Genomic DNA, 144,179 nt, shown 5'->3' with positions numbered 1-144,179 from the left:
GTTTGTGCATACTTCATAATGGGCTTCCCAGGTGGCATTAGTGGTAAAGAACTCTCCTGCCAATGAAGGAGATGCAGGAGACACGGGTTTGATCCCTGCACGGAGAAGATCCCCTGGAGAAGGGCATGGCAACCCACTCCAGTATTCTTGCCTGGAGAATCCCATGGACAGAGGAGCCTGGTGGGCTACAGTCCATGCGGTCGCAAAGAGTCAGACACACTGAAGTGACTTACTTCATAATAAAAAGCACGTATACTTCATCATAAAAAGTAAGCAGGATCTGGGGCATGAATTTTGTTCATCACCCTTCTTGGTCGAAGACTTCAGTCTTGGCTCAGCTCTGACATTAAATACATTTGGACGCACATTATTCTGACATCCTTATCTAGACAGAGAACAGGGCCAGGCCATCAAACATTTTCCCGTCACATGTACTGAGCCTGTTCCTGACAAAGTGCAGCAACTTCAGCAGCTAGGTCTACCGCAGGTTAAGTGCTGCCTCTTGGCCCCACGAATCGATATCAAACTGTTCTAAGTGTTGCCTGTTTGCCCAGGCCCACCTCCCACCCCCCACAACTCTATCCCTTCCCTCTACTCCACCATCAATTGGGGTCCTTTGTGTACTTTTTTCTAAGTGTCAAACTACCTGGACACCTGGTTTATAAATGTAATGAGTGCACTTTCACATGTGGTTTATTGGAATATGTGTCCCCAGGGCTCTTTCATTAATAACACTAGAACAAGTCAGCTTCTGTACTATTTACAATAGCCAAGACATGGAAGCAACCTAAATGTCCATCAGCAGAGGCATGGATAAAGAAGAAGTGGTACATATATACAATGGAATATTACTCAGCCATAAAAAGAACAAAATAATGCCATTTGCAGCAACATAGATGGACCTGCTGCTGCTGCTGCTGCTAAGTCACTTCAGTCGTGTCCAACTCTTCGCGACCCCGTGGTCTGCAGCCTACCAGGCTCCTCCGTCCATGGGATTTTCCAGGCAAGAGTACTGGAGTGGGGTGCCATTGCCTTCTCTATAGATGGACCTAGAGATTATCAAACTAAGTGAAGTAAGCCAGACAAAGACAAATATCATATGATATCACTTCTATGTGGAATCTTAAAAAATGATACAAATGAATTTATTTGCAAAACAGAAATAGACTCACAGATCTCAAAATCAAACTTATGGTTACCAAAGGCAAAACATGGGGGGAAGTGACAAATCAGGAGATTAGGATTAACATAAACATGCTACTATATATAAAGTAGAAAACTTATAATAAGGACCTACTGTATAGCAGAGGGAACTCGACTCAATATTCTATGTGCAAAAAGAATCTGAAAAAGAATATATATATTATATATATAATCAGATATTTATATAACTGATTCACTTTGCTGTACACCTGAAACTATCCCAACACTGTACTTCAACTATACTCCAACAAAAATTTTTGAAAAATATAAAGACATCTCTGACATGAAAAAAAAGGGTGTCTGTCTCATTTTATTTTTGCCCTCTCTCACCTCAGTTTCTTCCTTTTTTCAACATTAGCAACTAAAAAGGGGATGTTTAAATTCCATCACCCCAACAAATCATTCCCAAATGACTGCAAGAACATATTTTTATTTTCATTTCAAGTCTTGACCAAGTTTACCAAAAAGAACCGGAAGTAATAATCAAATGAAAATCCTAATGGTTTGAAATAAAACATGACACCATTATCACTAGAAGAGTTCTCTCTAGCAGGATTCTTTTACATGGAAGCAAATAAAGGTGAGAAGGAAAGACATGCGTGTGTAAAAATGTTAACAGAAGCAAACAAAACACGAGAATTTTGCAAGTCTCAGCCCATGAGCAAAAGGAAGGACGGGGCTGAGTCAGCAGAGTGATTGGGAAATGTGTGATTGTGGAGACAACCGCTTTGCCTAAATAGTAACAGAACAATATTAAAATTTGGTGTTTCCCCCTTGGTCTACATGTGGTCTAATGGCTCTCACATCTGCTCTCCTAAACCTGAGTGGTGCTCTGGAGAACGTTAGCTGTTGAGAAATCATTCTTTCCTGAGGGAACTTTAGAAGAAGAAACAATGAGATTGAAATTCATGAAGAATCTTGCCTGTGGCCAAGGTGTCAAAAATTGCCTGCAGTGTTCCAGAATCCTTTATGTGAAATTGGCATGGGTTAAGACTCCTCGGCTGTTGATTATTTCTGAGAAAGATAAGTTCCCTTAAGTCTAATTAAATCTGGGGGCCAAGGGGACATTTTGCGAACTTAACAGTCTGAGAGTTTCCAAAGCTTCAGAGTTCTGTTACATGGTATAGACTGTTCCTCTTTAAAGAAGAGAGCATGGGCTTGGGGAACCAAGGAATCTCCGTGTGTATTAGATGAAGTAAACCAGACTAAAATAAGGGTGGAGAAGTTGAGAGTATCCTTAAAGCTAAGCCAGTGACTCTGGCTGCCAATCAAAATCCATTTCTACCACACAACAGCCTGCACACAGACGTGTATAGTGGCTTTGCTCATAAGTGCCAAAATGTGAAAGCAACCAAGATGTCCCCCAGGTGGTGAATGGATAAACAAACTGTGGTACATCCATACAATGAAAAGTCATTCAGCCACAAAGTAAAATGAACTATGAAGTCATGATAAGACATGGAGAAACTTTAAACACATGTTACTAAGTGAGAGAAGCCAATTCAGAAGGCACGTATTATATGTATGCTTAGTTGCTCAGTCGTGTCCGACTCTTTGCGACCTCATAGACTGTAGCCTGCCAGGTTCCTCTGCCCATGGGATTCTCCAGGCATGGACACTGAGTGCATTGGCATTTCCTTCTCCAGTGGATCTTCCTGACCCAGGAATCGAACCAGGGTCTCCTGCGCTGGCAGGCAGATTCTTTACCATCTGAGCCACCAGGGAAGTGATACATTGTATGGCTCCCACTAGATGACATTCCAGAAAAAACAAAACTGTGGAGAGTAAAAAGATCAGTGGTTATGCAAGACATGGGGAAAAGGGATGAATAGGATGAATAGGAGAAGCAGAGAGGATTTTTAGGGCAATGTAAGTAGTCTGTGTAATAAGACAGTGGCGAATACATGTCACTGCTGCTGCTGCTGCTAAGTCGCTTCAGTCGTGTCCAACTCTGTGCGACCCCACAGACGGCAGCCCACCAGGCTTCCCCGTCCCTGGGATTCTCCAGGCAAGAACACTGGAGTGGGTTGCCATTTCCTTTTCCAATGAATGAAAGTGAAAACTGAAAGTGAAGTCGCTCAGTCGTGTCCGACTCTTCGCAACCCCGTGGACTGCAGCCTACCAGGCTCCTCCGTCCATGGGATTTTCCAGGCAAGAGTACTGGAGTGGCTCCATTTGTTAAAACCATAGAATGTATAACACAAAGAGTCAGTCCTAATCAAACTACTGAGTTCAGTTAATAATAATGTATTGAATTTTCCCCATCAATTGTAACAAATATGCCAAGCTAATGCAAGATGTTGCTAATAGGCGAAATTGTAGCAGGGGGTGGGGGCGGTGTTTGAGGGGGTGTGTGGGACCCTCTGTACTCATTTTTGGTAAACCTAAAACTGCTGTAAGAATACTCTCTATTTAAAAAAACATTTCTAGGTGTTTCCCTATATATAATGCTCTCTTAGATGTTGTTAAAGATCTTTCTTTATCTCAAAGAACACATAGTAAGCTTGAGGCAGAGTGGCCCATTCAGGGCCTTGGAAAGGTGTTCTCAGGCAGGAAAAAGGTGGAACCTATTTTAGTATCAGCTCTAGTTTCCTCACTGAAGAGGTGTATGGCCTTGAGTGGTCTGGTACAGGCCAATCTTGCCCAAATATTTCTCAATTTCTCACATATAAAATGTAGGTTTAGGGCTTCCCTGGTGGCTCAAAGGTAGAGAATCTGCCTGCCAGCACAGGAGACACAGGCTCAATCCCTGATCCGGACAGACCTCACATGCTGTGGAGCAACTAAGCCCATGTACCACAGCTATTGCTCTAGAGCCCAGGAGCCTCACCTACTGAAGCCCTCGAGCCCTGGAGCCTGTGTTCCACAAGAAAAGCCAGCGCAGTGAAGAAGCCCACACACAGCAACTAGAGAGTAGCCCCCCTCACCACTAGAGGGAAGCCCGTGCAGCAACGAAGACCCAGCCCAGCCAAAAATAAATAAAATTATTTCTAAAAAGATAAATCCCAATTGGTCATGATGTATTTGCCTTTAAAAAGTGTAGATTTTTTAAAAGTAAGGCTTTCTCTGGTGGTCCAGTGGTTAAGACTCCAGCCCTCTACTGCCAGGGGGCGTGGGTTCAATCCCTGGTTAGGGAACTAAGATCCCACCTGCTGCAAGGCACAGCCAAAAATAAATAAAATAAAACAACTACTGAGCCCGAGCTCTGAAGCCTCTGTTCCACACAAGAGAGGCCACTGGAATGAGAAGCCCATGTACTGCCACTAGAGAAAAGCCACGTGCAGCAGCGAAGACCCAGGGCAACCAAAAATAAATAAAAAATAAATTAACTTTAAAAACAATGCAATGCAATGGCCTAGGGAGATTTTTCTCTGCAAGAACAGAACGTACTGAATCCTGCTAACAAATGAGAGCAATCCCAGAGAGAAACAGATGAATATCTCAGAAGGTTCACAGTCACAGTGATAGCCCAGCAAGACGGCACTGAATGAGAGTCTGTCCTGTCTTTTTTAAGAACAGGAGTGTTTTCTGAGTGCCTCTCAGCCCTGATTTCCTGCTGATCCAGCGGCTCCAGCCCTAGAGCAAAGAGGAAACAGTGATGAGATGACCAAGTTTCCTGTGTTCTAGTGGCGAGACATGTGTCCTTTGTGGAGACATCATTTCCCTCTTATTTACTGGCTTTCACTCACCCAGTTTGGCCCCCTGCAGGCTGTGTAAGACTTGAAATTGCAGCCCTTACACATTCAAGTCCAGATTATCCTTCTTAAAGGGAATCAGCCATTGTTGAAATCCCCAGATAATCCCCCAACCTCATTTGTGCTGTTTTTTTTTTTTTTTAATACTGCTTTCCCAGAAAGCCCAAGCTCTAAATGGAAAGAACAAGCAAAGAAGGGTTGATGGCTTTGAATGTCAAGTCTAACCCAAGAATCCAACCAAACACGGCACCAGGGCCCCAAGGAGCTTCCAACTCTCAAGCCCATTCCTCTCAGAAAGTCCAGGACCTGCGCTTACAGCCTCAGAAGAAGCAAGGAGGCCACTTCTAGGCTGGAGGAAGCAGGTGCAGAGCAGCCCATTGCCATCAGCCCAGGTCGGAGAACAGGCTGGCTGCCTCTGAGACTGGGATCTTAAACTCTGATTTGGCTCTAAAAACCTCCAGTGGGCAAAACCAGGAACTAACTAACAAGAAAGAGCCAGAGTGGTTTCCAGAGCAATTGTGCCCAAGGGTCCTTAACACTAAGTAGACAGCCTGGGGACCTTGGTCCCATGATGGTCCACGGCCACCCTCTCCCCAGGATGCCATCTTTACCTGGTCGCCAAGGTAAAGCCAGAGGTACCTCACCACTGACTCAATATAGCCTTCCGTGGGAGAGTTACCTGCCTTGTGCTTCTCCTGACTCTCCTCTAGAGGTGCTATGATGAATGAAAGTTGCTCAGTCGTGTCTGACTCTTTGTGACCCCATGGACTATACAGTCCATGGAATTCTCCAGGCAAGAATACTCAAGTGGGTTGCCATTCCCTTCTCCAAGGGATCTTCCCAACCCAGGAACTGAACCCAGGTCCCCTGCATTGCAGGCGGATTCTTTACCAGCTGGGCCACAAGGGAAGCCAAGAATACTCGAGTGGGTAGCCTATCCCTTCTCCAGTGGAACTTCCTCACCCAGGAATCAAACTGGGGTCTCCTGCACTACAGGCAGATTCTTTACCAACTGAGCTATCAGGGAAGCCCATAAACCAGAATACTGGAGTGGGTTCAGTTCAGTTCGGTTGCTCAGTCATGTCTGACTCTTTGCGACCCCATGAATCGCAGCACACCACGCCTCCCTGTCCATCACCAACTCCCGGAGCTCACTCAAACTCACGTCCATCGAGTCAGTGATGCCATCCAGCCATCTCATCCTCTGTCATCCCCTTCTCCTCCTGCCCCCAATCCCTCCCAGCATCAGAGTCTTTTCCAATGAGTCAACTCTTCGCATGAGGTGGCCAAAGGACTGGAGTTTCAGCTTTAGAATCATTCCTTCCAAAGAAATCCCAGGGCTGATCTCCTTCAGAATGGACTGGTTGGATCTCCTTGCAGTCCAAGGGACTCTCAAGAGTCTTCTCCAACACCACAGTTCAAAAGCATCAATTCTTCGGTGCTCAGCCTTCTTCACAGTCCAACTCTCACATCCATACATGACCACAGGAAAAACCATAGCCTTGACTAGACGAACCTTTGTTGGCAAAGTAATGTCTCTGCTTTTGAATATGCTATCTAGGTTGGTCATAACTTTCCTTCCAAGGAGTAAGCGTCTTTTAATTTCATGGCTGCAGTCACCCTCTGCAGTGATTTTGGAGTCCAAAAAAAAATAAAGTCTGACACTGTTTCCACTGTTTCCCCATCTGTTTCCCATGAAGTGATGGGACCGGATGCCATGATCTTCGTTTTCTGAATGTTGAGCTTTAAGCCAACTTTTTCACTCTCCACTTTCACTTTCATCAAGAGGCTTTTGAGTTCCTCTTCACTTTCTGCCATAAGGGTGGTGTCATCTGCATATCTGAGGTTATTGATATTTCTCCTGGCAATCTTGATTCCAGCTCGTGTTTCTTCCAGTCCAGTATTTCTCATGATGTACTCTGCATAGAAGTTAAATAAACAGGGTGTCAATATACAGCCTTGACAAACTCCTTTTCCTATTTGGAACCAGTCTGTTGTTCCATGTCCAGTTCTAACTGTTGCTTCCTGACCTGCATACAGATTTCTCAAGAGGCAGATCAGGTGTTCTGGTATTCCCATCTCTTTCAGAATTTTCCACAGTTTATTGTGATGCACACAGTCAAAGGCTTTGACATAGTCAATAAAGCAGAAATAGATGTTTTTCTGGAACTCTCTTGCTTTTTCCATGATCCAGCAGATGTTGGCAATTTGATCTCTGGTTCCTCTGCCTTTTCTAAAACCAGCTTGAACATCAGGAAGTTCACGGTTCACATATTGCTGAAGCCTGGCTTGGAGAATTTTGAGCATTACTTTACTAGCGTGTGAGATGAGTGCAATTGTGCGGTAGTTTGAGCATTCTTTGGCATTGCCTTTCTTTGGGATTGGAATGAAAACTGACCTTTTCCAGTCCTGTGGCCACTGCTGAGTTTTCCAAATGTGCTGGCATATTGAGTGCACACTTTCACAGCATCATCTTTCAGGATGTGGAATAGCTCAACTGGAATTCCATCACCTCCACTAGCTTTGTTTGTAGTGATGCTTTCTAAGGCCCACTTGACTTCACATTCCAGGATGTCTGGCTCTAGGTCAGTGATCACACCATCGTGATTATCTGGGTCGTGAAGATCTTTTTTGTACAGTTCTTCTGTGTATTCTTGCCATCTCTTCTTAATATCTTCTGCTTCTGTTAGGTCCATACCATTTCTGTCCTTTATCGAGCTCATCTTTGCATGAAATGTTCCTTTGGTATCTCTGATTTTCTTGAAGAGATCCTTAGTCTTTCCCATTTTGTTGTCTTCCTCTATTTCTTTGCATTGATCGCTGAAGAAGGCTTTCTTATCTCTTCTTGCTATTCTTTGGAACTCTGCACTCAGATGTTTATATCTTTCCTTTTCTCCTTTGCTTTTCGCTTCTCTTCTTTTCACACCGGCCACAAAACAAAGACACCACGCTCGCAGGATGGATAAAAGGAGGGTATGAGAGACTAGGGGACTGTGAGGAGCAGGAGAGGCAGGACAGTTGGGGAAATGAAGATGGAGTCTAGATTGGCAAAGAGTTGCAGACATGTCAGGATGCAAAACCCACCTCCCTTCCCTCTCCCCCTTATTTTCTGGATCTTTGAAACTTATATTTTGCTCTAGCCCTGCCCCCCTCTTCAAACCTCCCCTCCACTGAGTCTTCTTCACCGTCACCTGACTCTGGCAACCTCTCTCTCCCCCAAGCTTGTTGCACAATTTCAGTCTGAACTGCCAGCCAAGTGCTTGATGACATGCCTCTGGTCTCAAGTGTATGAACCTGGTCCCTCTTCTAGCAAGAGGTCTCAGCTGTTGAGGACAAGATTATGCTTGAAATGTCTCTTGCAGCTAAGACCTAGTACAGCAGTTAAGACCTTCAGCACAATGCATGTGTTGACTCTTTAATTGCACTTCCTCCCCCCAGGCATTGGCGGAAGAACACTCGAGAGCTCCCCCTACAGGACCAACTGCAGGTTCAGGGGCCTCATAGATGAAGGCACTAGATGGGGCCTGCCAGCCCAACCACGGAAGGTGATTGAAGTTGGTATTTCATCCAGAAATCAATGACTGTTTTTCAAACACACACACACTCGATTAATAAAACACAGAGTCATTTCAAGGCACTGATGGCCTCTTATTAACTTCTTGTCATAGGGTGTTTTTAGGTAGATATTAGAAGTTTGGGTCCAAGACATTTTTTCACCTTAGAAAAAGAATTTCTACATCATATTAGAAGGGGTTGGAATGCCTGACCCACACACCGAAGCAGGCAACATGCTGCTCACCGGAGCACAGGGCCTTGAGTTCCTGTTGATGACCTCAACCTGCTGCAGAGTTAGTGCCTCTGAGTAAATATTTTTTTGGAACCTGCCAAAGATGCCCTTCTGTCTGCACAAAAGCTCAAAGCCCAGGTCAAAGTTTAAATACTACTGATGCAATTGTCACCCTTGACCTCTGCAGTCAGACCCAACCTAGAAGTGTGATTGGAGCAGTTCTACTTCAATCAACAAGGTCTAGTTGCAGCCCTTCCCCCTCCCCAGGGCAGGTTATTCAGAGTCTCATCCTTGAATGGCCAGGAGGAAGAGACAGCAACACTTCATCGTATTTCCCAGCAGTAATGGAGACAGCAGAGTTCCTCCCGCTCCTTGACCTAATGCACTACCTTTATTTTCACAAACTGGTGTGATAGCCATACCAAATAGAGCAGCGGTCCCCAAGCTTTCAGGCAGCAGGGATTGGTTTCATGGCTGACAATTTTTGACGGACCAGGGGTGTGGAGGGAGCAGTTTGGGGATGACTCAAGGACATCACATTTATTGTGCACTTTATTTCTAATATTATAATAACATCAGCTTTACCTCAGCTCCACCTCTGATTATCAGGCATTAGAGCCCAGAGGTTGGGGACCCCTGGACACAGTGAATTTCACTGAAATAAACAGACATCACTTGAATGTTATGATTATTACTTCCATTTCATTTCTACATGCTTTATAATCCAAGAGGCAACTGCCAAGTTAACTAACAGACAAGTTAACTTGCCAAGTTAACTTGCCAAGTTAACTAACCCTAATTCTGACATGGCTCTCAAATTTTATGATATCAACCTTTGCATTTGGGCAAAAATGCAATGAGTCTTCGATTGAGATATGAGATAATGATTCCTATCCCAAAAGCTGGGACCTAGAAACAAGCAGCCAGAGGCTTGCAACTTTCTGTATAGGGTGTACACAATAAACCAAGCCAAAGTTTAAATTACTTAAACAACTCAGTTCTCTGTGGTGACTTAAATGGGAAGGAAATTCAAAAGAGAGGGGATATGTGTATACAAATCACTGATTTCAATTTGCTGTACAGTAGACACTAACATCGGAGAAGGCAATGGCACCCCACTCCTGTACTCTTGCCTGGAAAATCCCATGGACGGAGGAGCCTGGTAGGCTGCAGTCCATGGGGTCGCTGAGGGTCAGACACCACTGAGCGACTTCATTTTCACTTTCCACTTTCATGCATTGGAGAAGGAAATGGCAACCCATTCCAGTGTTCTTGCCTGGAGAATCCTAGGGACAGAGGAGCCTGGTGGGCTGCCGTCTATGGGGTCACACAGAGTCGGACACGACTGAAGTGACTTAGCAGCAGCAGCAGCAGCAGACACTAACATAAAACTATAAAGCAATTATATTCCAATAAAAATTAAAAATAAATAAATAGCTTTAAAAAGTCAAGGAGGGCCAGCCAACCCCCCTCCCTCCTCCCACCTCTACTGACTAGACCAGTGTTTATGAACTGCCTGTGTGCTCAGTCACTCAGTTGTGTCCAACTCCTTGCTATGCCATGAAGGCAGCCCTTCCAGCTCCTCTGTCCATGGGAGTTCCCAGGCAAGAATGCTGGAGTGGGTTTCCATTTGCTCCTCCAGGAGATCTTCCTGACCCAGGAATTGAACCCGTGTCTCCTGCATTGGTAAGTGGATTCTTTACCACTGAGCCACCTGGGAAGCCCATTTATGAATTACTATGTGTCCAATCACCCTGCCGTGCTTCTTATTCATTATTGCGTTCAATCTTCCCCAACAGGTAGAGGATGCTATTCTTACCCCTGTTTAGTCAAGTACATTAAACCTCATGGGTTGTGTATGAAAACCCAGGTAAAGCACCTAGGATGCAGGAAAGTCAAACTCAAACCAACACTTTCTGACTCCAAAGTGCATGCATTTTCTACTGTACTACGTTGCCTGTCAAATAAAATAGTATTTCTTTGCCGAGCAGCTCTCACAGCAAGGGTGGACATGGACAGATTTGGAGATGGCCTCAGTATAATAAAGTGGGGAGATGCTTGGACAGCTTCTTAAAAATGGTGGCATCAAAAATTCAAACTGCCTCCTTCACACACAAGCCCCAGCTGAGGTTTTTAATCAATATGCCCTCAACTAGCCCTGCTAACAGAGATTCCAAAAACCATATATGAGCGACTTCCCTGGTGGTCCAGTGGTTAAGAATCCACCTTCCAATGCAGGGGACACGGGTTCAATCCCTGGTCAGGGAACTAAGATCCCACATGTCATGGAGCAACTAAGCCCGAGTACTGCAACTACTGAGCCCAGGCACCACCACTGGAGAGTCTGTGAGTCACAACAAAAGATCCCATGTGCCACAGCTAAGACCTGATGCAGCCAAATAAGTAAATAAATAACCAAACATGAGCAAACTCCAGGAGACAGTGAAGGACAGGGAAGCCTGGCATGCTGCAGTCCATGGGGTTGCCAAGGTTGGACACACTTAGCAACTGAACAACAACAACCAAATATGAGCAGACATGTCCCAGTTATTCATATTTGTGACCTTCTTTAAAAAATGGACCCTGAGTCACCAATTTGGGGTTCTAAGTGTGAGTATCATTTCAATAGCCCTTGAGGTCTCTAGATGGAGACCAAGTCTGAGGACCCAGAGGATGGACATGGTGCAAGATGGGGCAGCTTACCTGCTTCAGGAGCTGTCTTGAACCCCCCAGCACACTCAAGGATGGAGATAAGAGACTGTGAATGCTGTGAGCTGACTGCCACTGTGCTGCTAGGAACATGGCTCTGTCCAAATCAGTCAGCAATAGCCCTTGTCTTCATGATGACTGTGGAGCAGGTCTCAGAACTAAGCAGTGGGGAGAAGGCCAAGTGGGGTTAAACATGACTCAAATAAAGCTATGGATAAATTGATTTTGTCTTTTATGTGAACATTTGTCCCAACTGAAGAATTACAGTGTTGGCATGAATATGCATTAAAAGAATAGAAGCTGAGTGTGTTCCAAGAGAGTTGTATTGACTCTACAGGCAGCTAATGACATGGTTTACTTCTCAAGAAGAATCAGCACTCATTTTCAGAGTGACCTTGTAGTTTAAACTCTTGAAGTGGAGAATACAATGAACAAGCTCTTCCACTGAATTCATAAGTAACAAACACCCAGCAGTCCTGAGCCAATTTCTGGGTTTTTCAATAGGCAACTCTTCACCTGTTGAAATCTGGGTTGATCATTGTTCATGTATCAGCCCTCCTAAGCTACTAATATCTGTAAATAGTTCTTCCTTTACAGGTTAAAGACATTGATTCAATAACAACCACTTGACATAGATCATCTACTTAGCTGCTCTCAAAACAGGACTTTGACACAGAGGTCAGGAGGTTGTAATTTGCCTCATAGACACCTGGCCAAATGGATTTGTTCCTGAGCAAGACTGAGGGGCTCTAAAGACAGCCATATACCTGGCCACTACCAGCCTAGCCCTTTTAATGTGTCTGGCCAGCCCTGAAGCTCTGATTACTTGAACCCATGGGGATTTATATTGTCTTCATAGGTGTCCACAGAGCCCAAGAATTCTATGACTCAAATTTGTAATCACTGACTCAGAAATGTGAATCTTATTAAAAAGAAAATGAAGATCCAGAGGTAAGATAAGTAACTTGGTAAGTAGCTTCATGAGTAACAAGGTAAGTAAGTAACTTGGCCAAGGTGACCTAGCTACGAGGTGGCAGAGCTGTTAAAGAAACCAGACTCTGGACTCCACTGCCCAACCTCACTCCTGAATGTGTGTTGCATCTAAAACAATGGTTTTCAGACTTTCTAACATAGGAAATGGCAACCCACTCCAGTGTTCTTGCCTAGAGAATCCCAGGGACCGGGGAGCCTGGTGGGCTGCCGTCTATGGGGTCACACAGTCGGAAATGACTGAAGTGACTTAGCAGCAGCACCAGCAGCAGCATATTAGAATCCCCTGGAAGCCTTGTTAAAGTGCAGACTGTGGGGCCCCACTTCCAGAGTTTCAGATTCCACATTTCCAGAGTGGGACTCTAGAATTTACACTTCTTAGTAAGTTCCTGGGGAATGCTGATACTGTTCACGCGGAGCCAACACTTGAAGAACCACTGTTCTGGGAGGTACGATAAGGAAGGAGAAATTGCTCCTTGGATCCAAAGATAAATGCAATAGATTTATCCCCAATTTCAGAATAAAGCAGTTTGTTCCAGTTTCTAAATCTGTTCTGGGCTAAGTAATTTAGATGGAATTGTCATCTAGAAGGCACATTTTGGAGGCAATGAAATGTCAGAGGAAAAGTCTTCCACCCCTCCTGCTGAACCACAGTTAAGGAGTTTTGAAACTGAGTCTGAAATCAATGAATGAAGAAACCAAACCTCAAACAAATGCAGAATACAGATTGAGGCACAAAGAAGATTAACCAGGGTGAAGATAGCAGGTGAGCAGCAGGTGAGTGAGCAGGAAAACAAAGGTACTGGTCGAGGGCTGAAATGAGGACCTTTGGCGCTCACGCTCGGTGTGGCTCTGTCTGGCATGTGCAGTCAAAAACATAGAACAATGTTGACCCAGCCACTGTGGAAAACAGTATGGAGGTTTCTCAAAAAATTGAAAAAAGAACTAGCATTCAGTTCAGTTCAGTCACTCAGTCATGTCCGACTCTTTGCTACCCCATGAACCACAGCACGCCAGGCCTCCCTGTCCATCACCAACTTCTGCAATTACACTCCTGGGTACTTATCAAAAAAATAACACTCAAAATGATACATGCTCTCCAATGTTCACAGCAGCATTGTTTACAGTTGCAAAGATATGGGAGCAATCTAAGCATCCATCAACAGATGAACAGATAAAGAAGATGTGATACACATATACAATAGAGTACCACTCAGCCTTAGAAAAGAATGACATTTTACTGTCTGTAGTAACATGGATGGACTTGGAGGATATTATGCTAAGTGAGACAGACAGAGTCAGACAGAGAAAGACAATTACTGTATGATATCACGTTCCATGGTGGCTCAGATGGTAAAGCATCTGCCTGCAATGTGGGAGACCCAGGTTCAATCCCTAGGTTGGGAAGATCCCCTGAAGAAAGAAATGGCAACCCACTCCAATACTCTTGCCTGGAAAATTCCATGGACAGAGGAGCCTGGTGGGCTACACAGTCCAAGGGGTTGCAAAGAGGTCGGACACAACTGAATGACTTCACTTTCTTTTCTTTCTTTCTATCACTTATATTTGGATTCAAAAAACACAACAAACTAGAGGATATAACAAAAAAAAGAAGCAGACTCACAGATGTAGAGAACAGATTAGTGATTACCAGTGGGGAGAGGGAAGGAGGAGGGGCAATACAGGGGAATGGGGTTAAGAGGTACAAACTCTCAGGTATAAAATAAGCTATAAGGATATATTACTGGAGAAGGAAATAGCAACCCACTCCAGTATTCTTGCCTGGAGAATCCCAGGGACGGGGGAGCCTGTTGGGTGCTGTCTATGGGGTCGCACAGAGTTGGACACGACTGAAGCGACTTAGCAGCAGCAGCCTTTAAGAGAAGAAGGCAATGGCACCCCACTCCAGTACTCTTGCCTGGAAAATCCCATGGACGGAGGAGCCTGGTAGGGTGCAGTCCATGGGGTCGCTAAGAGTCGGACACAACTGAGCGACTTCACTTTCACTTTTCTCTTTCATGCATTGGAGAGGGAAATGGCAACCCACTCCAGTGCTCTTGCCTGGAGAATCCCGGGGATGGGGTAGCCTGGTGGGCTTCCGTCTGTGGGCTTCCGGCTATGGGATTGCGCAGAGTCGGACATGACTGAAGTGACTTAGCAGCAGCAGCCTTTAAGAGTTGTGAACCACTATACTATATACCTGTAACTTATATAATATTGTAAAGCAAGTATATTTCAATACAAACACTTTTTAAAATGAGAACATAGGAAAATGGCAGATTGTTGATCTGCCATCAGAATAAATGCCAATAGTTGGATGTGGAGGGCAATGCAAGTGTTTGTTCATTGAGAGAGTAAGCAAAACCTAGCTGCAACTGGAGGTGACTCTTCTTTCATTTATTAAATTATTTGGTCAGCATTTTGGGGGTGTTTACTGTGTGCCAGGCCCTGCACTAACTAGAAACTAGGACCCAAAATATCAGAAGGTGTTGCCTCTGTTCTCAAGGCATGAACACTCGAGGAAAAAGAAACTGTGAGTACACACAGCTCTGATGAACAGCATAAATGTTTAAGGGATGTATGCTATAGGCTCAGTTGCTTCAAGTAGTGTTGGACTCTTTGTGATCCCATGGACTATAGTCAGCCAGGCGCCTCTATCCATGCGGATTCTCCACGCAAGAATACTGGAGTGGGTTGCCATGCCCTCCTCCAGGGGATCGTCCCAACCCAGGGATAGAACCCATGTCTCTTATGTTTCCTGCATTGGCAGGTGGGTTCTTGACCACTAGCGCCACCTGCGAAGCCCTTAAGGGATGTAGTAACTTCTGCCTAGGAAAAACCTAGGTTTCAGGCTTCCCTTGGTCTTATCATTGACTAAATGTTACTTTACCCCAGGGTTCTGTCTTTACACTTCTTACTGCTAATGTCTATTGGTGACTTCCAAATGCTGGATCAATCCCATAGGCTCATGACCCTGAATCTCCATCTCCAGCATGATTTCTCCCAAGCTCCATCTCCCGGGCTATCATTTCCAACTGTTATCTGAGCTTGGGTGCCTGGATATCAACCCTTCATGTCCAAAGCTAGGTTCACTTTCTCTCACATTTCTAGTTGTATAAGCCAATGATTTTATCATCTAAACAGCCTTCCAAGCTATAATACTCAAGTGGAGCTTGGTTCTTCCCTTTCACTCATTTTCTGCTCCTGAAGTCACCAGGACCTCTTATTTCTACCTCCACCATTGTGTCTCAAGGCTTCACAGGTGGCACAGTGGTAAAGAATCAGTCTGACAAGCAGGAGACAGGGGTTAGATCTGTGGGTCAGGAAGATGTCCTGGAGAAGGAAATGGCAACCCACTTCTGGAAAATTCCATGGACAGAGGAGCCAGGCAGGCTACAGTCCATGGGGTCGCAAAGAGGAGGATATGACTGAGCGCATGCGCAAACACACACACACACACACACACACACACACACACACACACACACACACTGCGCCTCACCTGGACTTTTCTCTCTGTTATCATTGCCTTCATCATCACTTCTCTGGGTTTCTTAAACCACCTCCTCTCTGAAATCTCAGCCTCAAGTCTCACCTCTCCCTAGGGGGTTGCCTTTCAAACGCTAGAAGCCTCTGGGCAGCTCTGTCTGCTCCTTTGGGCAGGCAACAGGATAAGGAAGGGGTGAGGACCCAGGGGCAGCATGTCACAGGATCTGTCCAAGGTCCAGCTAGTGCTGGAGGACCATCACAGTCAATGGAGTCAATGGAATAGAACCAAATCTTGGCCATTCCTGAATGTCAGGCAAAGGACATTCGACTTTACTTAGCTGACCAAGGGGAGTGAGAGCAAGCTTTTGAAGAGAGATGTGATGTAATCAGAGGTATGCATTAAGAAGATTAACTTGGCAGTAGCTTATAGAAAAGATTACATGGAAAATAGATTAGCAGGAAGGAGACCAATTAGACATACTTAGAGAAGGCTATGTGATTAGCAATGAAGGTTGAAATTCAGTTGGCAGCTGTGGAAACAGAAAGTGAGAAGTGGAGGAAATATTTTGGACACAGAAGTGCTGTTACTTTTAAATTTTGGTGCCAAAGAGGGGAAGAATTCAAATGTAACTCCAGAGGTTTAATCCTGACCAACAGAGAGCATAGTAATGTCACTTGGAGAAAGAGTGATGGGGGCAGGAGGAAGGTGGGAGGCAATGGGGATTGTAAAGTTCACATTTAGACATGTTGTTGGAGACATGATTGGAATACTCAGATAGACGAGCAATTAGGGGACCAATGAGTCAGGCCAGAAAGAACCAAGTTGGATGTTCCTACAAAGAGGTGATAGAGCAGCTGTGGAGTAAAGGATCAAGATAGACACAGCTGATAGGGTACCTCTGGGTTTTGTGAAGACAAGAACCCTTGCAGTAAAAGGCGATCTTGGAAGAGGGAAGTGGCAGGGAAACTAGACTGTCATCACCGCCATGCATGATGAGAAGGGAGAAGTGAGTACCCTTTAGTGGTGGTGGGAATGGAAGGATGGGAGGGAGGTATCACCTAGGCTGACATGAGTTAGTTTTCAGGCACAAAGGAAGGAAAGAGGTGGGGAGAATGGGTGAAATACAATGAAGAGTAGGTCATGGATGATTTTAAAAGAAGAGATCTCAAGATCAAGGTCAAAGTGGGAACATCAGTCTAGAAAGGGGAAAACTAGGAGGGTAATTTAAAACAAAAAAATAATGAGCTGTCTTCTGAATGGGGGAATGGAAGCAGAAGGGTCACAGAATAGTTCACAAAAGAAGCGAAGGTTGAGTGTTTAACCCAAATCTAAGAATATATAGGAAGGGCAACAAGGAATCAATGAGGCATGGGTATGGGTATAAGAATAAGCAGGCTGAAATGAGGGTTACACAAGAATTAAATGAATTTTTTGAGGGCATGATCAAGGTAATTCTGTTACTTTTCCGTAAGCAAGCTTAGCACATTGCCATCTTCCTCCAGTCAGATGGTGGGGGGATACCTGGATGGGGAAATGGCAGAAGATTGAGGATAAGAGGCATATAGGGTGCCTGGTGAGAGAAACTGAAGTCTGACTGTGGGACACAGGCAGGCAAATCCCTCATAGGAGTAGTGAGGACTCTAGGGTTTCTTGGTCAGATGGGGAAGTTGGTACCATGAAAGAAAGCTCAAAAGAAATGCAGTGTTGGGGAGAAACCAGATTTCAGTTACAATGAAGAGGTAGACAGAGCAATGGGGACACCAGCTAAGGAAACAGGGCAGTATGGGCACAGGAGGACCGAAGTCTTCCAGAATTCAGTGGAAGGAATGGGCAGGGGAGTGATGCAAGTGGCAGTGAGAACAAGTGAACAGAAAAGCTGAAAAGGGAGAGGAGAGGGAGTCTGCGCTCACGGGGACAGAGAAGAGCAAGCTGGTTTATAGGTTAACCGCCCCCCCCCCCCCATTTTTTTTCCCACAGCAGGTCTCAAGGTCATGTCAACTGGACAAATCAATCATACTTTTGCATTTTTAAGTGATGGTGTAGATCGACCTAAGAATCCCTGCACTGTTACATTCTCTTGGTCCAATGGTCCAGAATGTTCTCCTCTAGGACACTAAGAACCTTGTGTTTTGTGGGTTTTTTTTTTTTTTGCCACACCCCCTGCTGCATGCAGGATCTTAGTTCCTGGACCAGAGATTGAACCCGTGCCCCCCTGCAGTGGAAGGGTGGAGTCTTAACCACTGGATCTCCAAGGAAGTCTAAGGACCATGTTTTGGGAAAGCATGGTTGTTTTGGGGACATTAAACTTGCCTGGTCTCCCTGGCCTCTGCCTTTAAGTATTCAGATGACTGCCCTTTCCATAAATGAGAACTTCAGCTTACTTGGCTGTTGTTCTGATTCACTGCCTTCTGTCTTTCTGTTAGAGAGCCCCTCTTTCCTCTGCTTGGGTCTAAATAGTGGAGAATCATCTACCACTCTGCTCTTAACAACCTGTCTCTCTGGCCTCCATCTGCTCAGCACTATCTGTTGCATCCACTCCTTCCTTCAAAACCAGTGAAACCACACCAGCCCACCTACAGGTATTGACCTTGTAAGAGGGGCTTTTGCTGAGATCAGGGAGTGTCTCCTGATGGAGCCCAGCTGGCCTTTCCCTAGGGGCCATTTGCTGGGTGAATTTGCAAAATCACATGGGCTGATCAACGTTCAAAGTCAACTGTGCAGTCTCAGAACCACTGTTTCATCTGAAATCTCAGAGATGGACTCTCACAACCAAGCTCACAAATACTGAAGTATCAGTAAGAATTCGATGTAGTGACATCCCGTGAGAAACAGCGCCACACAGGCCAGAACGACAGATAATTTCTCTACATTTCAGGGAATTCTTTACGACACCGTTTCCTAATCCAGGGGAAATCCTGTTCATAAAACTATAAATCTTCAGTCCAACAACCAACATCCAATTTCCTCTTTATTTCCTTCCACTGCTAACCAATCTTAAGGATAACTCCCATTTTCTTACTTTACATATGCTAGTAGATTCCATTAGAGTACAGCCATGCCATGCTGGCCTCGGGTCCATCCTATCTCTTTCCCCAGATTTTTAATCTCATTGTTCATAAAATTAAATATAGAGGATTACAAAGGAAATCAATGACATTAAAATAACACTTTAAAATATTTTTTAAATTGTGATATATATGTATCGTTATTAACTACAAAATCTAGCACTGGATCTAATAACTACCGTAACTTCAAAGTAGTGATGAGCATCAGTCAGTTCCGTCACTCAGTCGTGTCTGACTCTTTGCGACCCCATGAACTGCAGCACACCAGGCCTCCCTGTCCATCACCATCTCCCGGAGTTTACTCAAACTCATGTCCATTGAGTTGGCAATGCCATCCAACCATCTCATCCTCTGTCGTCCCCTTCTCCTCCCGCCTTCAATCTTTCCCAGCATCAGGGTCTTTTCAAATGAGTCAGTTCTTCGCATCAGGTGGCCAAAGTATTGGAGTTTCAGCTGTAACGTCAGTCCTTCCAATGAATATTCAGGACTGATTTCTTTTAGGATGGACTGGTTGGATCTCCTTGCAGTCCAAGGGACTCTCAAGAGTCTTCTCCAACACCACAGTTCAAAAGCATCAGTTCTTCAGCACTCAGCTTTCTTTACGGCCCAACTCTCACAACCATACATGACTACTGGAAAAACCACAGCCTTGACTAGACGGACCTTTGTTGGCAAAGTAATGAGAATAAAGACTATTTTAAAATATATCCACCAACTAGATGATTATGAAAATATCTGTGGTTTCTATTTGTGGCAAATTCACAGATACTGCTAATAACTATTTTGGTTTGTTGTCTACATTTATAAGGCTTCCCTGGTGGCTCAGATGGTTAAGAATCCGCCTGCAATGTAAGAAACCTGGGTTCAATCCCTGGGTTGGGAAGATCCCCTGGAGAAGGAAATGGCAACCCACTCCAGTATTCTTGCCTGGAGAATCCCATGGACAGAGTAGGCTGGTGGTCTACAGTCCATAGGGTCCCAAAGAGTTGGACACGATTGAAGTGACATTGCACGCACACATCACAAGTTTTCTGAATTTTACCCACAGACACTAACAGTTTGCAGGCCCCAGGTTAAGAATCTCTATTAAGATGACTTGGAATGGCTCTGCTATTTTCCATTACAGGCTGATTTTATAATGCATTTCTCATATCACAAGTTCTGAGTCTTTCAGGTGATTCATTTCAGTCTAATATATACTACCCACAGTTCTCAGATATGTTCTCCATCTGTTTAAGAACATTGCTTTTTACATGTAAAAAGTACAAGATCATCATCAAAAACTGGAAACTGAAGTATCCAATAAGTGCTGAGTGGACAAACACAATGGTATATCCATTCAAATGACTATTACTTATAAATTAACAGGAAAATTAATGAAACACGCAACAACATGGGTGAATATCTAAAGAATTTTATTAATAGAAATAAGCCAGAATCAAAAGGCTACATACTGTATGATCCCATTAATATGGCTGCCTTATGGGCAATGAAAAAAAGGAAAGACAAAGGAAAAGACTTTTTCTGTGTTTATTCAGAAATTTCCAGAGGAAAGAGAGTAGACAAGACAGAAGCATTCCAAGCACAAGAAAAGTGTACTCTGCCCTGAAGTAAGGAAATTTTCTAGGCTTTCCCCTTGGCTGGATGAAACAGTCTCAAAAAAGTTAGTCAAGTCCCTTTGTTCTAATTCTTTGTTTATTCAGCAACCATCTGACTATTAATTAAATTGGTATTATGGTTTTAAAATGAGTCTTTTATGATTTTCTTACCATTAACAAAATCCTCAGGGTTTAGTCACCTCAAGGGGAGCTGACAAAATTGAATTCTTTAGCCTGCAGCGATCCAGGGCCTCATGTCATTCCCTTCCAGCTCCCTTCCCCTGTGAGACCCAGTCCAAATACCTGGCCAACCAACTCTCTAGCTAATCAGCTTACTCACAAGAATATTAGTGGGCATTTCAGGTCAACAGATCTCTGAAATGCAGTTGCCAGACACCCTCAGAAAACAAATGAAGAAAGAATTTGTGATTTTTAAAAAATTAATAAATAAGCTTGTCCATTAGAAGGGAGAGCGTAGAAGAATCGTCAACAGAGAGCAGTCCTGAGTTGTTCATTAACTATCACATATGTCTGTAGTAAAAGGAGGAATAGGGTCATCAAACTGGTCTTTTCTACCTCAACTAAACATCTAGGTGAAGAGCTGACTCATTGGAAAAGGCCCGATGCTGGGAAAGTTGGGGGCAAGAGGAGAAGGAAGCAACAGAAGACGAGATGGTTGGATGGCATCACTGACTCAATGGACATGAGTTTGAGCAAACTCCAGGAGATAGGGAAGGACAGGGAAGCTGGGTATGCTGCAGTCCATGGGGTCGCGAAGGGTCGGACATGATTTAGTGAGTGAACAACAAACATCTAGGCATCAGCCCCATGCTCAGAATGGGGCTGAAGAAAAACAGTACATGGCTAAGACAAGACATACATTTATGGTGGAAATGTTTCACTAATGCGCCTTTGTTTTCTGGCACTGGCTCCTATGGCTGCTAATATTCCCTCTAGAAAGCACGGTTGCTACAGCAACCACTTAGGACTCCAGGAACATGGTGACCCTTGACCTTAATTCTTCTCTCCTGTTGGACCCCATGTAACCATCTTTCTAAAAGAGCTTTCACAAACTCAAATAAACACGGAAAGGCAGGCCCTCTTATCTTTGGGAGTTTGTGTTTATCCTTATAACCCTCTTTCATCACAAATTGCCTCTTAGGCAAGAAACACTGGAGTTCTCTTTTATTTGGCATTGCCATTTGCTCTGTACAAATTCGAGCAAGAATGCACTTCCACTCGCTTCATTTCCTCCTTCCCACTTGGCCTTGCTCTTCTCTCACCAAAAACGCTGTTAGCATCTTCTCCTGGGACTCTCTTTCTTTTAATTCACATTATTTACATTTGCTCTTTAGGTCTCTGCCAGAATTTCCCCCTCTTTTTATGTTAAAAATCATCTCCATCTCTGCAAGTTTATGGGTGATTCCACAATCAGATTCAAGATGCTCCCTGTGGTTTCAGTTTCCCTCTACCTCCTCGTGTTGTTCAAACTCAAAACTTACTAATGATTTCCAGGCCAGTGGTGGTTTAGAAGGCAAGCAAGCCGAAGCAGCCAAGAGCATGAGACTTGGAGGGTGTGCTGCCACAACAAATGATGGAATCAATTAGCAGGTGATGAACTAACACGAGGAGATAGATCAGACATGAACATAGGTTCCCATATTTAGGTTACAGTTCATAAATGGTAACCACAGCAAGATATTGCCTCATACCTGACAGAATGGCTATCATAAAGAAGATGTGGGTGCATGCTCAGTCATTCAGTGATGTTTGACTCTTTGAGACCCCGTGGACTGTAGCCTGTCAGGCGCTTCTGTCCATGGAATTTTTAGGTGAGAATACTGGAGTGTGTTGTCATTTCCTTCTCCAGGGGATCTTCCCAGGGATCAAACCCATGTCTCCTGCGTCTCTTGCATTGGCAGGTGGATTCTTTACCACTGGGCCACCCGAGAAGGGCCATAAGGAAGACAGGAGATAATTAGTGCTGGCCAGGATGTAAAGAAAAGGAAAGCACCATGATTCAGTACCATAATTCAAAAGCACACTTTGTGTGCTGCTGATGGAATGTAAATTGGTACAGCAACTATTGAAAACAGTATGGAGGTTCCTCAAAAAATTAAAAATAGAACTGGCATAAAATCCAGCAACCTCACTTCTCAGAATATATCCAAAGGACATGAAAAAAGGATCTTGAAGAGATATGTATACTCCCATGTTCATTGCAGCATTATTCACAACAGCCAAGATATGGAAACAACTCAATATCTGCCTGTGAATGGATGGATAAATAAGGTGTGGTATGTATACATACAATAAAATATAATCCAGCCATGAGAAAGAAGGGAAAATGTCATTTATAACAACATGGATAAACCTTGCAGGCATTATGTTAAGGAAGATAAGCCAGACAGAGAAAGACAAACGCTGTATGATCTCACCCATGTGTAGAGTATAAAAAAGTTGAACTCAGAAACAGAGAGTAGAAAAGTGGTTGCCAGGAGCTGGAGGGGTGGAAGAAATAGAAAGGGTTTGGTTAAAGGGTACAAGCTTCCAGTCATAAGATAAATAAAAGTCTGAAGACCTAATGTAAAACATGGTGACTGAAGTTTATAATGAGCTTCCCAGGTGGCACTAGCGGTAAAGAATCTGCCCACCAATTCAAGAGATGCAGCGGACCTGGGTGCGATCCCTGGGCTGGGAAGATCCCCTGGAGTAGGAAATGGCAAAGTGCTCCAGTATTCTTGCCTGGAAAATTCCATAGACAGAGGAGCCTGGCTGGCTACAGTCCATGGGGTCACAAAGTCAGAAGACTGAGTACTGAGTACACAGGGCCAAGTTGGTAACATTGTATTATATAATTAAAATTTGCTAAGAGAGTAGAACATACATGCTCTCACTAAAAAGAAAAAAAACATAAATACATGAGGAGATGGATGTTCATTAATTAGATGGTGGGAATCCTTTCACAATGTATACATATACTAAACCACCACAATATGCATGTTAAATGTCTTACAACTTCATTTGTCCATTACACCTCAATAAAGGTAAAAACCAAATAAGATTCATAAATGACAAAAGCACAGATGATGGATGACACATGGTGATTTTAGACCATTGTGACCAAGCAGTCAAATGGGTAGTGTTAGGATGGGGAGATGTGGTCAGAGCTGCTACAGTTAAGGACGCACTCAGGAGGCATCATTCACAGTAGTTGTTGTGGAAGTCGTATCCGAATCTGCGACCCCATGGACTGCAGCACACCAGGCTTCCTTGTCCCTCAGTATTTCCTGGAGTTTGCTCAAACTCATGTCCATTGAGTCAGTGATGCCATCCAACCATCTCATCCTCTGTTACCCACTTCTCCTCCTGCCTTCAATCTTTCCCAGCATCAGGGTCTTTTCCAATGAGTTGGCTCTTCGCATCAGGTGTCCAAAGTATTGGAGCTTCAGCTTCAGCTTCAGCCCTTCAATGAATATTCAGAGTTGGTTTTCTATAGGGTTGACTGGTTTGATCTCCTTGCAGTCCAAGGGACTCTCAGGAGTCTTCTTCAGTACCATAACTCAAAAGCAGCAATTCTTTGGTGCTCAGCCTTCTTTATGGTCCAACTCTCACATCCATACATGACTAACTGGAAAAACCACAGGTCTGACCAAAAGAAGGTTACAGTCTCAAAGTCCTGCACAGTGTCCTGATTCCAGCTGAAGCATGTATCCAGTTCTGAGGGCCCCATTTGAAAAGAAGCCCTGGCCACCAATTGGAATGTATCAGACGAGGAAGTTCTGGGTGGTGAGGATTCTGGGAAGTATGTCTGTGAAGGAATTGTTCAGAGAAGTGGGACTATTTGGCAAATTGAAAACAAGCTGTCACTCGGCTCTCAAGTGGCTGTTAGAAGACCAGCAGTTTCAAACTCAAATTTTCAAGAGGCCAGGCGGGAAACATCGATGAGAGAAACAGAACATGCGTAAGGAGAGAAAAATGCTCAAGCATGAGAGTGCCACTAGAGATGTTACCTAGGCTTGGGGTGGAAGGAGAGGCCTGGGCATTGCAGAATGAGAGCCAGGTGATTATCATCACATGTGCAAACAGGCCTAATGCTCCATTCTTTTCTGATATCCCAAGAGAAGCCAGAAATCCACATTTTTAGGCAATGTCTCAATTTTAACAACTGTTTCAAAATTTTTTAAAGACACATTCTTCAGGCCAAACATAACGTGTCATTGGGCTGGAGGCAGCCCAGGGTTGCCAGTTCACAATGTCTAGGTTTTAACTTAGACATTTCTAGGAGATATTTCTAGGCTTTAACAGAAGCAGCACTGAGATGCATTGAAGGAAGATTGACTTGCAATATGAGAGCGTATTCAAATGTTTAAGATCCATAGTCAAAAAACAGACTCCCCATCCAAGTTATGAGCACTGAGAAATAGTCCAGAGAATATTAGGTGACAATATATGAAAGATATGAGAAAGGATTTTCTCCTTAGCAGAGATGTTGAACTCTTTTTGTAAACCATAACTATACATTGTAACAGAATGAGGCTAACAGTTTACTAGGAGCTTTTGTATTATCTCATGTAAAAAGTTACTAGAATAGTTCTTTGAAGTAGAACAGTGGGTATTTCAGGGAATTCCTTGGCTTCCCAGTGGTTAGGGCTTAGCACTTTCACTGCCAAGACCTGGGTTCAGTCCCTGGTCAGGGAACTAAGATTCCACAAGCTGTGAGAAGCGGCCAAAAAAAAGTAGGTATTTCTGTTTTACAAATGTGTAAGCTTAGTATCTGAGATATTAAATAATTCAAAGAAGGTAATCCTGGGAACTGGACTGAGATTTAGGACTCAGGTCATCGAACTTCAAATTCAACCCTCTTTCCTTTGCTACTTCAGAGTCAGAGTCTAAGCCTGTGAGATTCCATTTCTAGCTATGCTCTACTGGATTTGCTTGTTGGTGCTTTCCTGAGGTCAACCAACTCCCCTGCACATGTCCATAGTCCTGGAATGCCTTCCTGTCCCTTCTACCACTTTCTAAAAAGCTCTTCATGATCTTTTGTGTAGTTTCTTCCAAGCTGTCAACTAGGGGAATGCTCCCCAGCTCTCAAGCTTGAAACTGAGCTAGCCCTTGACATGTGGTTGTCCAAAATTGTTGTCGATCTTCTCTGCATCTTCTCCATATATGTCTCTATCAGGACAAAACCTGTCTTAATCCATGAACAAAGCCACGTCCATATAGGTGCACACACATGCACACAAGAGCCGGTACTTGATCACTGAGTCATCAAGTGAAAATAAATGCTGGACTCGGAAGTTGGTCAAGAGAAAGAGAATCTGTTGTCAACGATGGCTTCTAGCTCTCACAGTCATTTCTATTGCCATCCAGAAATTTTGAATCTGACAAAAGTCAGCTTGGGAAACTTGTTTCTGCACATACAGTGCAGGAGAAAAAAATCTCTGCCTCTCTGTATTTTAGACTCATGGACGACAGTTTTAAATGTGTCATTATTCCTTGGGTCGAGAATCTTTTCTCAAAAGAATACAAAAATTGTGGAGAAATTGCTGACTAAGCCAAACTTCCAAATGACTTTCAGTTTGGCTGAAACGTGGGGTTTTAAAATGTAAGCGCTGCCAAAGGTCTTTTCCTTGTTGACTCATAGACATAGCTCAAGTGTAATGATGTTTTCTGGTGCACTGTATTTAAGTCTGTGCAGCCAAAGGTCACTGGGCTTCCCAGGTGGCTCAGTGGTAAAGAATCCACCTGCCAAAGCAGGAGGTACAGGTTCGATCCCTAGGTGGGGAAGATCCCCTGGAGGAGGAAATGGCAACCTACTCCAGTATTCTTGCCTGGAAAATTCCATGGACAGAGGAGGCTGGTGGGCTACAGTCCATGGGGTCACAAGGAGTCAGACACAACTGAGCACAGCCAAATGTCATTCCATGTGAAATAAATCACAACTTGCATCGATCATTTAAAATAAATGATAAAATGTGCAGAAAGTGGAAAAACATGCATAGAAATGTTATGGGAGAAAAAAACATTCCAAGAATGTTACTGCATCCAGCCGAGCACAGAGAAGAGTATTTTTGTTTTGTTTTGGTGGTTTTGTTTTGGTGATTTAGCTGGTCAGATGACCTGCTAAGAATATGTCCATAAAGGCTTTTTTTTTTAAAAAGGAATATTTCATAGACCTAATGTTCTGATGCTCTAATCTCTCTAGGCAAGGTTCATATTTGTGTGGGTTACTTATTCTCCCTTTGTTGACTAAGTCAATAATCAGAATCAGCAGGTTTGGAGTCCGGTTGGCAGGGATCAGCAGCTTGGCTGGGGTGAAGTGAGTATAAAAGCCTGGAGCTGGGGGCAGTCTGCTCAGGGACCCAGCAGTTCTTGGCAGGATGGCTTCCTTCCGTCTGTTCCTCCTTTGTCTTGCTGGACTGGTGTTTGTGTCTGAGGCTGGCTCTGTGGTGAGTGTCTGACTCTCTGATGTTCTTTCATCTGTCTCCTATGGATGAAGTACAAAGTCACTTCTTCCTGCTTTGCCAACCCACTTTTGTTACTGGGGCCAGGGCAGCCGGCATCTATTTTTAAATGTCATTGATCCAAACTTCAAAAAGAATGAAGTTCTGCAGAGCTTACTAAACTGGGGCTCGGATCCTGGGTGCCCTCCTCTATGACTTTGCAGTGGTGCCTCAGTTCCCTCAGATGAATGGTAGAAATAAAGATCCGATATTCTGGAAGCTGTGACTACTGAATTTTCAGAAGCTTGACCTTTGATAAAGCTGATTTCCCTTTAGCTAATCAAAAAGTATGCACCGATTAATTCTTCAAAGGCTTGGTACACAACCTTTTAGTCCAATATCTAATTCTTAAATCCCCTAGGACAGTGGACCCCAACCTTTTTGGCACCAGGAACCGGTTTCATGGAAGACAATTTTTCCACAGACTGGAAGGTGGGGGTTGGGGGATGTTTTAAGAGAATTATATTTATCGTGCAGTTTACTTCTATCATTATGACATCAGCTCCACCTCAGATCATCAGGCATTGGATCCCAGAAGTTGGGGATGCTTGGCTTAGAAGAATAAAACTGAAAAGGATCATGAAATCATCTGACTTTATTTTCCAGCAACTAGCAAGAAGGATGGAGAAGGCAATGGCACCCCACTCCAGTACTCTTGCCTGGAAAATCCCATAGACAGAGGAGCCTGGTAGGCTCCAGTCCGTGGGGTCGCTAAGAGTCAGGCATGACTGAGCGACTTCACTTTCACTTTCATGCATTGGAGAAGGAAATGGCAACCCACTCCAGTGTTCTTGCCTGGAGAATCCCAGGGACAGAGGAGCCTAGTGGGCTGCCGTCTCTGGGGTCGCACAGAGTCAGACATGACTGAAGCGACTTAGCAGCAGCAGCAGCAGCAAGAAGGAACTGCTACAGCAACAGCTGAGTAAAATGTTCTCAGGAAAAGCTATCTGGTCCTGCACTATACTTAGTCACTCAGTTGTGTCCGACTCTTTGGGACCCCATGGACCATAGCCCACCAGACTCTTCTGTCCATGGGATTCTCCTGGCAAGAATATCGGAGTGGGTTGCCATGCCCTCCTCCAGGGGATCTTCCCAACTCAGGGACTGAACCCAGGTCTCCTGTGCTGCAGGTGGCTTCTTTACCAGTTGAGCTACCAGGGAAGCTCCTATTTGGTCCTGTAGCATATTATATCTTTGCAGTAACTCCACTCAGATGAGGAGGCTTAACAAAGCCACTCTTTTCAGAGGGACCATTATCTCCCTTCAAGTTCATAATACACAACCCCAGTAGAGCACAGCATGTCCGGAGACAGAAACTATTCTTTCTTTGGAGACAACTGTGTCTGTGTTACACTGAGTAAGGGAAGTTCATTAACCGTCAACCCATCTGTCGCTGAAAATGGGATTCTCACGTCCTTGCTGCCTTGTTCCTGCTCTCATACCACAAAGGACGCAGCTGTGGCTCTGACCAACTTGATTGACTTGTCAACTGTCTTCTCTCCACCCAGGGTGCTGGTGAACCCAAGTGTCCTCTGATGGTGAAGGTCCTGGATGCCGTCCGGGGCAGTCCTGCTGCGAACGTGGGTGTGAAGGTGTTTAAGAAGGCTGCTGACGAGACCTGGGAGCCATTTGCCTCGGGGTGAGCTGCCTGGGGCTCCCAGACGTGGGGCTTGGTTATATCTTTCCGTTCCCCCATCACTCGTTGGTATGCCTTCACATAACCACTCAAGCTGAGAGTCCTTGTCTTGCGATGTTAGCAAACATGAAGAATTGTGTTAATATATTAATGGAAGGAAAGGAATTGAGGAACAGCATGGACTAGGCAGATGGCCGTAGTTTATCTGGATCACACTGTTACCTAAAGGAGGACCCCGTCTAGGGCCCGAGAGTGGGCTCTTGTCTAATCCTTGGAAATGAATTGTCAGAGGAGACACATGTGCTGACAAAGCAAAAGACTTTATTGGGAAGGGACACCCGAGTGGAGAGCAGCAGGGGGAGAGAGCCCAGGAGGACCGCTCTGCCTCCTAGCTCACAGTCTCAGGATTTACGGAGGTGGGCTTGGCTTTCTCGGTTGTCTCTGGCCAGTCATTTCACTTGTGCCCATATTTGGTCTGACTCAGGGTCCCAGCTGGTGTCAAGCACACCTCTCAGCCAAGATGGATTCAAGCCCAAGGGTTTCTGGGAGGTTGGCAGGACACATGGTCTGGCATCTCCTCCCTCCTTTTGACCCCTCCTGAATTCTCCTGGTTAGTTTTTGGCAGCAACTCCAGGTTACTTATCAGGACCTCCTATTGTGAGATGGCTCAGGCAAAAAGTTATCATTGTGCCCTGGCCAATGCAGGTGGGTTCAGCCAAAGTGTCCCTCATAACATCATTCACTAAGGGAACCAGCAAGTAGATTGAAAATCTGGGCAGAGGGAACGAGGGCCCTGAGAAGGATGCCCTCTTGCCTGGCCCAGCTGGGAGTGACCAGGACCATGAACAGCTTCCCATGCCCCCACTCCAGTTCACCACCTTCTGAAGTCACAAACCACTCAAAAAGGGTGATGAAAACTGTGAATTCCATGCCAAGAAAATGCACATATACACGCCTACAAAAATGTGTATTAAATTTCAGGAGCTCTAGGTTCCTAGATGCCTTCACATATCACTCAAGCTGACAGTCCTTGATTTGTGCTATTAGGAAAGATGTAGAATTTATGTTAATATATTAATGAAAGAAAAGGAATTGAGGGATAGCACGGACTAGGCAGCTGTCCATAGTTTATCTGGATCATCCCGAGTCCAGGGCTGTTGTCCAGCAAAGCCTAGTGGAGCCTAGTGGAGGCTGGGATTGTCAAGCTCCGTAAGAAAGGACACAGAAGAGAAAGATACATGACATCAAGCACAGACCCAGACCACCCTTGCATTCCCCCCGACCAGGAGCTCAAATGATTTCTCCCCTTCACTGGCTGCTTTAGAACTTTGATAGAGTTTCTCCACCTCTGCTAGTAACTGTTTCAAAGAAAATACACACTAGTAAATCTAAACCAACTAACTAAAAGAATAAACAATTAAGAAACCCTCAGTACCAAGCAACACTGCTAAGTGTTTATGTCTCCCAGCAAGAGAGTGTCTGTGGGTTCTAATTGAATCCCAAGAATCACACAATGACGCTTCATCCATCATTGCCTGCTAAGTCACTTCAGTCATGTCTGACTCTTCATGACCCTGTGGACCATCACCCACCAGGCTTCTCAGTCCATGGGATTCTCCAGGCAAGAATACTGGAGTGGGTTGCCATGCCCTCCTCCAGGGGATCTTCCCAACCCAGGGATCAAACCCTTGTCTCTTATGTCTTCTGTATTGGCAGGCTGATCCTTTTCCACCAACTAACTAAAAGAATGAACAACCAAGAAATTCTCAGTACCAAGCAATACTTCTAAGTGTTTATGTTTCCCAGGAAGAGATTTTCTGTGGGTTTTAGTTGAACCCTAAGAATCACATGATGACTCTTCATCCATCACTGGAAAGACCATTTCCTTTGGTGTGGTTTCAACTGAGTTTCTATTTGTTAATTCATTTATGTTTCTATAAAATGCCAAGCAGACCATGGAAAGTAGTTAAGAGAATATTTTAAGCATGAGATAAAATGGATTCCATAAGCATTCAGATGTTTGTGGGAATTTTTTTTTTCTGATGACAAAAAACGGAAAAATCAATGTTTTCTTCCTAGCAAAGAAGAAAGGTGGGAGAGTAATGAACAGAGCCATTCTGTTTTAGTCTGTCCTAGTTTTTGCTGTCTAATTGAGAATGATTTCTAACACCAGCCATCAAGCAGGTTGTCATTTTAGTTGCTAAGTCAGGTCTGACTCTTTGCCACCCCCTGGACTGTGTAGCCCACCAGGCTCTTCTGTCCATGGGACTTCCGAGGCAAGAATACTGGAGTGAGTATTTTCTTCTCCAGGGGATCTTTCCAACCCAGGGGTAGAACCCATGCCTCCTGCATTGGCAGGTGGATTCTTCACCACTGAGCCATCAGGGAAGCCTATCAAGTGAGTACTTACATGGAAATAGAAGTTGCTTAGTTTAAAAAGAAAAATGAATTGCCTAGTATTTGTTGATGGCACAGAGCTGCCAAGGAGCTTAACTATATAAACAATGGAAAGTCAGACACAGGTTTCTCCTTGCACTCTGGGGTCCCCACTGTGTGTACAGATGATACCACCTCCGGAAGACACTCTCACCACAGGCGAGAGGAGCGAGGCCCTGGGGTCCAAGGAACCACAGTCAGAGCAGCTCGCGGCCACTTCCAGGGTAGTTACGAGACTTCACCCAGACACCAACGGTTAGCTGCTAAGTCTCTTTTGAAGTGAAACCTCATAAGAGAAAAAAAATCAACAATGAACTTTTGGAAACATTCCTGACAAGTATTCTGTTAGTTAATTTTAGACAGTCACTAGAATTTTCCCTATCCTGACCTAATTGAGGGGAAAAAAAAAATATATATATATATATATATATACACACACACATATATCTTCACATGGGTTGGTAAGATCCCCCGGAGAAGGGAATGCTTACCTTCTGCAGTATTCTTGGGCTTCCCTGGTGGCTCAGATGGTCAAGAATTTGCCTGCAATGCAGGAGACTCAGGATCAATCCCTGGGTCAGGAAGATCCCCTGGAGAAGGGAATGATTACACACTCCAGTATTCTGGCCTAGAGAATTCCATGAACAGAGGAGCCTAGTGGGCTACAATTCATGGGGTCACAAAGACTCAGACACGACTAAGTGACTAACACACACTCCCATACACAAACTGTATATGGGAATGTGTGTGCATGTTTGTGTTTGTGTGTCTGTGTGTGGTGTCACCTTGCCATGGCATTTATTCCCTCAATGCCTAACTTAACCTGGGCTTTTGCACCTTTTAGGAAAACCGGTGAATCTGGAGAGCTCCATGGGCTCACCACGGAGGACAAATTTGTAGAGGGACTATACAAAGTGGAATTAGACACCAAATCCTACTGGAAGTCACTTGGCATTTCCCCGTTCCATGAATTTGCAGAGGTGAGTATAAGGATGCCAGCATTGTTTTTTATTTTTTGTCTGTTTGTTTGCAATCCCAGGAAATGTGCTGCTTGCACTTTGCACACCACAGAAAAGTCAGAAAGAAAATGTCAGACTAGTACAGCGGCTTTCCCATTTCTCCAGAAATCCACAAAACTCTGAAAAGCAAACTTTTTCTCTGACGATAATTCATTCAGTAACAGGACCTGAACTTATGAGATGCTCCTGAGAGATTTCATTCCTTCCCCTGAATGTGATTATTTGTCTGCTGAAAAAATACTAGTAGATTGGATTATTAGGCAATGCTCCGGACCCCAACTTAGGGTGTTCCACAACAAAAATTAGATGCATCATTTTACTTCTCTAAAATCTGACCACTTTTTCATTCTAGAACTCATCTGGCTTCCAGAGGTTTGGATAATTGAATTCGGACAGTACATACAGAAACAGTAAATTCAAAATAATAATAGCCACACAACAGATGAAACTTATCAAGCATAGACTACTCCCATTTTCTATATTTAACCTATTTGATCTTTGTAAACAATGCCTTGCAGTCATTCCTATTATTATCCCCATTTTACAGGTGAAGAAAGTGAGGCACAGGGAAGTTAAGTAACTTGTCAAGGTCATGGGGACAGTAACAGAAGAAACAGTAGTATTTGCCACCAGGGCCAAGGCTGGGTTTAGCCTCAGGTGTGCTTCAGCTTTCTTCCTGTGAGAAGAGCTAATAATAATAATAAAGACACAATTGTAACCTCTGGTTCACACTCTGTTCCTCTGCTGATGAGGCAGTGGGAACCTCAAAGTTATCCCTATGTCTTCCTTGTCTGTAATTCCTCAAGTCATGTAAAACAGATGGCTGCCATGGAAATAGAATCCAGACATGCTGGTCAGAGTTAAAGATCAACTAATTGCATCAAAAATAGCTCAGCATGAAAGGGAACAATTCTCTCTGGCTTAGTCATGGATGAGACTTTTCATTGACATAAAACGTTTCTTTTAGTAGACAGCGTTGCCAGGGAAACCTTAGGCCTGTTTGATTTCTGGGGCCCACGGGTCACCGAGGGAGCCCTATCTACCCAGACACATGTCTCTGGCTACTTCTCAGCCAGGCAACAAGATGCGGAGCTCCTGTCTTGGGTGGTTTCAGGCTTTAGATGTTGCCCAGCACAAGACTTTTGCCCCTGGAGTCTTAGGCCCCACCCTGGAGCACTAGACCAACCCCCTGTAATCCTTATGCCCCCTGGTCTCAGCCTGATAAGACCATCTGAGAAGACACAGCGCTGTCCTGCCCATGATCTGCTATTCCTGCCCATCAGATGTTAGCTTCCTAGCCTGCTCTTCAGTCTTTCAAACAAACATTTGAAAAATTAAAACCTGCTATTGCTGAGAAGGCTGCTAGAAGCTAGAGATTCAGAAGTGAAAACACATCCCTGCCCTTGGGATGGAGTGACTGATGTAAGACATTGCAGGCAGGACCATGAGCCCAACTTGGAGCCTGAATGGATAACGGGGAAGGAGAGAGAGTGTGAGGAGTCATACCTAAGTCCCAGTACCTCACTTGGGTGACTGGTGGGTACATGGTGGGTTCAACTATAAGTTCCTTTTCTGTCAGCTTCTTCTGAGGACCTTCCAAAACACTGCCATCCTTCAGCACTAGTCACCTCTGCCTTGGCCGATGACCCAGGTGGCCATATTAGACTTAACAAGACAAGAAATTTCCTTTGGAACTATTAGTCCTCTCGACCTCACGGATTTCTGAATGCAGATCATGCCATTTACAAGTTTTAGGAAGAATCAAATGAGTCTGGAGGCCAATGTCATTACAAGAGATCAGAAATTCTCCTAACCTGCTTCCAGAAACTTGGCATTTAAGGAATGCCCTTTCTCCTGCAGAGAGATTCTTTGTTTGGTTTCAGACTTTAAACTTTCTATTTTGTATTGGGGTACAGCCAATTAACAATGTCGTGATAGTTTCAGGTAACAGCGAACGGACTCAGCCACACATACACACGTATCCACTCTCCCCCAGCCCCTTTCCCACCAAGGCTGGCACATGACATTGAATAGAGTTCCATGTGCTACACAGTGGGTCCTTGTTGGTTACCCATTTTCACTAGTGTGTACATGACCTTCCCAAACTCCCTATCCCTCCCCCCAAGTTTTCTAATTATGTGGGTCTGTTTTGTACCTTAGTTCATTTGTATCATTTCTTTTTAGATTCCACATTTAAGGGATGTCATACTATATTTCTCCTTTTGCAGAGAGACTCTTAAGTGATTCTCACCTCCTCCTGCTCTGATCATATTTTTGTTTTCAGTACAGTTTAATTGGATCTTTTTTTCTCCCATCCCCAAGTCATCAAGGTTTCCTTTGTCCATATTTAAAATAAAAGGTGCTTATATAGGGTGTTGGAGAAGGCAATGGCACCCCACTCCAGTACTCTTGTCTGGAAAATCCCATGGATGGAGGAGCCTGCTTGGCTGCAGTCCATGGGTTCGCTAAGAGTTGGACACGACTGAGCAACTTCACTTTCACTTTTCACTTTCATGCATTGGAGAAGGAAATGGCAACCCACTCCAGTGTTCTTGCCTGGAGAATCCCAGGGACGGGGGAGCCTGGTGGGCTGCCGTCTATGGGGTCGCACAGAGTCGGACACGACTGAAGCGACTTAGCAGCAGCAGCAGCATATAGGGTGTATTCAAAGTTCAATCCAGGACCTCTGTATAAAATAAGTAAAACTAAATATCTGCTTGCTGCCCTCCATCTCCCTTCTGAACCAAGTTATCTCAACTTGCCTCACTCTGGGTACCTAGACTATCCCAGCACTTGGAGTCTCAGCTCTATGAAATTTGCCTGAAGTATATAACTAATGGGAACCATGCTCTCATAGACCATTTGCCCAGTTCCAAAGCTTAAAAGAGCCCCAACATTTGTGCACTGCAGAATTCCAACATGATCTTCCATACTCTGCTTGCACTGTAAATAGAAGCCTCCGATGCTTTGACTCCATATTTCATTGCATGTTATATACACAAAATACACTTATTCTTCTGCATGTTAGGAGATGCAAAGGAATAGTAGGGGAAAAAAATGTCTCGGGTTTGGAGACAAGTGGCTTAACATCTAGCCTGGCTCTGTCACTTCATGAACGTGGGCCAAACACCCTAACTCGGAGGTCTGGTTCACTCATCTGTGAAATGGGAAGAATGCTACCTTCCGGCTTCAAAATTCTAGGGTCTCTAAGTCTGCGGTGAGCTTGCAACCATCATTCTTAAGCTTTTGGGTCACTAATGGCAGTTTCTACATTCTCTCTTCCTTTTTCCAAAACCAAGAACATGAGACACAAGCAATAAGGAGTTCTGTGATTTCTCTCGGTCAGGTTAGAGCCACCTTGATTATCAGTGTGAATTTGCCCCCCCAAAGAGAGATCTAAGTATATGGGTGGGGGTGGGGAGTGAAGAATCTTATTGAAAGGGCTGTGCAAGGTTCCGACAGCTTAGTTGGCCAGTATATTTGGAATTTTGCCTTTTGCACCCACTGTTTCAGAAAACAAGAAAATAAAAATAATTTCTTTGGCCTGGACTTCCCGCAGTCTCTGAATGATTCATGGTTGGGGGCTCTGCTGGAAATCGATCCTGTCTGTGTTCCCTGCAGGTGGTGTTCACAGCCAATGACTCTGGCCTCCGCCACTACACCATTGCCGCCCTGCTCAGCCCCTACTCCTACTCTACCACCGCCCTGGTCAGCAGTCCCAAGGAGTGAGGGCGCCTGCCTCGGCGGACTTGAAGGATGAGGGACAGGATTTTGTGTAACCGAGAGTATTCCATTTTTATTAAAGCAGTGTTTTCACTTTATAAGCTATGTTAGAAAATAGGCAGAAACAATAAAACATGCCTATTAAAGCACTTCCCATTTCATTTGTCCTTGCTTTTTTTGATTCCCTTGTCATCCTCTCAAAAAAAAAAAAAAAAAGGAATCTAAATTTGACAGAAATGCAAAGAACTAAAAGAAACATCTCTAGAGGCACTCTGGGGAACTCCAAATTTCCATTGTTTTCCAAGCTAAGCACATATTCGTTCTGGTCAGCGGCTATTAAAAACACACATTCTGAAAATGAGAAAGCTATCTTTGCCTCTCCCCTTCGGTGAATAGCAAAAGGCAAATCCTAAAGTCCTCTTCTTTATTCTGTGCATTTCTTTTAAGTGCTTTACTGATTTCAAGAGTAGCCCAGCTCCACTGGGACAGACTAAGAGTGACTCGAGCCCTGTAATCCGACTCAGACTAGGAGATGTAATCAGTGGACCCTCGCACCCCTAATTCACCTGCTGTTGCTGCTAAGTCACTTCAGTCGTGTCCGACTCTGTGTGACCCCATAGACGGCAGCCCACCAGGCTCCCCCGTCCCTGGGATTCTCCAGGCAAGAACACTGGAGTGGGTTGCCATTTCCTTCTCCAATGCAGGAAAGTGAAAAGTGAAAGTGAAGTCGTTCAGTCGTGTCCGACTCTTAGCAACCCCATGGACTGCAGCCTACCAGGCTCCTCCATCCATGGGATTTTCCAGGCAAGAGTACTGGAGTGGGATGCCACTGCTAATTCACCTAGACTAACCCAAACTTTAGGTACTGAGAGACTGCTGTATGCCAAGCATTACTTTAGATGCTGTGAACCTAAGGATAGATAGAGTGCCTGCAAATGAAGAGCTCACAGCCTTTTAAGAAGATAACTGTGTCATCACGATTTGACAAGGGCTATGGTATGGTCCAAGGAAGGCTTCCCTGATGGCTCAGTGGTAAAGAATCCACCTGCCAGTGCAGCAGACGTGTGTTCAATCCCTGAGTCAGAAAGATTCCCATGGAGAAGGAAATGGCAGCCCACTCCAGTATTCTTGCCTGGAGAATCCCATGGACAGAGGAGTTTGGCAGGCTATAGTCCACAGCGTCGCGAAGAGTTGGACACAACTGAAGCAACTTAGCACACATGCAGGATGATAACAAGATTCAACAAATGGAGAGAAGACAGAACATACAATACTCTCACTAAGAAAGTATTAGATCCTACAGAAGGACTTTATGCATTGGCCGCGTGACTTGGGGGAGTCTAAGAAAGTAGAACTTCACTCTAGATTGGATGTCATCAGGAAGTGGGGGCAATTCTATGACGGTCTCTGTTTATCTGTAGGGCAGACAGACCAGTGCAGACACAAAGCTGTACTTGGAAAAGCAGACATAGTTACTCCTTTTAGTGAGAAGGGAGGTTTGAGATCTTGTGAGTTCCACAGTGATATTTCTTTCTGGCTTTATCATGGTCTTAGACCGACACTGTCTAATGTTCTGTGAGACTGTCACACCCAACAGAGCAACAATGGCCCCAACCAGCTTGTAATAACCTTGAGGCCAGTTCCCAGAGGTCAGGAGCTGCCTCCCCACCCTCTTCCTCAAAGTCTATAGAGCTGCTGATCCACAAAATATCAGCAAATAGCTGATAGCTTTGTTGTGAAAGGGGGAGAGAATTAGAGAAATCCATGAAGTCTTGGTGCTAGTGGTAAAGAACCCACCTACCAATGCAGAAGACCTAAGAAATGCGGGTTTGATCCCTGGGATGGGAAGATCCCCTGGAGGAGAGCATGGCAACCCACTCTAGTTTCTTGCCTGGAGAATCCCCTGGATAGAGGAGCCTGGTGGGCTACAGTCAATGAGGTTGTAAAGAGTTGGACACGACTGAAGTGACTGAGCATGCGTGCACACATGAAAACTTAGGCATCAGTGCTGGCCAGTGGCTTGAATGGACCAGCCAGTAAGTGAGCTTGGAAATACGGGCAAAGGCCGGATTTGTAGTCAGCAATGGTGAGCTCAATTTTAGTCACACCGAGCTTGAAGTGATCAAGCCAGTTTTCAATCTCACACCTTGGAAATCAGCAGTGGGTATACACCTACAGCCAGAAAACAAAACTAATATTAAAATACCTCCCAAAACATTTGGATAGCACCTGCTGAACAAGGAAATTTAGGATACTTATGCTTTATAATCTGCATTTTGTTCATAAAGGTGACCCTTCTAAGAACTTTTATTTCTCGCCCAAACCCTCAGTATTATAACCATTCCTTTCTTTTACGTCTTGGTTCACAGAACACCCCACCCCCCTTAACCCCATGACTCCTACTTCCTGCCTTTCAAAATGGAAATGAGCTCAGAATCAATTCCATTTTCCTCACGCTCCGTTCTCTGTGGGTTAGAACTGCCCCAGTTAATTTAAAGCCGAGGCAGATGGCAATTCATCTCTGGCAATCAAGGCAAACGCTGGGGTCTGTTCCGGAACCACTGTCGTCAGCAGAGAGAGCGGGGTTACATGTAGCTGCTTAAATAAGCCCTGAGATGCGGAGCTGCTTTGGGGGCTCGGCAGTCACCCACTTTCTGCTGCTGCCACTAATGTCGCTCCTGGGGAGGCTGAAGGTTGGGAGACTGGGTCTAAGGCGGGAATGCAGTGGTGGGCTTGGGAGAGGGCACTGGACTCTTGTGTAAGTCCTGGCAGCTGCCCAGATGAAGACGTGCTCTGAGCTGAAAGCACACGACTCAACTGCCTTCCTCAGGAAAGTATATTTGGAGAATACACGGGAGTGTATTTCCAAGCACACGGAAGACAGTTCCTAATACATAGTCAGGGCTCGATAATTATTTGCTGAAGGAATGAACAGAAAGTTGGCTCCAGGTAGGCAAATAGTTCTCTTCTGAGCCTTTACAAGTCCCTTGGGTTTTACCAGGGCATGTTCCCCTCTCACACAGACATGTGAGAAACAGCGCCATGAAACGGACCGGTTTGTTGGGAAACACTAAAAGGCTATCAGCTCCTGGGAGTAATCTCAAATATTCAGAGCCAAGTTCCGCATCCTTGGATTGACTTCAAGAACGTAAGTCACTGAAAACGTCTACTGTAAAATCAGTTGATTTAAAATGTCCCATTGGGTGCCTGGCTACCTCAGTCAATAGAGCATGAGACTCTTAAAATGTTCCACTGCCTAGGCCCAGGACCAAAAGAAAAAGGACCTTCATTCAAAACTACAACTAACGCCCACTGGGTGGGTTTTGCTTCATTGTCTTAAAAGGCAGAGACCCTCTGCCATTCCTGGTCTCCCCATAGAGAAGCAGGATGGGATGGGGGGCCTGCCTGGGGCACTGCAGAGGGTCTGAGCCCTGCAAGGAAGATGGGGCTTTGCCAGAGGCAAGACCCTGTTTGTCTGGGCATCCTCTGTGTGGAGGCAAATACCCAGCAAATTTTGCAAATGCTCTATAATGAATTTGTTGTTGTTCAGTCGCTCTGTCATGTCTGACTCTGAGATCCCATGGACTGCAGCATGCCAGGCTTCCTTGTCCTTCACCGTTTCCTGGAGTTTGCTCAAACTTATGTCCATTGAGTCGATGATGCCATCCAACCATCTCATCCTGTCATCCCCTTCTCCTCCTGTCTTCAATCTTTCCCAGCAACAGGGTCTTTTCCAATAAGTAGGCCCTTCCCATCAAGTGGCCAAAGTATTGGAGCTTCAGCTTCAACATTAAGTCCTGCCAACGAATATTCAGGGTTGATTTCCTTTGACTGGTTTGATCTCCTTGCAGTTCAAGGGACTCTCAAGAGTCTTCTCCAGCACCACGGTTTGAAAGCATCAATTCAATTCTATAACAAACATTACAGCTCTATCGCCAGCATCCATTCCATCCATCTCTTTTCCACTGAGTAACAATGAAAACGCTCTTAGCTCCCAGAGGAGGGGAATGGAAGCTTCTCTAAGTCAACCAGTGAAATCTCACCATCTTTGCCCTGGTGTTTAGCTTAGGGGCACTTGAGGTCTAAAACGGCCCCATCAGAAGGAAACTCAGGGCCTCTCTTTCCTGATGAGATCAAACAGGATGTTTCCTGGAAGAACACAGCTCTGGGAGGTACTGGCAACCATCTTATGATCACGAAGTGAGCAATCCTCAGGACAGAGCCAGTTCCAAAAGGTGGCAAGTCAGTCTTGATGACAAGGCAGAGCAGCTGAAGCACTGAATATTTCTCAAATTTTCAGTGGCATTAACCAATAATATCCTTATTTTTCAAGAGCATTTGATTCAGTTTCTGTAAATCAATTTTATTCAAAAACATGACTTTTTAAAATGTTTTATGCTTTTAAAAAAGTTTTTAAGGTAATTTAGAACAGCTTTCAGTTCAGTTCAGTTTAGTTGCTCAGTCGTGTCCAACTCTTTGCGACCCCATGAATTGCAGCATACCAGGCCTCCCTGTCCATCACCATCTCCCGGAGTTCACTCACATACATCGAGTCAGTGATGCCATCCAGCCATCTCATCCTCTGTCGTCCCCTTTTCCTCCTGGCCCCAATCTCTCCCAGTATCAGAATCTTTTCCGAGTCAACTCTTTGGCATGAAGTGGCCAAAGTACTGGAGTTTCAGCTTTAGCATCATTCCTTCCAAAGAACACCCAGGGCTGATCTCCTTTAGAATGGACTGGTTGGATCTCCTTGCAGTCCAAGGGACTCTCAAGAATCTTCTCCAACACCACAGTTCAAAACCATCAATTCTTTGGCGCTCAGCTTTAGATTTACTAATTTAGTTATTTTGTCACTTGTGACTGAAACATCTCAGTTGATATTCACCTTCTCTTGATAAAAAAAGGTACAAAAAATCAGGAAGAGTTTGAAAATAGGCTTTCACATGTATATTATTAAATTGAAAGAATTTATCCTTTGTTAAGAATAAAATTGGAAGTTTTCCCAAAGATACTATAATAATGTCCAATAAACTAAAATTATAGTAAACCCTAGTTATACCACCATAGAATGTTATTAATAGAATAACCACCATAAAATGTAGCACCATAGAATGTTATTAATAGAATGATAAACATATTTAAAGTTGAAATCATAATGTAAATTTTCATGCTCTAATTTCTCATGAACAATTTCTAATATTTCTGTGATCTTTACAATTATAACTTTTAATTTTTGAAAAATGTACACCCTGCTCATAATGTGATACTAATTAGTCTCAACTTTTTGCACTTATAGCTAGTGCTGTAATGAACATTTTTAGGAAGCATATAGATTTTTGCTTCTGTTGAATTAAGTGAATGACCTAACATTTCTAGAACTCAGGCTGATGCCTTGGACATCAAGCTGCCTGGAAATGAGTCTTGTCTCCACCATTACAAGCTCTTTGATTTTGGTCAGATTACATAAACTTACTTGCCTTGGTTTCATTTGTAAAATGGGAATAATCATAGCACCACCTCGAGAGTTATTTAAGACCAATTGTCATAAGACACATAAAGGGGTTTAAAGCAATGGATGTGTGTGCTAAGTCGATTCCCACTCTTTGCGACCCCATGGACTGTAGCCCACCAGGTTCCTCTGTTCATGGGATTCTCCAGGCAAGAATACTGGAGTGGGTTGCCGTGCCCTCTTCCAGGGGATCTTCCTGACCCAGGGATCAAACCCGAGTATCTTTACATCTTCTGCATTGGTAGGCAGGTTCTTTACCACTAGCACCACCTGGAAAGCCCAAAACATGCACCATATACATTAAGTTATCAGGGACTATAACTACAAGTATTATTATTTGGAATAATATTAGAATATGAACACATTTATGTCATAAATTCTATGACACTGAAGACTTACAAGTTCTTATTAAAGTTTTTTGCCACTGTAATAGATATATCATTATATCTCACAACTTCTTCACTTTTTACTTGATTACTAAACATTTCTCCTGTATTTATTTTCCCTGTATTGTTTATTCCTTTTACTAGACATGTTTTTCAAGTATGTCTAACAGTCTAAAATGTATGTGACTTATTAATTCACAGGGCATGTACATCAGTTTCCTCCTGATGATGTAACAAATACCACAAATTCAGTGGGTTAAAACAAACTCAATTTATTCTCTTACACTTCTAGAGGCCAGAAGTCCAAAATCAAGGTGTTGGCAGAGGTGTGTTCCCTCTGGATACTTGGCCTCACAAAATAGTTCTCCTGGCCTTTTTAAATTTCCGGAGGCCACTTGCCTCCTTGACTCATCACCCCTCCTTATAAGGACACTTGCAATTACATTGGATCTCTCAAATAATCCAGAAAATTTATCCCTCTCAAGAGCCTAACTTAAACACACCTGCAAGGGACTTCGCTGGTGGTCCAGTGGCTAAGACTCCGAGCTCCCAATGCAGGGGGCCCAGGTTCAATCCCTGGTGGGGGAACTAGATCCCACATGCTGTAACTAAAGATCCTGCATGCCACACGAAGAGGGACCATCCTGCGTGTTGCAACTAAGACCTGTGCAGCCAAATAAATAAGTAAAGCATCGCACCTGTGAAGTTCCTGGCACAGGTTCTGGGAATTAGCATGCGGGTGGCCATTATTCCGTCTATGACATCGTACAGGTATTGGTTTATCCAACACACACTGATTGAGACCTGGGGCTGGAGCTGTAAGGATGCGTTAAGACAGAGGGTTTGCCTGCAAGGAATTCATGTCTGTTCTTAGCAATGGAGACAGACATGAAAGGGAAAGAGAGAGGGAGAGAGGGAGGGAGGGAGGAGAAGAGGCAGGAAAGGAAACCAGGAAGGGAAGTCAACACTGCCACAAAAGAGTAAAATGCTACAGTAACAGAACAGAAAAACTTGTTTTCATTCCTGGGATCCTGGAGGCCTCAACAGAGGAAAGGACAACTAAGCTTGTCCTCCCAAGCTAAGTAGGAGGCAGGCACTTAAGTAGGAAAAAGCCATTTCTGGAGAGGAGACTGAATTGCAGAGGGACAAAGATTTGAGAGTACATTAAATATGCAGAGAAAGGCAAGCAATTTGGTTTAGTTAGTTAGAAGCTAGGAGATTGCAGATTAAAGTAGCAAGAAGACTGAAGGGCTGTGCTACCAGGTTGAAGTCCTGTGGGACACGGGGAAGTTCAGTTCAGTTCAGTCGTTCAGTCGTGTCCGACTCCTCGCAACCCCATGAATCGCAGCACGCCATGCCTCCCTGTCCATCACCAACTCCCGGAGTTCACTCAGACTCACATCCATCGAGTCAGTGATGCCATCCAGCCATCTCATCCTCTGTCGTCCCCTTCTCTTCCTGCCCCCAATCCCTCCCAGCATCAGAGTCTTTTCCAATGAGTCAACTCTTCACATGAGGCGGCCAAAGTACTGGAGTTTCAGCTTTAGCATCAGTCCTTCCAAAGAACAGCCAGGGCTGATCTCCTTCAGAATGGACTGGTTGGATCTCCTTGCAGTCCAAGGGACTCTCAAGAGTCTTCTCCAACACCACAGTTCAAAAGCATCAATTCTTCGGTACTCAGCTTTCTTCACAGTCCAACTCTCACATCCATATATGACCATTGGAAAAACCATAGCTTGACTAGACGGGCCTTTGTTGGCAAAGTAATGTCTCTGCTTTTCAATATGCTATCTAGGTTGGTCATAACTTTCCTTCCAAGGAGTAAGCGTCTTTTAATTTCATGGCTACAATCATCTGCAGTGATTTTGGAGCCCCCCAAAATAGAGTCTGACAGTGTTTCCACTGTTTCCCCTTCTATTTGCTATGAAGACATGGGACCAGATGCCATGATCTTAGTTTTCTGAATGTTGAGCTTTAAGCCAACTTTTTCACTCTCCTCTTGCACTTTTATCAAGAGTCCTGTGGGAAATGGGGAAGTTAGTGAAGGTAAATAAATGAACTGATTTGACCCAGGTTTTCGAGATCCCAGTCTTGAGTCTAGGGTGGACTAACTGAGGGACGCCTGAAGGCTGGCACAACTGTCCAGGGGAGGGTAGTAAATTCCATTTATACATATTTTAAATTGATATGTAATAAAAGAAATGGAAACAAAAGAAATAAACTAGTTGATTTCAAAGTTACCTTCCTGATCTAAAGCTCTGTGGTTTCATGATTCCATTTGTTCTCCCAATGGGATTGGGAATTATACTTTAGCTACTAGGCCTAGAATAAAAAATTGTATTTGCTGTACTCCCAGTAACTGACTAAATTCTAATTTCCGCTACAGGACTCCCACAGAAGGAAATGGTAACCTTCTCCAGTATTCTTGCCTGGAGTATTTCATGGGCAGAGAAGCCGGGCGGGCTACAGTCCACGGGATCGCAAACAGTTGGACGCGACTGAGCAACTAACACTTACTTACAGTAAATGACTCATAAAAGAAGTATTGAGGTAAACAGCTACTAAAATTTTTATTACTCCTATTTCCTCCAACATATACTAATAAGCCTAGTGTTTTCCCTTACAAAAGCAGACTATAAAAGCAATGCCATATTTTTTTGTAACCTAGAAGCAGCAAAACTCAGACTGCAGACTTAGCAGAACAAGCAATGCTTGCTGTTAAGCTTTTCTTTTTTTTTTTTAACTTTAATAAATTATTGGACTTTGAAGTTAAAGTCTATAGAGTCAGGCATTCATTTATAGAAAGGTTTTTATACGACCTTAACAATGCAAAGTAAATTGTACAAAAAAAGAAAAACGCTCAGTAAAAAATAGGAAGAAAGTAAGACCCCGCAAAATGCATTGGGGACATTTATATAAGGCAGCAAGAACAGTGATAGAATAGAAATCATCATCTTTCTACTTGTTAAGGCTGATCACCAGCTAACGAAAAGACAAACTCATTAAACATTTGTTCTGCTTTGTTTCAATAATTTTTAAAATTTGTTTCTGTTTAAGATTTTAGGGTTTGCTTTTTAAATTGGATTTTTTGATTATATGAAAAATACTGACACAGTTCCAGTTCCTAACTATTTAAAAATGTATTAAAGGCTCAGTCTCACTGCCACTCTCTACCCACAGGCCATTTTTATTAGTTTCTGGTTTTTTCTGCTAGGTTTTGTAGGAAAAAAACACAGACAAGAATGCATATATTTTTATTTCCCCTTCTTTTATACACAAAAAGTAGCATTTTAGATAGTGTGTGAGCTTTATTTTTTCCCAAGGACACTACTAGTCTGAAAATCAGTACATATCAGAATGAAGAATTTGTGCCTCCTCTCCCGTATGGCTAGAGAGGAGCCCACGGAGTGGGTGACCGGTGCCATTCATCCACCTGTCCCCCTGCAGACATTTGGGTGCTCCCAAACCTTTGCTACTCTCATGCCTCCATGAATAAACTTGTATGTATGTTGATTCATATCTGTAGAGGTGTGTCTTTAGCAAAGATGCCTAAAGAAGTATTTCTGGGACAAAGAGTAAATTCTTTCGTTATTTTGCTGGTTATGGCTAAATTCCCCTCCAGAGGTTGTGAAATTTTGTATATTATGTATGAGAGTCCTTGATTCTCCATAGTCCCACCAACAGTGTTGGTGAAACTTCTGGATTTTTGCCAATCTGATAGGTTAGAATTGATACCTTGATGTGACCTGAATCTGCATCTCTCTTATTGTGAGTGGAGTTGATTATCTTTCATATAGGTAGTGTTCGTCGCTCAGTTGTGTTCGACTTTTTGTGACACCATGGACTGTAGCCTGCCAGGCTCTTCTGTCCATGGAATTCTCCAGGCAAGAATACTGGAGTGGGTTGCCATTAAAAAATTTTTTTTTTATTAAGTCTATTTTTGAATTGAAGGATAATTGCTTTACAATATTTTGTTGGTTTCTAAAAAAAATGATAATTTTTAAATTCTGAAGTCACTGTAGACGCTCATGCAGTTCTAAGAAATAATACAGAGAGATCCCTGGACCCGTTACCCAGCTCTCCTCCCTGCACTCACATGGTGCAAAATTATAGTGCAATGTCACAGCCAGCAAACTGACACCCACACCATCAAGTACAGAAGAGTTCCGATCTTTCTTTTTACATGACTTTTTTTGTGAGTAGGACAAATTGGGGTAAACACATCCCATTCGCTTCTCCCACCAATGACCAAACAACAACAATGAAAGCCTATTGAAAGATTCTGAAAGGTGCGGTAAGGAAGACCAACTCCCCGGGGATCCAGAGAATCAAGTAACTCAGCCATGAATCCTGGGAGTTCTTTACTTGCCTCTTCATTAGATATCCCAGCCGGGGTGCTAAAAAGGTCAGCAACATAACTGACCCACGTATAAAAAGCCCCACAAGAAAAGCTTGCTGTCCTCAGCCTGAGAATCTAGAAGGGCGCAGACCAGCAGGCACCATTCAACCATACTCTCTGTTCTTCAGAAGAGCACCCCAAGAACAGCCAGGGCGCTCCCTGCCCCCACTGGGGAGCAGTGGTGGCCAAACTTGTTCCCCACCAGTACCCACCCCCATACCCTCTGTGGTGAGGAGCCTGTGGGGGGAACTCTGGGGACTCCCCTCCTGTATGTAGTCTAAGACTTCTCCCCCCTTTTCTATTGGGTTTCCAGGTAGGTTATAAAATACACAGGGCTTCCCTGGTGGCTCAGTGGTAAGGAATCCGCCTGCCAATGCAGGAGACACGGGTTCAATCCCTGGTCCAAGGAAGATGCCACATGTGAAGAACAACTAAGCCTGTGTACCCATAACTATTGAGCCTGTGCTCCAGAGCCTGGGAGCCACGACAACAGCCCTTGCACGGAACCTACTGAAGGCCATGCACCCTAGAACCCATGCTCTGCAAAAACAGAAGCCATCGCAATGAGAAGCCCATGCACCACAATGAGAGAGTAGCCTCCACTTGCCGCAACTAGAGGAAAAGCCTGCACAGCAACAAAGACCCAGCACAGCCAAAAATAAATAAAATTATATAAAAAATAAAGGGATAAGGGGTTGGCCCCTATGAGAAGCCCTTGGCAAGCATCTCCCCTACTTGGCTGTAGTCCCCTCAGGGGAAGGAACCCGGTTTTATTCACTCTCACGCCACCAGCACAGCCCAGTGCCTGGGACACAGCAGGTGCTTAATAAATGGCCTAAAATATTGGGATCAGAGAGACTAGAGACTAGGCTGCCAGAAGCTGCTACGCAGACTGAAAGACTGCAGTTACCCTATGCCAAATGACATTTATACAAGGTCAAGGGATACAGGAATAAAGGGGCGGTCTGGTTACCATAGCAACCCCATTCTGCCTGAACAAAAGTACTCGGGGGATTTCATTAAGACTTCAGAGACACTAACAGCCGCCATCCGCCATGATGTTTCCTGATTCTAACAACGACGGTGATGGTGGGAGAAGAGAGAAGAGCAGGTAAAGGAGGGGAAGAAGGGGAGGAAAGGTGGTGTAAATGAAGCAAATCCTTGGAAATGAACTAAGTAAACTGGAAATAATATTCCAGATATAAATTAACACCTTCTCTTTGAGAAATCAAGCAGGTGTTTTCAGCATCTGCCCTCAAACTCTTTCATCACCACATCTGTGCCTTGAGACATTTATTTTACAGTGGGGATGACTGTCACTTTCCTTGTTAGATTTTTTAATTTAGCAAGCAAAAATTATCTTGGCAGTAAATTCTTTGCTGTTTTTTTTGGTTTTATAAACTAATCCATTTTAATTTTTTAAAACTTAGTAATTTTTTTTTAATTTACAAATATATTGGATAAAAAGATGAGCCTCTCTATTAAGGTAAATCTGTAGGTGGAACAAAACACATTCTGACAATGACCTTTACTAATAAGGCTCCGATCCTACTTAACACAGTTCAGTAAGAGGGTGACGGGTGTGCATTAATGGAGCAGTCACTGGTAATGCTGAGGTGGGTTCTGCTCGGTTAGATGGTAAAGTCTCCCCTGACAGAATCACTCATTCACTGAGCATGGAACTAGACGCTGGGAGCACAGAGATGAACTGACACCGATACCTGGGAGTCTCCGCACACACCTGGGGGACCATGTGCTCAGTTTTGCAAATACAAGAGATCATCTGGTGTACGTGGCTATTTATTTACAACTGAACACAATGAAAAATCCAGTTCCTTACTCATACATGCCACGTTTCATGCTGAACCGCCATGCGTGGCTGGTGACTGTCACACAGCAATATCACAGAACACTTCCATCACCACAGGATATTCTGCTGGGCGGCGCTGGAAAGTGTCCTAGAAAGTGAATTACTGATCAGAGCAAAGAGACGGGAGGAAGAACGGAAGGCAGAAAAAGAAGGATCCTCCAAGAAACTGAGAAGAGAATAAGTGAAGAAGCCACACCCAAAAGGTAGGAAAGAAATAGGAGGAGTTCAGGCCCAGGTGGATGCTGAACTCCTTCCGCTGTAAGAGAGAAAACTACGGAGTCCTTTCCATGAGTTCAGTGTTGTAATAGGTGCTTGCCACGTCATCTACTTAAGATCAACAACAAAGCCAGATTCTCACTTGCCATACATTTTTCCTCATGACTATCATCACCAAGTTATAATTGTGTACTTTCGTCAGTCTACTAATTGTTTACACACATTCTCATGCACAGGGTAATCACTGACTTCATTTCCGAGCAGAATTAAGGAGCATGGTCTCATTCTTACAATATGATCCAAGACAATTTGTATGAAAACAATTTCACTCTAAAACTGGAAACTGACTTAATATAAGCCAAGTTTGCGCTCGGAGTCCAGCACTGTGCTAAGTGCTGTATTAGAATTAGTTACTTTTATCATTTGAATGACCCTTGGGTAGTTCCCTCATCCTCCATAGAGAGACCAAGAAATCGAGGGCCACAGTGGTTTAAAATTTTGCTAAAATTTCCTAGGTGGCTCAGTGGTAAAGAGTCTGCCTGCTAATGCAGGACACACAGGAGACATGAGTTGGATCCCTGGGCTGGAAAGATCCCCTGGAGGAGGAAATGACAACCCCCTCCAGTATTCTTGCCTGGGAAATCCCATGGACAGAGGTGCCTGGCGGGCTACAGTCCATGGGGTCACAAGAGTCAAGACACAACTCAGCGACTGAGCACACACAGCTAATAACAGTGAATCTGTGAATTCAAACTCAATTCAGTCTGATTCCAGAGTCTTCACTTATAACTACCACCTTTCAACAAAGTTCTGCTAAGAGGTAACTGCAAATCAAGGTCCACAGTTGCAGAAAAGCAATTATTTCAACTATCCTTCTAACATGTACTGTTTCCAGCAGAGAAATGCTCTATTTTTGACTTTTTTAAAAACTTATTTTATATTTTAGTATAGCCAATTAACAACACTGCGAGTTTCAGGTGCAAGGTAGAGAGACTCAGCCGTATATATAACATGTATCCATTCTCCCCCAAGCCCCCTTCCTATCCAGGCTGCCACATAACATTGAGCAGAGTTCCCTGTGCTCTACAGTACGTCCGTGTTAGTTATTCATTGGCTGAGAAATATTCTGCACCTGGAAAAAAGTTGCTCCTTCAAGACACTCCGTTGGCTCTCTAATATTGCATGAGTGAACTATACAACTGATGTCTGCAGAGGGCACAATCGAGCACCTCACTTGACAGGAAGATCCCCTGGAGAAGGGCACAGCAACCCACTCCAGTATTCTTGCCTGGAGAATCCCATGGACAGAGGAGCCTGGCAGGCTACAGTCCATGGGGTTGCAAAGAGTCAGACGTGACTCAGTGACACATAGGTTTTCAAGTGTCCCACTCTGTCAGTTTTACAGAGGACAGTAAACTCCTTGAAAGTAGTTAATGTCTGATGCTTCTTGGAGATCTTCCAGAGCACAGACTTCAGCTGTAGGAGTTGGGAAGATTAAATTAGCTATGGAATTCAGGTCCACCAAAATGTATCTTAGGAATGCGTTGAGAAAGACACAAGTTTTACTTTTCAACCCATATATTTTTCTTGTATTAATTTGTGGGTGATACAGGACTATCTTTTCTGAAGTCACTTAAATCAAGTGCACCTTAAGAAGCACCTTTTCTAAAAAAATAACTTTGGACCAGAATATCTCCACAACCTTAAATCCATACAAGGAAAACCCTTTCTTTTTTCCTTTTCTTTTGCATCTATATGAGATGATGGGTGTTCAACTAAACTTACTGTGGTCATTATTTCATTATGCTGTACAGCATTATTCAGACAGTGCTGTATGTCAATTATATCTCAATAAAATTGGGGAAAAAAATAAAGACAACAAAAAAATAAAACCATTAAATGATGCTGGATTATTCATCAGAGGACACACTAATACTATAGGTACGAACCTGGGGCAGACTAAGCAAACTCCATTTTCTGGCTTAGCAGGATTTGGATACCTAAATGATTATGATTTAATGACTGGCTTTGTGATGTTTAGTGACAATATCCCAGTAAGTCACACTATGCATAAAAATTAATAACACTGAGAATTCATTACACAAATAATTCCAATTTACAGAAGTCATGATCTCATGATCTAGTCCCAAATGCAAATCCAGTCTCAAGGTATTTCTGAGATTTGACTGCCTTAAAGATCTTCAGATTCCTGCCTATAACACACCAGCTTACTGAAGTTGTGCAGGGAGAAGAAAGTTATGCCAAAAATGACTTCTTAACTATTCATTTTGATACAGTAGATTACTAATTGTATTGATGAACACTATTTAAATGTCACTGTGTGTCCTCTGAGGTCCAAGCTATGAGGTCGTGTCTAAATGTATTTAAGTGACCCTGCTGCAAAGGTAGATGTGATCACCTCACACTTACAGTGTAAATCCTAGTACAACCACAGCATTCAGCAATAGTCCACCTGAAAATCAGGAACACAAACACAACAAAACCCCAGACAACCCCAAAAACAGGTCCTGAGAAAATAATCACATCATCACACAAGGTCTTTAGAACATTATATTTCATAAAAGACAATGATAAAAAAGTACAAACATTTCCATGAGAAGCAAAAAAAAAAAAAAAATGAGAGTACAAGAAATTACTAGCATTTATTTCAGTGCATTTATAGAGAAGCCTTTTAGATCTTAATAAATAAAATAATCTTAAGTACACTTCCTGTTTCTGATAAACACTATGACCATTTCAGTTCTCTCATTGGCATATTTGCAAATACAAGATAATACATCTAGAGTACCAGTATTTGTCTGAAAAGTACACAAAGAAATGTAACCGAGACAAACACAGGCCAAATAAAAGGACACACAATATGCTTTGACTTGTACAGAACCTCCAAAAGGAAGGAGAACACTGAACTGGGTATTTTTCCATTTTGTTTTAAAATGGATATCAATACCTTGGCTAGGAAAGGAGAATAAGCAAGTTTTAACACATAATTTTGTATTTACATAATATTGCAAATAAGGGTTTATTTTTATGGAACACCTTTTCACAAATTACAAACAGAAATTTATATTTAGACTGAAAAAATATTCATTAAACCCCAGTTTTGGCAAAGACTTAAATGACAATCTGAATGAGAATTGAGACATAATGTTACAGCAAATGTGTACACATTTTCCTTTTCTTTTCTACCAACAGGCCGATGAATCATTACCACTTTCTCTAGTCGAAAGGCACTGTATAACTTTCCCAGCTGTGCTGGAGCGCAGAATTATGTCTATCTATATACATTTCTTGCCTTTGAGACTAAAAAATACAATGCATAAGTTAACGGAAGACATTTTCATAATTTTAGAAAGGTTTTAACTTGCTTGACTTGATTTGTTTAGAACTGAAATGTTTTCTTTGACATACCTAGCACTGTACCGAATCGAGTAGGTAATCAATACATGCACGCTAATAAATCCACTGAACTATAAAGATAGTCTGCATTTGTCATGTATTTGTTAATTTTTATGGGACAGAGTTACAGGCTGGTGGCTGTAACTGGTAGCTCAGTTGGTAAAGACACCATCTGCAAGGCAGGAGATGCAAGAGACCAGGGTTCAATCCCTGGGTTGGCAAGATCCCCTGGGGAAGAAAATGGCAACCTATTCCAGTATTCCTGCCTGGAAATCCCATGGACAGAGGAGCCTGAAGGGCTACAGTTCATGGGGTTGCAAACAGTTGGACACAACTTAGGTACTAAACCACCACCACCACCACGGGACAGAGTTCTTTTTATACAGGTAATTGGCAAAGCTCTATCACATATATGCAAACATAAAAGTTACTATTTATATGCAAAAATCAATTTGAGGTCTGCACTTAAAAAGCAAAACAAAGGATAAAAAGCAAACTAATGAGATGGTTTTCACAGGATGCCACACTGTATCCAAAACTAAAAAAAGCAAAACAGTCATGGCCCTCACTTAAAACAAAATTACTAGTAGGCTTAATCCAAGAAAATAAGGCAAATCTAGTTGAAGGGAATTCTCTTGAAACTATAAAAATGTGTATCAAAATGAGAAGATTCCAAAATGTGGGCAGCTCCATATTAAAGAGAAAAATATGTTTTCCTAATAAGACTCAGAAGCAGCCCCAATTTCCCCCATGACTAAAATATTTAAGTATTATTGGGTTAATTATGCTCCTATGCCCCTACAATCTTGTTAGTGATCAACAAATGTTAACTTTTTCAATCTACTCTCTTTCATCAAATTAAAAAACTACACGGGCTTTGAGAGATAGATACACAATTTAAGAACAAATATCTTGCTTTCCAGAAGGTTTGACTTTTCATCAAAAATGAAAAACAAATATTTTGGAAATATTTCTAAGAAATAAATGTAGAAAATTTGTTTAACAGAGAACTATCAGTTTTCTCAAAGTGTAAGAATTCCAATTATTTTATGGTTTTGTTTGCAGTCATTTGTGTTATCAATATTTGCCACAGAAAATGACAATTTAAAAATTAAACTTACAACCTGAGAGATAAATAACTATATCTGTGTCAGGTGAATAATCCATTTTGTTCCTCGATATTGAAGGTTCATTTCATAGATACATAATTTTTTGTTTTAAATTTGTGAAAATATCTTAAGACATTTTAAAGAATCTTTGGTCAATCATAATTGATAATTTTCAAAGTAAGGATACTGTTTGGTTTTGTTATGAAAATGCCATCCAAATTCAAGATTAAGTAATTGATGTCAGGTAGAGAGACCTGTTTTTCGAGAGGTGTCTTAATAAAGCCAATGCATTTAAGTAATTGGTAATGTATCTTAATATAATTCTATTAATTTATGTTTTAGTGAGGAAATTTTAACACCAGAGATGTAATAACTTAAAAGTGAAAAAAATACACACAGTTTGAATGAAACCAGCCAACATTAAAAAGGGTCCCTTCCAAACTTTAAGTTCTATGAGTCTGATAATTAAACTTAAAATCTGCTTTTATCTACTAAGCATTTATCTTCATAAAAATAGAACATTTAATTTTTTATCTAATAGTATAATTCATTTGTATGTTTTAAGTACTACTGGGTTTTCCATAACTCAATCTTTTAAAAAATTGTTTTGCTTTTTTCTTAAATGAAAATTTTTTTTGGCTCTTCTGAACTGGAAATAATAAAAGTGCTATTCACTGTGAATTAAAAAAGTACAGTGTACAACCACACGCGACCTTGGGAACATTTTTTGAGGCACAAAATCCCTGACACTTACACCAGAGGTACATGAGAGACGTTTAACAAAGAGCTCCTTTATATCGTGTCACATCACAACTTTTAAGATTTTTTTAGTAATACTCATGCAATATGCATAAATAATATGGTTGTGGTTTAGCAAAATCTGATGAGATTGCAAGCAAGGAAAAAAAAAGGTAATTCTGGTAGGAAGAAAAGCTATTTAAGTCCTTTCTTCTTACCCTTAAAAACCCTACGGAAGCTGTGACTTCTTCCACAAAAAGCTGAAGGTCTAAAGCTCAAAACTAGTATAACAGTGTACTGTATTAGTTGGTTGTCAATTATTGACAGTTCCTTCATTTCACACAAGGTTAACCTTTGTTTAGTGACATAAATTTACAGGGTTTTATTCCATGCAAATAAAAAAGGTTTATAAAAGTCCCATAAAGGCATCACCCGTTACATGCAAAACTGCAACACATCTTATTTTTCAACAATTTGAACACATTAATTTACACCACATATGTACAAAATATGTTTAAATGGAAATAAAGCATTCTCTTGAATTAAATTATAGATTTTAGTATAAAAATTTTCTCTTCGTAGGGAGCTCCTGTAACTGCCAGACTTAACTGCATCTGGTCTCTGCAGTGCTCGCCAGGGGGTGTGTCTCAGTAAAAGATGGGTGGGTGGAAGAAGGCTGACTGTGTACAATCCCACAAATAAACACTGAGAACGCAGGCTCTTCTCACCACCCAGAGCAGTGTGACGCATCCATTCACTGACCTCCGCTAGGGGCGCACTCCCAGTTTCCGATCCAGCACTGCGGTCTTGCCACGAGAGCTACTTCCTTTAATAGTCTTCGATGGGAGCTAACTCTGGCATGAGGTTTACAGATATATTTGTATACAACCTATCAACCAGTACTTTTGGCGTGTATACTAAATTGTTCAACCCATCGATGTACTGGCGCTCTTTGGAGTATCTGAGTAATTTATACCTACAGCATTAAAGAAAAAAATTAAAAGTAACAGAAACATGTTTCAAAAGAAAAACATGAGAATACGATCAAGGTCATTCTTATCAGTAAAGCATTTAAAGCTCTTTACAATTTTGGGTTCTTACACATAATTAAAAATCCTTCTACACCACATTCTAAATTAGCATTTTTACGAGTCTTAAAATGCTATCTGAAAAATAATTATTTTGTACTCGTACAACTTAGATATCCTTAAGAAATAAAATGCATTAGGCTTTATGCTAAGGAAAAACTTTTTATATAAACAATTAACCAGGCTCTTTAATATATAGCTGAGTGTGTGTGTGTGTGTGTGTAAGTATACATACATGTGTATGTATCTTTTCGAAACAAGCACAAGGACTTCACTGGTAGCTCAGTGGTGGAGAATCCACCTGCCAATGCAGGAGACACGGGTTTGACCCCTGATCTGGGAAGATCCCACGTATCGCAGAGCAACTGAGTCCACGTGCCGCACGTGCTGATGCCGGCATGCCTCGGAGCCCGCCCTCCACAAGTGAACACGTGCTGATGCGGCATGCCTCGGAGCCCGCCCTCCACAAGAGAACACGTGCTGATGCGGCATGCCTCGGAGCCCGCCCTCCACAAGGAACACGTGCTGATGCGGCATGCCTCGGAGCCCGCCCTCCACAAGAGAACACGTGCTGATGCCGGCATGCCTCGGAGCCCGCCCTCCACAAGAGAGGCCACTGCAACCACAGAGCGGCCCCCACTCGCCACAAAAGGGAAAAGCCCACACAGCAACGGAGACTCAGCACAGCCAAAAATAATACATAAATAAATAAAACTATTTTTAAAAAAGCAGCACAAGAATGCTTTACTTTTATAAAGAAAAATGATAACAGATAATTCCCTTCGAAAGTATTTTTTTTTTTTGTGGGGAGTGTGATACATTTTTAAAAAGATCTTTCATACGTTAAATAACTTTGAAACCTCGCTATCTCAAGATATTAAACTTACCGTCCTAAGAACTGGACTTCACCTCGATGGTGATGAGGAATAGACTTGTATTTTCCCAGGTCCCCCTCTGGTCTTGTTACATTATATCCAGCATAGTGAACCCTAAGATACAATGTACGGAAATGAAAATACATTAAGAAATAAAATATAAAAATAATTATTTGAGTTCTATTTAAAATACAACAGAATGCTCAAGTGTACGTGCTGTCAGTAATTTATAGAAAAACACAACACAGGATTTAGGAACCACAAAGATTTTCCAAAAGAATCCTTTCCTGGGATAGAAAGTACAGTTTATTTAATAGAAAGGAAATTATTAGAAATTCCAATTTTAAGTAATTTGTACCTCAACATACCTATTCCAAAGGTCATCGTCTTCCCCTCCCCAGCCCCAGAAGGCGTTAGGAAAACCATTGATCTTTCTGAACTGTTCCACTGTCAGTCCACTTACACCACCAAAAAACTCTTTATAAGGAAGACTACAAAAGAAAGCAGAAAACAGCATTCTAAAAATGAAATCAAGACAGTGTGCCATATGAAGTTGACTTTTAGATCTTCTATGTGCTTTGCAAAATATACCTCTATCTCCATATAAACAATCATGCTGATTAAATCATATTTTTGGAAATATAAAGTACACCAAGAAACAAAGCATCTTCATATTCTAGTGAAATAGGTACACCTAACTGTATTACATAAAACACTTGTGGTAACTGAAATTCACTATTTAGTATTGTTACTTTGTAAAACTCAAAACCTAGGGTTCCAAAAATGGTCTATTTTCACACCAAAAGTAAACTTGATCAAATATATCAATAGCTGCTAATGCAATGTTAGATGTTACCAAGCTAATTTCCTAAATTAATTGATCTTTATTAAATACATTATTAGATAGATGAGGATAAATATAAACTAGTAAAAGCAAGTCTAGCATTTAATTTTGAAAAAACTAGCTGCCTATTCCTGCAGTGCTCTTCCAAGATACCCTATGAACCCTGGGATTAGTCTGTATGCTAAGTCGCTTCAGTTGTGTCCGACCCTGTGAAACCCTATGGACTGTAGCCCACCAGGCTCCTCTGTCCATGGGATCCTCCAGTCAAGAATACTAGAGTGGGTTGCCATGCCCTCCTCCAGGGGATCTTCCCCATCCAGGGATTGAAGCCACGTATCTTCTGTCTCCTGCACTGGCTGGTGGGGTTTTTTTTTTTTTTTAATTATTTATTTGAATTGGAGGCTAATTACATTACACTACTGTAGTGGTTTCTGCCACACGCTGACATGAATCAGCCACGGGTGTACGGGAGTCCCACACCCTGAACCCCCTCCCACCTCCCTCCCTCCCCATCCCGTCCCTCAGGGTCGTCCCAGTGCACCAGCTTTGAGTGCCCTGTTTCATGAACTGAACTTGCACTGGTGATCTATTTCACATATGGTAATATACATGTTTCAATGCTATTCTCCCAAATCATCCCACCCTCGGCTTCTCCCAGAGTCCAAAAGTCTGTTCTTTGTTTCTCTTTTGCTGTCTTGCATATAGGGTCATCGTTACCATCCATTAGCACCACCTGGGAAGTCCTAGGATTAGTCTAGGTAGATAAGATGACTTTATTCATTAGAAATCAATATTTTCAAACAAAAACTGAGAACTCTTCATTTCTATGACACTCATTATCTTTTATCAAAAATCTTTATTAAAATTTATTAAATTTTAATTTATAAGATTAAATAAAAATCTTCAGTAAAATTTAGTAAAAAAAAAAAAAAAAAAAACACCCAGATTTTTTTTACCAGCTGAGTCACAAAGGAAGCCCAAGAATACTGTAGTGGGTAGCCTATCCCTTCTCCAGCGGATCTTCCCAACCCAGGAATTGAACTGAGGTCTCCTGCATTGCAGGCAGATTCTTTACCAACTGAGCTATCAGGAAAGTCCTAGCAAAAATCAATTCCCCTGAATTTAATGTGACTCTAGCAGATTGACCAAAATTGAGTTTCTAGAAGTGCAAAGAATCAGATCCTGAACCAGGGTAATCTTCCCAAGGTAATGCCAGACTTGGATTTCTGATACCACGGTAAAAAGGAGATTTTCTAATGATGACAATGACCAGTTTTAAAAACAAAAAGCACTCTTCTCATTTCTGAGCTGATTCGCCAGGTCCTTATCACAGAGACTTCCTGCTTCTCGAGCTCTGCAGGTCGGGCAGCAGGTGAAACAGTGATGGAGCAGATATCTCCCTGCTCCAAGCTATTTTCTCTCCTCTCCACTTCCGTTAGTCAATAAAAACTGTGATCTCTTTGACAGATCAGGCCTGCTTGCTTAATGTCAATTTAACTTTACTGTCACAGCTCCAATGATGGTTATCATTTCAACATATCTCCCATCACAGAACAAAACAAAAAGTCTCTTAATATTAAAGGCAGGTCAAGAAAACACAGCTTCAAAAGAAGAGAAAATGGGCTGCAGAAGAGAGGGCTTTCCCTGCACTGGAAGATCCCTGGAGGAGGGGAACACAGGGGAGCCAGCCTGTGCCCTGCTCCTGCCTGGGCAGCTCAGAGCCTGGGAACTCCCAGAACCCATGGGTGGGTTCTTCTGCTTCCTGAACAAGGATACCAGCGTTCAGAAATGCACGTCCTGGGACAACCAAGCCCTCTAACTGCCAAATGTAAAAGCCAGAAACTGGGTCCACACTTCCTTGACCGTAGAAACCAGGCTTTCTTTCCTACCACCCCACACTGAAACCTGTGTGTGAGGAAGCACCGAGATAACAAGCGACTCTATCTACCAGCTCCCTGTGAAGGTGGGCTGGAGTGACAGGTATTCTCTAGGCTCTTGGGCCCCCTTAGATCCAGGCACATAACGCTGCTTCCATTTTAATGATATAATTTTGCAGGTATGTTGCACCGTATCTGGCTTCCCAGGTGGCTCAGATGGTAAAGAACCTGCCTGCAAAGGCAGGAGATGGCAGGCTCAGTCCCTGGGTCGGGAAGATCTCCTGGAGGAGGGCCTGGCAACACACTCCAGTATTCTTGCCTGAAGAATTTCATGGACAGAAGAACCTGGCGGGCTACAGCCCATGGGATTGCACAGAGTTGGACATGACTGAGCGCAAACATGTTGTACCGTATCAGGAAGACTGCCGTTACTCACATATACATGTATTTATCCAGCTTGGCTGCAAAGTGACGTGGCATTTCTCCACATCCATAATAGTTTCGGTCATTTTCAGGTAGATGATCCACATCGTGGAAGATGACACAGTCCCAGACGCTGTCTTTCATGGCCTCTTTGAAGCCCACGTTGAAGAGCATTGCTCGGTTAAAAGGCTGTGTGCCAGTCTACACAGAGAGAAAAACAGAAATGTACTCAGGCTCTGCCATGACTTTTTTCTGTAGCTTTCTAACTTGTTGAATCATGGTCAAATAGCAAAAATACACATATCCACATCAAATAGATAAATGCTTTAGGATTATCAAACATACTGTTTGAATTATTACTTTATTTTATACTTTGGTAACACACGAGAAAACACTGTTATTATCAAGTCCACTGGGAGATCATCACATTTATATAATGATGTAATTCATGTTTCTGTTTTACTTCAAATACATCAGGATACAAGTTATTTATGACCAGGGGGAAAAAAAGCCACTGAAAATAATACAGGTTGCATTTTTTAGTGAAGCTTTCCATATGGTGTCAAGACTAAAAGAAGGGGGAAACAAAGTGAATCAAGAAGCAGGGACCCTTCTCTTACATAAGGCGGCCGGGGAGGGGCGGGGGCTAACTCTGTATTGCTTATAATAGACACAAAGGCATTTGTAGAGACAAAAACAACTGGAACTTACTATACAAAACCCAACTACCTTTCTTAAAACTATTTTCCGTTCAGTTAAGTTGCTCAGTCGTGTCCAACACTTTGCAACCCCATGAACTGGAGCATGCCAGGCCTCCTTGTTCATCACCAACTCCCAGAGCTTGCTCAAACTCATATCTTTCGAATGGGTGATGCCATTCAACCATCTCATCCTCCATCGTCCCCTTCTCCTCCTACCTTCAATCTTTCCCAGCATCAGGGTCTTTTCCAATGAGTCAGTTCTTCACATCAGGTGGCCAAAGTATTTACTGGAGCTTCAGCTTCAACATCAGTCCTTCGAATGAATATTCAGGACTCATTTTCTTTAGGATGGACTGGTTGGATCTCCTTGCAGTCCAAGGGACTCTCAAGAGTCTTCTCCAAAACCACAGTTCAAAGGCATCAATTCTTCAGTGCTCAGCTCTCCTTATGGTCCAACTCTCACATCCATACATGACTATTAGAAAAACCACAGCTTTGACTATATGGACCTCTGTGAGCAGAGTAATGTCTCTGCTTTCTGCTTTTTAATATGCTGTCTAGGTTGGTCACAGCTTTTCTTTCAAGAAGCATCTTTTAATTTTATGGCTGCAGTTACCATCTGCAGTGATTTTGGAGCCCCAGAAAATAAAGTCTGGCATTGTCTCCATTGTTTCCCCATCTATTTGCCATGAAGTGATGGGACTGGATACCATGATCTTAGTTTTTTGAATGTTGAGTTTTAAGCCAGCCTTTTCACTCTCCTCTTTCACTTTAATCAAGAGGCTCTTTAGTTCCTCTTCACTTTCTACCATAACGGTGGTGTCATCTGCATATCTGAGGTTATTGATATTTCTCCCGGCAATCTTGATTCCAGCTTGAGCTTCATCCAGCCCAACACTTCACATGATGTACTCTGAATAGAAGTTAAATAAGCAGGATGACAATATATAGCCTTGACGTACTCCTTTCCCAATTTGGAGCCAGTCTGTGGTTCCATGTTCAGTTCTAATTGTTGCTGCTTGGTCTGCACACAGGTTTCTCAGGGGGCAGGGAAGGTGGTCTGCTGTTCCCATCTCTTTCAGAATTTCCCACAGTTTGTCATGATCCACACAGTCAAAGGCTTTAGCGTAGTCAACGAAGAAGTTGTTGATGTTGTTCTGGAACTTTCATGCTTTTTCAATGATCCAATGGATGTGGGCAATTTGATCTGGTTCCTCTGCCTTTTCTAAATCCAGCTTGAACATCTATCTGGAAGTTCACGGTTCACGTACTGTTGAAGCTTGGCTTGGAAAATTTTGAGCATTACTTTGCTAGCATATGAGATAAATGCAACTGTGCGGTAGTTTGAGCCTTCTTTGGCATTGCCTTTCCTTGGGATTGGAATGAAAAAGGACCTTTTCCAGTCCTGTGGCCATTGTTGGGTTTTCCAAATTTGCTGGCATACTGAATACAGCACTTTCACAGCATCATCTTCTAGGATCTGAAATAGCTCAACTGGAATTCCATCACCTCCACTAGCTTTGTTGGTAGTAATGCTTCCTAGGGCCCACTTAACTTTGCATTCCAGGATGTCTGGCTCTAGGTGAGTGATCATATTGTGGTTATCTGGGTCATGAAGATCTTTTTTGTATAGTTCTTCTGGGTATTCCTGCCACCTCTTCTTAATATCTTCTACTTCTGTTAGGTCCTCACCGTTTTTGTCCTTTATTGAGCCCATGTTTGCAAGAAATGTTCCCTTGGTATCTGTAATTTTCTTGAAGAGATCTCTAGTCTTTCCCATTCTGTTGTTTTCTTCTATTTCTTTGCATTGATCACTTAGGCAGGCCTTCTTATCTCTCCTTGCTATTCTTTGGAACTCTGCATTCAGATGAATATATCTTTCCTTTTCTCCTTTGCCTTTTGCTTCTCTTCTTTTCTCAGCTATTTGTAAGGCCTCCTCAGAAAACCATTTTGCCTTTTTGCATTTTTTTTCCTTGAGTCGGTTTTGATCACTGCCTCCTTTACAATGTCACAATCCTCTGTCCATAGTTCTTCAGGCACTCTATCAGATCTAACCCCTTGAATTTATTTGTCACTTCCACTGTATAGTACCCAGGCAAGAGTTTCTATTTTTATTATTCTTGTTTATGATACAGACCAAGAACATTATAAGAGACAAAGTGGGAACTTACTACACAGAATCCAACTTCCTATATTATAACCGCTTCCCTTTACTTATGAGGGAAATTATATAAAGGTACATTGACAATAAAAACTTTCATTCTACAGCTAAAGAAAATTAGAGCGAAATTACCTATGCCTTAGCAATATTTGTTAGCAATCATTTCCAAAACTTAAAACAAAAAAAGGATTATGACGGAAGCAAAGGAGATACACAATGCAGTCATCACCAGAGTGCTCCCTCAAGAGTGCAAAATTACTAAGTTTTAGTCCTGAGTCCTGCATTAACTTGAGATAACAGAAATCACTTTATTTTTTAAATCTTTTCCTCACCAGTAAGATGGAGAGGATAAAAACAAAAGGCAGTTAAATTACAATGTTATTACTGGTACATCGGTTTGAACAAATGACTTTCCTTTAAGATTTTAAAAAATTGTTTTTATTAAATGTAGACCTAATACTTAATGGCTTATAATAAAAATAAGTTCTGTATCTAACCCCCCTTCATCTTTCAAAAGCAATACATTTATACACATCTAGAAGTTTATTCTAGACTCACCTCTATATTTCAAGGTAATGAAAGTTCTGATATCCTCTTGCCTCATTCACTTTTAGACACTATTGATTTCTTATCATGGTCACTGAGGATTTTTACCTCCACACTCACTGCCCCTCCATCCACTCTCCCAACAGAGTTATGTCACAAATTTGTGTTTGCATTACTACAACTATGTAAATATTTGTGTGGAATAAATTACGATTCTGTTTTCTTCCTCAAACTGGGATTAATTACTATCTTCACTTTTCTTAATATATAACTGTTATTATTTTGTACAAAAGCCCCAATAGGCATGCCATGTTTATTAATAACTGATGCAATCATTCACATACATCAAACCATCTATCACTTCCTCCTCCACCCTCCAAGCTCAGCTCTAGCTCCCACTGCCCTCACATCTTGCTGCTGTCTGGCCTGGTCTGAGCAGCTGTGGCCATCATCCTGAGCCTCCTCCTGCACCTACATCAGCTGTGTCCTTCACTTGGCTCTGTCAGTTTGTTGAGGAACTTCCTTCAGCAACTTCCTATGTCAGGATCCATGGGGGAAAATTAAATATATACATATATGCTATGTAAATATAGCAACGTATATATATATGCTGTGTGTGTGTGTGTGTGTGTGTGTGTGTAGGCTTCCCAGGTAGCTCTAGAGGTAAAGAATCCACCTTCCAATGCAGGAGACATAAAAGACTAAAACACAGGGGTTTGATCCCCTGCAGGGGGCAGGACAACCCACTCCAGTATTCTTGCCTGGAGAATCCCATGGACAGAGGAGCCTGAGGGCTGCTGTCTATGGGGTCACACAGAGTCGGACATGACTGAAGTAACTTAGCAGCATATATATAGAGAGAGAGAGAGAGAAAGAGAGAGAGGGTTTCCCAGGTGGCTCAGTGGTAAGGAATCCACCTGCCAATGCAGGAGATGGAGATTCCATCCCTGGGTTAGGAAGATACCCTGGAGAAGAAAATGCAACCCACTCCGGTGTTCTTGCCTGGGAAAGAGGAGCCATGGGCAGGCTACATTCCACTGGGTTGCAGAGAGTCAGACAGGACTAAGTGACTGAGCGCGCGCACACACACACACACACACACACACACACACACATATGTACGTATGTATATGTGTGTGTGTATTTAGCTAATGAATGAATGAAAATGCCATCAGTCTACTTGCACACTTGATTGATATACTGACGGGGTAAAAAACTTCTAGGTAAAAATTACTTTCCCCTAGAATTTTAAAGGCATGTGGCTCCACAATCATCTAGGTATCAGCACTGCTGAGAAGTTCATATGATTCTGACACATAATCACGAGCAATTGTTCCTATAGAATGTTTTTGTTATCTTCCAAGTTGTATTAAAAAATTTTAAAGTAATATGCTTTATAGATCTGTATTTTATTCATGGGTACATGTGGACCCTTTTAATCTGAAGACTCATGTCTTTGCTTCTGGGAAATATTCTTACATTATTTCTTTGTTGTTTTACCCCTCCCATCCCCATTTTTTTTTTCTGCTATATTTTTCCAGAACTCTGATTAGGAAATACATTCTTCATCAACTGATGTGTAACAAATCACAGCAAAACCGGTGGTTCATCACACCATAGCATTTACGACGCTCAAAGCACTGTGATAGGAAATTCTGACAAAGATCCCTGATCACTGCTCCGTGATGTCTGGACTTCAGCTGGCAGATCCACTTCCAAAATAGCTAAGTCACATGGCCAGTAAGGTAACACTAGCAAGTCAATTTTCTCCATGGGGTTGCCTGAGTATCTTCATGACATGGCAGTTGGCTTCCTCAAGAGCAAGAGATCCAAGAGACCACAGCAGAAGCAGCGATGTCCTTTACGACCCAGCTTCGAGAGTCACACACTGTCACTCCTCAGTGTGCTTCCCACGGTCACTGCGGCAGGAGGCTACACGAGGAGGCAGGGCTAGTCAGGGACCACCTTGGAGATGGTCGCCTCTGTGCTGTACTGGTAACTTCTGATTAACTTTCTTAACTTCTCCTGTCTGATTCTAGTTTAAGAGTTATCTTCTTAAGTTTGTCTACTGAAAGCTTTGTTTCACTTATCCCATTTTCTTTTCTAACTTTTTCTGATTCTCTCTCTCTCTTTTTTAATGAAGTCCTGTTTTCATTTCACAGGCTCATTGTCTTTCCTTTACTCTCTGTGGATAGTGATTATGAATTTGTATTTCTATTAATTTCTTTTTTTCAAAAATGTTCTCTTTTCCTTCCACTGTGTCCATTTTCTATAATCCTTTTTGTTAGACTGGCTTTGTCTCCTCTTGTGGGAACTCTTGGCTATCCATCATGGTTGAGAGTAAGGCACTAAAAAGCTAAGGGGAACCTCCACAAAGGTACATGAGATTGTGGCATAGCACTCACACTCACACACACACGCACACACATGCATATGCTTGAGCAAATCCCTAAACCAAATTGAAACAAAAACAGAAGCCCCACTTCTCCTCACTAGTATTCTGTGTGCCCAAAGCTCAGAAAATGGCAACACCCTTGTTCAAGACAAAAATGTTGCATCCTGGTTGACCGTTCTCCATCACTCAAAATGTACATCTGATTCAATAGCAAAAGAAGGAAGGGACAGAAATATGTGTACTATCCTTCATATATAACTGGGGGCTCTGAGCTGCTCCTTAAAGGATTGGCTCTTCTAGGTACCAGTCCAGCAGGAAAATAATTCTTCACATTTCCTACGTGGTAAAGATGTTACTAGCTCAAAGCCCCACACCATCAAATATACAAGCCTGAATTAATATTGATCAAGGCTGAGATTCAGACTTAAGAGGTTCAGAAAATAAGGATCTTAGTTATTGCATTGCAGATTTTTTCATCACATACACGAAGTGATTCAATTGTGTCAGACTCCCAGACGAAAAGCCTTTAAAGACACAGGTAGGTATAGGTAACTCATCATCCACATTATGAAGACTGATTCAAAAAAGGAAACCAGAAGTTGGTAAAACAGGCCTAGAAGCTTGGCTCAGTTGTGTGCTCAGTTGTGTAAAACTCTTTGCAACCCTGCGGACTGTACCCCACCAGGCTCCTCTGTCCATGGGATTTTCCAGGCAAGAATACTAGAGTAGGTTGCCCTTTCTTTCTCCAGGGGATCTTTCTGACCCCAGGACTGAACCTGTGTCTCTTATGTGTTCTGCATTGGTAGGCGGATTCTTTACCATCGCACCACCTGGGAAGTCCCATAGTTACCAAGAAAGTGGCTAAAATTTTTAATTTACTATCAGGTTAAAACAGTTAATTTTGGTAACACAGGTAGTTGCATTAAAAAGCACATATGCACAATATATTTATACATCATCATATGAGCAGGAAACAGACCTTAAAAGGGTGACTTACATACAGACCAAGTTTAAGTTATATTAAATACCAAGTATTTCCAGGGTGGGAAATGTAGGCAAAAAAGCTAAGAGTGAAAAATATAAAACAAAAAAAGATGGAGAATCACCCATAAAGGAGCCGGGAAAACACACTAAATGGAACAATCTTAGGAAGAGAATTTGAATATTTACTAATATTTCAAAAACAAAAAATCAGAAGCATCTAATATAAACTTGGTCACTTTCTGTCTACTGATAAAATAAGGAAATACGCTTTTAGTCAGATTTAGTAAAAAGAAGGAACAATCAGGATAAAGCCAGGTCAACAATGTTAAAACCAAAAGTATCCAAATTACAATGTATTCAAAACATGAACAAAATGCACCATTTTAGAAACAGTATATAGAAATCAGTGATAAAAATAAGCAAGGACTCTAGTGTTTGGGAAGTGAGATGAGGGAAAGAACAAGGAAGAAATCCAAGATGACACCTTAAGCACAAAACTAGGTGATGACAGAAGGAGAAAGACACAGACGTACAGAGAATATTTTCAAAAGGTTTAGGACCAAAAGAAACTGTAAACATTTGAATCCCCAGACAAAAACATTTACAGAGAAAAAAATGAGCTGATAGTATGAAGAACAGTTACATGTATATTTCACTTTAATAGGTAAGACTTTAGATTATTAAAAATGATAGAAGCATATCAACTGATAAATGGATTAACCAAATGTGGTATACACAATCCAAAATGGAATCGTATCCAAATATAAAACCAAGGTACTAAGCATCTCTAATCACACAATATCTAAGAGTTTATTAAGTTCTAGTATACCTAGTTACCATTTTTAAAATTATTCTCACCTGTTCAATGACATAAAAGGCAAATTCCAGCCGCTGTTTTTGGAGCATCGGGATCAGATGCAAGAAAAAAATTGGAAGATGTTCATGGCGATTGCGGAAAGGAATGAGGACTGCCACCTTTAAAACAAAATAGTCACACATATAAATAAATACAGCAATAAGCCCTAGAGGTAAAAGATTAAAAACTGACCCTTGAAATCCTCTTACTTATGAATTTCCTCACCAGAGATTCAACAGTGAACAAAAACAAACATGGCCCCTGCTTTTGCACCATTTATGCTCCTGTGAACCTGCAGTGGTATAAACGGGCCACCTAAGGATAGTGGTCTTTCTCCCATGAAAACCACAGAAGTCATGGGAAGATCTGAAAGCAGAGATATGACCACCTTTGGTGACAGCAAACACTACTGGAGAGAGCAGACTGGAGAAAACCAAAAACGGACTCAGGGAGCTGGTTAGAAAATAAATGCAAAGTCAAGACAAGAGGTAACGGGAGCTTGAGAAGGACAAAAAGGGTAGTAGCACATGGATTTTTGAAACATTTAAGAGGCAAAGTACCAGGATTTGTTTATGGATTGGATATATAAGCAGTGAGTGAGACGGATGTGTCAAGACTAATTCTAGGTTTTTAATTAGATCATAAATAATAACTTTATGGATTTGAAATTGAATTTAGAAGAAATTCCACTTGAATATCTAGTATCTAATATGGCTTATCTGGCCTAGAGATATTATTAACAGACATAGCATGGAAATAAATGAAGTTTGATAATTATATTAATATTTTTCATTTAATAAAAAGGCACAACCAACGAGATATTGTAAATCAACTATAGTTCAATAAAAGGATGCTAAACAAATAATAAATTCCAAAATCATGAGATTTTCAAAGAGTATGAGTCAAAATATGTCTAATAACAATGCTTATGTGTCATTCTATATTCTGAGTTTTTTAATAAAGCCTAATAAACTGGTTAAAGAGAAAATCGGGGATTTATTAAAACTTCAACTATACCAAATACATTTTACTAATGAATGAACAGATGCAAATAATTGACAGTACATAGGTTTAAGATCTAACCCTACTTGCAGAATCATGACATAACATTAGAGTCATAGAAAATAGTAATGTTTACCTGTGCATTTTACATTACCAGGATCATACATGAGAGAAAATTTCAGATTATTAAAATAGTTTTATTTTAAAAGAGAACAAAAGATGGTTTCAGAAAATTGAAGACATCTGAACTAAACACTACACCACTAATTTTTCCTTAATGATGACAAAGACAGTGGAAAAAGAAAGAGACCTATGTCTGCTGGAAGCTGACATTTTCATGTCCATACTGTGCCAGGCTTGGTACGTGGCAGGAACTAAAGAGGTTCTGGCCTATCTGCAGCTGCACGTTGGGCCCCATTCTCCTTTGGTTTGCTCCATAAGGAATCTCTTGGCTTATCAGCCTAAGGACCACGAGGCTGCCAGAGCAACTCGGAACCCAGAGCTAGGGGGTCCCTTCAGTTCCACACACAATGGTCACTGCTGGTGCTGGGTGCTCCCTACTGACCCAGGACTTGCTGATGGGCCTCAGGATCGACTGCTAACATATTTACAGAATTCCCGAATCTGCACAACTCACAGAGCAGTTTAGGAGCCCCTAGGTTTACTCCCAGGACAGGAAACTGTTATGAAAGGTAAAAGGAGAAAAAGGAGGTGGATGGTTGAGTACCACTGACCTTATCTGATATGTATCAGTGCAGTAACTTCTTTGGGATTTCCTGGTGGCTCAGATGGTAAAGAATCTGCCTGTAATGCAGGAGACCCAATTTCTAGCAAATTAGGCTTGAGCTTGCCCTTTTTGGTTTTGAATTTGGCCACAAGTTGGCAGCCTATGATATAAATGGGCTATAAAAGCAGTTAAGGTAAATTACAGATATGGCTGCAGTCCATGAGGTCGCAGAGTCGGACACAACTGAGTGACTGAACTGAACAGATATTTAAGGAAGTAGTAGTGGTGTTAGTCGCTCAGTCATGTCTGACTCTTTGTGACCCCACGAACTGTAGCCTGCCAGGCTCCTCTGTCCAGGAGGATGAATTCTCCAGACAAGAATACTGGAGTGGGTTGCCATTCCCTTCTCCAGAGGACCTTTCAAACCCAGGGATCGAACCCGGGTCTCCTGTGTTGCAGGCAAATTCTTCACCATCTGAGATACAGGGAAGTCCTATATTTAAGGAAAGAAGCTATTTAAAAAATGTAGAGTCAAATTAAAAACAGCTCGTATTAATTAAGTACAATTAGGCTGAGTAATCAATTGAACGTAAGAATAGACAAAGGTAGTCATGACCCCTAACACAGTAATTTCTCCAACAGAACATTTAAAATACTGAGTTTTTTTCTTTCTTAATCTTATGTGGAAACTGAGAGTTTATAAGAGGAATAAATGCCCCATTGTCATGGCAAATTCAAAGTTAAACTGACATTTTTATAACAAATACATGTCCATATCTTAATGATGCAGATATTAAAGATTTTGAATATGCCTGAAATTTTTATTAAAACAAAGCTAAACAGCATCTAAAGATTCATTTGGTATGTCCCTTCCTGTGGCTTGGAATGACTCTCAATAGTTTATAGCTCACTTTCTAGAAAAAGAAGCTCTTGGCATGCAGCGGTAATTTATTTTGAAGTTTGCTAGCCTTTGTTTCAGGAGATTCTTCCTTACATGTGCCCTAATTTGCTGCTGGAGCCACTTTCCTGTTGATGCACCTCCACTGGAGATGGAGAACATCTGATTATCATCTTCAGAAAAACAAGTCATCTTCGTGAATCTCTCCATACCTCTTTAAAACCGCTAAACTTACTGAATTTATGCACCCATTTTTCTTCCCTGCTCATTTTCTCCTATACTCACCATGAAGAGATCATCAAGAAAAGACAATGTACTACATACATTGTCCCCACCAAGATTTTGTTCTACTTTCAGACTTTAAGCACACCTCCCGCTACAGGGTCCCTAAATGACTTGGCTTCCGATTTGCCTACCTTAAGGGAGCACTAGCTGTCTGTGACCAACTGAGACGGAACAGAGCAGAAGCTGGCAAGCTTTCACTCAGAATGTCTGAGTAAGGAGCTCAACAATCTTCATTTTTACCAAACACCCCAGGGAGCTCTGGAGCAGGGTCAAGACCCATCTTTGAGGAACCTCGGACTAGAAACACAATTCTAGGCCTCCGACCAGATAAGCCAAACAAGCAGCTGCCTGGTTCTTTAAAGCCTTCAGGTTTTAGACCCGAGTGGTTCAGGCCTCCACCTGGACCCTGAATGGAACACAGGTAATGTCATAGGTAAACACTTTAATGATCTGAAAAGCATTACCTTCCCCCTTTTTCAACCTCCCTTTTAGAAACCACCTTGCCTCTAGAAGGCATCTGTCCTGTGCTAAACCTTCAGTGGGGACCTGTGGTGTTCAGAATACCTAGGAATTGCTGAAATTACTAGTTTTAGCAGATCTCAGTTCCAATTAACTGGCCATCAACAAACTGAGTTTTGCTTTTTTTTTTTTTTTTTTTAAAGACAACTTAGTTGTTTTCTTTAAAAAAAAATAAAAGATCCTCAAGTATTAAGAATCAACTTGGCAGCAGATGTTTCACATAAATCTAGTTGCGTCTTCTCTCTCACCTCAGTTCCAAGATTAAACTGGGACATTATCAGAATGTAAACGGGGGTGGGTTTGGGGGGAAGGTTATTTGATGAAAAATGGCAAGTACAAGTCATCTCTGAGCTATCACCAGATTTCCTCCCATACCTTGAGCTGCATAGCTCAGAAGCTGAGACTAGACATAACTCTAATAAGAGCAACAGTGCCATATAGTTCTTGAACAAAAATAAGCTAATTTTTAGAACCCTGAATTAGCTGGCTCCTGAAACTCCACTTTCAATAGTGTTATCTACCCATCCACTGGAGTTTACTAAAATCTGTAAGTAGGAGCTACCTATGTGTGATACATACCTCTCTCCCAGAAAATGAGAAAAAAACAAACCCTAAAACACTTTAAAAAGCAACATCTGATATAGACCACTAGAGATAGGACAAAATACTCAATTCTTCTGACCCCAAGTCATCCTGTGATACCACACAATGCACACCTGCATTAACACATCTGAGGACCAACCTCCACGCTTTCCCACGGCCTCTGTGATTGAGGACACTTCTTCCATTAGCATTCAACATACATACTCATCACCCAAATAAGAAAAATAATTTATTTTGCCCAGAACATTTTAAAAAGTAGTTATTATGTAAACTGGGCCATATTTTATATACAAACGTGATAAAATCAATCATGAAATTAATTTATTATCTGAATCTGCTCTGGAAAACAGCTTAAGGCAACTGTAAAACAGAATGTATTGCCAACATTCGTACTGGAATCCATTTCAGCAGTTTTACAACTTTTTGAGGAAAAAAAATTATTTAATAATTTATAACAAGGCATTTATCTGTCTCATAAACTCAACTCAGCAAAGCTGGGTTTAGTGCTTACCTTACACAAGAGACTGGTGTCTACATTAGGGAAGCCAACATGAATTATACAGATCCCCAACACCCCCAAACACAAAGGATTCAAGGCCAGTTAAGTCAGACAGCTTTCATCAAAAGCCTAACAGCATACAACTCTCCTTCAGGAGTGATTATCGTTTTTTGGTACCAAAGGAGAAATATTTTACCAAAATACTAATATTTAAAAGAAGAACTGAAAAATGTTCCCAGATTAAGGCTACATCACAACCCTTCAGGATATAACATCCAATTTAATCATACATCTGATTTAATCATATGCAGTTTTCACTTGAATTGCATAAATGCTACTTTCTATTCAAACATAACAACATCACATGGGCATGCACTTGTTACCCAGTTTCACAGTGTTGAGAGCAATTCTGACTTAAACCACAGTTTTCTTTTTTTTTTTTTTAAGCAGCAGGGGCAGGCTGACTCCCTCACAGTTTTTCAAACACAACATTAAAAGTAGGATTTTGACATATCAAAAAGATGAAAAGCTTACACTCTGCTTTCTGAAATAGAGGCGGAAAAGGGCCCAAAGTTGTTTTGTGTGTCCTGCAGTGACCGCCAAGCAGCCTCTTTAGAATCCTGGGACTCAGGAACCCCAATGCTAGACCCAACTGGACACCACCGGCCCCAGGCCTCAGTGGGGATACGCCTGCAGGTGTCAGTAACCATCAGGGGCAGCAGTGGGAGGCAAAGAAATCACTGCCTCTCTTCCGAACAGAACAGAGCAAGCATTTGTTTCCCAAGCCAGTCTCAAGTGAGGAACTTATCAGCAGGATCTTTGAGAGACTGAACACAGGAGCCTGGTATTTGCATAAGCACAAGTGTAGCTCATCTTCACAGGGAACACAACTAACCCACATCTGAACTGTCAATACTTAAACACTAAACACAAAATTGTCTTGATTTATCAAGACAAAGGGATTTCACTATATATTCTGAATTGAAAACACTTTTCTCGAATGCACAGTAACAGTCACATAATTTATGAAAAAATGGACCTCACCTTCCACCTGGGTTTACAGTCTTTAGGTCTCCAGTGACCTCCTGGCTCAATATCTAAATCCTTGGAGAAGAGCTGATGAATTTCATCAAAACTGACTTCACTTACATTGACATTGAGGAATCCCCCTAGAAGGTCAAAAAGGTGAAGAACCATTTTAATATGAAGTCAGACAAACAACAATCAGCAGTGCGCTGGCATAGCGTACTTGCTGGCATAGTACCCTTTAGTCCTGTTTTCACCATTTAATTGTTAATACCACCTTTCAGTGTTACTGTGGATGATAAATCATACGGTTACCCTACTATCTTTGGCAAATCAGCCAAAGAAAACCAAAGCACTTAAGCTTTTTACTTTTGAAGAGTTGACTCATTGGAAAAGACTCTGATGCTGGGAGGGATTGGGGGCAGGAGGAGAAGGGGACGACAGAGGATGAGATGGCTGGATGGCATCACTGACTCGATGGACATGAGTCCAAGAGAACTCCGGGTGTTGATGATGGACAGGGAGACCTGGCGTGCTGCAATTCATGGGGTCGCAAAGAGTCGGACACGACTGAGTGACTGAACTGAATTGAATTGAATTGAATATGATGAATATTATAGTATTCTTTAGTAAATGTTTGCAGTCATGACAGTATAGCTTATCATTTCAATTTATTCAACTATTTAGAAACCATTTTTAATTTCAACATAATCAACAGAAGACATGAACGCCCAGTATATAAGAGTTAATTAAGCAGTTAGTTTGGGAGCTGAATCCTAGCTTCTATGTCTTAGGGAAATTACCTAACCTCTTTGTGCCTCAGTTTCCTCATTTGTAAAAAGAGATCTGCCTCCCACTGTGGTCATACCCCATTAGATGCTGGGCACAAAGGCACACAGGCAGGAAATTTAGCTGTTACTACTCTCATCCAGATTACTGACATTTCTTAAGAGAGAATCTGCAAACACAATTCAACAAATTTATTTTGAGCACCTACCATGCATTACCTTGACATGCAAAATGAAAACTATAAACTTCTAAGATGTTCCTGGTCTGCTAGGCACTCTCTCTTCAAGTTAACAAATAAATGATATCCTGGAGCTGTTTTACTAATAGTTTTTCTAACATATATCATGGAAAAAGGAATGACTCTTGCATGGAAAACCATTTCCATTAACTCAATCAATACCAACCAAGAACTATGGATGTATACATATATCTATTCTTCCCCAAATTTCCCTCCCATCCAAACTGCCACATAATACTGAACAGAGTTCCCTGTGCTATATGGTAGGTCCTTGTTGGTTATCCATTTTAAATACAGCAGTGTGTACATGTCCATCCCAAACTCCCTAACTGTTCTTTCCCTCCATCCTTCCCCCGGCAACCATGCATGAATGGCTGAGTCCCTCTGCTGTCCATCTGAAATTATCACAACACTGTTAATCAGCTATACCCCCAATACAAAATAAAAAGCTACAAAAAATAAACTTAAAAAAAAACAAACAAGAACTAAGGACTAACGACTATGTTCTTTCACCTCCTTGTCTCATAAAACGCAAACCAACAAATGTTGAGGCTTCCTATTTCAAGGTATCTGAGCTCAGTGGCCATGATTCCACACATGCAGTCCGCCAGCCCTCTGTATCCATGAGGTTGGCTGAAATCTGTGAATGCAGAACCTAATGTGGAGGGCCGACAGAGTAAGGGAAGGACTTGAGCATCCTCATACTTTGGCCCTTGATCCAATGCCCCTCAGATACCAAGGGACAACTGAAAAACACTCGGTCGCTCTTCAAGAGACCCCCTTTCCTTTCCTCCTGCTACTTTCTATTCTGTAAGATTTCACAGCCGCCCATCTTCCCATCTCCCTCCTCATTCTAACTAGGCAGGAACATAGTCACTACCATTAAGCACTTAGGCATTACTTGTTTCATTTTGTTGTGTGCATTCTCAGTCATGTCTGATTCTATGCAACCCCATGGACTACAGTCCACCAGGCTCCTCTGTCCACGGGATTTTCCAGGCAAGATACTGGAGTGAATTGCTATTTCCTACTCCAGGGGATCTTCCCCACCCAGGGACTGAAACAGCATCTCTTGCATCTCCTGCATTGCCAGGCATACTAGAGAGAAGTATTTCAAAATGCAAATGGCTTTGCTACAAAGAGTAAGCCAGGAAAAAATCTGAAATCTTCTCGTGTCTGTTCCTCTAACCTGTGCTGTCTTTTATAACCAACTACCCACCCTTTCCTGTGACAAGATATGCAAAGTAGCTAATCTTAGAAAGGTCAGATTTACCTAATCTATGAACTTGCAGAGAAAGGACAGATCAAATGTAAGATCCACCAGTCGACGTGAGCATAGACTCTCATGACTCAGCTGACAGAAACAGAATCTATAACTGTAATCAGATAAAATTCACACAAGTAAATCTGATGCATTTCTTGGTATGCATGATTCCCCAAATGATAGTAATTAGACTAAATAAGCAGTTCATATAAGGAACTGAAGTTGGTATTCTTTATGCACTGTTAAACCAATTTTTTTGCCTTTTGCCCAGCTTTATAGCTTCAACAGCTGCAATCATCATTATTGTTAGCAGTTTGCTCCAGCATCATTTGTAGTTTAATTTTCATTTTGAACACACATCTGCCAGCAAGTTAAAAGGTGGGCCTTATATCTTTCTCCTCAATGGGGGAGGGGGCTCCAGTGCCCATCACTTAACAATCTCTGATGTCTGAGGCACCCGAAGTTCACCTTCCTCCCCCCAGCAGCACCCCCATTCACATTCCTCAGAGACCCTCAGCATCTTTTCTATGTGCTTATTGCTCTTTGCTCTGAAATCTTAATATCTTACAGGCTGAAGGCCAAACATGACCCAGTGGCAGGAGGTTGTCATGCCAGGAGTAAAAGCAACCTCACTACTTGGGGGTGGGGATGAAGGGGTGGGGGACAGGCTCCAGGACAGACACCACCACCACTGGGAACAGCAAAGGTGTGATCAGAAAGAGAGAAGGAAAAATAAACACTGATTAGTGGAGGTGGGGTGGGGTGGGTTGATGAGAAAAACCAACTTCTGTTTCTCTGAAAACACAGCCATTTCTTTCCGAGTCGCTGCCTGTGCGTTTCACAGTGTGATAACCCTGCTCACACCCGGAGTCTGGACATTTAGATAAGAACTTGAGTGCAGGATGCCCATCACTCAAGCGCCTACTCTGCTTTTCCTGGGGAAGCTTCTCAGATAAACACTCAGAGTTAAGCCTCCACCCCAACCACCTTGTAAGTGACAGGTGTGTGTTGTCCCGCTCCCCATCCGCTGGCTGGTGACCTGGGGCGGAGGGCGCCCCCCACCTCCCTGGCCCCCTCTGGAATCTGTGAGTAAATCTTGAGACTCTACTTCCTTCTTGTGGTGTACTGAAACTGCACCTTCCATCAAAATGACCCCCGGGCTCTACATCCCCCAAGTGGGAGCTCGGATGCTAAGGGAGCCACCTGCCAACCAGTATGGGTAGCGGGTGCCCCCTCATTCAGCAGGTCATCATCTGCGTGTTATTAATACACCAGCTCCAGCTGCTCAATACACTTGAGAAGGAGGATCGGATGGTGGGTATGGTTGGGGCCCCATACTCCTAGATGCCTAGGAGCTGCAAACAGCTCTGTAACTTCCTCCTCCAGGTTGTTCAGTCTCTTGGGGAAGGATCCACTGCTGGTTGGAGGTCGGCTCCGGAGCTCTGAGTTGCTGTGTGTCGCTGATGCCGGGCCTGGCAGAGAAGCCCCCTACCCGTGCCGAACTGCTGGTGCTGTGCCGGGTCAGCTTCCCCCGCAGAGCCTGGCCAGCAGCCCCCAGGCTGAAGCACCTCTGCTTCCCTTTATTCTCTGAATGAGACCCCACCTGGCGTTGGCTGTGGAGGTGATCGGCTACAATCACCTGTGGAAGTCTGGGTGCTGGATGGTAGGGCTCTGCCTCTCTGTCTCTGGGGAGGGGTGGAGGCATGGGCTTTGAGGCTGTAGGAGCCAAGGAGAGTTCCCTGGAGCCAGAGCGGGGAGGCCAGCTACAGGGCCCCCTGTGTTGGGTCAGGACTGGATGCTGAGCTTGGAGAGCTGCTCTAACCCTTGGGGGGGGCAGCTCTACCAGGGCCTTCATGGCACCCAGGAGGCAAGTGCATCATTCGTTGTTGAAAGAGGGGCCCCAAGCCCTGGGCACCAGCTCCTCCCAAGCCCCCAGAGGAGCTGAAAAAACTACTAGAGGGACTTCCCTGGTGGTTGGGTGGCTAAGACTCCATGCTCCCATTGTATAGAGGATCTGGGTTCAATCCCTGGTCAGGGAACTAGATCCCACACGCTGCAACTAACACCCGGCACAGTCAAATAAATAAATACTAAAAAAAAACTACTGGAAGCTTGTAAGATCCTCATGGTCTGGGCATTACTGGTGGCATATGCACATAGCAAGTTATGAAGGCTATGTACTCACTGCCTGGAGCTTTCCCAAATGTGTCTGTTAATGCTGCACTGGTCGAGGTGGGTCCCGACCTCTTGGTGGTCAACTGGGAGCCCATGGAATGGGAGGTGGCAGCACAGGAGTTGGGGAAGAGGTGACCTCTGCCCCAGGCATTCCTTGTTACTATGCAGCATATACCAAAACGTCCAGCGATGGCCAGTGTGAGTGAGGAGCGGAGACACCTAGCTATCCCATGATAGAAATGCAAGGGTTTGTTTTTGTTTTCTTTTTTAGGAAAATTCATTCAAAGGGAGAGGGAGAAGGTCACCAATTGTCTCTTAGAAATCTTTGGAACTGGTTCTGGGCTCTGTTTATGGAGAAAGTGACCCTTCCAAGCCTTATAGAGACAGAAGCAAGCAGCTCGGCCTCCCTCATGAGATGAGCTCCGGAGATCCAGGTCCCTGGTGACTTAACCTCGGGACAGCTGGACACAAGTTAGATGCCTCTGTCCAGGTGCTCTTCAGGAGACGGTGGTCCCATCCCAGAGGATGCTGCTGTCACGTCTTGCCGTGCTACCCCCAGAAGCAGAACCCAGGATCCCACACCTGAGCTCCGAGAGTGACAGCCACCAAGACCCCTGCCCTAGGGACCCTGCAGGTCCCTGAACTTGTCCCTTCCTCTGGGGGATGATCACCTGTTCTCTAATTATCCAGTGGGATGTTCTCATTGACACTGGAGGCCAAACTTCATTGCTTCCCTGGAACTGAAGTGAAGGGTACCCTGTTATGAGGCATAACAAGTAGGACAACAGATGTCACTACTGAAACCGTCTTTCTTAACAACCTCCTGGTGGTGGCCATCTACCCCGACCCTTTCCTGGCACAGGTATGGATTCATGGAGTCCTAGGACCCAGACCTGGTCCCAAGGAGTATAATCCCCGCCATCTTGGGTCTCACGGCACAGCCATCTTGGGTCTCACAGGGCAGCCACCTGGGGAGGACCCCTGAATTCTCCTCCTTCCCTCCACTTCCCTGCACCCCAGTTTTCATACCAGGGCCCTTCAGTCTCCCTGGGAACACCCACATCACTGAACAGAACCTCTCAATTCTTTTTCTGCCCCCTCACGTCAAAGCCTGAGACATTCATGCCATTACACTGGGAGTAGGTCAGCTACCTCCCTCAAAGGGACTGAGGTGACTCAAGGTGCCACCGCTCTGGGCACAAAACAACACGTCATACAGCAAACCTGTGAGCCGCCCCGGCCGAGCACACCGCACAGAGCCCAGCCTTCAGGCGGCAGCAGCGGCAGTGAGATTCTTCAGCACACACGGCACGCTCACTGGCCCGGGAAGAAGGTGTGTGCGTGCTGTAAGGGGCACGCCCTCTGCGTGTACGTCAGTAATTCCACACAAACTTTAGACAAACGTTCAAAAGATGGCCCAACAGGTACTAGTATTCCACAATCTCGCCTGAGTTTTTAAAATCAAATACCTACCCTAACGTTATCCAAGGGCTTTATTTTTTTGGCTGGACTCCAAATAATGGAGTGGGTGGCTACAGACGGGACTGCAAACTGGCATTTGTCTATTGATACTGCCAATGGCATTTCTGCTTTGTGTGCTGGGGGACCAACACCCTTGCCAATGGCCTTTAATATCTCCACCATTCACACAGTGTCTGTGATCTGCCCTGAAGATTAATAATGCTGAGGCATCACGGGATCAATTGTGATGAGAAAAACAACCTTTGTTTTCCTGAGCTGCTGCCTCGGCATTTCATGGTATGATAACCCTGCTCACATCCTGAGTCTGGACATTCAGATAAGGGGTTGAGTTTGGGATTCCTGCCAAAAAGCTCCCACTTTGCTTTTCCAGAGGCCCCTTTAACAACAACCACTTAGAACTAAGGACAAGAAAACCCAGTGACCTCTGCCCCAACCACCTTATCAGCAACAGATCCCTGGTACCTGCTCTCTACCTCCGGGGACGGCAGACCGCCCTTCCACCAGCTCTCTGTGCCCCTGCCAGTTTCTGGGATCCGTGAGTAATAAACCTTGTGACTGCTTCCTGTGTGAAGCGTATTGAAACGGCACCTTGAATCAAAACAATCCTGTGGGTCCCACTTCCCCAGAGCAGAAGCTCAGATGCTGAAGGAGCTCCCTGCCAACCACCTGTCAGGGGCTTGTGCCCCTTTATTCAAACAGGTCATAATCTGCCTATTATTAACTTCATACACCAGCCCCAGCTACTCAACACGTGGTATCAGAAAAAAAAAAAAAAAAAAACTTATTCCTGTGTACAGAAAGTGAAGGAAAAGGGACATGTTATAGAGAGTGGCCAGGAAGAGGCACAGCGCAGGTGAGCACATGGTGACACGGTTTCCAAACTACCCTCGATGGAAAGAACCTCACAGGTGAGCCTGTGGTGGGACCCCAAGTCCCTCCTCCCACGGTACCCACCAAGGCTACTCTCATCTCCTTACATACTGGGTGCCCTTCCAGGTTTCACTCATGAAAGTGTTCCACCCTGCAACACTATTGGTGGGAATGTCAACTGGTATAATCACCACAGAGAACAGCAGAGTGAAAGTGTTAGTCCTTCAGTCATATCCGACTCTCTGAGACCCCCTGGACGGTAGCCCACCAGGCTCCTCTGTCCTTGGGCTTTCCCAGGCAAGAACACTGGAGTGGGTAGCCATTTCTTCCTCCAGGGGATCTTCCCAACCTAAGGATCAAACCCACATCTCCTACACTGGCTGAGAAGTTTCCCATATACTGTTCTTCAATGTCTTTTTTAGACTATCACCCCAACTCTTCATTTTAAGTGAAACACTATTCTTCTCAAACCGTGCTCATTGCTTGCTTTCTGAGATCCACAAGGTTGGGGTGAGGCAAATAAGAAAGTACACTGCAGATTTATACCTACACTTCATAAAAAATCACTACTTTCTTTTTTCATAAATTTACCTCCTTTGAAATTTCTGGCTTTTAGCCAAACTACCTTCCAAAATGCAGCCACGTTCCCTGACATTCACCTCCTTCCCTGGACATCCTCCTGGCAACACCCAACTCTGAATTCACACCCTGAGCCCCACCGTCAGCTAGAATGCCTGGCAGCGTCAGTGGTGACAGCCAGCCAGTCCTGGCTCTAAGTTCTCTCTGCTGTCTCCCCATTTTTTCTGTCTCCCCAGTCTCCTAAAAAAGCAGTAGCTAATTTTGGTGGAGTGGCTAAGGACCACCAGCCGCCTGTTGAGAAAGAAGGTCTCGGGCCCATTCTCAGTTCCTGTGTCAGTGAGTGGGTCACGTTTGTGGGCAGCCAGCTTTACACGTCAACACATTTGAGGGCTTGCACAACTGCCCACTGTTGAGTCCTGCCTCCCAGAGGAAGAAGCTAGAACCTCTCTCCCAACCTCTCAGCAGAGAGAAGCAGTCAAGTGATGAGACGCACCTGATGGTGACGCTGAAGCAGATGTGGCAGTGACGGCAGAAGCTTGTGGTGTCAGGGGCCCCAGGAGTGGCACTTCTGGTCCCCAGACCCACGCAGGCGTAGCAGAAGCTGCGATCCCAGCCAAGTGGTGGCAGGAGATGCTTCCCAGAGTGGTCTGGGCCTTGCTCTGGCTGTTCAGCTTCTGAACCAAACTCTGCAGCCACCCAGGTTTTCTGGGGCTGCCTGATATCTCTTTATGGATTCCCTTTCCTCTTTAACCAAATCAAGTTACATCCTGCGGTTGGCAACCCAGAAACCTTTCTTTATGGCTCTGAGCTTTGGCTTAGAGTAGGGGTCCCCAAACTCTGGGATCTAATGCCTGAAGATCTGAGGTGGAGCTGATGTAATGATGTAATAATGGAAATAAGTGCACAATAAACGTAGTGCACTTGAATCATCCTGAAACCATCCCCCCACCATCCCATGGAAAAACTGTCTTCCACAAAACCGGCCTCTGGTGCCAAAAAGGTTGGGGACTGCTGGCTTAGAGGCCTGCATTTTTAACCCTCCTCCTCACTGCTTCTGGCACACATTGACCATCTCTGGACCACACCTGGAGCAACACAGCTCCATGAGTTTCACCCAATCACAGCACAACTGTGGAGAAATGGGCTGAATGTTTGTGGTCCCCCCCTCCAAATTCACAAGGCAAAATCCTAACCCCAAATGTGACGGTGTTAGGAGGCGGGGCCTTTGGGGAGTGATTACATCATGAGGATGAGGCCCTCGTGAATGGGATTAGTGCCCTTATAGAAGAAACCCCTCACCCCTTCCACCACATGACGACAAGCAACAAGTGAGCCATCGATGAACCAGCAATCAGGCTCTCATCAGATATCAAACCTGACGACACCTTGAACTCAGATGTCCAACCACCAAAACTGCGAGAAATAAATACCTGCTGTTTAAGTCACCCAGTCTATGGTATTTTTGCTTTAGCAGCCCAAACAGACTAAGACACACCCAGACACTCACAGACACTGTTATTTTCCCTCCCTTCCTGACCTGCCACATCTGATCAACAATTTCCCATGCTCAAATTCATCACCCGAAAAATACCACTCAAATTCTTCCCCCTAGAAAATCAAGTAAGCACACAGATTAAACTCATCATTGAGGTAAGAGTACCCAATTGATTGCCTTAAACAGAATAAGCTTCCTACAGAAACTAGGCACATTATCTGTAGCTTCTGACCACCCCTGTGGGGGGAGGGCTCTCTTGGCTAACAGGTAAGTCAGCACCTTTTAATGTATGATTTATTGACTCCACTTTGCATTCCCTACAACTACTTTTTAAATATTTACTTCTCACGGTTCAAGCTGCCCGGTCCTTCGTGGCCGCCCCCTCATATGCATGTGGTCTCTACTCTCTTGGGAACATAGACGCAACAGGGCTGAGCCCCCTCGACTTTTCTCCCCCTCATCTCCAAATGGGTCTCACTCCTGCTTGGAGGAAGCGGTGTTCCTACTAGTCCCTACCAGCTCTTCCACAGAGCACATTCTGCCTGTCACTTTCTCCAGGATCCGGGCTCCCTGGACACCTCCCTTCTCCTCCCTTCACTCGCATCTCAGTTTGTCCACAGCGTCCTCCCCCGCAGCGCTTAAAACTCACTTAAGTCCATCTCTTCCTAAATCATTCTTCCCTTAACACCACCTCATCCACAGACTCCTTCCCCCAGTCTCCTTCCCTTTCCCACAAAACTTCTTTTTGGTCGTGACCTGAGGCGTGTAAGGATCTTAGTTCCCTGACCAGGGGTTGAACTTGAACCCCGCTGCATGGAAGCGCTGAGTTCTAACCACTGGACAGCCAGGGAAGCCCTGAACTTCTTTGTTTTAAACCAACTCGTTTTTACACGCTTCTGGGTCAGGATACCTGGCCTTCTCAGGACAGGATACCTGGCTTCTCATGTCACCACCCCACTGAAATCATGCTGACTGTGGTCCTGTGAGTGTAAGACGTACCCAGTTCAACAGCCTCTCACAGACACTCCCTTTACTGCTCTGAGATATGGGACAAGGCAGAGCCCTCTCCTTGTCCTTCGGGACACGTCCCCTGACCCCCGCGTCCCTGGCTTCTTTCCCCTCTTTGCTGACCCTCGGGCTCTGATGCTCTCCAAGGGCCCACTCATATGCAGCCTTCTTCCAGGCTCACTTGCTACCACCTCCAGCCCAGATCTCTCTGAAAAAATTCAGACCCCAAACAAAGTCTCCTGACCTTTCAACAGAACAAGCCCAACACCGAACTCATGCACTTCCCTGTTCTCCCAAGTGTGAGGTTTATCCTGCAATCTGCCTTTCAGTTAACCGCCACCGAGCCAAAACCTAGAATCAACCCTGATCTTTCAGTGGGTCACCACATGGGACCAAAAGCGTATCTCCTCTCTTCAGCACCACTGCCCGGCACGCACCCCAGCTGATCCTCCAGGCCGTGCAGGAGCTCCATGTGGCTCTTCCAGACCCTGGTACTTCCCCACTCTTATTCATTCTCAACTGCTCATCTGAAGCATCTTTCTGAAGTCCTGTCCTAGCCCCACCATGTATCTACTAAAAGCAGGTAAAGGTTACATTTCCCAAAGTGGTGTTTCCCGCTTTGTTTTACCCTTTTCTGTCCCTGGATTCTTCGAAAACTATGCACCTTTAGAGATGCACCCCTGGCTGGAAGTCAACCCTCTGCACACACGCTCAGGGCTCCGCTCCCCCAACGCCTACCTCATGGATGCCCAGTGATTCATGGGACCCAGGCAGCCCTCAGACTGGTGAGTCCTTAACACAGTGGCTCAGATGGTAAAGAATCTGCCTGCAATGCAGAAGACCCTGGGTTGGGAAGATCCCCTGGAGAAGGGAATGGCTATCCACTCCAGTATACTTGCCTGGAGAATTCCATGGACAGAGGAGCCTGGCAGGCTACAGTCCATGGTGTCGTGAAGAGTCAGACACGACTGAGTGACTGACACTGACTATTTCACCTTGCTGTGCAGCCTCACCTCCTACACGTCCCACAACACACCCACCCCAGTCATAGCCGACCACTCCCCACTCTCAAGATACAGAGCCTCCTGTGCCTGCAAACTGCCCCTTCAGCTATCTACTAAACCATCCTGCGAGACCCACTTTCAGCATGCCCCCTCTCTCTGAAGTCTTTCTTTCCTTACAGAAGCAACTGCTGTCTCCCTTTTGTCACAACCCCTTCTCTGGGTGTGTCGCCTGCTCAGCTGGCAGGCACGTACTCAGCCGTGCTTCTCCCCACCAGCCCCCCTGAACAATAGAGGCCCTGCTGCAGGCGGCTCATGACTCTGCAACGGCTCCCATGGCTTTTGTCTTCGATAAACACAGGCATAACGGTTTGTTACCGTAAGCATTACTCGAGCTTGTCTGAAGTTTATTTGCTTATCTTTTCCCTCTCTGCTGATTTTTCATTTGAACTATTTAAACTCATCTCAAAAAGTCCTTGTGGCTTTTGTTGTGGTCCTAAGGCTAGCAACCATAGAAACTATCAACGTTAAACCACAAAGGCAACTATTCCAAAAACGCTAGGACGAAATGCATTAAGGGGTCACTACAGAGGCACTGTCTTTGAATAGGAATTGAATAACAGGAAATCCACAGGTAAGTCTGTCTTCATTTTAATGCAGAGTGCACAGCTGACATCTTCCATCACTAACCTCACACAGAAAAATCAAAACATCCATACTAAGCATTATTTTTCAGCTCCAGATAAAGTGAATATTATTAATACGGAGTCCTTGCTCAGGCGCTCAGTCGTGTCTGACTCTGTGACTGCAAGGACTGTAGCCTGCCAGGCTCCCCTCTGTCCATGGGATTCTCCAGGCAAGAGCACTGGTGTGTGTGGCCATTTCCCTCTTCAGGTGAGTACGGAGAGTCTCCCGCAAATTTAATAAAGCTGAAAGTGGATTTGCCCTCTAGAGAATCTATAAACCCTAACAATAAAGAAGGATTCGTTCATATTGTATAAATAATATCTAAAATAGATTTCATAATGTAATTGACTGAATGTGAAATAAATGCTGAAACCCATGCAGTCAACTATAAGTGAATTCCAACTGGAGAAGTTCACTCTTTACCTTTAGGGTAATCAAGTGCCAGAAAAATCAAAAACATTACAGCCAGATAATCAAACACCAATTTTAAGCCCTAACCTTATTTTCAGTGATTACAGGGAAATTCAGTATCATTCCTATGTGAATGGTTTTCATCTAAGTAGATCATCTTTTGACACAGCCTCTCCTTAACGAGGCTTCCCTGGTGGCTCAGACGGTAAAGTGTCTGCCTACAATGCAGGAGACCTGGGTTTGATCCCTGGGTCAGGAAGATCCTCTGGAGAAGGAAATGGCACCCCACTCCAGTACTCTTGCCTGGAAAATCCCATGGACAGAGGAGCCTGGTAGGCTGCAGTCTGTGGGGTCGCAAAGAGGCGGACACGACTGAGCAACTTCACTTCTCCTTTACTATTATTTGGGGAGGTATGGAATTCAATCACTTTGTGTGACATTATGACAAGATTTTTATAATTAGGTATTTTATTTTATTTTCTCTGTCATTGATGGGAAAAAAATCTGCTAATTAAAAAAAAAATTTAAGGATGCATAGATAAGTAAAAATAAATGCCTCCACTCTACACATTTCTCCTAGGTTTCTTACTCTCCTGATCATTGTAAAATCTGGCTCCATCATTCAAGGAAATGAGGAAAAGGAGAGGGAATAGCAAATTAACAACCACCAAGCTTCAGGTGCTGTGTTTCTCTTTATCCTCACGAAGTTGACATATGATTCCAGATTTTACAGACAAGCAAACAGGCTCAACTGTGTAGCGGTCACGCAGCTAGTGAGGGGGTCTGCACGGTGGCTCACACCAGCCCTCTTGGCAGAAGCCTCAGTGTGGTGGCTGTGCCCATGGCCCCCTCCTCAGGAGCTTCTGCATGTGACCATATTTCTATTAAACATCCCATCATGCTGGCCGCAGCTAACTGCACAAGGGATTGGAGCTGGACCCAAAGCCGGCAGAGCCCTGAGGAGTCCTTCTGTGAAAAGGTGGTTGGACAAATTGATGTGATCCTCTTCTTCAAAAGAATGTAAGACTGATGGAAGCAGAGGGAACAAGCAGGAGCACCAAGACATTCTGCGAAAGGCAGGGAGGGCAGCCGTGAAGCCATCTTTCAAGCCCATGACAGGAGCATTCACGAGTTATGGGGCTGGGGGACAGGGCGGGGAGAGCACGGGAGACAGGATGGCCTGGCCAGCAGATGCTCCGAAACAAGACTTCAATTAGCACCCACAAAGCACTAATTAAGAAAGTGGCAGCTAAACCAAGAACAGAAAGACTTCCTAAAACTCTCAATCCCTGAATATGCAAATTATGAAAATGAAATTATTGTAATCAATATTTCAACAGAGCATCACCCAGTAGTTTCAGCACTGCACAGACAGAAACATTCATTTTTAGAAGGCCTAAACTGCAATGACAAAGTTGACAAACATACAGGCACAAAAACCACAGCTTCAGTCCCTATTATGGGACAGTAAAGGAGGTTACTGGAGAAGGCAATGGCACCCCACTCCAGTACTCTTGCCTGGAAAATCCCATGGATGGAGGAGCCTGGTGGGCTGCAGTCCATGGGGTCGTGAAGAGTCGGACACGACTGAGCGACTTCACTTTCACTTTTCACTTTCATGCATTGGAGAAGGAAATGGCACCCCACTCCAGTGTTCTTGCCTGAAGAATCCCAGGGACAGGGGAGTCTGGTGGGCTGCCGTCTATGGGGTTGCACAGAGTCGGAAACAACTGAAGCGACTTAACAGCAGCAGCAGCAGCAAAGGAGGTTACAATACTAGAATCAACTGAGATTAAAAAAGCAGAATACTGAGGCACCAGGCTTCCCCGATGGCTCAGTAGTAAAGGATCCACTTGCCACTGCAGGGGACACAAGTTCGATCCCTGGTCCAGGAAGACCCTGCATGTCGAGAGGCAACTAAGCCTGTGAGCCACAACTACTGAGCCTGTGCTCTAGAGCCCAGGAGCCGCAACTACTGAAGCCTGTGCACCCCAGAGCCTGCGCTCTGCAGCAAGAGAAGCCACCGCCACGAGAAGCCCAAGCTCTGCAGCTAGAGTAGCCCCCGCTCACCGCGACTAGAGAAAAGCCCTCACAGCAACAAAAACCCAGCACAGCCAAAAATAATTAAAAAAAAAAAAACAAAAAAACACTGAGGCCTCACATCCAATTAATAAAAATCAGAAACTTAGGGGTTGGGCCCAAGAATTACAAAAGCTCTCCAAGCTACATCACAGCCAAGATCGATTCCAGATCAGTGGGTCTGTGGCCCAAGGATCACCAACATCAACATGGCCTGGCAGCTTGTTAGAAATGAAACTTCTCAGACCCCACTCCACATCTACTGACCAAAACTCTGAAGGCTGGGCACAGAAATGTGCACTTTACAAGACTGTCCAGAGATTCTGATGCACCCTAAAGTGTGAGAACCATGGCCTTAGATGATAATAAAAGGTGACTCTTACTTTTAATTACAGTTATATAATATCTATCAAAAATATACTGAAAAATCCTACAAATATGCCAGGCTAACTTCCTCAATAAAGAAAATTTATATAAAGACATAAAAAACACATTTACTTAGGACATTAAAAATAAGCAATTCAAAATAATGTTTACTTAAATTTTAGCTATATAAAGATCAAGATACTAACTTATATGTATGAAGTATGCTTAAAATCGGGGGGGGGGGTGCAGACACAAACAATGAAAAATTGCAAATAACAGCTCCATGGCTTCTGAGTGATTATAGAGCTTTTTTTTTTAATGATAATGTATTATCTTCATAATTTTGAAAAAAGACATATTTAAAATACAGTATCTTGACCTTATCTCACATTATACACAAATATATAAAACAAAATTATTAGAAGTAAATTAGAGAGTATTTGTATGGCTTTTGGGTAACAAGGAAAGCTTTCTTGAGACCAAAAAAAGTGAAAGCCTTAATGTGATTGATACACTTAGAAACATAATTTTAAAATAAATGACTCCATAAACAAAATGAAAAGACAAGCCAATTACAACACAATAGCAGAGAGTAGGACACCGCTAGAATATATAAAGAACTCCCACTGATCCACACAAAAATCTAACCAACCAATAAGGAACCAATAAAGCAGTGACTGAGTCACAGGAGAGAAAACTCAAAACTACTCACAAACACAGGAAAAGTCACTCAAGGCCACTAGTAATGAAGAAAGTAAACACTTAGACAAGATACCTTTTTAAATTTATCATAATAGCAAAAAGTGTTTTATCCATAAGAAAGGCAAAAATCTTAAAAGTCCATCAGTATCAGAGTAATGCATTCATGCCTTGCTCCTGGGAATATCAATGGGGATAGCTGCTGGGGAGTGCAACCTTGCCAGCCAGCCCAGCAATTATGCTTCTAGGCACAAGGAAATGCCTGATGCTGTCCTTACAGTGCTGCTTTGTGATACCAAAATATTAGAAACAAACTAAATTTTCATCAGCAGAGAGAAAGGTAAGTGAAATATCATACATTTATTAAAAAATATACTATACAGTGGGCTTCCCCAGTGGCTCGGTGGTAAACAATCCACCTGCAAGGCAGGAGACACAGGAGATGCAGGTTTGATCCCGGGGTTGGGAAGATCCACTGGAGAAGGACATGGCAACCCACTCCAGTGTTCTTGCCTGGGAAATCCCACAGACAGAGGAATCTGAAGGGCTACAGTCCATGGGGTCGGCCACGACCGAGCACATCCACACACAGTTCACTTTTTCATACTGCACGATAGTTAATGACAGTAAATAGATCTCTATGTATCAACATGGACAGTTCTCAAAAAATAACTAAGAAAGCAAGTTACAGAAAAAAAATGCAATTTTAAAACCACTTATATAAATTCTTAAAGCCTTTGAAATATTCTAATTTTCTATCTATATAAAAGATATTAAAATCACTCTAAGAGTAATTTTAAGAATATACATGAAACTCACAACAGAGGTTATTTCTGGGTAAGTGAAAAGCTTTTCTTCAGTTTTTCAATCCTCCTCCCCCCTACAAAAAATTGCTCTGCACCCCTCAAAAGTCAAATATAATAAATAACATGCTACATGATATGAAAATGAGCACCCTGATAATGACCTGAGGGTGGTGTCCTCAAACCATGTGAATTTTATTATGTTATTATAATACAAGCACATAGCTGAAGTGAAAACGAGATGAAACTTACGCATGTAAGGCAGTTTTTCTGGGCAGGGGAGGTAAGGTGAATATGTGAAGTTTTCCGGAAGATATGTTGTTGTTTGAACAAGATAATCACTTGAATTATTGCCTTCAGGATAATCTTAGAGAGAGAGAGAAAAAACGAGTTACGACCAAAAAATTGCCTTTTGCTCTGCTCCTAGTATGAAATATGTCGCTGTCACTGTGTAAAGACTACACTCTGCGATCCACAGCAGCACTTAAAAGGCAATTATCTAGAAAGAACTAGGGAAAAGCAAACTACATCCCCCGGGACTGCTCTCCCGTTCACCCTTCACGGCTGCCAGAAGGAACCTCTCAGCATGATTTCCCCAGGGACCCTGGGACGAGGCTGGAGCGGAGCGGCCGGATCCATTCGTGTGCACACACAGCAGACTCATTTGCCACTAGCAGAGAACACCTGCTCCCATCCCTCCCCCAGCCGAGGCAGATGCAAAGGGGGGGTGAAAGTGTACCAGGGGTGTGAGAGCGTGGGCTCAGCAGTTGTGGTGCATGGGCTTAGTTGCCCTGTTGCATGTGGGATCTTCCCCGACCAGGGATCGAACCGGTGTCCGGTGTCCCCTGCACTGGCAGGGAGATTCTCAACCCCCTGGCCAAAGAAGCCACCACAATGAGAAGCCTGTGCACCACAACAGAGAGTAGCCCCTGCCTGCCACAACTAGAGAAAGCCCACGTGCAGCAATGAAGACCCAGCACGGCCAAAAATAAAATACAACTATATATGTATATATGTGTGTATATATATATATATAAATAAATATATATATATATAAAGAAAGTGCTCCAGGGGGATCATCTCCACTATCAGGCAGCCCAGGGTGCTCTGGACACCCACATGGCCACAGCACGCTGCATTTGCAGCCACAGAGAGCAGACAGTAGGAGTAATGTTTTCTCACTGCCTCACACTTAAGAAACTGAGATTTACCCACTCTACTGACTTCTGCAATACAGCCCAATTAAAAGTCTTAAATTAGTCATACCCAACCCGTGGGCTGCAGTTTCTGGAGCACCCTGGAGCTATTATTACATTAGGTCTATTATTTTTAGAGTCAGCAAATTATGGAACACAGAGGTACTGGTTTAGAGTGCCAAGATCAAGTACTGAGTTCAAATCCTGCACCAACACGCACTAGCTTGGTGGCACAAAGCAAGAGAAGAAAAGTTTCTCTTCTGCACCTGCCTCGTGTCAGATTTCAGAAAGAGAAGTGTACAAAGTGCTCAGAACAACCCCAAGTCCATATGCATATTCAGGAACTTCAGCTAGGAATGACTGCTTTAGAAATGAGCCCCTCAACCTGGAACAATCAAGAGCCTTAGGAATTTTTTAACTTGGAACCAAGGAGATCACATCTCAGTCCCTTTCTGGAACAAAGTTCTGAGAAATTCTGAGATGCAAATCTGGGAACCATGACCTGATAGCTTCCTGCTATGCAACAGGAAGCTGGTGTAAGAGAATGAGACCAGCACGCAGTCAATAAGAGACGAGAAATGGAACCGGCTGATTACACCAGTCTGTCTTCTGGATCACAAACTCTGTACCCACAGGAAATGAAGTTCCAGCAGCCACTTTGGAGAAGATGAAGACTTTACTTCAGTCCTCAGTAATCTGCTCTAATGAAAAAGGCATTCCTGTAAGAAGTGGCCAGCAAGAAGAGAGTTAGGAAAAGGGAAAACGGACATATGACTTAAAAGGGCGGTCTGCCTACCAGCGATCAGCAAGCACAAGACTGAGGATCAAAATCACAGGCTTCAGATCAGATCAGATCAATCGCTCAGTCGTGTCCGACTCTGCGACCCCATGAATCGCAGCACGCCAGCCCTCCCTGTCCATCACCAACTCCGGAAGTTCACTCAGACTCACGTCCATCGAGTCAGTGATGCCATCCAGCCATCTCATCCTCTGTCGTCCCCTTCTCCTCCTGCCCCCAATCCATCCCAGCATCAGATTCTTTTCCAATGAGTCAACTCTTCACATGAGGTGGCCAAAGGACTGGAGTCTCAGCTTTAGCATCATTCCTTCCAAAGAAATCCCAGGGCTGATCTCCTTCAGAATGGACTGGTTGGATCTCCTTGCAGTCCAAGGGACTCTCAAGAGTCTTCTCCAACACCACAGTTCAAAAGCATCAATTCTTCGGCGCTCAGCCTTCTTCACAGTCCAACTCTCACATCCATATGTGACCACTGGAAAAACCATAGCCTTGACTAGACGAATCTTTGTTGGCAAAGTAATGTCTCTGCTTTTGAATATGCTATCTAGGTTGGTCATAACTTTCCTTCCAAGGAGTAAGCGTCTTTTAATTTCATGGCTGCAGTCTCCATCTGCCGTGATTTTGGAGCCCCAAAACATAAAGTCTGACACTGTTTCCATTGTTTCCCCATCTATTTCCCATGAAGTGGTGGGACCGGATGCCATGATCTTCATTTTCTGAATGTTGAGCTTTAAGCCAACTTTTTCACTCTCTACTTTCACTTTCATCAAGAGGCTTTTTAGTTCCTCTTCACAGGCTTACTGAACTGCAAAAGTTAAACCTTCTCACCGCAGACTCCTGGAAATTGAATGTGAAGCACATGAGAAGAATCAAAGAAACCTAAATACCTCTGGTCCATGTCATGACCTAACAAACATTCATGCATCATCAAAATACAACAGATGAAGGGAATTCCCTGGTGGTCCAGTGGTTAAGATTTCTTGCTTTCCTGCCAAGGGCCCAGGTTCAATCCCTGGTCAGGGAACAAAGATGCTGCAAGCCACAGGTGTGACCAATAAATAAATAACAAAGTAAACTGAAGACATTCTTTAAAAAAAAATATACAGTAGATGGAGATGCACCCTGGGAGCCAGGAAGACACTTTGGAGCAAAGACACACACCCTTCAGGCCTACCTGCTGGAAGGGGCCCTGCAGACCAGAGCCCCTTATAAGTAAGTGGCAACTCCTCATGAATTTGGCAACTTGTCAGTCAGGTTTGAAGGTAAGTGTATTACCAGAAAACCTCAACGTGACAAATAGGGCCCAGTGACAGTACAGTGGCTAAGACCTATTCCACCAGAAAGGGAGAAAGCCCCAGTAACAAAGTCCTCCCCAACTCATGCCTTTCTTCAAGGAAGCCTGAAGAGCGTTTGGTAAGGAAAGCCCTCTAAGACAGAGGGCAGAGGGGTTCAGTGGACATTACCAGTTTTTATGCCAATACACGCAGGCACAGACAAAAACCACAGAAACAAACCCCTCTAGGAGACCACATCTGTGTCTCATCCATAGATACCTGAAAGATTTAAAGATACGAAGTTCCAGATGTTCAAGCTGGTTTTAAAAAAGGCAGAGGAACCAGAGATCAAATTGCCAATATCCGCTGGATCATCGAAAAAGCAAGCGAGTTCCAGAAAAACATCTATTTCTGCTTTATTGACTATGCCAAAGCCTTTGACTGTGTGGACCACAAGAAACTGTGGGAAATTCTGAAAGAGATGGGAATACCAGACCACCTGAGCTGCCTCTTGAGAAACCTGTATGCAGGTCAGGAAGCAACAGTTAGAACTGGACATGGAACAACAGACTGGTTCCAAATAGGAAAAGGAGTACGTCAAGGCTGTATATTGTCACCCTGCTTATTTAACTTCTGTGCAGAGTACATCATGAGAAACGCTGGGCTAGAAGAAGCACAAGCTGGAATCAAGATTGCTGGGAGAAATATCAATAACCTCAGATATGCAGATGACACCACCCTTATGGCAGAAAGTGAAGAGGAACTCAAAAGCCTCTTGATGAAAGTGAAAGAGGAGAGTGAAAAAGTTGGCTTAAAGCTCAACATTCAGAAAACAAAGATCATGGCATCCGGTCCCATCACTTCATGGGAAATAGATGGGGAAACAATGGAAACAGTGTCAGACTTTATTTTGGGGGGCTCCAAAATCACTGCAGATGGTGATTGCAGCCATGAAATTAAAAGACGCTTACTCCTTGGAAGGAAAGTTATGACCAAACTAGATAGCATATTCAAAAGCAGAGACATTACTTTGCCAACAAAGGTCTGTCTAGTCAAAGCTATGGTTTTTCCAGTGGTCACATATGGATGTGAGAGTTGGACTGTGAAGAAAGCTGAGCGCCAAAGAATTCATGCTTTTGAACTGTGGTGTTGGAGAAGACTCTTGAGAGTCCCTTGGACTGCAAGGAGATCCAACCAGTCCATTCTGAAGGAGATCACTCCTGGGTGTTCGCTGGAAGGTGTGATGCTAAAGCTGAAACTCCAGTACTTTGGCCACCTCATGCAAAGAGTTGACTCACTGGAAAAGACCTTGATGCTGGGATGGATTGGGGGCAGGAGGAGAAGGGGACGACAGAGGATGAGATGGCTAGATGGCATCACCGACTCAATGGACATGAGTTTGAGTGAACTCCGGGAATTGGAGATGGACAGGGAGGCCTGGCGTGCTGCAATTCATGGGGTCACAAAGAGTTGGACACAACTGAGCGACTGAACTGAACTCAAGCATGACATAAGTGTGCGTGCCGAGTCACTTCAATCATGTCTGTCTTTCTAAGACCCATGGACTGTAGCCCGCCAGGCTCCTCTGTCCATGGGATTCTCCAGGCAACAATTCTAGAATGGGTTGCCATTTCCTTCTCCAGGAGATCTTCCCAACCCAGGGAACAAACTCTCATCTCTTGCAATGGCAGGCAGGTTGTTTACCACTAGCGTCACCTGGGAAGCTTCAAAATAAGTGTCAGGAAGTCCAATAAAGTTCTGATTCTTTTCTCAAAATCCAGGGAGGCCTGGCGTGCTGCAATTCATGGGATCGCAAAGAGTCAGACATGACTGAGTGACTGATCTGATCTGACCTGATCTGATCAGATTTCTAGTAAAAACAAACAAACAAACAAACTCTTCTCCTTTTACTGGGGACTCAAACTATAAACTATGCCAGCCACGCATCTACTCTGTACTGTGCATTTGTAGAACCTGAAAATAAAAGATAAATAAGCTTGTCCCTGGGAGTCCACTGCCTTTATGTGGTCCAAAGGCCCATTTTCTTATAATCCCGAAGAAGACAAGTATTAACACACAGTCCCAAAGTAATTTCTTAATGTCATATAAATTTAAATAAGAGCATTTTCTTACTATACATAATTTATTAATCCTTGTCATTAAAGCCCAGGCCCCCTCTCTTAGCCACAGACTCTGACTCTAAATCCACATCCAAGTCACAAAGGTTTAAAGCTCTCCAGACCTCTCTGCAAAACAGACTGTTAACATGGCTCCCTTTGGGGAGTCTCGTGTCAACGGGAGGGCTGGAGGGTTGTTTTCACTGTTTATTTTCAGGCTAAAATGACTGAATTTGTCATGAAAGAAACCATGGATCACTTTTATCAGTTTATAAAGAATCAATTTTAAAAAACCCTCAGAGACATGCAGTATCATTATATTTTATCCTTTAAATACAAAGTTTTTTAGCTAAAACATGTGACTCTTGACAATGTCCTTATAAATGATCACAAGACCTCAACTCATTGTCAGGCTAATAAAAATGTCTGTACCCTTCAGTAACGCATCCAGCGGCAGTTACGTCATCCCAGTGTAATGTGAATACAAGAACTATGCACCCCCTTGCCATATGTCTGTAAATCTCTTTTAATTGAAATCAAATTGCCTTTGATTTCTAGCATCTAATACAGCATCTACAAAACAGAAGACACTCACTACAAAAGAATACTTCACAACTGATAATGTGGCCAACAATGATTTAAACTCTGGGAGACTATGATGTAATAAACCCACAAAACTGTTATTCCTACCAAAGTGCTGAGGCCCATGTAGCACACCCCCAGCTCAAAACCCAGGAGCTTTAAAAGGTGACGCATGACAGATGCTCCAGAGGCTGATCTACCACAACCGCTGTAAAATGCAGACATTATTTCATCTAATGAACGGATGAAAACACGGTGAGACCTGGGCCCCTGCCTTCTTCCTCCCTTTCAGAGCTACACCGGAAAAAAAAGGAACCCAGAATGAAAACTGTTAGACAAGCCCCTCCTTGGCTCTCACTGGATCTTAGGAGAACAGGCCAAATGAGCCCTCTCCAGGGCTTTGTTTCCCCTGCGGCTTAAAGCAGGTAACAGAAACCCAGTGAGCGCTCTGGCCTGTTTACTGCTTGCCGTGTCAGGCTGGCCAAGTCCGAGGGCCTCCATCCATGCACCCGCCGAATAAGGAAGTGTACCGGCTTATTTCTAACAAGCCTACTGGCTCTAACAGCACGTGACCTTTGTCATCTGTTCTGATAACTGCCCACTGAATACATTTTGTTTTCTTAATTTGACTGACTCCATGAGCTACAAGGCAAGGTACCATTTGATTATAAAAGTACATGATTTCTTTACAAAAATTTTATATAAATCTCTTTACACTTGATGCCTCAGAATGTCAGGCATATGGTTAAAAAGTCCTATTTGGAATCAAATGTACTTAGAAATATCACAATTTGCCACTAAGTGTTAAATATTATGCTTTTTGCTAACTAGTTTTATTGGCATATAACACTATATTAGTTTAAGGTGTACCACATAAGGATTTGATACTTGGATATATTGTGAAATGATTACTACCAGGCTAATTAATTAACATCCATCACATGGTTATATATTTTTTTCTTGTGATGAGAATTTTAAAGATCTAATCTAAGTGATAAATTTTCAATGAGTCAATACATATTTCTCAACTCTTCCCTGGAGCCCAATCAGTCCTTTGTACACCTTACTGACCACTGTCTCCTTTTGGGCAGATTTTATCTGTACACACCTGCACAGAAATAAATCACTGAATTATAAGTAGCTATTTACAGTTCCATCTCTCCCAGAAGCCTAGAGATCTTCCATAAAATGAAGATCTTTTATTCTTTTTTGGGGGGGTGGGAGGTGGGGAGGTAGGAATCCTTTATTTTTGAATTGTACTATCTGCCTTTTGGGCTTTCCTGGTGACTCAGTGGTAAAGAATCCCCATGCCAATTCAGGAGATTTGGATTCAATCTCTGAGTCAGGAAGATCCCCAGGAGAAGGAAACGGCAACCCACTCCATGATTCTTGCCCAGGATCCCAAGGACAGAGGAACCTAGCAGGCTATAGTCCATAGGGTCGCAAAAGAGTTGGACATGACTTACAATAATATCTGCCTTTTACAGTGAATGCTACATGCCAGATTTTCATTTTAGTCTTATAATTCTATGAAACAAGGTAAATGAAAAAGCTGGGCATAAAGAACTTGCAGAATCTTTTAAATATTCACAGGTTAGTTGGTATAAGAACAAGTACTAGATCCAGAATCTTTTTATCCTTAAACCAGAGAGTATCAGCAGTCGGGAAGACAAGCTCTCGCCCTGGTTGACCAGTTACAAGCTGTGCAGCCTTGGGTTGGTCACTTCATCTGGGCTCTGTTGTCCCAGATGTATAATAATGGGGTTGAAGCAGGTGATCTCTAATGGTCCTTCTAAATCTAAAGTTTCAATATTATTTCCCCTAGAAAAAGTAATGTGGCAATGTGGGAGAAAGACCATGCTGTTGGAAAGCACAGTTTTGAAAGGATGTTTTTCTTCATGTTGTATCTCCAATATCTAGCTGAGTATTAACTATACTAGCTGCTTAATATAAATGAACACAGCAGTGCTTCATAGTTACCTATTCAAACTCCATTTTCCCTTTATTAGTAGGTAAAATGAAAGTGTTAGTTACTCAGTCCTGTCTGAATCTTTGTAATCCCATGGACTGTAGACTACCAGGCTCCTCTGTCCATGGAATTTTCCAGGCAAAAATACTAGACTGGGTTGCCATTCCCTTCTCCAAGGGATCTTCCCAACCCGCATCTCCTACATTGCAGGTAGATTCTTTACTGTCTGAGCCACCAGGGACAGAATCCCAATTTCATTCAGAGCACCAGAAGCCCAGCTCAAAGACTATCAACCCCAGTCGCCCTCACAATTAAGTATGTCACTTTGCTGACAAAGGTCTGTATAGTAAAAACTATGGTTTTTCCAGTGGTCATGTACAGATGTGAGAGTTGGACCATAAAGAAGGCTGGGCACTGAAGACTCGATGCTTTTGAACTGTGGTGTTGGAGAAGACTCCTTAGAGTTTCTTGCTTGGACTGCAACAAGATCAGACAAGTCAATCCTAAAGGAAATCAACCCTGAATATTCACTGAAAGGACTGAAGCTGATGCTGAAGCTCCAATACTTAGGCTACCTGATGCAAAGAGCCAATTCATTGGGAAAGACTCTAATGCTGGGAAAGACTGAAGGCAAGAAGAGAAGAGGGAGGCAGAGGATGAGACAGTTATATAGCACCACTGACTCAGTGGACATGAAGCTGAGAAAATTCCAGGAGATAGTAAAGGACAGGGAAGCCTGGCATGCTGCAGTCCATGGGGTCGCAGAGTCAGACACAACTAAGCAACTGAACAATGAGACATGACTGGAATTACCATGTGGGACTTCTGGGAAGGATCTTTACCAAGGGGGAACTCTGTTTCTTTTCCCTTTCTTCCACTGCTCCTTCTAATGACCCAAGAGCAAACATGAAGCCCGGAGACCCCCAGTGCCTTAGCCTGTGAAACATGACAGAGCAGAAGGGGGAAAGTGTGTGAAGAGTTTCTCAACAAAAGGAAGTTATCCAACCTCCAGACCTGATTTACACAAGAACATAAGCCTCGTGTTTAAACCACTGCAGTCAGCTTTCTTTTACAACCAAACCCAATTCCTAACCGACAATGACAGTCTCCCGAGAAGAGCTGCACCATCAGTAAAGGAACCAACTGAAAGGCTTCCAAAGGTTCTTAAAGAGCAAACTTGAATCAAAGGACGCATTGGTTGTTTGGTCTTCACTGAAACTCTGATTTAGTGAGGGGAGGAGGGAATTTCTTTTCAGTTGTGATGTATTGCAGTTGGGGTTGGAGGTGGGGTTCATCTTGCTGAAATAACTAATTCTCCTAATGAAGCACAATATTCACACATGTAACTTATTCATACCCTGGGAAAAGAAGTTGATTATACACAGATTTTATAAGCACTCACTTACACAAATACAGTAACCTAAAGATGCTTAATACTTCTGTTCAGTTGAACGAACTTCTAATGAACACTTTAACAACCAACTTATTCATCCAGGACAAATCCCGGTGAAGCTTTTAAAATATTTCAACTTCTCTAAAATTGACCTATTATTCAGAAGACTAATTCAGGCAGAAGACCAGTTCATGAGACTTTCGCTGTACTATTAAAATACCAACTCAGATAAGACCATCCTTCTGAAGGAAATTTCTTTAAAGTTAAAAGGAAGAAGAAAATTAAGAGTGATTAAAAAACATTGATAGGTGGCATCATAACACAAATTAGGCAAATAACTAGAATAGATTTTGTAGAAGCATGTGTGACACTGAAATTAAGAATCAATATGCAACAGTCTTGAGATCTGACGCTGCTAAGTCACTTCAGTCGTGTTCGACTCTGTGTGACCCCATAGACGTCAACCCACCAGGCTCTCCTGCCCCTGGGATTCTCCAGGCAAGAACTCTGGAGTGGGGTGCCATTTTCTTCTCCAGTGCATGAAAGTGAAAAAGTGCAAGTGAAGTCGCTCAGTCGTGTCCGACTCTTCACGACCCCATGGACTGCAGCCCACCAGGCTCCTCCATCCATGGGATTTTCCAGGCAAGAGTACTGGAGTGGGGTGCCATTGACTTCTCCGCTTGAGATCTGAGACGGGTCTAAATCTATTACCCACCTTAACATACATTTTAAGAAAATGTACCTATAACTGGGAGGGACAGGGACTTCCTATTAGCAAGTTGGGGGTGTGTGTGTGTGATTTATAGTGACACAATGAATGAAGAACTGGTGACATACGTTAAATCTTGAATTTTAACTGCTTAAAATAAGAATACAGTGGATGCAACAACTGACAATCAGCCGCTGAACCCTTAAAATAACATCTAATACAGCTTCCAGAGACAATGTGGAAAACACTGCTACAAAGAGCACACGCATTCTTCCACAACAGTTGAATCTACTCACATTAGCTCTACCATCATTAAATCGTGAGTTGCGCCTATTACTTAGGCTTTAACTTCCTGTGATTCTGATGAAGACCCTTCTTCTAAGTTATATTTTAAAAAGGCAAGAGCAGCTACTGATTTCCAATGTTATATGATTTCTTCCTTACGCTCCTAAAAAGGCCACACAATGATTAACACTCTTCTGTAACTGAGACAAGTATTTTCTACACAAAGTTGGCAAATCATCTTAGGAATTAAAATGGGCATGAAGAAAGACGGCAGCATGGCTAAGATGCATAAATGACTCTCTTTGTGGTTAATTTCTCTTTAATATGGAAGGTGAATTGAAAAACACAAGTTATCTTTCATATTTTGCTTATGCTTTCAAGAATTAACCTAAGTGTCTTTATACAAAACCCCATCACCTCAGTGATCACACCTCTTACGTCCTAGAATACTCGACAGCCCTGACAGTGAAGGACCTCCTGGTGCACTCTGGAGACCTTCCTCATTAACAGGAAGTTACTTGGAGGCAGGACAAAGATGAAGAGATTAGGTTTACTAGTTTATGATGACAAGGCTAAGAAGCAGAAGTAAAGCAAAATTAAAACAGGACGCAGCCTTACCTGTGCCGTTGAGCGTGGCGTTTTTATTTGTGTACAGCCTGATCATATGTCCTATTGTCTTCACATTTTCCCTTAACATTATTCCGCGAGCTTGTACCATAAAGAGATATGTGTTGGCTATAAAAGAAGAAAAAAAAAAAAAAGAGAGATGACATGACTCAATTAGCTTTTTTAAATTAAAAAAATAATATTCAGAATTGAGGAACTGCTCAATAGACTCGAACTGATTCAATTAGTACATCGAATGGGCAAACAAATATAAAATTACTATTTCCCATTATCGACAACTCACAAACTCCTTTTAAAAAACAATAAAATGAAAAATTAAAAGTAGTAATATCCATCCATCAACTAGAATGAGACTAAATGGAACAATCCAAAATATCATAATTCCTTTGTCCACATATGATTTTCTACTACAAAATATACTCAGGAATTTCAGAAAGGCATTCTTTACCACATAATTCTTTACCACATTCAACCACATAATCCTAAAATTCATTTTCTCTAATTCTATATTAATACCCTCAAACCAAGGACTCCACAGAGATAAGAATTCCCTCATGAATCATAAACATATGTCACAAATTACCATGTCTAGTCTGGATACAGATCTTTCAAATTCTCAGTGTTGGGGGCACACGCAGGATGATCTAGAATCACAATCTCTTTTGGCAATTTCTCTTGATTACTTGAAATTTTACACTCTCAATCACAAACCTACCTACCAGGATTGTAAAAGCAGACAAAATCAAAATCAACGTGGCAGCACTATTTACAATAGCCAGAACATGGAAGCAACCTAGATGTCCAATGACAGAGGAATAGCTGAAGAAGATACGGTACCTATACACAATGGAATATAACCTAACCATCAAAAGGAACACATTTGAGTCGGCTGTAGTGAGGTGGATGAACCTAGAACCTGTTACACAGAGTGAAGTCAGTCAGAAAAACAAATCATCTATTATCATCTATAATATCATCTATTAAAGCATTCATATGGAATCTAATGGAGAAGGAAATGGAAACGGACTCCAGTATTCTTGCCTGGAAAATTCCATGGACAGAGGAACCTGGCGAGCTACAATCCATGGGGTTGCAAAGAGTTGGCCACGACTAGCACATCAGCATGCAATCTAGAAACAGTACAGATGAACCTATTTACAGAGAAGAAATGGAGACACAGACGTAGAGAGTGGACTGTGGACACAGCGGGAGAAGAAGAGGTGGGACAAATGGAGAAAGTAGCATTGACATGTATACACCATTATGTGTAAAACAGATAACTAGCCTGGCGCTCTATGATGACTGAGAAGGGCGGGATGATACATACATAATCATGACTGATTCACATTCATGTATAGCAGAGACCTCCACAATACTGTAAAGCAATTGTCCTTCAATAGAAAAAAAAAATTTTTAATACATCATTAGTGGTCTCATTTTAATTTAAAAAAATCAACGTGGCATTTTCAAGTTGTTAATTTCAATCTCCAAGGTAAGTGCTTCAAGAATAATTTCTATTTTTTTCCTCTGGGAGAAACTGGTAATTGGACAAAGATTACAAGAGTCATTGCCTTTTGAGATGCCAGGCCTCCTCAGAAAAGCACAGAAGTCGCAAGACCCTTTCTTTCTTGGTCCTGGTTCTGCTAGTGCTGGGCGTAACTGGACAGCGCACCAGATCTCAGTTCCCTCACCTAAAAATGGCAGTACTACACCAGGTTTCTCGGAAGCCCCTTCTACACTAAATGCTCCAGGCATAAAGCTAAAACTCATAAGCTCCATTCAGATAAGAGGAGGCGATTCATTTTCACAGCAAAACCAAGAAACTGCAAGGCTTGGTTAATGACTCTTTCAATTTTAAGATAAGCTGTCTCTCAACACACTAATGGCACTCTCAAAAAATGAATGCTGAATGAAAAGATAAAAAATGCCAACTCATTTTCTGGGCCCAGTTCTGCTTCTTTGAGATGGGACAGGGAGATGAGCAAAATGTTTGCTACCTCCTTTCTCTTTTATTGAAATTTGAACTTGCTCGAAGTACAAATGAGCAGAAAATAAATAGAACAGAGAAGTGGAGTAAAATAACACTTTTTTTTTCACCTTTAATCCATAAGAGAGAAATGCAGGTTTCACATAAGCTCCAGCTCAATCGTTTTTAGGTGCCTATCCAGAACCTGCCCGCCAATGCAGGAAATATAAGACATGGGTTCGATCCTTGGGTCAGGAAGATCCCATGGAGAAGGGCATGGCAACCCACTCCAGTATTCTTGCCTGGAGAATCCCATGGACAGACAGTCCACAGGGTTGCCAAGAGTCAGACATAACTGAGCGACTTAGCACACATGCACCACATCCTCTCTGGAGATCAGTCCTATAATTAGATCTAACTTGTTTAGGCCTGAATTTATTAAACCAGGCTTACAAACCCCACAAGTTTCTATTAATTTTTGTTTTTTTTTTAGTGGACTTTCAAAGACAGATGAGACAAAGTGAAAAATGAAACTAAAGAGAACAGCCAACCAAAAATGTGGGAAAATGTTCAAGAAAAGCCAAAGTAACATTAGCAATTCTACCTAAACCAAGATTTCAACTGAAATGACACAGAGAAAAAAAATGAAATGGATTACGAGTATCTACTGTACAATTATCTTGGATCATTTAATCCTAAAATTATATATGAAATTTGTTATCAGTGGTGTAAATAGCCTATACTATATGTTATGCACCAAACTTGGCAGGGGAGAGACCTGGAGGAGGAGGACTGAGTCAAGAGTAATTAGGCCAAGACCAGTACTGGGAGAAACAATACTGCCCCAAACAGGGATACACAAAGTAAGAATACGTGTGTGTCCTGGAAACAGAATTTCCACAAACTACACAGCTTTTTCTTTTAATTAACATACCTACTCTAACAGAGAAAACTGCCTGAATCTTGTGTGCTTAGTCGCTCAGTGGTGTCCAGCTCTTTGCAACCCCATGGACTATTGCCCGCCAGGCTCCTCTGTCCATGGGATTCTCCAGGCAAGAATACTGGAGTGGGTTGCCATACCTTCCTCCAGGGGATCTTCCCCACCCAGGAATCAAATTTCGAATCTTGAAACCAAGTTAAATTTAAGAAACAAGGACAATAACAAGCATAGAAAATAACAATCAAAGTCAAATTTTCCTAAAAACTTTCAAAATATCAGGTAACCAAACTGTTAAGAAAAAAAAAAATGATTACTGATGGCACCTGCGACAAGGGTGATTTACCAAAATCATGTATTTACTATGCGTTAGACAGATGGAGAAAAAATAAAGGTGAGACACCAAGCTCTCCAAACGGAAAATCTATTAGTTTATTTTAAATCATTCACAGCTAATTGAGTTACATTCCTTAGGTTAATGGTCCTCAAGGGTTTAATCCCTAAAGATCAAAACCCATTAAGGAATGAAGCTGTATTTAAATAGAGGCATTGTTAACAGGAGGAAGGCCATGTGTCAAAGTGTTTCAAGGCATAAGAAACCAGCATGGAATAATCCAGACTGACTACCAAACATCATAAAACTATGGTAACCCACACTCAGGTAATTCTACATGCCTGCTAATCATCATTATTGTAAAACAGAATGTCTTATTGGCAAGCCAGAAAATACTTGTCTAAAATTTCTATTCCAGGGACTACCCTGGTGGTCCAGTAGTGAAGACTCCATGCTTCCACTTCAGGGGGCTATGGGTTCGATCCCTGGTAGGGGAATAAAGAAGCCCAAATGCTGCAAAAAAAGTTTTTTTAAAAAAGAGAGATTTCTATTCCATCTTACAAGCGACTACATTTCAGAAAATAGGGAATTCTTTCCCATGCTTGCCCTTTGGTCTCAAGACAACTCAAAAGAACACTAAAAACCAGTACTGCTTCATTAAAATGATGTTATGTTCTCTAATTTAGTTCATTTGCTATTTGCCTCTGCATTGTGAGACATAAATTTCACTTATTTACCTAGTCTGTTTTCCAGGGGTTGGAGGGGAAGCTATACCCTAAGGGGAAAAAAACTTCAAAAATCAACAGTTTACAATAGCTTGTAGGCATCTTACCCTGGGTTTATGAGGAAAGATTTATGAACATGCCTCATTCTCAACTTGAGAAAACTAGGGAATGTATCTGCTATAAAGTTGTGTCTCCACACCCTTTTCCACATGCAGCTTCACTCCTTCAAAGCACAGAATAGATTCAAGTCCAGGAGCTCTGTACTCTGCAGTGATCTGGCAAAGGCTTCCTAGGCTTTGAAGGACTCAAACACAACATCCCTCTGATCTCAACGTCCTTGTTCCTGACTGCCACAATCTCCAGGTCCTTTAGCAAACCAGAAGTCAACTGCACAGCTGATTCTGAGAGGGAGACTGTGTTGTTAGACATTCTCACACACAGTGCTAGAGCTAAGAAGCAGAGAAGGCAATGGCACCCGACTCCAGTATCTTGCCTGGAAAACCCCATGGACGGAGGAGCCTGTTAGACTGCAGTCCATGGGGTCGCGAAGAGTCGGACACGACTGAGCGACTTCACTTTCACACATTGGAGAAGGAAATGGCAACCTACTCCAGTGTTTTTGCCTGGAGAATCCCAGGGACAGAGGAGCCTGGTGGGCTGCCGTCTATGGGGTCACAGAGTCAGACACGACTGAAGCGACTTAACAGAAGCAGCAGCAGAGCTAAGAAGAGTGGGGTACAAATACAATTGGGAGAAACGTTCATACAAAAGTAAAAGTGGGAACCATGGCGATGAATTACCACAGGAAAAATTATCTAGAAAGGAGATAAGAAGGTGGAGTTCAGACTGCAAAGAGAAGATATAAAACTAAAAGACCTCAAGATGAATTATTCTGAGCTGAAACATGGTGAAGAAGCCACTGGACAAACGAAAAAGGGAATGGTCAACCATGACAAATGTCAATACAGAGGAGAAGAAGAAAGACAATAAGGAAAAAAGAAAAAAGCTTAAAAATGAAAAGCTAATACCTAGCACTTACTCTAATGGGCATCCTTGCTGCTGCTGCTGCTAAGTCACTTCAGTCGTGTCCAACCCTGTACGACCCCATAGACAGCAGCCCACCAGGCCCCCCCGTCCCTGGGATTCTCCAGGCAAGAATACTGGAGTGGGTTGCCATTTCCTTCTCCAATGCATGAAAGTGAAAAGTGAAAGTGAAGTCACTCAGTCGCGTCCAACTCTTCACGACCCCATGGACTGCAGCCCACCAGGCTCCTCCATCCATGGGATTTTCTAGAAGTTCTTTATATAAACTAATTGACAACCCTATAAGGTAGGTACTAATATTCCCATTTTACAGATAAGGAAAATGGAGTTAAGTGATTTGCTCAAGGTCATACAGTAATTTATTAGCAAGTGGAAGTTGGATTCACCCCCAGCAGATAGCTCCAGCAACCCAACTCTTCATCACCATCCCAGTCAGCCTTTTAAAATAATATTAGAGGGACTTCCCTGGTGGTCCAGTACTAAGATTCTGCTCTCCCAATGCAGGGGCGCCTGGGTTCAATCCCTGGTCAAGGAACTAGTTCCTACACGCTGCAACAAAGATCGAAGATCCCAGATGCCACAACTAAGACCCGATGCAGCCAAATAAACAAATATTTTTTAAAACAAATAAACAAAAGTGCTATTAGATCCTGGTCAACCTTCAAGAGAGTAGTTTCACCCAAATAATGGAGAAAAAAAGAAATTTACAGTAGAGAGTTGAGTGGACGGAGTGAAAGCAGTCCGGTGTCGGAACAGGGAAGTGAGAGCCAGGTCAAGGGACATTTTCTTGGGCAGGAGGGACCTCAGCATGACCTGAGTAGATCAAGGAAAGAAGGAATTTAAAGTGAAGGCTCTAGGTGAGTAAGAGGAAAGAGGGAGAAGAACGTCTCCACTGATGGGACAGCACAAGCAGAGGCTCTGGGAGGCACAGCTGCAGAGGACACTCGGGATAAGCCATCCAACCTGAGGGGCGCCAGCAGCAATGGACAGTAAGTTGTAACGGTCCCAGTAGGAAAACGGTGTGAAGAAACAGAAAGGCGAGGAGAGGACAGATGAGAAGTAACATTAACGGGGACTTCCTTGGTGGGCCAGTGGCTAAGACTTCGCGTTTCCAATGCAGGGGACCTGGGTTTGATCCCTGGTCAGGGAACTAGTTCCCACATGCCACAACCAAGAGTTCACATGCAACAACTAAAATAAATAATTTTTTTAAGTACTTCCCTATGACCAGTTAACTAGGTCATTCTCAACATTAAAAAAAGTAGTAGTAGTAACATTAACAAAGGTGAGAAAGTGCCAGATGTAGAAGGTTAGGAAGACTGTGGTCTGGAGAGAAGGGGGACGGGGTGGAGCAGGCCAGCTCTGAATTGAGCGTAACTCAGAAATCATCCCAGGGTCTGGAATGTTGGAGGGCCTGGGTTTCTAAAGAGAAGGGAAATGAATTAACATGAATTGAGTACCTCCATTCATCAGGCACTGAGCTAAATGCTATGTATTGCATTTCATTTAATTCTTCTGTAGCAGGATGAACAGAGACCCCCCCAAAAGATGTGTGCACATCCTAATTCCCAGAACCTGCAAAGGTTATCTTATTTGGAAAAGGAGTCTTTGTAGATGTGATTAAGTTAAGGATCTCAAGATGAGGAGATCATCCTGGATTATCTGGGTTGGCCCTAAATCCAGTGAAAGTGCACACACAAGAGAAAGGCAGAGTGAGACTTCTATACACACATACACGCATGAGGAAGTGAGGACGAAGGCAGATTAGAGTGGCCGGCCAGCAGCCTAGGAAGCCAAGGACTGCCAACAGGCACCCAAAGCTAGAGACAAGGGAGGGTTTTTCAGAGCCTTCAGAGGCTGCACAGCTCTGCCGACTCCTTGATTTTGAACTTCTGGCCAACGAAATTGAGGGAATGCATTCCTGCTTTAAGCCATTCAGACTGCAGTAATTTGTATCGCAGCCCTAGGAAACAAATATACCATCTCAGGATACAGGCACAACTTTCCGCATTGTAAGACCAGAAAACTGACCTCCCTGGTGGTCAAGTGGTTAAGAATTCACCCTTCAATGCAGGGATGTGGGTTCAATCCCTGGTCTGGGAAGATCCCACATGCCTCAGCGTAACTAAGCCCGTGCACCATAACCACTGAGCCCGCATGCAGCAGCTACTGAATTGCGCCACAAGCCACAACTGGCTCAGATAGTAAAGCAATGAGGGAGACCCGGGTTCGATCCCTGGGCCGGGAAGATCCCTGGAGAAGGAAATGGCAACCCACTCCAATACTCTTGCCTGGAAAATGCCATGGATGGAGGGGCCTGGTGGGCTACAGTCCATGGGGTCGCTAAGAGTTGGAGACGACTAAGCAACTTATCTTTCACTGTTACCACAATCAAAGAATCGGTGCGCTGCCATGAAAAATCTCACATGATGCAAAGACCCCACATGCTGCAACTAAGACCTGACGCAGGCAAATAAATAAATATTTTTAAAAAGAGATCAAAAAACAACAGAAGTTACACAGGTAGAATTTTAAAAACTCAAGATTCAAGGACTGCTCTAAATGACTCTGAGGCAGCAATCTGGGAGAAGCAATGATTGGAAGTCCTACAGAAGAGAGAGAGACTAAGAAAAAGAAAACTCTTCAATGCAAAAAGTTATGAGGGAAGTGACAACAGAGGGGGTTAACAGATTGCAACCAATGCAAGGAGGATATCAGTAGCAATACTTGAAAGTCACAGGAGAGAAAATGGTTTCCCATATAATCTACAGAACAACGTAATGAAATAAACAACATGGAAAAAAGCAAACCACTTTATATTTTTGTTGTTTTTCAGTCGCTAAGTCGTGTCCAACTCTTGGTGACCCCCTGGACTGCAGCCCACCACACACCCCATCCTTCACTATCTCCCTGTTTGTTCAAATTCATGTCTGTTGAGTCAAAGATGCTGTCTAAGCATCTCAACCTCTGCTACCCTCTTCTCCTTTTGCCTTCAATCTTTCCCAGTATCAGGGTTTTTTCTGGTGAGTCGACTCTTCACATCAATTAGCCAAAGCATTGGAACTTCAGCATCAGTCCTTCCAATGAATATTCAGGGTTGATTTCCCTTAGGATTGATTGGTTTGATCTCCTTGCTGTCCAAGAGACTCTCAAGAGTCTTCTCCAGCACCACAATTTTAAAGCATCAGTTCTCTGGCATTCAGCCTTTAGAGCCCAGCCACATATATACATCCCTTGACAGTAACCACACACACTTGAATCATGTATTCTATGAACTTCTAAGAACTCACAATAACCTCTCAAACATCTATTTCACATGCCTGTAAGTTTTCTTCCTTCCACATCTAGCCCCTTGTTCAACAAGTTCCCAGAAATTACTCGTCTGAGTCTGTAAAAGCTAAATATATTATCTCTAATAATAATGCCATAAACTCCAATATGAGGCCATATGACATGTGAAAAAGAGTTCATACTTTGCCTAGAACCAAAGCATTGCTTAAGTTAAAAACAAAACATAACAGACTTCTAGGCTTTGCCAGGCTGCAAAACAAATGATTCCCTTTATGTCAAAGCACTATTTAAACAGACTATTTTACCATGGTGATAATAATTCAAAGTCAAGTATGGGCTCAAGAAAATCTGCAGAGCAAGTAATTACTAGCCTATAATATCCTCCTCCCCATCCTTCCAGTAAATCACAGACTAATAAGCAGAATGAAAGAATTCTGTGCTCAGAATCCCATTTTATCAAGCAATCATGAATACACTGATCACATACAGCCCAGATCTATTTCAGATCTTAGCCAAATCATGAATACACTGATCACATACAGCCCAGATCTATTTCAGATCTTAGCCAACAGCTCAAGCTTTGCTGATGTAGGCACCAAAAGTAACAAGAAATTCTTTCCAACAGTTGTTTTTACCACTTCCACTCTGCAGTTTAACAGCTTTGAGTTATTTGAGGATGACTTTTTCTAACAGTCTTATTAAAGATGTTCAAGGTGGAGACATGTGTTCAACTAAGGAGCCATGGGGCCCCTCTGTAAAAACCAAAATCCTAAGAAAGGGCAAACTGCCTAAAACATTGGAATTACTTCTACAACAACCAGATGACCAGCTCAGCCTGGTTTAAACTTGGCTGAAAATTCAAAAACTAGACTCTGAACACATGACCTAACACATGACAGCTTTCAGCACTGTCCTTCGTTAATTCATTGTTACTCACTTAAACATATGGCTTCTTTAAAGCGTGACAGAAGCCTAAAGAGTCAAGAGTCATAAACCACATGGGAGAAAAGTAGAATCAGGCGGAAATGAGGGAACCAGGAAAGGAAAAATGCAGGCAATTACATTTTTAATCTAATCAGTAAGGAAACTTACCTAATGAAATTACAGACTAAAGGACGAAGCCATAAATAAACACACCCAGAAAACATTGTAAATCTGCTGAAAATAAATGATTTCAGAATGCATTTAAAGTGAATGAAATGAACCACTACCAACTTGAGAATGCTACTGTAATGAAGAGGACATAAAAGGGAGACCTATGTGAACTATATGCTTTATAATTATCCACAATTTCCCTGTGTTTTCAAAATTAAAATACCGTTCATAATCTGAACTTACTTATTCATGAAAGGAGAATGACTCTAAAACAAGCAGGAGAGAAGGGAACACAGCATGGAAAATCAATTTCAATGATTTCCAAAGCCAGAGCATACTTTCAAATTAAAAAACAAGGCATCTTTTAATTCTCTACCACTGGTCCTCTTGAGACAAATGAAAATGAAGTCTGAGTTCTCTTCCTCCAAGTCAAGCTGGACATTGCATTATGATTAGAAGTCATAATATCTGAGCCATTGACTTAATTACCAAGAAGGCAATACATAAAACATGATTTCAGTAAAGAATTGTTAACACTAGCAAGCCTCAAATACTTAAAGAGATACTATTTCAATCAAGGTGTGATGGTACAGTGACAAACTTCACAGAGCTGCTTAACTATGAACATGTTATAAAGAGATTTTTATAAGTCTTTTGTTTTGAAATTATTTCCACTGGCTAACATGTAGGGCCATCAGTTCAGTTCAGTTGCTCAGTCATGTCCGACTCTTTGCGACCCCATGGACTGCAGCACCCCTGGCCTCCCTGTCCATCACCAACTCCCGGAGTTCACTCAAACTCATGTCCATGGAGTCGGTGATGCAATCCAACCATCTCATCCTCTGTCGTCCCCTTCTCCCACCTTCAACCTTTCCCAGCATCAGGGTCTTTTCAAATGAGTCAGCTCTTCACATCAGGTGGCCAAAGTATTGCAGTTTCAGTTTTAGTCCTTCCAATGAATATTCAGGACTGATTTCCTTTAGGATGGACTGGTTGGATCTCCTTGCAGTCCAAAGGACTCTCAAGAGTCTTCTCCAACACCACAGTTCAAAAGCATCAGTTCTTGGTGCTCAGCTTTCTTTATAGTCCAACTCTCACATCCATACATGACTACTGGAAAAACCATAGCCTTGACTAGACAGACCTTTGTTGGCAAAGTAATGTCTCTGCTTTTTAATATGCTGTGTAGGTTGGCCATAACTTTTCTTCCAAGGAGCAAGTGTCTTTTAATTTCATGGCTGCAGTCACCATCTGCAGTGATTTTGGAACCCCAAAAATAAAGTCTCTCACTGTTTTCCCACCTATTTGCCATGAAGTGATGGGACCAGATGCTATGATCTTTATTTTCTGAATGTTGAGTTTTAAGCCAACTTTTTCACTCTCCTCTTTCACTTTCATCAAGAGGCTCTTTAGTTCTTCTTCACTTTCTGCCATGAGGGTGGTGTCATCTGCAGATTTGAGGTTATTGATATTTCTCCTGGCAATCTTGATTCCAGCTTGTGCTTCTTCTAGCCCAGCATTTCTCATGATGTACTATTTATATTGATCCTATTAAGTGAATTACAATGTATCTCTCTAACGATTAAAAACAGTAACTAACAAATTCAGGATCAACCTATAGCTCAATCACATAGTGGGTTCATAAAGAAATGCATGATCCTAGTTGCCTTAAGTTATCTGTACATTCTGCCCATTTTTATTCTGGAGGAAAGAAATTCTTCACCACGAAAACTCTTTCTCCAGTAACACACGATGCTATAAACAAATTAATCTGGTTCTTCACAGGTAAGATTAGTTAGATGAAAGATCAAATGAGATAACCAATTTCAAATGTACAACTATTTCACACTAAAGGATTTCCCAACTGTTTGGGGTGTGTGTCAGAAATGAAGCTCCCAGGGTGAAGGCTTAATTAAAAAATCAATCAGGCACTTCCCTGGTGGTCCAGTGACCAACACTCCATACTCCCAATATGGGGGGGCGGGGGGGCGGGCAGGGTTCAATCCCTGATCCAGGAACTAGATCCCACATGCCATAACTAAGAGCGCACAGGCCACAACTGAAGATTCTGCATGGTAGTTTTACTCCCAGCATGCAGGATCCTTTACTTGCCACATGTGAACTTAGTTATAGCATGTGGGATCTAGTTCCTGCAGCAGGGATCAAACTCAGGTGGGAGGGAGGGAGAGCCATGTGTATACCTATGGCTGATTCATGTTGATGTATGGCAGAAACCAACACAATATTGTAAAGTAATTATCCTCCAATTAAAAATAAAATTTTTAATGCAAAAGAAAAAAAAAGATCCTGCATGTATTTGATAATCATGTAGATATAAAGGATTATGGGTGACATCCCATTTCTGTTTGGGAAATGTATTGGTTGATACCTGCAGTGGCTTGAATGGTGCTTCCCCCCAAATTCATGTCTACACACAGAACCTCAGAATGTGACCTTATTTGGAAATAGGGTCTTTGCAAATGTAATTAATGTAAGGATGGAGATAAGGTCATAGCAGATTGTGACAGAGTATCCTCAGAGGATGCACAGAGACTCAGAGAAGAAGGCTATGTGAGGATGGAGCCAGAGATTAGAGAGGGACAGGCATACAAGTCAAACAGCCATGGCATTAGGAGACTGGCATGGGACAATTTCTCTTTCAGGGTCTCCAGAAGTCATGAGCCCTGCCAGTACCTAGATTCCAGGTTCCTGCATCCTGAGCTGTGAGAAAATAAAGTTTTGTTCTTTGAAGCCACCTAGTTTGTGGTAATTTGTTATGACAACCATAGAAGACTGATAACATTAACTGAAGTAAGGAATCCAGAAGACAGAGTGGGACTGGCAGGAAAGAGAATGGGTTGCATTTAGGAGACTGTGCATTAAGATCTTTATCTGTTTTTGCATATTCCTAACATAGTTTCTGGAGAAGGCAATGGCACCCCACTCCAGTACTCTTGCCTGGAAAATCTCATGGATGGAGGAGCCTGGTAGGCTGCAGTCCAAGGGGTTGCTAAGAGTCAGACATGACTGAGCAACTTCACTTTCACTTTTTACTTTCATGCATTGGAGAAGGAAATGGCAACCCAGTATTCTTGCCTGGAGAATCCCAAGGATGGGGTAGCCTGGTGGGCCTCTGTCTATGGGGTCGCACAGAGTCGGACACAACTGAAGCGACTTAGCAGTAGCAGCAGCAGCACACAACTAAGATCTAATGCAGCCAAATAAATAATTTTTAAAAAAATCAATCAGGATCCTAATTAGATTCTCTAATGATAAGACCTGGGTTGCCTTAAATAAGGCTTGAGCACCTTCATGTTTGAAAACCACTGCTTGTAGTAATTCTCTAAACATCACTAACATTTGTAACAGGTAAAAAAATAGAAGTCTCCTTTCATAGTTTAACTTGTATAAATACATCTTCTCTTATACAGCTTCCTAATTTATGCGCAATTCATTCAGACAATGAAAAATCTATGTTTCATCCGTAAAGAATATACAACATAAAGACTGCATTGAGAGCCAAAGACATTTACTAATTTTACTATTTAATCATGAAAACCAAAATGTAAGTAAAAAGTCATATCTATTACCCCTCTGGAGGAAAAAAAATTAATTACAATTTAGATTTAAAAGCACTAAGTTATGTTTTCCTCAACATTTTGCCATGCCACATAGCCAAAAATAAAACATTTCATAATTTCAATTTACTTATTCATGAAAGGAAAATGCCTCTAAAACAAGGAGAGAAGGGGACAGAGCGTGGAAAATGAATTTCAAAGATTTCCACAGCCACAGCATACTTTCAAACCAACAAACAAGGATAAACATCCTTTCTTGCCTACTTTTAACTGAGGAGGGTTTTTGCTGTGGCTTAAACCAAACATCCTTAAGTTCTGCTACAACCAAAAACAAGCAAGCCCCTGAAACACAACAAATCAAGTCGGCCCAATGTAGGATATACACGCTACAGAAAAATAAAATTGGAATGCTACCTGAAATTCTCCAATGGGTCTAAGACATGAGGAAAAAATACCTAATAATAACTGGAGTAAAACTCTTGATTTCCCAGTGGCATGTTAATGGCCTTGTAGGTATTCTCAGCAAACCTACTTTTAACCTTCAACTGACCCAATCTTCACCTCTTCAACTTCACAACTTCAATCTTCAACTAATCACAATATTACCCATATATTATTCTGTTATTATCCTGAGAAAAGGCAGAAACAGAAAGATCTTTTATATACTCAATCACTGGGTCTTTTGGGAATTAAGAAAAAAATGATTCAGAAGAAAAAGGAGAAACAAGAGGAGGGAGAAAGAGCTGGGGGCAGGCTGCTCTGATGAAACTGGCCAAGTGCAGCCCAAGCAGCGGTGACAACATTCAGTTTGGTCTCAGGTGGCGAGGGAAATGGACCAGAGGGAGAAAACTGGAAATACACAAGGCCTGCGGGGCTCTCCACCGGCCAGGAATGCCCAAGCAGGACCTAGGAAATCCAAGTTCTAGAACAATCTCTCAGAAATGGATACAGCAGGGGAAGGAAAGGGTGGGATGAACTGAAAGAGCAGCACTGAAACAAATACATTACCACATGTAAAACAGACAGGAGTGGAAAGTTGCTGTGTGACACAGGGAGCTCAACCTGGTGCTCTGCGACAACAGGAGGGGTGGGATGGGGTGGCAGGCGGGAGGGAGGTTCAAGAGGGAGGGGGCGCATGTACACTTATGGCTGACTCACACTGCTGTAGGGCAGAAACCAACACAACATTGTAAAGCAATTATCTGCCAATTACAAAAGAAAACTTACTCATAAAACACTAACATGGAGAATGGTGTGAAGCACTGTCAGACTTCAATGAATTCATTTTTCCCTTTAAAACTACCTGATTCCTCACAAGGTCATAGAAATGAGGTTCACCTCTGCTGGAACAATACAGCTGAATTAACATATAGGCTCAAGAATGGTGGCCAGAAAATAAAAATAAAATAAAAGAATGGCAACCTGATGGAGGTAAGCAATTTCTGAGATGGCTACCCAGCCCATGACTGTGCACTGGCCCAAGATGACTCTTTTCTGACAAAGACAATATGGCCAAAGTGATGGAGTTGTAAATACCCAGTGGAGAGGCTCCGGGGCAAGGAACTGAGTGAGGTCTCCAGCCAACTACCTGCAAAGAGCCGAGGTCCTCAGTGCAACCACCCTCAGTGGGGGCAGAATCCGGCCCGAGTGCACATGGCTGAACTTGGAACTGGATTCTTCCCCAGTGGAGCCTCCAACCACAGCCCTGACCTACGCTCTGTAGCTGAGTGAGTGACCTTGAACCAGAACCATCCAGCCAAATCATGTCCAGATTCCTGGCCACAGAAACTAGGAGATAACACGTTTGATTTTTTAAGCCCCTAAATCTGGAGGTAATTCCCTGGTGGCTCAGTGGTAAAGAATCCACCTGCCAACTCAGAAGATGTGGGTTCAGTCCCTGAGTTGGGAAGATCTCCTGGAGAAGGAAATGGAAACTCACTCCAGTCTTCTTTCCTGGAGAATCCCATGGACAGATGAGCCTCCACGGAGTCACAGAAGAGTCAGACACGACTCACAGCGACCAAAAAACAAACACAACACACTGACGGACCCTGGCATCTTCACTCTTCCTGATCTCCTGTCAGCCCCTCCATATTCTCCCAAAGGGTCTAACATCCAACACCAGGATGATACTGATGGGTGGGCTGGGGAGAGAAGGAACTAGAGCAGCCACATCAGGAGAAGCGATTAATTGGAAAGACTCAGTCACTCAACAGCTCTTCACTAAGCCTCCAGTATGTGCCAGGGCAGAAAACAAATCTCTGAAGCTGGTCGAGCAAACACGTTATTCTATACTAAGATTTGTTCATAAGAACAGAGCCCCTCTAAGCAGCTCAGACACCCACCTTATCAGATATGAATCTCCTCGATCTCCCTCTCTATATGCATCCAAATTTTGCTATCAAGAGCATCTTTATCTACTCTCCTACCTCTAAAATTAATTCCCTTATACACTTGACCCTACTCCCTCTACTTGGTATCCCTCATTCCAGAACTGCTGTCTTAATCCATCCACACCAACATAGCATAAGTATTCCTATAAAATGCAAACCTGATCACGTCACTCTATTTAAAATCTAAACTCAATGGTTTGACATTGTTCTCAGGCTAAAGCCCAAGTTCTCAAATCGAGCTTACATGTGTCTGTATTTATGTCTCTGGCTTTGACCCACGCTCCCCTCCAATTTTTATGCCTTAGCCTCTACCTTTTTGGTTTTTTTTACTTTCCATTTCTCTCCCACTTCTTAACCTTCGACTATACTATTCCTACCTGAAGCACTTTTCCCCAGGCCTTTAATTACCTAACCCATGAAATTAAAAGACGCTTTACTCCTTGGAAGGAAAGTTATGAGCAACCTAGATAGCATATTCAAAAGCAGAGACATTACTTTGCCAACAAAGGTCCATCTAGTCAAGGCTATTGTTATTCCAGTGGTCATGTATGGATGTGAAAGCTGGACTGTGAAGAAGGCTGAGTGCCGAAGAATTGATGCTTTTATACTGTGGTGTTGGAGAAGACTCTTGAGAGTCCCTTGGACTGCAAGGAGATCCAACCAGTCCATCCTAAAGGAGATCAGTCTTGGGTGTTCTTTGGAAGGAATGATGCTGAAGCTGAAACTCCAATACTTTGGCCATCTGATGCGAAGAGTTGACACATTGGAAAAGACTCTGATGCTGGGAGGGATTGGGGGCAGGAGGAGAAGGGGACGACAGAGGATGAGATGGCTAGATGGCATCACCGACTCGATGGACAAGAGTTTGGGTGAACTCTGGGAGGTGGTGATGGACAGGGAGGCCTGGGGTGCTGCAATTCATGGGGTGGCAAAGAGTCGGACACAACTAAGCGACTGAACTGAATCAGCCTTTAATTACCTATAACCTAAGCTTCTGGCCTTAGGTTCTCCCTGATGCCTAGACTAGTTTAGTGCCCTACTCATCCACCCAGCCAGTGCCTCCACAGCAAACTCACATGATCTCCTAGAATAGTTACTCTGCCAACTGTGTGAATTTCCCACTGGCTATGAGCTCTATGAGGGGCTTTCCAGGTGGCACTAATGGGAAAGAACTGCCTGCCAATGCAGGAGACATAAGAGCCTGGGATTCGATTTTTGCATCGGGAAGATCCCCTGGAGAAAGGCATGGCAACCAACTCCAGTACTCTTGCCTGGAGAATCCCATGGACAGAGGAGCCTGGCGGGCTACAGTCCATGGGGTCGCAAAGAGTCGGACACGAATGAAGCGACTCAGCATGCATGCTTCAGCTCTATGAAAACAGAGACCATGTGGATCCTGTTCAGTGCAAAACCAGACAAACATGTATGGAAGAGTAAATTGATGCTTTCAAACTGTGGTCCTGGAGAAGATGCTTGAGAGTCCCTTGGACAGCAAGATAAAATCAGTCAATTCTAAAGGCAATCAACCCTGAATATTCACTGAAAGGACTGATGCTGAAGCTAAAGCTCCAATACTTCAGCCACCTGATGCAAAGAGCCAACTCACTGAAAAAGGACCCGAAGGCTGGCAAAGAATGAAGGCAGGAGAAGGCAACGACAGAGGATGAGAGGATTGGATGGTATCACCGACCTACTGGACATTATCTTGAGCAAACTCCGGGAGATACTGATAGACAGGAAAGTCTGGTGTGCTGCAGTCCATAGGGTCGCAAGGAGTCAGACACAACTGAGCGACTCAACAAGATCACGTCATAATTTGTTCCCTTCTTCAAATCTTTAAAGCATGTCCTCACTCCCTAAACATCCACATAAGCTCAGGTCTTCCCCTCTTCTAAGATCCCTTTGATCCCACTTTCCTGGAAATCAGCCACTTTCATCTGACTTTATTAATACTATCCAAACTCAGGCAGTCTTACTGGTGCCCTCTAACAGCACAAAAACAGGTCCCTTAGTGGCCATCACAGAGCTCCTACTTACCAAATCCATGCTTCTCCTTCCAGACTTTACCCTACTGAATTATAGGCCACTGCAATGCTTGTCTTGTTGATCATCATTTTTACTTATTGACGGATCCATTTTTGCAAAGGCCTCTAACTCTCTTCACTTTCATGGTACTTCTCTCCCTTCATTTTCCTGTTTCTATTTCTTCACTCACCCTAGGCTGATGATTTCATCCCTGGCTACCTTGTCCTCAGCCTCCACAAGCTCTCCTTGGGTGGCCACTGGAACTTTTACAGTGTCGATCACACAACCCCCTTTTGGGGCCAGAGAGTGAAAAAGGTAATAGAGCCTCACGGGAAATCCTTCAAACTACACTTGTTTAGTCACTCAGTGGTGTCTGACTCTTTCAAGACCCTGTGGACTGCAGCCTGCCAGGCTCCTCTGTCCATGTGTTTCCAGGAGTGGTTGTCACTTCCTCCTCCAGATGACCTGCATCTCCTGCATTGCAGGCAGATTCTTTACTGCTGAGCCACCAGAGAAGCCCTCAAACTACACTCGAGCCTCCATCATACTCCCATTTGACACCTATTGTTCCATATTTACAAGTAACTAACTTAGTGAGTCACTTGCATGAGTTAGTTTTATTAACCCAGGTGTTTAGGGGGAAAACGTACATATCATTCACCTATACGCTGATGACATCTCTCTCTGTTAGACCTCTGTCGTGGGCTCTAAGCTCTTTTCCCCATCTGCCCACCTGCTGACAAGTTCTTCCTCGCTATCCTACAAGCATCCCAACTCAATTTCTCTAAAAGCAAAATGACCCCTTCAAAGCACCTGCCTTTCTACAGCCCCTTCGCCCCTCTAGAATACAAGTGTCTAGGCCGCAATACAAGCATTGTCTTAAAGCATCTCCCTTTCCTTCAATTCCACTGTCCACATTTTTCAAGTCTGCCTTGATTAGGTTCAAGTCTTCTATCACCTTAGCCACTGAAATAACTTCCCGCCTGGTACTTCTGTCCTGTATAAACTGTACTCCAGGCTAGAAGAACTGCTCTAAACAAAGGATTCCAGCATTCCCAGTTTAAGAATGTCTGATGTCTCCTGCTACTTACAAGACAAAAACATTAGCCTGGGAAGCCTGACCGGTAAGAGAGGCCCACAACAAAGAAATGCCCAACATGTGGCCCAACCAAAAGAATCCTCAAAAGGAGTCACAGTGACCAGAGAACTTGGTGAGGAAAATAACTAAGAGGAACTGTGAAATACCAAGCAAAGTGTAACAGCTAAAAAAAAAACAAAAAAACCACAATCAGGCTCACCCCCAGGAGAGTGAAAGGCTGTGATGAGAAAGCTACAGGGCAACAAACAAGCTACTCTCTGAGCAAAGTGGCAGAAACCAGCCAGAAATGTCAGGGAGGCTCTGAGCAAGGCCCTACTAAGCCACACCCTCCCACAACACACCCTCCATGCCCGGCCCACCCATCAACAACTCCACCTGTCCCAGCCAGGCATCCACCCACTTGAGACCCCAAAAGTGAGGCACAGAGCCCAGAAATTCCTCGAAGGGCCCACAGGAATTCACACCAAAGTGATCCAACCAGATTCTTCCTCTGCTTAAAGAATGAAAGAGCCTATCAGCAAGTCAAGCAAAGGTCAGGATGGCTGGTGAGTCAAATGGACAGCGAAATCCCCACTCCCAGGGCAGCTGAACAATCTTCCCCACAATACTGCCCCACTGAGTCAAGGCGCATCAACTTCTTTCTTAATCACAGACCGCTTTCATAAACCTGTGCAAACCGAGGCCGGTGCTCTCAGCCAGGAAGTTTAGGGACCTAAAGAGCCAGAACACCAGGCTGGGCAGGGGAGACCCACGAGTTTTCCTGATCTGGCCAATCCACCACCCCACACCTTAAGTGGTATCAGACAGAAATATTCCTATTTTCTGGAACCTATCTTTGTTCCTGCTGTTCCCTCTGACTAGAATCCCTCTGCTCAGTCCAGATAAATCCCATCTGTCACCTCCTCAGGAAACCCTTCACCAGCCCGCACACCGCACTGTGTGCTTTCCGAGGACTGGCTGCAGCCCTTGCAGGGTACTCACCCCATCACATGAGGGAAGGTGGCCTGTCTTAGTCATCTGTCTTCCTCAAAGTCTAGCCCATCCAAGGTGCTCTATTCATGTTAGGTGAATGAATCTAAGTCACTTCACCTACTCCTCTGATGGCAGGAAAATGACAATGCTCTGTTATATTGGAAACATTTCCATGCTAAATGGAATTCCAGTTTCAATTCAGCCAAGGCAAGACCTTTGAGGGAAACTCTGCTCATCATTTTGCAATCACAAAGGAAGAAGGGGCTTCCCAGGTGGCTCAGTGGTGAAGAATCTGCTGCCAACGCAGCAACACGCGTTTGATCCCTGGATCAGGAAGATCCCCTGGAGAAGCAAATGACAACCCACTCCAGTACTCTTGCCTGGGAAATCCTATGGACAGAACAGCCTGGTGGGCTACAGTCCACGGAGTCGCAAAGGGTTGGACACGACTGAGCAAATGAGCACGCGTGCACTACTTTCTGGTACTAGAGAGGGAGGGAGGAACACGGGGGATGGAGACCAACAAGAGTCACTAAAATGACAGGACTGTCTGGGGGAAGGCACACAAGAAAAATGAGCCTCTGGGCAGAAAAGTGAGGAAAATACAACCGATGGCTACTAAACAGGTTGATGTGTATACAGCTCATACAGATTTTAACAGAAGAGATTTGAAACATTTCAGATCAATTAAAAAATGCTCTCTTATACAACATGTATTTTAGTCATAAGAAAATTCTGCTCCAAGATGTTAACCCAGGCTACAATGGGAATTATTTCCAAAATAGTCTATGGACATCTAATGTAAACTAGCTATAAGAAACTACTTAGTTTAGGGTTACGTCTCATTAATAAGATATCTGTGATACAGAAGTAGGAAATCAAACTTATGGCTATCAAGAGGGAAGGGGGTGGATAAATTGGGAGATTGGGACTGACACATACACACGACTGTATGTTGGGTTGGCCAAAAAGTTCCTTCAGGTTTTCCCGAACGACCTTTATGGCCAACCCAATATCAACTAGATAACTAATAAGGACCTACTGTGAAGCACAGGGAACTTGACTCAATACTCTGTAATGACCTGTATGGGAAAAGAATCTAAAAAAGAGTGGATATATGTGTATGTGTAACTGATGCACTTTGCTGTACAGCAGAAACTAACACAACATTGTAAATCAACTATACTCTAATAAAAATTAATTAAAAACAAAAGAAATCTGTGATGAAATGGGAAGCACGCGTAAGGCATTTCAGCAGCATACCAAAGGACCGTGGTTATCTTGAAAATCAAACCGTGTAATAGATCATTGCACTGTGAGCTGAACTAGCCACATTTTTCTCATGGAACATCATTTTTACTCAAAGGTACAACTGAAGAGTCTCCCTGATGGCTCAGTGGTAAAGAATCCACTTATCAACACAGGAGACATGGGTTTGATCCCTCATTCAATAAGATCCCATGTCTTGGAGCAACTAAGCCCATGGGTCACAATTATTGAGCCTGTGTTCTAGAGCCCAGGAACTGCAACTACCGAAACCCACACACCCTAGAGCCCATGTTCCGAAACAAGAGAAGCCACCGCAAGGAAAAGCTCGTGCACCAAAGTGAGTAGCCTCCAATCGCCTCAACTAGAGAAAAGCCAGAAGAGCAACGAAGATCCAAGACAGCCAAAAATAAACTAAAAAAAAATTTAATGTGACATTACTGGTTTTTGTTTTTTTTTTTTAAAAAAGGTATAACTGCAAAACTATGGTTATTTAGAATTCTGTATTTGACCTACATTTTCCCAAAAAGCAAGCAAAATGAGCTTGACACTCTGTCAGAAAAACTGATAAGTGTTACCAATGACAAAATCCGAGCTTTCAAACAAAAATTTGAATTTTGGAAAACTGCTTCTCAATGATTAAAAGATAAGCGGGCTTTTTTTTTTTTTTTTTTTTTTTGCTGCTAAGTAATACTAGTTTGAGAAACAGATTCAGTTTAACAAATCGTTAACATTAAGTTTTGGTTTTCATTCTTCTTACTGGTTTCAATCAATCTTTTTAAGAATAAATTAGAAGACCCACAAGAATAATTTAAATCTAGTTGCCTAGAAGACAACTGCCAAAATTTTTATGACTTACCAGTGGCTGTTCTATGGTAAACATTAAGTACGCAAATAAGGAAAACGTCTAAGTATTTCACACCAACAGAACTTTAAGAATATATACACAATACATTAATACAATAACAAAAACTGGCTGATTATGAAGTGAAAAATGGAATTCTGAGTTCCTTTGGTTAACTTTTTGAGTAACATAATTGTAATGTTACTCAAAATACCAAGAAAGTAACAAAACTGTTAGCTCAGTACAAAAAAAACCCTTTTTTCTCCAAAATTTCTCAAAGCTGAAATATCAGATAAACTAACATCCCCCAATGATGTCCAATCTTTAAAGAGCTACAAGTAAAAAAACTGCTGTAGAATGAGTAGTTAATTGATAAGATTTCCAAAATGGCAGAGGATCTTAAGCAAAAGCCTGCTGAGTATTTTGGCTAACAACTCTGGAATCCACTGAGCTACCACTGTCATTTCTGCTACAGGCTTCAGGAGGTGTCTGATTAAGCCTAAAGCAAAAAAAAAAAAAAAAAAAAAACTGCTTTAAAAGAAAATACTATGTTAAAATATTCACTTATTTTTTTCAAACTTTTAACCTCAAACTTCTATCTTGGGTTATCAAGGTTTCAACAATTTATACCTTCTCAAGTATCATTCTGAGCCTATACATCTTACTTGAACCTGAAAATTTAATCAAGAAATGTCACAGTGATTTTTAGGAAATTCAACAGTCCTGATGAGGTCTGGTGATGGTCTGTTTCTTATGAGAATGCCACACTGGTACCTTTTCAATCAAAGGTGCTGAGAAACTAGGATATTTAATAAAGAGGCTAATTCAAGCAGATTATACAAAAGTGTGTTTTGGACCAGAAACAAACAAAAACAAAAAACTAAATAGTTAACATTTTAAGCTATTTTGCATAATTGTTCTTTTAATTAATATTGTATTTCAGAATTCATCCTGACAGGTAGCAGAAGTTACCTACGCTTGAAAAACAACCCAAGCAGACGAAATAATGGAGCATTGTTTTTAATAGACAACTCATCGCCTAAAAATTCCTGAAGTGAGGCACAAATGTTCATTGACCCCATTCTAAAAAAGTGACCTGGAACACTACACCAGTACATTCTTGAACTCAATCACATTCCTTACTGTGGGTTTCTCCATAGTATTTACAACCAGTTAACAGAGCTGAGGGTATTTGAATAAAATTACAATTAAGCACTAAGTTTAAGCTTAAAAACAATATTAAATGGATAAAAGTGTCAGGAATACTCAACAAAGCGTCCAGGAGTATCTCAGGTCCATCAAAATGAGGTCCATCATACCTCATTTTGCTCTGTCCATTTAACGCAGTCTTTTAAGTTAGTTAAACGTTCATTAACAAAACTCACGTGCCAAAACCATGCCCCAAAGCAGGTTATGTGACACGTCTCATTTGAAATAAAATGCTTTCTACCGGGCCCCGGTCCTACCATACAGCTTCCCAATCCCATAAGTAACATGCTACACTTCCTTTACCGCTACCGTGGGAAGGGAGGGTGCCTCGGTGCTTACCGATGCCCGGAGCCACATAGATGAAGTAGAGGCAAGACGAGGACAGGGAGAAGAAGAAGATGAAGGCGAGGAGCGAGCGATTGGAGACCCGCATCATGCGCTTAAGCACAGGCATCTTCCTCTTACCGGCCGGCAGCTAGGGCTGCACTCTCGGCCGGACTTGGGGGCACCGTCCAGGCCCTAAACTTCCATGAATGTGCTAAAAAAAAACACCACCACCCCGAGACTGCAGCGGGGCCGCGCAGGGAGGCTCTGGGGAAGCGGGAAGGAGGAGAGAGGAAGGAGCGGACGGAATGAATGAGAGGCCGGGAGGATGCGGGGCGGGGGAAGGGAGCGGACGCCGGGCCCGGGTCCGGGGACCAAAGGACCCGAGGAGGCCGTGGAAGGGCGAGGAGCGGCGTTCGACGCGCCCGGTGGCGGAGGGAGGAGGGGCTGCAGGTGGGGAGAGGCGCCGGCTGCGCGCCGCGGCGCCCCTGCGGAGAGGGCGGCCGACTGCAGCACGCGCTGCTCCCCCGCGGCTCCGGCTGCCTGCGCCCGCCGGGGTCCAGGTCGCGAAGCCCCCGCGCTCGGGGTCCGGGCCGCCCGCGCCAGGCAGGCCTGCGCCGCCTCCTCCTCCTCCTCCTCGGGGCCGCGGCGTCTCGTGCCTGCGCGGGGCTAGCGTGGGCGCCGGGGCCGCAGCCGGCGCGCGCGAGGCGCGGGGGCCCGCAGGGGCCCTGGGGGCCGAGGAGCTGGGCGCTCGCCGGCGCACAGCCTCCTCCTCATGCCGCGCGGGGCCCCGGCGTCCCCCGGCGGCCGCGGGAGCCGAGCACAGGCGAGGGCGGCGTCCCGGCCAGCGACGAGCGCGCTCCGGCTCCGGCTCCTGCCTCCGCCCGCTGTCCGCCCGGCCGCAAGGGCGGCAACTGCAGCAGCATTACCGCCGCCGGCCCGGGGTGAAGCGCCCCCGCCGGCGCCGCCCCCGCACGGCCCGCGGACACCAGTCGGAGAGCCGCGGGGCGACTTGCGCTGCAGGCAGGGCCGAGGAGCCCAAAGCGGGAGGGCGGGGGGGGGCCGGAGCCGTCGGAGCCGCGTCCGGGTCGCTGAAGAGGTGAACTCCAGAGGGCGGGGGGAGCCGCGGAGGAAATCGGCCCGGCAACGCGTCCGGAGACCCCCAAGGGCTCCGCGCGCTCGCTCGGAACTGCAGGCGGCGCTGCGCCGGCCGCGAGGAAACCTGGCGGCCCCTGCCCACCCTTCCCCTCCCCTCGCCCGAAACACCGCGCCTCCTGATTGGCCCACGCCGCCACCCCCGCTCCCCGCGCGAGGACCCGCGTCCAGACCGCGTCCTGCGTCACCGCGGCCCCCGCCCGCTCGCGGGGTCCCCGACGCTCGCCGCGCTCCCGGGGGCTGAGGGACCGCTCTTGAGCCTCGGATACGTTCCACCCTGGGGATCGATAATGAACGATGCTGTGCTTGTATCTCAACGAGGAGGCTTCAGTGATGTACGTTCCTCCCGAAATACACTCTCCGGAAACAAGGTGTTTTCTGATCCCGGATTAATGAAACCTCCCATCCCGCACTAACTATAGAAATATTATCGTCGGGATGTGATAACGATCTACGTATATCTCTTATAATAGAACTTGCCTTCTGCTCTGAAGGTGAGCCCTGGGTAGCCCTGCTTTAGCTGTATCCGTACAGGCGGCACGGAAAAGACTTCTGTGCAACCAATATGCCCTTAAATGCTGCAGCACCAGCCAGCTTCAATGGGCAAATTGCTTTACTGCACCTCCAAGGTCGTGTTCTACCCTTTGTTCAAAAGCTACTTTTTTCCTACTAGCTCGTCCTTAGCTATATCACATTTTTCCAAAGTGTGTTTGTGGGTGTTTCTTTTGCAACTAGTCACGTAGGAGGTGGCTGGATGCCCCCTGCTGCCATTACTTGCTCAGTATTTCTAGATGCAGTGGTATTGAATTACCACTTGATTGCCAGCAGATTTAGTACCTTCTTAGCAAGAGACCCATGCCTTCCATCGACTCTGATACAGCTGTATGCTCTGTGGAGCCCGAAACACCTGAGTTTATAATTCTGCCAAGGCCTTTTATTAACTGTAAAACTTATGCTAAGCCACTACCCTCTCCAAGCCTCTCTTCTCAGTCTTCAAATGGTGGGTGTGATACCAGCTCGCAGGTTATGGGATTAAACCTGATAACTGTGCAAAAAGCTAAACATGAGTTCTGGCACCTAAGGGCTTTCCTTACATCTCTTTAGAAGGTCGACTGGATAAATCAGCAAATTCATCTTCATTTTGCTTTTTGGAGTACTTACAAGTTATTCAACTTCTCTGGCTAATTTGATATTTAATGTAAAAGTAAATGACATGTTTGTAACAGTTTTGTAACATTTTGTAACATCTGAAATACAAAATGGAGCAATATATAAAATAGATAAAAATCTCTTTAAAAAAAAATAACCTATACAAGTGAGAAAGAAATCCATGAATAGTGAGAAAGCAAAATTGTCTTGTTTGCCTCTCTCACTCTGCTGACTTTTATCTGTCTTTATTTATACCAGGTCAACTACTGTTTACAGTGCTTAATACCACTAATACCGTTGCTGGCTTGGCCATGGATAATTCTCAGGGAAGATTGGGTTTTTGAAAGGAAAGTTTACTATAAAACTGAATGAGAAGATTAACATCTTAGAAATTAATGATTAATCTTATTTTAAGAACTCTGAAGTCTCTGTACAGATGGGCTTGGCTGGCATAGACGACTGCCATTGCTATCTCTCCCAGGTTCATCGCAGTACTTGTTAGAACTGATTAGTTCTTCCCTGGATTTGAGCAAGTACTAGAAAACCAGTTTAGTCAGCGTGCTCTTTAGCACCTTTGGTCACCAGCCACACAGAGAGGTAACCATGCCTCTTGCCAAGCAGCCTGGGGTTGAATCTCAGTCATTCTGGTCAAGTGACCTCAAAGGTTACTTAAAACATCCTGTGCTTCCACTTTCTCATCAGCTAAAGAAAATAACCGTAGTACCTGTTAGGATCGTCGTGAGGATTAAATTGAGTGAGTCGGTGCTTTAAAAAGCTTGAGAGAACCTGGTACCTAGTAAGCACTATTTGAATATTTGTTTTAAAAAATTGTTTTTAGTCTTTCCTTTAGATCACTCTGTCCCAACAGTAACAAGTTGTGCTGGTCTATTCCTGTTTAAAAACACCTACTGAGTCAGCCTCAAAGTCTCAGTCTCTAATAGTCTGAAGTATGCCTCAAGGTCTCAGCTTATTTATAAAGCAAAGAGCAATGAAATACTCAGAACCAAATCTTTTCAGCCCAGATTATCACCTGATCCTTTCTCAGGAGCCCCGTAAGGCCCACAGTAGAAGAGTGAGTTACTCAGTTTTATTTTATGATACCAAAGAGACCTTAAACTTAAGGTGGTAAGACATAATAGCAAGACCCAGTAAATTTCATGTTAGCTGTTTTGAGCTGAAGTGAAATGAAAGTCGCTCAGTTGTGTCTGACTCTTTGCAACCCCATGGACTATACAGTCCTTGGAATTCTCCAGGCCAGAATCCTGGAGTGGGTAGCTGTTCCCTTCTCCAGGAGATCTTCCCAACCCAGGGATCAAACCCAGGTCTCCTGCATTGCAGGTGGCTTCTTTACCAGCTGAGCCACCAGGGAAGCCCAAGAATATTGGAGTGGGTAGCCTATCCTTTCTGCAGCGGCTCTTCCCGACCCAGAAATTGAACCAGGGTCTCCTGTGTTGCCGGCAGATTCTTTACCAGCTGAGATACTGAGCTGAGGAGAGAAGCAACTTAATTAAGTTATAACTAATGGTTTTCTATTTATATTAATCAAAAATATGTTACTGAGATTGTAATTACCATGAAAAAAGGGAAAATGTACTTGTTTAATGAGATGGGTGACATTTCACTTGGTTTATGCTAGGATAAATAATATCCACTAAGTGTTTTGGCCTTGCTCATAACCTCGGTTAAGTAAAAATCAGTAAGTTTTTTTTCCTTGTGAATTGGGGGAAAAAGAGAATGAAAAAGCACATAGAATCTCACTTCTGATTGCTTAGGGTTCAGACCCCCATATTACAATCACTGATTAAGTATAGTAATTTTATATGTTTAAGTACATGGTCTCAGCATCTAAGATTCAGTTCAAGAAAATTGTTAGGTTGATAAATTGTGCTTAGACACTTGAATTTTTTTACTTACATAATTGGAATGTAGATTGTATGAGTTAGATATTGGCTTGATTTATAAAATGGAGTACATATTCCAAAATATTATTACAGAAAGTTCCCTTAAATAAAGCCCATTTTCCCACTGATTTCCATTATAAATGTAGTCAGAGTTCTGCTGAGAAAAAAATATTAGTCCCTATCTTGAAGTTATCTTACATTTGAGATCAAACATAATCCCCTTAAAGCCAAATTTTCAAAGTTGTGTATATAATTTTATTATTACATTATATTGTACTTAAATTTGAAAAAGAAAACCACCATAGTGGCAACAATCCCTAAGTCAGCAGTTGATCCAAATTTCATACTCACCTTACATTGCCTTAATCTTTTCATCCTGAATCCAAGATCATTTTTCCACATCATGAGAATGCCCTGTAGCATTTTCAAGTATTCAAATCACTTTCCTATCATTTTCATAACATCCCTTTGGGGTGGGCATGGCAAGTATTATTAGTATGTCATTTGGGCGTGGGAAAACTAAAGCTCAGTGAGGTACAATATCTGGCCTTGGGTCACGTGGTGATCAGTGGTAACAGAACTGAGGAGAGAGCCAGAATGTTAACAGCTTCATTCAGTGCCCTTTCCACAAACTACACTGGCTCGCATTTTCCAACATATTTCTTTGCCTATCTGGGCAAATGTTTGATTTGGTGCATATTTTCAATTTTTCTAGATATGAATATATGCAATCCATTTTTTTCAAACTTTCTCTACCAATTTTGTCTCAGACATCTGTTTCAGGAACTATATTCATTGGATTGGAACCCACTCTATTATTCTTGGCAAGAGAATGCCATGGACAGAGCAGTCTGAGACACTACAGCCCATGGGCTCTCAAAGAGTCAGACACAACTGAGCGTCGGAGCATAACAGGATGGTGCATAAACTTAGGGCCCAATCGTTTAGTGCTTGCCTGTCGTCATTTGTTAAGTCAGAACGAGAAAACGAATTGATCCTGTTGTCTCCATCCATTCTTCTTCTCAGTTTCATGCTAGGCTTAGTCCACAGATGGCTGCTGCTGCTGCTGCTGAGTTGCTCCAGTCGTGTCCGACTCTGCGACCCCACAGACGGCAGCCCACCAGGCTCCCCCATCCCTGGGATGCTCCAGGCAAGAACACTGGAGTGGGTTGCCATTTCCTTCTCCAATGCATGAACATGAAAAGTGAAAGTGAAGTCACTCAGTCGTACCCGACTCTTAGCGACCCCATGGACTGCAGCCTACCAGGCTCCTCCATCCATGGGATTTTCCAGGCAAGAGTACTGGAGTGGGGTGCCATCACCATCTCTGCCACAGATGGCTAGTTTTGCCTTAAAGGGAATCTGAGCCGCCACTGATTTGCCCCCTGAGAAAGAAGCCTACCAACGGCAATGGGATTAGAATCTGTTTGGAAAACTTGGAGGGTAGAGACAGATGACAGACAACAAAAAGCAAAGATAGGAGATTGAAAAAGTAGGCAAGTCACATACCAGGCAGTGCCCTGCGCCTTACGTGGAGAGGACACTATTCTGGCTTCTTCCAGGGTAAACACAGAGGCTGTCTCCGGACCTGCTTGAGGCTTCCTCTGAAAGCTGAGGAAAATCAGAGTCCTGGCACATGTGTAACCCAGATACACAGGCACCTCCGGTGCTGTGTACACCAACTGGGCAACTCAGCCCTAGAGAAAAGACCCGTAAACTTGGCTACCGAACAGACAGAACAAATATACACATTCCTAGGGCAGCCTAGAATTCTGAACAGCAGTTAGTCCTGGGTAACTCTGAGAAAGACCTTTCTTGTTAATATACATATCCATAATATAAAGGCTTCCCTGGTAGCTCAGCTGGTAAAGAATCTGCCTGCAGTGCAGGAGATCTGGGTTTGATCCCTGGGTTGGGAAGATCCCCTGGAGAAGAGAACAGCTGCCCACGCCAGTATTCTGGCCTGGAGAATTCCATGGTCTGTATAGTCCATGGGGTTGCAAAGAGTCGGACATGACTGAGCAATTTTCACTTCACTTCATAATATAAAGAAGGAAAAAACAAGCCTATTGCTTGATGCAGTTAAAAGAATCTGCTCATTAGAGTCAAAAGAGCCTACCCTCAGTCACTTGATTTTTTTAAAAAGTCATTTCCTGAACACGATTCTATTTTGATGATTTATAGTTATTTCCCAGGACTCAGTACAAAAGCAAGGCAGTAGATAATTAGTGAATGAATGAATTAACACAGTCTTAACTTTTACACAGTTATGTATATTCTTTTCAGTTTAGCATAACAAGGAGTACAAGTTAGTTCACCTTGTCTCTTCCAGAGGTTTTTTATCAAAAGAGGGATCTTTATAGGTAAATGACCAAGAAAAGTAGAGGATAAAATAAATAGGTGAAAGATGTATGCTATGAAAGTGTTCTATCATATCAACAATCTTAATAGCTATGGCAGACGAAAGCTTTTTAAAAAATGAAATTATGACATAGAATAGCTTTTAATGAAGGACAGTGATAGGCCACTTTCTATCCATTTATTTTCATGTTTAACATATGCCTCACAGGATTTTCTGTCTGTGACTAAATCATTCTGGGAAAAAGACTGGTTTCAGAGCTTAACTGGGTAAATGTTGAAGTGATAAATAGGTCTCAGGTAAATTCAATAAAGGATTTCAGTGTCTCTGTGTCTGGAAAGGGAATTTTGGAATACTGAGGTCCTGGCATGCTGAAATCCCTGAGTTCATATTCACATGCTTGATGTAAGTTATTGTAACAAGACATGTGAAAAAGGAAGAACTTGAGATACATCAGAGCTAACTAAAAGGAAGAAAGAAACCAAAATATATTCATCCTAAAAAGTATGAATAATACCAGCTTACTGTGACCAATAAGGGATGCCTCCGAAATGCAACAACCTGGCAACATTGAACAAATTATTGACAGGTTAGAGAAAAAAATAGTGTCTTTTTTCAATAGGTGAATGTATAAATATAGCACAATTTATTTACCTACCTTGTGTGTTAGTCACTTTGTGACCCCATGGACTGTAGCCCGCCAGGCTCCTCTGTCCATGGAATTCTCCAGGCAAGAATACTGGAGTGGGTTGCCATTTCTTTCTCCAGGGGATCTTCCTGACCCAGGGATAAAACCCGGGTTTCCTGCATTGCAGGCAGATTCTTTACATCTGAGCTACCAGGGAAGGCTATTAATTGTTAAAGGACATGGCTTTTCAGTTTGACTCAATTATGAATAAAAATATATTAACATATACACATACTATGCATTTCATTTTGGTTATATACCTAGTAGTCAAAATTCTAGATTTTATGATATGTGAATGATCAGATTTCAGAGACAATGGCAGACAATTTCCCAAGATGATTACACCAGTTCACAATCTTAGCAGCATTTGAGTTCAGGTTGCTCACCTCACCAACACTTAGTATATTCAACCCTATTAACATTAGCATTTCAGGTAGAATGTGATGAGTGTCTCATTTTGGTTTTAATTTGCACTTTTCCTGAGGGCTACTGGGATTGAATAATTTTTCATAAATTTATTGATGTACAATGTCTCCTGAAGCTTGAAAAGCATTGGATACAATGAAACAATTTCTGATGTTGAAACTCTTCATAAAATAAGGATGAAGATATGTTCTAGTTTGTAAAGAGCTATTGCAAGCAAATTGCATCAGTATGATTAATGTAGAATCATACTCATTCAAGTCACAAAAAGATTTGGATTGGAAAGAATTAGCCAATGCACTTGGATAATAAAATCAAGTGCTAAAAATAGAAAGAATGTGATAAAAATTATTATTTCTAGGTTAATGATTACCATAAAAAGCATTAACTGGAAAACATATTAGATCTAATAGAGATTAATAAAGAGCCACTCAAGAAGTAAGTCAGAAGGAGAAAAACAAATATCATATATTAATGCATATACATGGAATCTAGAAAAATGGTACTGATAAACCGATGTGCAGGGCTAGAATAGCAATACAGACTTGGAGAACAGACTTTGGACATGGCAGGGGAAGGACAGGGCGGGACAAATGGGGAGAGTAGCATTGACATGTATACCCTACCATGTGTAAAACAGAGAGCTAGAGGGAAGCCGCAGTGTAGCACAGAGAGCCCAGCTTGGTGCTCTGCGGTGACTTAGGGGGGTGACATTGCGGGGTAGAGGGAGGCTCAAGAGGGAGAGGATACACATGTATAACTATGGCCGATTCCCAGTGTTGTGCAGCAGAAACCAACACAATATTGTAAAACAATTATCCTCCAATTAAAAATAAACTTTAAAAATTAACAAAAAATACAGTTGAAAAAATAAACAGCCACATATATATATATATATACACACACACACACACACACACACACATATATACACACACACTCACACACACACACACACATACACACATAGTTCAGCATGGGGATACATCCCTAAATATTAGAGCTCTAACTGGGCTTGATTATACAGAGTCCTGTAGTTCCTATGGAGAAGTATTTTAAGCATTATATGTAAGCAATTGCCCAGTCATCTCAGCTTTGCTTGTTTAGGATGTCCTTCAAAATGTCAAAAGATTTCTACCAGCCTCCTAATTATCTTTATCCTCTGCTTCCTGAAGCATTTCCTTAAATCATCATATGCCTAGTCCTTCACCCTTTTCCTTTTTAGTAGGTAGAGTACTATGGTCCCATAAATTTGGAAGTCAATTCGTGTCAGAATTATTTACCAGAACTCAAAATAAATCCCTGGAGAGGACAGAGCAGAGAAAACAACATATACAATAGAATTATTCATCTCAAGACAGCTAGGACATCCCTCACTGTTTATGTTTAGCAGCAGTGTATTCCGCTGGTACCTCATAGGGCTAACATATGACGGCACTCAGAGCATAGAGAAAGCCTTAGTAACAGGATGATATAATGGATTATTCTATATCTAAATGCATTGTGTGTATATATATATATATAGCCTATGTATAACATATGCTTTTAAAATGTAAAGACAGGGAATTAATTCCCTGGTGGTCCAGTGGTTAGGACTCGGTGCTTTCACTGCCAGGGCCCTGGTTCAATCCCTGGTAGAGGAACGAAGATTTCTCAAGCCATGTGGCACAGCCAAATAAATAAATAAAAATATAAAGATGAATAGCAAATGGAAGCTATAAAGTACCTGATTATATTACCAAAATAGATAAAATTGAATCAAATTACCTGGCACAAACATCAACCTTTGAAATTATATAATAAATATACAACAACAAAAAGAACTCAAGAACAGCAGCAAATACATGTAAGTAATATTTATAAATGGACTTCCCTGGTAGCTCAGGTGGTAAAGAATCCACCTATAATTCAGGATACCTGGGTTTGATCCCTGGGGCTGGAAGATCACCTGGAAAAGGAACTGGCAACCCACTTCAGTATTCTTGCCTGAAGAAATCCATGGACAGAGGAGCCTGGCGGGCTACAGTCCATGAGGTTGCAAAGAGTCAAACATGACTGAGCAACTAACACACATACACACACAATACTTATGAATAAACTGTAAAGGAAATGCATAAAACTAACATGAAGAAAAAAAATGGAGACTAGACTTAAAGAGCTTAGAAATCACTATTCTGTCCCACCAACAAGCAAAACACTGAACGCACTGAAAAAAATAAACAACTTTTCTTGGATTCTTAAGAGAGATGAGGATACATGACAAGCTACTATCCCCAAGTTTGGAGAAACAAGCAAATACAGGGAGTTAGGACTTCCGGAGGCATAAAGTGATAAGCAGAAACCATCAAGGGAATCAGTGCTGGTGTAGGAAAACCTGATGGTAACTATTAATAGCAAATTGCTAGCAGCTCTGTGGGCTTCCCTGGTGTCTCAGATGGTAAAGAAATCTGCCTGCAGTGCAGGAGACCTGGGTTCAATCCCTGGGTCAGGAAGATCCTCTGGAGAAGGGAACGGCTACCAACTCCAGGATTCTTGCCTGGAGAATTCCATGGACAGAGGAGCCTGACAGTGGGCTACAATCCAGAGGGTCGCAAAGAGTCAGACAGGACTGAGCGACTAGCTCACACACACACACACACACACACACACACACACACACACACACACACAAACACAGGCTCAGTATGAACAAACCTGAGGGTTAAAACCTCTAAGGGACCAGTCATGGAGGACTCCACACTTTTGTGACTATTGTCTCCAGGAGCTCAAACATGTTCCCATAATAAATATCAGCAAAAAATCTCCTCATGATTACAGGAAGGCATTATGTTCTTAACAAGGCATGCCCCTAGGAGAAACCAGCTAACCAAAGTCTGACTGATTGAGGCATTATCAGAGCCTAACTGTCCTGGGGAAGGGAACTGTCCAACTCCAATCAATTCCAGTCATCTGGTCCCACCTAAAGGGGAGGAAAAAAGCTGAGAAACACTTGTGAAGTTCACAGCCCAGAGGCATCAGATCAGATCAGATCAGTCGCTCAGTCGTGTCCGACTCTTTGCGACCCCATGAATCGCAGCACGCCAGGCCTCCCTGTCCATCACCAACTCCCGGAGTTCACCCAGACTCACGTCCATCGAGTCAGTGATGCCATCCAGCCATCTCATCCTCTGGCATCCCCTTCTCCTCCTGCCCCTAATCCCTCCCAGCATCAGAGTCTTTTCCAATGAGTCAACTCTTCGCATGAGGTGGCCAAAGTACTGGAGTCTCAGCTTTAGCATCATTCCTTCCAAAGAAATCCCAGGGCTGATCCCCTTCAGAATGGACTGGTTGGATCTCCTTGCAGTCCAAGGGACTCTCAAGAGTCTTCTCCAACACCACAGTTCAAAAGCATCAATTCTTCCGCGCTCAGCCTTCTTCACAGTCCAACTCTCACATCCATACATGACCACAGGAAAAACCATAGCCTTGACTAGACGAACCTTTGTTGGCAAAGCAATGTCTCTGCTTCTGAATATGCTATCTAGGTTGGTCATAACTTTCCTTCCAAGGAGTAAGTGTCTTTTAATTTCATGGCTGCAGTCACCCTCTGTAGTGATTTTGGAGCCCAGAAAAATAAAGTCTGACACTGTTTCCACTGTTTCCCCATCTATTTCCCATAGACTCCCTAAAAGACTGAGACCTAACCATAGGGCTACAGAACACTTTCCCTTCCCCGACACCACTGCATTACTACAGACCTGTTTATAGTAGTTCCTTTTATGTAATACATCATGTCCAACTATCAAGAAAAAAACACTAGGCATATTAAAAGTTAAAAAATGTAACTTGAAGAGACAGAGCAAGCATCAGAATCAGACATGGTGGGATATTGGAATTATCAGACAGGGAATTTAAAACAACTATAATTAATATGCTAAGGGCTCTAATGAATAATGTAGACAACATGCAAGAACAAATAGGCAATGCAAATCCTAAGAAGTAAGCAGAAATGCTAGTGACAAAAAATACTTTGAGAAAAATGAAGAAAGTCTCTCATGGTCTTTTTACTACAATAGACACAGCTGAGGAAAGAATCTATAGTCTTGAAAATATATCAATAGAAACCCTTCCCTCCAAACTGAAAAGTGAAGGAAACTAAGACTGGGAAAAAAAAAAAAACAAAACAGAATATCCAAGGACTGTGGGACAACATACACATAATGAGAAAACCAGGAAAAGAAGAAGAAATATTTGAAACAATAGTGTCTGAGAATGTCTCCCAAATTAATGCCAGATATCAAACCACAGATCCAGGAAGCTCAGAGAACACCAAGCAAGATAAATGCCTAAGGAAACTAACCTAGAGATATCATTTTCAAACTGCAGAAAATCAAAGGAAAAAAATCTTAAAAGAGCCAGAGGGAAAAAGTACCTTACCTATAGATGAACAAAGATAAGAATCATCTTTGATTTCTGCTCAGAAATCAAGAAGATAGTGGAGTGATGTAGTTCTTGAAAGATACTAGCTACCAAAATGCACACGAGAAGAAATAGAGCATCTGAATAAGCTTATATCTATTAAAGAAATTAAATCAATAATTAATAACCTTCCAAAACAAAAAGTATGAGGCCCAGATAGGTTCACTGGTGAATTATGCCAAACTTTCAAGGGAAAAATTGCACCAATTTTGTACATTTTCGTCCAAGAGGTAGAAGCAGAGGAAATACTTCTTAATCCATACAATGTGCCCAGCATTATCCTAACTCCAAAACCAAAGACATTACAAGACAAGAAAATTACAGACCAATATCTTTCATGTCCATAGATGCAAAAATCCTCAACAAAGTATTACCAAATCAAATCCAACAATGTCTAAAATGAATCATGTGCTATGACCAAGATGGATTTATCCCAGGTATGCAAAACTAGTTCAATATTTATAACTAATGTAATCCATCACATCAACGGGCCAAAAAATAAAAATTACAGATTATATCAATAGATACAGAAAAACATTTGACAAAATCCAACACTAACACCCACTAATGGTAATAATTAAAAAAAAACAAAACCACTCAGTAAACTAAGAATAGAGGAAAACTTCCTCAACTTGATAAAGGTCAGCTACAAAAAAAAAAAAAAAAACCTACATCTAGCATCACATTTAATGTTCAGAAACTCAAAGCTTCCCACTAAGATCAGGAGCAAGGCAAGGGTGTTCCTTCTCACCACGCATTTTCAGCATCATACTGGAAGTTCTAACTAATGCAACAAGGCAAAAAAAAAAAAATGATATAAACGATATACAGATTGGGAAGGAAGAAATATAACCGTCTTTTACAGATGACATGATCAATGTAAAAATAATCCAAAAGAATCTACAAAAAGCAAGCAAACATTTGAAACTAATCAGCAATTATAACAAGTTTGTGAGGTACAGGGTTCATATAAAAAAGCCAGTTACTGGACTTTCCTGGTGGTAAATCTGCCTGGCAAAGAAAAGGACACAGGTTAGATCCCTGCTCCAGGAAGATTCCACTTGCCACGGAGCAACTAAAACCCATGAGCCACAACTACTGAGCCCGTGTGCCAAGAGCCTGTGCTCTGCTACAAGAGAAGCCACCACAATGAAAAGCCCATGCACCACAGTGAAGAATAACCCTCGCTCACCACAACTAGAGAAAGTCCATGCACAGCAACAAAGACTCACACAACCAAAAATAAAAATAAATTCTTTTTTAAAATCACTTTCCTGTATATCAACAATGAGCAAGTGGGATTTGCAATTAAATACATAATACCATTTACATTAGCATACTTAGGTATAAAATTTAACAAACAATGTACAAGGTCTGTATGAGGAAAACTACAAAACACTGATGAATGAAATACAAAAGCTAAATGGAGAGATATTTCTTCTTCATGGATTGGAAAACTCAATATCGTGAAGATATCAGTTATTCCCAAATTGACATACAGACTCAATGTAACACCAATTAAAATCCCAGCAGGTTATTTTGTAGATATCAACAAACTGACGCTTAAATGAAAAGGCAAAAGACCCAGAATTGCCAACACAATATGGAAGGAGAAGAACAAAGTTGGAGAACTGATACTCCCCAACTTCAAAACTTATTATAAAGCTGTGATAATCAAGCTAGTTTGAAATTGCCAAAGAACAGACAAGTAGGCTCACATAAATTTAATCAACTGATATTTGAAAAGGAGCAAAGCAATAAAATAAAGCAAGATAGTCTTTCTAACAAATGATACTGGAATAACTAGACATCCACATGAAAAAAAATTAAGCTTATACTCTTCACAACAATTAACTCAAAATGGACCAGAGACCTAAATGTAATATGCAAAACTATGAAACTCCTAGAAGATAACATATGAGAAAAACTAGAATCCCTTGAATTTGGTGATGACTTTTTAGATTCAACACCAAAAGTATGACCCATAAAAGACATAATAAGCTAGACTTAAAAAAAAATCTTCTCTGCAAAAGACAATGTCAAAAGGATGAGAAAACAAGCCACAGTCTATGAGGAAATATTTGCCAAAAATACATGTATCAAATGTATAATGACCATTATACAAAATACACAAGGAACACTTGGTGCTTACCTGGTGGTCCCTTGACTGAGAATCCAATTTCCAATGCAGAGGACACGGGTTTGATCCCTAGTCAGGGAACTAAGATCCCACATGCTTCAGGGCAACTAAGCCCGTGAGCTGCAACAAGACACAGTGCAGCCAAGAAAACAAAACAGAATATACAAGGGACTCTTAGAGCTCAATGCTAAGAAAACAAACAACTCAATTAAAAATAGGGCAAAGACCTTAATGGACATCTCTCCAAAGATTATAGATAGCAAATAAGGATATGCAAAGATGCTCTACATCAGGTATCATTAGGAAATGCAAATTGAAAAACAAAAAGCAACAAGATACTACTACAAACCTATCAGTCAGTTCAGTTCAGTCGCTCAGTTATGTCCAACTCTTCGCGACCCCATGAATCACAGCACACCAGGCCTCCCTGTCCATCACCAACTAGCGGAGTTCACTCAGACTCATGTCCATCAAGTCAGTGATGCCATCCAGCCATCTCATCCTCTGGCATCCCCTTCTCCTCCTGCCCCCAATCCCTCCCAGCATCAGAGTCTTTTCCAATGAGTCAACTCTTCGCATGAGGTGGCCAAAGTACTGGAGTTTCAGCCTCAGCATCATTCCTTCCAAAGAAATCCCAGGGCTGATCTCCTTTAGAATGGACTGGTTGGATCTCCTTGCAGTCCAAGCTCAGGAGTCTTCTCCAACACCACAGTTCAAAAGCATCAATTCTTCGGCGCTCAGCCTTCTTCACAGTTCAACTCTCACATCCATACATGACCACGGGAAAAACCATAGCCTTGACTAGACGGACCTTTGTTGGCAAAGTAATGTCTCTGCTTTTGAATATGCTATCTAGGTTGGTCATAACTCTACAAACCTATAAGAATGTCCAAAATCCAGAACACTGACAATGCCAAATGCTGATGAAGATATGGAGCAACTGGAACTCAAATTCACTGTTGGCGAGAATGCAAAATGGTCCAGCCTCTTTGGAAGACAGTTGGGCAGTTTCTTGCAAAACTAAACACAGTTTAACCGTATGACACAGCAATCACACTCCTTGATATTTACCCAAAGAAGCTGAAAACTTATGTCAACACAAAAATCAGCCCACAGCTACTTACAGCAGCTTTCTATTTATAACTGTCAAAACTTAGAGGCAACCAAGATGTCCTTCGGTAGGTGAATGGATACATAAGCTGTGATCCATCCAGACAATGGAATATTATTCTAGGCTAAAAGGAAGTGAGTTATCAAACCATGAAAAGGCATGGAAGAAACTTAAGTGCATATTACTAGATGAAAGAAGTCAATCTGAAAAGGCTACAGACTGTATGATTCCAAAACTCTGAAGACAGTGAAAAGTCCAGTGCTTGCCAGGGTTGAAGAGAGGCGAATGAATGAATAGGCAGAGCACAGAGGGTTTTTAGGGCAGTGAAAAATACTCTATTATACTGCAGTGATGAATGAGTGTGTGTGTGTGCATGCTCACTCAGTTGTGTCCAACTCTTTGGAACCCCGTGGACTGTAGCCCACTCAAATCCTCTGTCCGTGGGATTTCCCAGGCAAGAATACTGGACTCGGTTGCTATTTCCTTCTCCAGTAACCATGAATATATGTCATTATGCATGCCTGCTAAGTTCCTTCAGTCGTGTCCCACTCTTTTCAACCCTAAGGACTGTAGCACGCCAGGCTCCTCTGTCCATGGGATTCTCCAGGCAAGATACTGGAGTGGATTGCCATGCCCTCCTCCAGGGGATCTTCCTGACCCAGAGATTGAACCCGCGTCTCTTTATGTCTCTACATTGGCAAGTGGGTTCTTTACCACTAGGGCCATCTGGGAAGCCCACATGTTATTATACACTTGTTCAAACCAATAGCCTGTACAACACCAAGAGTAAACCCTAATATAAACGATGGACTTTGGGTGATAATGATGTGTCATTGGAGGTTCATCGACTGTAGCAAATGTACCACTTCTGGTGGAGGATGTTGATGATGGAGGAGGTTGGGGAGACATGAATAAGTGGAAGCTGAGAGTACATGGAGAAATCTTTGTACCTCCCTCTCAACTTGTCTGCAATCCTGAAACTGCACTTGAAAAGCAATTTAAAAAGGCCAATCTCTTAAATAAGGGGCCAATTTAAAAATCAGTTTAGGGACTTCCCTGGTGGTCCCGTGGCTGAGACTTTGAACTTCTAATGCAGGGGATCCCTGATCAGGGAACTGGAGCCCACGTGCTGCAATGAAGGTCAAAGATCCCTCATGCTACAGCTAAGAAGTGGCACCGCCAAATAAAAATAAGTTTAATTCATGTTGAAATCAGATTTTTTTTAAGTTAATTTGCTTCCCCCCAAATGGAGATCAAATAGAAGGCTTGAAAATGGAAAGGGTAGGAAATTCAATATGATAAAGATATGGATCTCCTTAAATGTGACAATGAATGTTAGAGAATGACCAGGTTAGAGAGTTACAGTCTCCCAAAATAGATGTTACTTCTATAGACTTCCCTTTCACTTTTCACTTTCATGCATTGGAGAAGGAAATGGCAACCCACTCCAGTATTCTTGCCTGGAGAATCCCAGGGACGGGGGAGCCTGGTGGGCTGCCATCTATGGGGTCGCACAGAGTCAGACACGACTGAAGCGACTTAGCAGCAGCAAGGTGAAGAGGAAGCATTTCTCAGCTAATCAGCTCAGGTGTCTGAGATGGAGAAGGTCAGCACTTGTAAACAACACTTTGCTTTTCTAGGTGGAAGCATTATTGCTTGCACTAAACATAATACCCCTTTGCTCATTATCCAGAGCACAGATACATCCCCAGCAAAACTGGACATCTTTAAACACATCAACCTTTTCAGGAGGCTAGAGGATAGAGAATGATTGCTCATAGTCTCTCCAGACTTTCCAGTGAGTTAAAAGAGACAAAGTACCAAGGAAAGTACCTACGTGAGTTCAGAGTCCTTTACTGTAAGATCTTCCCTAGGCAAATAAGCATCCATAGGGTTTTGTTGTTTTTTTTTTTTTTAGATATTTTTGATGTGGACCCATTTTTAAAGTCTTTATTGAATTTGTTGCCAAATAACTTCTGTTTTATGTTTTGGGTTTTTTAGCCATGAGGCATGTGGGATCTTAGTTCCCTGACCAGGGATCAAACCTGCACCCCCTGCATTGGAAGGCAAAGTCTTAACCATTGGACTTTCAGGGAAGTCATCACCTGCAGGGTTTTTGTTCACATGGATATTCACAACAACTGGCCATTTTTACTGAGTTATTGTTGATTTAGGTTCTGGTCCTGATATAAGCTTTTTTTTTTTAGAATAACTTGTTTCAGTGGAAAGAAAAACTCCCTATTTTGGCTTAACCCCAAATCCCACATTAGCACAGTAATATGCAGAACTGTGAAACTGATAGGATGACATGAAAGAACTGAAATGTACCTTTCCACATATCACATCCAGGCATCCCCACACCTCATATATCTTTAAACTGTAAATGGTAGAAGAATTTTATCAATATGAATTTCATGGCGGTTAATAAAGACACTTAATTTTAAACACTCTCATTGAATTCCTGACTCAATCCTATTTAAAATAACATTAAAATCCCCTAGGAGCCTTTATCGTGTATGGCAAATCTCAAGAACCGTGCAGTATGTGGAGAGGGAATATCAATACCATGAAATTTAAATTTCATTAAAATGAGATGGCCTTGACTTTTTTCCTATCTTTGAGAAAAAAATTCTGGTCAACCCTTCTCTACTGCCACAGAGAAAAGGGGCTGAAGCAATAAAAATATTATACATGTAGCAGAAAGAAAGCTTGTTATTAAAGGCCAGGCTGGCAGAAAGAAGTTTCCAGTGTAAACCAATAAAATGAAAACAGTCTGCCACCTCTCCGGCCTGAAATCAACCAAAAATAACAAGGAGTACAAGAAAAATCTTCACTGATGCTGGAAAACACCTAAAACTCTGAACAAGCCTATAGGAAGAAAGTCTGGGAAGACGATGCCCCATCAGAGAGAATGCTGGCAAAGGCTTCCTGCTCGGAGCGTTTGAGACAGAGGTGTCAGAGCTCGGAGTTGTCTGAGGCGTGGAGCCCTGAGAGGCAAAACCAGCACTGCATCCGTGGAAGGCGAGCTGGTGCCAGGACGCGGACAGTCTCTCTGACCTCTTCTCACAACATGGCAGGGAAGTGTTCAACAGCAAAGTACAGCCACACCATTTCTCTAAGAAGCAGGCTGTCGGTGTGGCCCGTGGAGACAAAACCCTGGATGACTTATCGTCCTGAGCTGCCAATATTTTATAATCTGAAGAGTTCAGTTCAGTTCAGTCACTCAGTCATGTCCGACTCTTTGCAACCCCATGCACTGCAGCACGCCAGGCTTTCCTGTCCATCACCAACTCCCGGAGCCTACTCAAACTCATGTCCATCAAGTCGGTGATGCCATCTAACCATCTCATCCTCTGTCATCCCCTTCTCTTCCTGCCTTCAATCTTTCCTAGCATCAGGATCTTTTCCAATGAGTCAGTTCTTCACATCAGGTGGCCAAACTTTTGCAGTTTCAGCTTCAGTATCAGTCCTTCCAATGAATATTCAGGACTGATTTCCTTTAGGATTGAATTGTATGATCTCCTTACAGTCCAAGGGACTCTCAAGAGTCTTCTCCAACACCACAGTTCAAAAGCATCAATTCTTCGGCGCTCAGCTTTCTTTATAGCCCAACTCTCACATCCATACATGACCACAGGAAAAACCATAGCTTTGACTAGACAGACATTTGTTGGCCATAATGTCTCTGCTTTTTAATATGCTGTCTAGGTTGGTCATAGCTTTTCTTCCAAGGAGCAAGTGTCTTGTAATTTCATGGCTGCAGTCACCATCTGCAGTGATTTTGGAGCCCCAAAAAACAAAGTCTGTCACTGTTTCCATTGTTTCTCCATCTATTTGCCATGACTTGATGGGACCGGATGCCATGATCTTCATTTTCTGAATGCTGAGTTTTAAGCCAACTTTCTCTCCTCTTTCACTTTCATCAAGAGGCTCTTTAGCTCTTCTTCACTTTCTGCCATAGGGTGGTGTTATCTGCATGTCTGAGGTTATTGATATTTCTCCTGGCAATCTTGAGTTCAGCTTGTGCCTCATCCAGCCCAGCATTTCGCATGATATAGTCCACATATAAGTTAAATAAGCAGAGTGACAATATACAACTTTGACGTACTCCTTTCCCGATTTGGAACCAGTCTATTGTTCCATATCCAGTTCTAACTGTTGCTTCTTGACTTGCATACAGATTTCTCAGGAGGCAGGTCAGGTGGTCTGGTATTCACATTTCTTGAAGAATTTTCCACAGTTTGTTATGATCCACACAGTCAAAGTCAAAGGCAATCTGAAGAGTGGTAAACGCTAAGCCACACATAGCATACTAGGAACTTAGATTATATGGAAATTCATGAAAAAGCAGTGCAACATCCCCTAACCTGGGTTAGAATCATGCCACAGGGCAAAATACCTCATGAAAGTTTTTGTAGGGAATACCTGGTCATGTAGATCCTCCTCAGGTGCACTCCTTGACCCTCACCCCTACTAGGCTGAGAGTGTGTGTGTGCCTACTAGGTCCCCTCAGTCGTGTCCTGCTCTCTGCAACTCTATGGACCGTAACCCACCAGGCTCCTCTGTCCATGGGATTCTCCAGGAAAGACTACTGGAATGGGTTGCCATGCCTTCCACAGACTTGAAGTAACTCCAGACAAAAGAGGATTGATCAAGAAGGGGCCAGCATAAAACACAAGAAAAACAGGAGGGGGAAAACAAACCAGGAGTGTGTAAGATTATATCATAAAAGATTATATTGTGAATTAGATCAGTATAGATTTTTTTTAATTAAAAAGAATGTTCATACACACATCTGGAATATAAATAGAGAAAGAAATAAGAGTTCAAAGAATGACTCCAGGCTTCTCTACAGGGACACTGACCTCTTCAATAATTTTCAGAAGTCACCAGGGAAAGAAAATACCCTGCACTAATTTTATACCCAGAGAGTTTAAAGTTTTAAACACAGAAATATAAAAAGTGAGATGGTAAAAATAGTGGAAGAAAGAAAGGTGAATCTTTGCAATAGAATCAGCAAGGTCTTTGTAACTGAGACATTAAGAGAGATGATTAAGAAGTGTTACTAAACAAAATTTCAAATATCCCTTAAGCAAAGATAAAAATCGAGGACTGGGCTTTCCTGGTGGCTTAGTGGTAAAGAATTCGCCTGCCAGTGCAGGAGACACAGGTTTGAGTCCCAATCTGAAATGATTCCACATGCCTCGGAGCAGCTGAGCCTGTGTACCACAACTATTGAGTCTGTGTGCTGTGGAGCCCTGGAGCTGCAACTGCTGAGCTCATGTGCCGCAGCTACTGAAGCCCACGAGCCCTAGAGCCTGTGCTCTGCAACCAGAGAAGCCACTGCGAGGAGGAGCCTGCACACCGCAACTAGAGAGCAGCCCTTTCTCACAGAAACGAAGACCTGGCACAGCCAAAGAGAAATAAATGAAATAAAGAATTGACAATCTGATAATAAATATTTGAAACACATAAAAGAGGCAAAGTATTAATTAGTGTATTAAAAAATCACTTACATATCAATAAGTGATATAAGGAAAGGAAGTTCTCACGGGAAAAAAAAAGTTTTAAATAACCAGAAAGTTGTTGTCTTTTACTCAACATTTTAAAAATGCAAATTAAAATGGCAATGAGATACCATATTCCAATTACTGGTTTGAGAAAGAATCAACCGTATTAGCAAGTGGCAGTATAAACTAGTACAAACCTCTACAGGGGCAAATGTCAGCATTATATTAATGCCTTAAATGCATATAGTTTTTGGTACAGCAATTACTAATTTTAAAAAGTATCCTCCAATCCTACTTGTACATATGTGCAAAGAAATGAACACAAGGATACATGTTTGCAGCAACGTTATAAGCATAGGATGACTGGAAATAACCTAACTGCCAACAATAATAGATTGGGTGGACAAATTATATCAGTGCAATTGAAAATTATGCTTGTAAAGGCCTAAGATCAATTTCGTATGAGTCAGTACAGCCTGACATCAAAGCTCCTAAAACTCGTGCATTTGGTGCTCCCATTTACATCTTCAGGATTCTAGCAGTCAACACTCAAACTGAATATCTAAGGAGTTTTCAAAGGAAACTGCTTATACATTCTGGACGGGGGGCTCTCTAGAAACCTCTGGCGGTAGTACTACAAGGCACAGTATAACCACAAAATAGGCCTGAAGAGGGGAAGGAAAGGCCCAGTTACGTGAACTGGAAGGAGAGAGTGGTTGGAGAGAGCCACCAGGGGACCTTAGGAAGCCAGGCCAAGGCCCCATCTCTCTCTCCTCCCACTTAGATCTTTCAGCCTGAAGCCAGAGGTGAGGAAGTCTGAGGATGAATCCATTACAGAGCTCTAATGAGTGAACGAAAAGTACAGAGTAGATCTGGAGGGGGAAATGGGAGATACGCAGAGCTCTGTTTTCTGGAAAGTAAAGTTATACACATACTTAAGCACCCAAAAGTCTGGCATGAGGGGCCTTTGGGAAGGAGAATCATATAAAAATAAGAGTCTTCGGTCTTCCTTGGTGGTTGAGCGGTTAAGAAGGCACCTGCCAGTACAGGGGAACAGGTTTGATCCCTGGTCTGGGAAGATCCCACATGCCAAGGAGCAACTAAGCCTGCTCGTCACAGCAACTGAGCCTGCACACCCTAGAGACTGTACTCCACAACAAGAGAAGCCGCTGCAATGAGAAGTCCTGGCACCGCAACTAGAGAAATCCTCAAACAGCTACGGAGAGCCAGCTCAGCCAAACATAAAAATAAATAAATAACAATTTAAAAAAAGAATAGGAGCTGTTGAAGTATAAAAGAAAATCATACTTTTTCTGCATTCTCATTTTCATTTTTATGTATTTTTTATTTATGGGTGTACCTATGGCTAATTCTTGTTGGTATATGACAGAAAACCACAAAATTCTATTAAGCAATTATCCTTCAATTAAAAAATTAAAAAAAAAGAAAACCATACTTTCTCTGCATTCTTTTTAT

The 144,179-nt window shown here is 42.9% G+C and overlaps 2 protein-coding genes across 3 annotated transcripts; one reads left to right on the top strand and one right to left on the bottom strand.

Moving 5' to 3' along the window:
- The first annotated feature begins 26,920 nt into the window (after positions 1-26,920).
- On the top strand, positions 26,921-36,617 carry TTR (transthyretin). Its single transcript, XM_055559440.1, has 4 exons — positions 26,921-26,989; positions 28,552-28,682; positions 31,960-32,095; positions 35,756-36,617. Exons 1-4 carry the CDS (start codon positions 26,921-26,923, stop codon positions 35,861-35,863), a joined length of 444 nt encoding a protein of 147 aa, XP_055415415.1. The 3' UTR covers positions 35,864-36,617.
- Positions 36,618-50,794: 14,177 nt separating this feature from the next.
- Positions 50,795-122,319, bottom strand: B4GALT6 (beta-1,4-galactosyltransferase 6). 2 transcript variants are annotated; one of them, XM_055559182.1, is made up of 9 exons: positions 121,825-122,319; positions 98,699-98,815; positions 88,009-88,122; positions 71,829-71,953; positions 66,254-66,370; positions 58,622-58,809; positions 55,833-55,955; positions 55,477-55,578; positions 50,795-54,477 (listed from the first exon to the last, which is right to left on the bottom strand). In XM_055559182.1, exons 1-9 carry the CDS (start codon positions 121,937-121,939, stop codon positions 54,330-54,332), a joined length of 1,149 nt encoding a protein of 382 aa, XP_055415157.1. In that variant the 5' UTR covers positions 121,940-122,319; the 3' UTR covers positions 50,795-54,329. The 2 variants fall into 2 exon arrangements, with proteins under 2 accessions (XP_055415157.1, XP_055415158.1); XM_055559183.1 differs by lacking the exon at positions 88,009-88,122 and having other exon boundaries at positions 121,825-122,318.
- Between the last annotated feature and the right edge of the window lie 21,860 nt (positions 122,320-144,179).

This window comes from Bubalus kerabau, chromosome 21 (assembly GCF_029407905.1).
Source record: "Bubalus kerabau isolate K-KA32 ecotype Philippines breed swamp buffalo chromosome 21, PCC_UOA_SB_1v2, whole genome shotgun sequence".
Classification (NCBI taxonomy): Eukaryota; Metazoa; Chordata; class Mammalia; order Artiodactyla; family Bovidae; genus Bubalus; species Bubalus kerabau.
The sequence above is the reverse complement of the archived record's forward strand: the minus strand, read 5'-3'. Positions and strand labels throughout refer to the sequence as shown.

Coding starts and splice junctions, on each gene's coding strand:
- TTR (XM_055559440.1), top strand. CDS start 26,921: ATGGCTTCCTTCCGTCTGTTCCTCCTTTGTCTTGCTGGACTGGTGTTT. Junction 26,990..28,551: donor TGTCTGAGGCTGGCTCTGTG/GTGAGTGTCTGA, acceptor CTCTCCACCCAG/GGTGCTGGTGAACCCAAGTG. Junction 28,683..31,959: donor TGGGAGCCATTTGCCTCGGG/GTGAGCTGCCTG, acceptor TGCACCTTTTAG/GAAAACCGGTGAATCTGGAG.
- B4GALT6 (XM_055559182.1), bottom strand. CDS start 121,939: ATGCCTGTGCTTAAGCGCATGATGCGGGTCTCCAATCGCTCGCTCCTC. Junction 66,371..71,828: donor ACTGTAAACCCAGGTGGAAG/GTGAGGTCCATT, acceptor TTTGTTTTAAAG/GTGGCAGTCCTCATTCCTTT. Junction 58,810..66,253: donor CCTTTTATGTCATTGAACAG/GTGAGAATAATT, acceptor CTCTCTGTGTAG/ACTGGCACACAGCCTTTTAA.